The sequence below is a fragment of the Phaenicophaeus curvirostris genome, chromosome 3 (genome assembly GCF_032191515.1).
Source record: "Phaenicophaeus curvirostris isolate KB17595 chromosome 3, BPBGC_Pcur_1.0, whole genome shotgun sequence".
NCBI classification, from domain to species: domain Eukaryota; kingdom Metazoa; phylum Chordata; class Aves; order Cuculiformes; family Cuculidae; genus Phaenicophaeus; species Phaenicophaeus curvirostris.
Window position 1 is genome coordinate 63156359 of NC_091394.1, and position 121896 is coordinate 63278254.

At 40.7% G+C, this 121896-nt stretch overlaps 4 protein-coding genes and 1 long non-coding RNA gene across 7 annotated transcripts; 2 read left to right on the forward strand and 3 right to left on the reverse strand.

Annotated features, from left to right (window-relative positions):
• The first annotated feature begins 32356 nt into the window (after positions 1-32356).
• On the forward strand, positions 32357-62926 carry SGK3 (serum/glucocorticoid regulated kinase family member 3). Of its 2 annotated transcripts, XM_069854207.1 has the most exons (16): positions 32357-32729; positions 37544-37627; positions 38908-38980; positions 41735-41810; positions 49023-49110; positions 51074-51123; positions 52441-52498; positions 53304-53387; positions 53485-53616; positions 55668-55780; positions 55998-56034; positions 56148-56234; positions 58588-58683; positions 59495-59650; positions 60378-60467; positions 61523-62926. In XM_069854207.1, exons 1-16 carry the CDS (start codon positions 32652-32654, stop codon positions 61691-61693), a joined length of 1473 nt encoding a protein of 490 aa, XP_069710308.1. In that variant the 5' UTR covers positions 32357-32651; the 3' UTR covers positions 61694-62926. The 2 variants fall into 2 exon arrangements, with proteins under 2 accessions (XP_069710308.1, XP_069710309.1); XM_069854208.1 differs by lacking the exons at positions 32357-32729; positions 37544-37627; positions 38908-38980; positions 41735-41810 and adding an exon at positions 44331-44489.
• Positions 62927-66842: 3916 nt separating this feature from the next.
• On the forward strand, positions 66843-77011 carry MCMDC2 (minichromosome maintenance domain containing 2). The gene is made up of 14 exons (XM_069854212.1): positions 66843-67554; positions 67649-67779; positions 67862-67921; positions 68237-68432; positions 69694-69816; positions 69966-70073; positions 71259-71387; positions 71898-72129; positions 73801-74006; positions 74483-74649; positions 75026-75202; positions 75757-75899; positions 76230-76339; positions 76845-77011. The coding sequence occupies exons 1-14, from the start codon at positions 67455-67457 to the stop codon at positions 77009-77011; spliced, it is 2049 nt and encodes a 682-aa protein (XP_069710313.1). The 5' UTR covers positions 66843-67454.
• Positions 68583-81689, reverse strand: LOC138719178 (uncharacterized). Its single transcript, XR_011337184.1, has 7 exons — positions 81255-81689; positions 80451-80578; positions 79986-80103; positions 79031-79136; positions 76329-78416; positions 71049-74032; positions 68583-68933 (listed from the first exon to the last, which is right to left on the reverse strand). It is a non-coding gene; the product is annotated as an uncharacterized lncRNA (long non-coding RNA).
• Positions 81690-85738: 4049 nt separating this feature from the next.
• On the reverse strand, positions 85739-91634 carry TCF24 (transcription factor 24). The gene is made up of 4 exons (XM_069853114.1): positions 91525-91634; positions 90538-90633; positions 89250-89658; positions 85739-86413 (listed from the first exon to the last, which is right to left on the reverse strand). The coding sequence occupies exons 3-4, from the start codon at positions 89631-89633 to the stop codon at positions 86300-86302; spliced, it is 498 nt and encodes a 165-aa protein (XP_069709215.1). The 5' UTR covers positions 89634-89658; positions 90538-90633; positions 91525-91634; the 3' UTR covers positions 85739-86299.
• A 4913-nt stretch (positions 91635-96547) lies between these two features.
• On the reverse strand, positions 96548-119237 carry PPP1R42 (protein phosphatase 1 regulatory subunit 42). Of its 2 annotated transcripts, XM_069853115.1 has the most exons (8): positions 118968-119237; positions 116849-117015; positions 116256-116394; positions 112391-112507; positions 106438-106555; positions 104982-105110; positions 103553-103705; positions 96548-97638 (listed from the first exon to the last, which is right to left on the reverse strand). In XM_069853115.1, the coding sequence occupies exons 1-7, from the start codon at positions 119094-119096 to the stop codon at positions 103554-103556; spliced, it is 951 nt and encodes a 316-aa protein (XP_069709216.1). In that variant the 5' UTR covers positions 119097-119237; the 3' UTR covers positions 96548-97638; position 103553. The 2 variants fall into 2 exon arrangements, with proteins under 2 accessions (XP_069709216.1, XP_069709217.1); XM_069853116.1 differs by lacking the exon at positions 104982-105110.
• Positions 119238-121896: the final 2659 nt, after the last annotated feature.

The following is a 121896-nucleotide window of genomic DNA, read 5'->3' on the forward strand; positions in this document are numbered from 1 at the left end:
TTGTGTCTCAAAAAGCAGTTATATAGGCTTTGTTTTTAAAACATCACCAGAAGAGGAGACAGTACTCACTTTCCCTGCAGAGCTGGTGGTGGTGGGACTCGTCTAAAGAGCAGACTGTGTTCTAGTACTTGAAACCTGTGCTCCTGGTCCCTGTGCCCAAGGGGTTCAAGCCCACCGACACGTTTCTCCACCTCTATAGCTGTTGCGCAGGCTGAAGTAAGTGAATGGGAGAGCACGCTTCTCCCCCTGTGTTTAACCTGGGCCATCTCATAGAAGGCACAGCAGGTTCCTGAAGCTGACACGAGGGAGGACCACAACCTGGCTCTGTCGCAGCAGTCTGCATGTTCCCCTGGGAGGAGGGCTGTGGTCGAGTGCTGGGTTACTGGTGATGAGCCTGTTAACAGAGGTAAGAATTTCCATGACATTCTTCATGTTTCAAGAGAGGAGCAACACTTGGTTAGTTGCTCTAGGAGAAAACTGGGCACAGGAGAAGAAGGAGCTCTGAAATTTGGAGTGGGTGGCGACAGCTGTTTGTAGTCCTGGCTTAGAAGTTTAAGCTCTGAAGCTGAAGTGAGGACAGCGTCCGGTGTTCCCTACCAAAAAGCCCCATTTCGCGTGCAGGAGTCTCCATCCTGGGCTGCCTCTCTCTTGCTGTGTATCTGTGTGGTGAGAGGAGTCAGGCAGCAGCTTTGTATTATGCAGTTTTCAGGTGGTGGTGTAACCAATCCATACCACAGATCTGGGTGTCTGTGACCTGCGCTAGAACTCCATTCCTTCACCTAGTTCTGTTTGGAGAACTTTCCTCCCTAGCCTTTAGCAAAGGAAGAAGTAAGGTTCTGTCTTCATGTGACCTTTTCACTTGGGTCTCTCAGACACCCTGCAAGCAAGGAGAGGGAAATTCCTCATTCCCTCATATCTGAAATGCTTTGCTTTGCAACTACAACATTTCTTTGTTTTAGGGCAGGAAAGTACCTGGTTGGGCCAGAGTGTGGATAAGAAAGATTGGTGTCTAAATTTATTTCAAAACTCCTTCATCCCAAGAGATATCACGTCTTATTTCTTGGCAGACTTGTTTGAAACTCTGAGGGCAGCTGGCAAGCTGCTAGTGCTGAGTGCCTTGCCAAATACTATTGCAAAATACTGCCATTGCAAAAGTTGCTTAACTTTACAGACCGTTACGTTTCTCTTGGAGTAACTCAAAGGGGTACCAACTTCTGATTCTTTGCCCCCACTGAGATGCAAGACCCACGCATTTCCATCTGCTTATGAGGCACCAGTGTGCTGCTTTGCTACTGCCATCCTTTCCAGTTCTTGTAATCAGTTTTCTTTCAATAGCACTTCTTAATATTGTGTTCACTGCTGTGAAATAATGAGGAAAGAGAACTATTTAAAATGTTTTCACTGTATTGTTAATTGCAAAATATTTTGGAACAGACATCAGACAGGAAGGCGTTGCCTCTGATTCCGGACTCAAAGTTGCTAATTTAGCAGGTGCATCCGAATATATCTGCATTGCCCCATGGCGTTATACCTCATATCTGAGTGTTTACTGAACAGTCGTGGAACTGAAGTCACTCCCAAGTATTTATATTTATCAACATAGTCTGGGATGCAAAATCGGATATCTAAATACATGCAAACTGTGTGCCAGTTTTTGAGAACTCATAACTGCTGCTAAACTAAGGCAACAGTTGGAAACAGGTCTTATTTTTCAGAAGCTATCCTGGAGGCTATTTCAAGTCTTTGCATTGTTAATCTTTGCTTAGACTGATATTTTAATGGAAACTAATTTGGGGGGGGGGACTTGTGAGGATTATTTTCCTGTGATATTGCTTAGAACATTGCATTACAGAGACATTTCTGGATTCAGCTAGGAAGGTATCCTGAAGGGGCAAATGCTGCTTAGGGCTAAATGGCTTAAATCATGCAGTTATTCCAATTAGATGGAAGCTTGGTAGGTGTGGAGTGCAGCCTGCTACGCAAAACAGGCTTAACCCAGAGTTCAAACAGGGTTGCTTAGGGCTTTGTCTAGCTGACTTTTGAAAACCTCCAAAGACAGAGGCTCCACAACCCCACCAGGCAACCTGTGCTGGTGGTCAGTTGTCTTCACAGTGATTTCCCTTCTCGTGCAATGCAAGGCAGCAGAGTCTGTCTCTGTATTCTTCGTAACTTTCTCAAATCCATTGGTAGGCTGCTGTTAGGTCCCCCTTGAGCCTCCTCTTCTCAAAGTCCAGCGACTTGTAAATCACCTCCTAGAGCTTGTGCTACAGCTCTTAACTGTCTGCCCTCTGCTCCCCTCTGTGCCCTGTGTATATCCTGTTTAAGTGCAGGAATGTCAGACATACGTATTTAAAGGCAAACACTCTCAGTCTACAGGACTCTGACAGAAAAGCCCTGTATTTAGATTATGATAGTCTAGGTTTAGATTTTCTTCTTGGCATCTTACTGTGAATTGGGATCACTAAGATGCCCTAAAATATGTTTCATACTAAGTTTAGTAAATAAGTAAGGGCTGAGCATTCAGAAAATGATTGCTTTTACTTAAATGCTCTGGCATTTCTAGTTCATGGGATGTGTTTTGCTTTAATGTTGGGAGGCACATGGAATAGGGACAGGAGCTAAGTAAATAAGTAACTTTTGTACTCCCTATAGATGAAATTTAACCATACCTTGCAAAACCAAGATGTATTAATTCTATAAGTTTGGAATAATACCAAAAAAATGAAAAAACAGACAAAATTTAGAGCAGTGCAGAAATAGAAGCTACCTGGCAAAAGTACCCAGACTGTCAAACACCTGAAGACAACCAAAGAACTAGGAGACTTCTGCTTCCTACTGCAGTAGCAATGGTGCCTCTTGATTATGTTATGGGGGGAAACAAGAGGAAAGAAAATATACTTTCATTAAAAAAGTAAGTAGGAAGGGCATGTAGCGTTAAAGAGTACATAGCAATGTTTTGTGAGAAGTAAGCAGTCAAACAGAAGGGGGTTATCTAGGGTCATAGTAGATGCCAACAGCCTAGAATCCCATTTGCTTCCTGATAATTTTCCCCAAATACTGAGCCCTCCTATTTCATTTAAGTGTTTCTTTTAAGTAATGCATCAATGGTGTTAATCTACTCTCCTGGTACTGATGGTAAATTTCTTGTAGATAAGTAATTTAGCATGATAGATTGCTCTTACAAGAGGTTCTGGATTTTCAGAATAGCAGGGAAATACTGAATCCACGTTTTAATATTAAAATATTTAAATTCTATCCTCATCCCCCCCAGTTAGCCCTTGGTAAAGAAAAATCTGTTGTCTTTGAAATTGTTGGGCCTCTTTTCTGCCACCCTTCTGTGTTCAGAGCCCCGATTGAAAAGCAGATGGGGTTTCTCTGTCAGGGGACCACAAAACTGTCTTTGGATGCGTCTCCCTTAAAAACTGTGGGATGCCTTCAGCAGTGACAGAAAATCAGAGTAGTTACATTGTTCTGGTGAGAGAGTGTGGCCAGTGTGTTCTGAGTTTTCAGCTGCTTTGGTGCGAAGTGTTGGTATCAAGAACAAATTGTGCCGTTTCCAGTGATGTTTTACATCTTGTCTATGTGTCCACACACATTAAATGTAACTCTAAAGGCATATGCCGGATAGATTGGTTTAACTTCACTTTTCTTCAGAATTTTTGGAGGTTGGCTGCCTCTTTGGTGCTCTTTTCATGTTAACTAATACGTTATGTGGTGGATAAATAGGATTCTTTATAGAATTATCTAAAACCAGGCACTGATTTATTTGAAAACAAAGGGTTTCTTTAGAGCTAAGTTTAAGCTGGCATTGCCATGAATCCTAGAATTATTCTACATTTAAATGAGAGAACAGTGATGCACTTGTACTTGGGCTTTGAACAGCACAGAGCTGTTGACCAGAGACTCAGAAACCGCTGAGCAAACCTTTCTAGGTTCACTTGCTGAAGTTTCCAAGCCTACTTTTCCCTCCTTATGCAGATAATGAAGAGCAAAGCTGAAAAAAATGCACTTTAAAAGTGGCACTAGTCGATTTGTTTGGAGGTATGCAAAACTGTTCTGCAGTGTATGATCAAAAAAATCTATAAAAACCTGAGTGCTCTGTAGCAATCTAAGTGCGTACTTTTTCTGTGTTTTGATTTGGGCTGTGTGGGCTATACTGCATAGCAGCTAAACAATACCTCACTTGTTTATAAAAAAGCTTGGGAAGAAGGGGTGAGAAAGAAGAAAATATTTACAGTAGTTTTCTACCCAATTAAAATCAGAAGGCAGACTGAAAAGGAAAGAGTTCAGCTACCGTACAAGCCAATTAAAAGTAAGTTTTGCTGCTTGGATGTTAATCTACACATCCAGGGTGACACAAATATAAACTAGGAGCTTGACTTAACCTCACCAGATCAGATGACCTTCAAATTTATCATTCATTTGGGTTTCGTTATGGCATCTGGGTGTTTAAACACATTTCAAGTGAATTGAGAGAGGCTATTAGAAATTCATAAATCACCTTAAAATACTAAACTTGTGGAGTACTTCACCACAAAGTGTAAATAATGCCTGTGCTGCAAACATAGCTCTGAAACATGAGCTGATGAGGATCTTTGGTTATGATAGTCTTACGTTTGGTGGCCTCAGCCATTTTTACTGTTGTTTAATTATCTAGGAGTAAACCCAGAATTCCATAGCTTCTTGCATGTGTTAAAAAGTATGTAGAATTTCTGCGCAAACACTTTAATTGTATTTGTTGATACTAGCTGAGGTGGTTTGGTGTCGCCCCCCCATTTTATGTGTCTGTGTACAGAGACAGATCCTGTAACACAGGGTTTTACTCTGAAATGAAATCATGCCTGACAAATTTGGTGGCCTTCTACCACAAAATTACAGTGCTGGTAGAAAAGGGAAGAGCAGGTGACGTCATCTACCTGTATTTGTGCAAAGTATTTGATACTGTCCTGAATGACATCCTTGTCTTTAAATTGGAGAGACATGGATTTGATGGATGGATCACTTGGTGGATAAGGAACTGGCTGGGTGGTTGTACTCAGTTGGGGTCAACGGTTTGATGTCCAAGTGGAGACCAGTGATGAGTCCTCAGGGGTTGGTATGGGGACTGATGCTCTTTAACATCTTTGGCAGCAGCATGGATAGTGGGATTGAATGCAGTTTGCCTCAGTTTGATGACAACACCAATCTATGAGGTACCGTTGACATGCTGGAGGAAAGGCCCTGACAGGCCTGAGAGGTGGGCCCACAGTAACTTCATGAAGCTCAACAAGACCAAGGGCCAGGTCCTGCACCTGGGTTGGGGCAATCCAAACACAGATGCAGGCTGGGCAGAGAATAGATTAAGAGCAGCCCTGTGGAGAAGGACTTGGAGCTGTAGGTTGGTGAGAAACTCAGCATGACCCAGAAATATGTGCTTGTAACCCAGAAGGACAACTTTATCCTGGACCAGATCAAAAGAAGAGTGGCCAGCAGGTTGGGGAAGATGATTCTGCCCCTCTACTCTGCTCTGGCGAGACTCCACTTGGAGCTGGAGTCCTCATCACAGGAAAAACATGGACCTGTTGGAGCAGGTTCAGAAAAGGGCCATGAAGGTGATCAGAGGGCTGGAGCACCTCTCCTGTGAGGACAGGTTGAGAACGTTGGAGTTGTTCAGCCTAGAGAAGAGAAGGCTCCAGAGAGGGTTTATAGCAGCTTTACAGTCCCTAAAGGGGACTTAGAAGAAAGCTAGGGAGGGACTTTTTACAAGGGCATGTAGTGATAAGAGAAGGGGTAACAGCTTTAAACTGAGAGAGCATACATTTAGATGAGATACAAGGAAGGAATTCTTCACTCTGAGGGTGGTGGAGGCACTGGACCAGGTTGTCCTGAAGCTGTGGATGCCCCCTTCCTGGAAGTGTTCAAGGCCAGGTTGGATCGGGCTTTGAGCAATGTGGTCTAGTGGGAGTTGCCCCTGCCCATGGCACGGGGTGGGTAGAACCAGAAGATCCTTAAGGTTCTTTCCAACCCAAACCATTCTATCATTCTGCAATTCCATGAAGCTGTAAACTTGTCAATGTGTGTAAAAATCAGTTCGCTGTTTTACACAGGATTATCACTTGAAGTGACCTGAAAGAAATTTTATCATCAACCACCCAGTCAAAGACCAGAAAATTCTTCAGGGGATATGTTGGAAGCGTGATGTGAACAGAGTAAGAAACAAAACAGTCCTTGACAAAGAATCCAAAGGTACAGAAAATTTCAGAAGCCACAGAGTAGTGGCCTCATAAGGAATGGAGAATGGCCTTGCTCCTCAGAATCTAAACAAGCACACACACACAGACATGCGCAACTTGATCCTTCTTTAGGAAAAGAAAGTTGCATCCTGAAATGAAAATACGTTAGTAAGAGATAAGGAACTGCCAATGAGAAACTGGAATGTTCTTTGTCTTGGTTACTGCTTTATGACTTGGCAGCTGGAAAAGATTGATAGCTTGGGTGCTTGGCCTTTTGGTTTGGTTCTGCTATTTTCATTTATATGAGTTAGAAAGTCCCTACACATAGGTCCTTATTTAAAGAAACAAAAGAGGAAAAAAAACCCAAAACAGATTACTAGAAATATTATTTTAAAGCAAATGCAGGCCTACCAAAGATGTCCATATGTTGCATCATTTTAAATGGTCAATATGCTGCTCAAAACAGTGCCTGGTGCCTAAACAAGTAACGCTGTCACTCCAGTCATGCTTGTTGCTGCAAAGTATTGAGACCTATCTAACAGTTGAGGCAAGTGTTGTTCTGGTCTGCTACAGCTGACCTGTCCTCCTGTCCTGCTTTGCGGTCTGCCATATGGATGTCACTGTTGGCCCTAGCTTCCTCTGTTTTGGCTTAGGGTGAGTCTGTGTTAGTGTATTCGTTCAGTTCAGGAGGTAGCTTTTCAAGTACATCCTTCACCACATTTTGGTTCACACTGCTGGGTGATCTTGCGGAACATGAGCTGTATTCCTTCCAGATAAACTCACCCTGGAGGAGTGATAAACTCACTCCCTGGAGGAGTTCTGCAGGAGTGCTTGTAACATCCACAGACCACAAACAGGTGTCCTGTCCATAGGACCGGGCTAGAGCTGACTTGAAGCCAAACATACAAATCCTGCCATTTAAACATAGGGAGTGTGGATATTGCATCCTCAACATCAACTGTTTTCCCCTCTGTGGTTGTGCTTCTCTTGCACTGCATTACTTGCTAAGGTAGACATTGGAACAAAAGCTGCACCAGGGGCAGACACAAGCACCTGGAGCCTGCCTTTTCTTTTGGCATCAGGTGCAACTTTATAAGTAGTTGCTTATGAAGGTGTAACACACCTCTGGAATGGCTCTGCCTGCTAATGGCAGTCTCATTTTTCATTTTCTTTTTCTCTTTTTCCTGCCTGTCACTCGACTTCCCTCAGTGCTTCTCTCTGTGCTTTCAAACCATTTTTCTTCCTCTCATTTCTTGTTTGCCACCATCTCTTTCCTAGAACATTGCTCCCAGCTGTAAGGGCTCAGTGTCATGAGGTCATTTAACTGTCTTTGCACCAAAGTTGCAATCTGTCTTTTATGAAGAAGCATTTGCCTCTGCTGTTTTTAAAGGTCTTTCCTAGTGGAATCTCTCTCAGTGCTTCATTATCCTTCCATTTTTTTTTGTTCCATGTTCTTGTCTCCCTTCCTCCAGTATTTAACCTGAACCTTTCCTGTACTTATTAGGACTTGTTCTATCCATAGCTGACTGAAGAGACAATTCTCTTCTCTTTCTAGCAGCCTACCAATGTAACAGCTCTCCCCGAAGTGTTTTTTTCCTCTGTACTAACACCTATCTTGCCCATCCTACCTCCCTGTAAGTCACATTTTCTGGACTACATTGCATTCTCTTTACTGTTCCCTAGACAGTTTCTGGTGGTTTCACAGCATTCCTAGGTATTTAGACACAAACAAAGTGAAGTAGAAAGATTTTTTTTTTTTAGTTTGGCAGATTATGCTCAGGCTTTGCACTCCAATACTTTTCTTTTTATTTTATATCTCATAGCAATATTGCTCCTTCTTACAGCAGCATGGTATTTGTCTCTTGTGTCCTGCTGCATCCTGCTGCTTTGTTGTTTGCCAACCTGTATTTCTGTATTTGACGGTTCCTGCCTGTGGGCAGTATCTTGCACATAACCTGCTACATTTCACTCTGTCCTTCCAGATCACTACTCTAACCTGATGATGATATATTTAACCTTTGTTTCTCACATCCTAAACTAATACTTATTGTTCCTGCATCTGTGCTCTGATTGTTAAAATATCTTGAGGCAGTTTTTAAGCCTTACAAAAGGAAAGATGTGACATCTGTGCTACTTCTCCTACCTGTCTGGAAGACCTGTCAAAGAAATTTAGTTACTAGTTAAGATTATCTCCAGGTGCTACTCATTAATTCATTCTGGATTGTTTTTCCCAGGAGTTCAAAGTTAAACTATCCCACTGGATCTCTAATCTTCTCACCTGTTGGGTTTTGTTGCTTTGTTTTGTTTACGTGTTTGCTTTTTCAATTGTGCACACATGCACACACTTTCATTCACATTCTCTCTCTCTCCTGCTCCCCAAAACCTTGCCTGTCATTACTGTTTATGCTAACTGCTGCTTATGTTTGACCCTCTTGATAAAGACTGATGCCCTAAACACGGTAGCCTTCTGGATGTCATTCTGTATCAGTTTTTCTCTGTGTTGACTAGGGCAGCAAGGTTTTTCTTGCTTTTAAACTATAAACTTATTGATAATAACATGGGGGTTTTTTTTAATATGCATTATCATTCTGTCTTAACCACGCTGATTCTCGTATCTGTGTTCTTACGCAGATTTAGCAATTTGACTGTTTCCACATTCTATGTCTGTCTTGACAAATAAATCTTCTACTGTTTATTTTTACAGGGAATAAGCAAAGCTTATCCTGTTGTATTATTTCTTGGAGAAACTGCTACTGCTTTCTTGTCTTTCCACTTAGCAGTGTCTCTTGTGATGTCTGTTCTCTACCTGAATATATTCACATTTGTCTTCATTGCATTTATGAGCTCCCTCTTCTCCCATTCCATGAGGTTTAGTCAACCTGTCTTCTAAACTGGTTACTCCGCATTTGTCTAGAAAGAAATATAAAATTCATGCTGCCTTCTGTATTTTCTCTGTTTTTTAAATAAAGAAGAAGTATAAGTCTAAATAACAATAAAGCTTCATGTCAGTTCATGGGCCTTTGCTCCTGATATCATGTGGCTATCAAGATACCATATATTGTTAGATTCCCATTTCAGGCTTTTCTTTTTTATTTCCAAGTTGCTCTCTGTTTAATATGTAGATTTGAGATAGCAAACAAATAGCCTTGGTGCTGCTAGATACTAGGTTGGTGCAAAAATAATAATAATAAACTTTAAACCAATATATCTCAGCTTAGAATAAAATTTATTAATTGAAATAAGAACCATCAGGATTTACGCATTTTTGCCAACAAGAAAGAAGTCTGTCTATTATGATAGCATAGAATTGTGGAGTCTTGGGACTGGTGAATTCTTTGAAAGTGTTTTAGGCTGCTGCTTGATTGTGGAAAACCTGTTACAGAAGGTTGTCAAGATGCTTGAAAACGTGGCAGTTGGCGGGAGACAGATCTAGTAAATAAACTGGGCGAGGAAGAGTTTTGTAGCCCAGTTCATGCGGCTTCTTCAGAGTCATTTGTGAGACATGCGGTTGGGTGTTGTCATGGAGAAGAACTGGTCCTTTTTGATTGACTACATTAGGATGTAAACATTGCAGTTTTTGGTGGATTTTGCTGCAATACTTCTCTACTGTGATGCTTTCACCAGGATTTAAGAAGTTGTAGTGGATGATTCCACTTGGCAGCCACCAGACAGTGACCATAACCTTCTTCTGATGTAGCTTGGGTTTGGGGAGGTGCTTCGGTGCTTCACTTTGGTCCAGCCACTGTGTGGAACACCATCGGTTGCTGTGAAGAATCCATTTTTCGTCACATGTCACAATGCAATCAAGAAATTGATCGTTTTTGTTATGCAAAAGAAGTGCAGAGCAGACTTCATAATGGCAGGTTTTTATTTTTATTCAGCTCATGCAGCACCCATTTGATAAGCTTTTATGATTTTCTAGTGTGGTGCAAATGTCAAACAACTGTTGAATGGTCAACATTTTGTTCTTTGGCAACCTCTTGATTTGTTTTGCATGGGTCCTCTTCAATGCTGGCCCTCAGCTGGTTGTCATCTATTGCAGAAGGACATCCATTACCCTCCTCATCTTCAAGGCTATAATTTGTGTTACAAAATCCTTGGAACCAATGTGAAGCTGTGTGTTTGGTGATAGCCCCCTTGCCAAATGATTGGTTGACAGTGCTAGCAGTTCTTACTACTTTATGTCCCCTTTTGAACTCATATAATAAAACCACTCAAATTTGCTTTTTTCTTATCTTTAATGCAACAGTGTAATACAGAAAAGCACAACAGTGAAAACAAAACCATTAGCATTAATAAGTAGAGAGGATATCACACTTTAAAATGGCATATTACATGAACATAGATAAATAAAAATAAGCATCACAATTTACAACAACAAAAGTGGCAGTTATTTTCGCAACAAGCTGATATCTTTCAATGACTCCATCATTTTTTAAACTTATTAGCCCTGTTAGTGCAAATGGCTTGTTCTTGCAACACTTCAGACTCTGCTGTCTGGCTCTGCAACGCTGACTGTCATTGTGCCCAGTGCCAGTGGATGGGCAGGAAGCATCAATATAAAAAATAAAGAGAGGGTGTTCTTTCAGATTTACAGAATCATAGAGTGGTTTGTATTTGAAAGGACCCTAAAGATCATCTAGTCTAACTTCATCAATGTTTTTTGTCCATGACCTGAGCCCATCTGTGTTGGGTCCAGATTTTGTTCCACAAGTTGTTGATACCGAACAAAGGTCAGATGCTGGACCCAAACTCTTCCAAACATGGATTTATTTCCACTGCTTGTTACAGCAATGAAAGTAAAACAATTTAATAGAACCACATTATCCAAATGAACGGTTGTGTGACTTCAGTGACCTCAGCAATTAGCTGTAAATGCCTCCCCTTGCTGTTTTGAAAGGTGAATGCTGTGCTGCATTCCACTCCCAAGAGAGAACTGAGCCTTTGCACATTCACCCTTGGTGACACCAATGATGCTAAAGGCTTAGCATTAACTTTCTTCAAATCCAGGGTGAGTGAAAAGGGCAGAAAGAATGCTCCCACCCCGCTACAGGAAGCCAGTCCATGCGGCGTTTGTGTTAAATCTGTGATATGTGATGCCGTTCTTTCAAACGAAAAGGGATCTTGTCCTGAACAGGGTCTTAAAAGCTAGGAACAGAAAGATTTTGACACTTCAAAGGATTACTGTGTAGTTGATTGAGCACATTAAGAGGGATATATGCAATAATACGTATCTGTATGTCTAAATTTACTTAGTTATCTTGGCCATTGGCAGTCACTGGGAACTTGAAACTGCTTCAAGTCCACATTATGCTAGATGTCTTACACAAATTTAATAAAGATGACCTCTTCTCCAAAGACCTTTGCTCTGGCTTTTATTCCTAGGTGGCGAGATAAGACAAGTCAGAACTGCAGTGTGAAAATTATTCCGAACAGAGTGTGTGACAGTGGCATTCGAGTGTGGAGGGAGCAAGAGGAGAGGGGTTGTGATCAGAGCTGCACCTCTTGAAGGTTGAAACCCTGTGGGTTTCCTCTGGATAGGACAGTTAGAGAGAATGGGAAAGGGGAGAGGCAGGATATAACACAGTAGACAGACATTATCCTTGCAGTAAAGATAAATGAGAAAGATAATATAACAAAAATGGAAAGATTTTTTTTTTTGTTGCCTACTATATGATATTACTGTTTGTGGGATGTGTGCAGCTGCCTGCAGTCTTTTTTTTCTGTGCTGATGAAGGAGGTGCCCAAAATAAAATGCTATTTGGGGTTTAATATAATAAAGCTCTGCCAGTTTGTCTTGATCACAAAGTGCCTTGGTTGAATCTTTAAGGCTATGCGAAGGCACATTTCTATTACTGTTTTCATGTTTTACAATGTCTCAGGTCTTAATTTTATTGTTCATTGGAATCTGTATAGTCTTGCCCAAGAAAATAATGCTCCTGACAAAGAAAATACTACTTTGTTCATTGAGATTCAGACCCTTGTTTATTTATTTATTCTGCTTAGTTGTATGAGGAATTTTGTTTGTTTCTTTCTTTATTCCGACTTCCTTACAAATTTGTGATACATTCTGTGCCAACAAACTACAGAATAAACCACAGACCAGTGTCAGACCTATTTTCCTTTAAAGGCTCCTCAGTAAATTGACTGCTTAGTTTTTCAGCTCTGGGCAGATTATCTAGCGGTACTTGAAAACTTTTAAAATGTTAACACAAATTCCATTATTTATGTGTTCAGAAGATAGAAATATTCTCTGAACTGACATTTTGTTAGTATCCAATTTACTTTCCTTCTTAGTAAATCTGCCCCGCCCATATTCTTGTACAGATATATTTATTTTTTAAATTTACAAAAGAAAATCTCCATATATTTTTTTTTTTTTGGTTCTAAAATAAAGGAGTAGGGGTTCTGCTTGTTTTCCTCTCCCCTCCCTGAGGCAATGCAGGAAGCCATGGGCTGTGCTCTCAACTTTCCTGGACATGCAATAAAACAACACTTCATATAATCCCATGTAAATTAAATAACCAGTCCTACCATCTTCCTGTTTTCACACTCCCATAATTCTAGCATCTGCACAAGTATAGTTTGACTTTATACCTGCCCACCATGGTAGGCATATTAATGCTTTCAAGTTTGCATTTATGTGAAATATCGAAAATGTCTTTCTCTTGGTGTGAGATTAATATTTTATTTGTTCTCTTTTTGTCTCCCTGGATCACTGGTCCTATTGTTTGTTGATAGAAACTCTACTGTCACTCCATTACCCCGTAAAAGTGCTAAGCTGCTCTGGCTTATGTGACTTGAGACATCTTTCCCATAAACCAGATTTTAAAATGCGGTACTAGCTTGACTATGCAGGTTCCCACTGAATGAAATAAAATGTATATCAAAAATTTTATTGAACAGTTATGCGTGTAGGAATGCTGGAGCCAGAAGTCAGCAGTATAAACAGCCATCTCACCTACTCTGACTTTAAAAGGATTAAGTAAAAAAATGTTTTTGGCCTCAGTGCTTCTGCATTTCTTTTCTCAAAATTAGGCATTATTCTCGTAAGAGTGAGAAATAAACAGTGATTATATTTTCTGATTTTGAGGACACTTCTGAATCAATCAGTGGAGGCAGAGGAGTGAAGAATGAAAATACCTGTAATTACCCTGACTTTATTTTAACAGAGGTACACGGTGAGGACTGCTTGGCCAGACATCTGCCCGCCACTCCAGGCTCCCTAGGGGAGGTGACCTTGCCAGCAGTGTAGGCGATCCCTGCGGTTCTGAGGTCCTGATGACTGCCTGCAGGTAGGCAGAAATTGGTGGCAAACGGAGAAAAACACTGAGCAGTGTAGGCCTGGGAGAACCGCAGTTATATAAAGGTGAATGATGAAGCATTATTTCTGAAGTGGGTATTTTGAAGGGCTGTTACCGCAACACTTTTTATATAAATGAAAGGTACATTTGAATGGGAAGCAATTTAGTGTACAAACCTGCTAGTGACTCATCCCAAACCTGAGGGGAAACAGAGCTAGCGTGGTACAGAGACATTTTTGAGCACTTATATGGTATGTGCTTCAGACTGAAGTTGCATTTTCATCAATTAATCCAAGAGTGGAAGGTATTAGCACTCTCCTCCCACACCACTTCTATTACCTTCCATTAGTGTGGTGCATATCCCAGTTTGGCTATCCTCATCACCGTTGCAGCTGCATCTGAACAGAGATTGATTACTGATAGTTTCCTGAACAGATTCTGCACAGCTCCTCTATTTTACTACCAATGCAATAACAAGGTATTTATCAAGTGCTTTAGTTCATGAGATGCATGACATCTTGAGTTCTTATGGCTTTACAAAATTCTGTATCTCCTTTCCAGAACACATTTTTCTCTTTGCTTAAATCAAAGATTTATAAAAACATGTAATGATTCAGGTTGACACAAAGATTGCCATGTAATCAGAAAACTTTGGCATTTTGCTCTTTTGTGTTCTTAAGGAAGTTTAAAATTGCACTGTCATCTACAAAAATTACTTTAATTTGCACAGTGTTGTTGGAGAAAACTGTAGTTGGAATAAGACATTCTTGATTTCATCCCTTATAGAAGGAAAACAATAGCTTGGATTTTTGTGCAGGAACATTTTCATATGAAATATTTTACTAACTTGAGCAAGAAAATACTGTGCCTTTTAGATAACCAGGTTCTTATTGTCCCTTTAAAATGGCTGTGTGTGCATCAAAACAAAATGTCAACAGATACAATTTTGTGATAACTTCTCCTACTTAGTATTCCTGTTCTGTGCTGCCATCTACAATGTCTTTCTTTGTTCTCCATGATCCTTACCACTCAACACCATAACAGCTAACACTGAAAAATTGCTGACCTGAAACATTAAACACTGCCATTTTCCTTGCTAAAACTGCATAATGGAACAGTGGTCTTGAGTTCATATTGAGATTAGAGGGATTTTTTTAATTGTTGCTTATGCTTCATACTCAAATTTACAATATTCCATTAAGTGGCTTCTGCTAGACTGTTATATTATGAAAACAAAGATATGTTAAGAAAAATTTAGTGGAGTCCAAAAGCTAATCATCTGTCCTCTGGCCCTGCTTGTTCTTGGACATCCTGTGTATATTGGTTTTACCTGGTTTAAGAAGACAGGACATGTCTTTAAATAAATCTGTTGCTGAAGCTTACTTAATGGTTCAGACCCCCATACACAATTAAGACACTGACCCACAGCTCCCAAGACTGAAAATAAGAGTATTTGTGCTTGGATGCCAAAACCCAGACTCGGTAGTTGGTATATGGAAATACCTCTTCTCTGTGAGTTGGGAATAAGTTGGGCATCTTGCAAACATGAGGAAACAGTTAGGTAAACAACTGAACAAAGTAAGGACAGCAAATAATAAACTCTTATGACATTTTGCTTAAATCTCTTTCATTTTTGGATTATGAGATAGAGCTGCTTGGTTCGGTAGTGGGTTTTTTAAATCCCTTCTACTTTTATTCTACTCCAAGTTGGTGCATAGCAGTACCCCAGTGGAATGCACATGTCATTTGACATAAACAATTTGTTAGAAGTATTAATAAAACAGCAAATCCAAATCTGGTCTATTCTGTAGATTTTATGCTGCCTTTGAAATGCTGACGTTTTGGAAAAAGGCTGTGAAGGGGTGGACATGATGTGGGGAAACTCCCCAAACCAATGCTCTTCTTTAGTTTCATTTTAATAGAATACCTCTACAGATCTGCTACCAGTAAATAGCTTGAAAATGCAAATATGGCGTTTGTGTTCTTGTTCATCCCTACACTCTGGGGAAGAACTCTTTGACATTCTGGGTAGACCCCACCTACATAACATTGTGTGCCAGAGCATTTGTTTACCAAAGCATGTTTGTGCGCACCAGCCTGTATTTGCAATTCCAGTAGAACGTGCTGTAGCTGGGATTCAGTAGGCTGAAATAAGAAACATCCATACAGAACTACTACTTAGAGAGCTTTTTTCTTTTATACTTATCTTCAGTTTTTGGCTACAGTCGTACTTTGGAGATATTGTGAGTTCAGTTCCAGACCGCTGCAATGCAGCAAATATCACACTAAAGAAAGTCACATGAATTTTTTTGTTTCCCAGTGCTTATGGAAGTTGTGTTTACACTATACTACAGTCTATTAAGGGTGCAATAGCATTATGTCTAAAAAAACCAATGTCAACACCTTAAATAAAAAATAATGTATTGCTAAGAAATGGTGCAATAAAAAACACAGTATCTGCAAAGTGCAATAAAGCAAAGTGCGATAACGTGAAGTATGTCAGTACCTTCCTGCACAAGCTGCTCAGGTCTCCTGCAGACTCAGATACCTGATCGGTTTAATAGAACTGTATTTACCAGCTGAATTCCAAAGGGTATTTGTTAAGAGCAAAATGCAAGTCTTGCAGTACTATCAGCAACTTATACTTCATGATCTGTATTGGATAACTTCAGCTTCATAGTGTTTAACAACACAGTAACTTATTACTGCACCGTACACGTTTGCTGAGACCACTCCCAGAACATGTTAGCATATACCAATAAATGGTGGTTTTGACATGTCAAGTGCATATTTTGTTATAGATCTGTAAAGCAACCTGTTGTCTTTGTCCTTTTGTTATGTATGTATTCACCCTTGTGGGACTTAGTGATAGGAGTTCTTTTTCATCATATTCTTGGAGCCCATGTAAAAAACATGTAAATCTTCCATGCTTCCATGTAAGCAGATGGAGGTGGCTTGAGGCATTATCTACAGTGTGCATATGTAAGACAATAGAAAGCTAAGGTAAGTGGTGCTATTTGGAGGTTGGCAATCAGAATATGATTCTGCTTCTGGCTCCTGAACTAGTTTATGGATATCCGTTCGGGCTCTTGCTCCTGACTGCATACTTGCAGTGAGTGAGGACAGCTGCAAAGTAAAAAGAGATCTGGGCCTCGTGGGCAGTGAGTACAGGTGTATGTCCATGTGCCCATGGTCAGCAGTGTTTCTCCTAATGACACTATAATTGGATGACATCTCCAGTGGAACCCTAACAGCATTTGCACCCATAACCATTCAGCTCGGAGTGTAGATGTTAAGTCCAGTATAGGTCTGCTGAACGTTCGGAGCACAGGTACCACGTCTGGGAAGGACCAGATCCGTGTGCTGTAGCGCTGACCAATGTAACTGTTGAGGCACTTAAGATAGAGGTGCCACTGAACTCCTCCTTAGTGGGACTTTTCCATGTGAGTGAGAGTATTTGGTGTTTACTACAGTTATTCTTGCCCAGAGAAACGCTCAGCTGTTGGCTTCATCATCCCAGTGTGCAACTGCATTGCTGAACGCTGAAATGTATTTTTAAAAAAACCCAAGCATAATTGCTCTGAAGAGCAGTGGCAGGGAATATGCATTTCCAAGGTACACAACAACATACTTGGCATACACATTACCCTAGGCAGGGATAAACTCATGTTTTTACTCTTTCAGCTTTATTTTTTTTTAATTCCTGTGACACTGTTGCTTTTGGCATAATGCTTGATTGTGTACTAGTTAGTGTGCTTATTTTGTATATGTTTCCGATTGATTTAAACCAGTTTTCTTCTTAGCTTCTGTGAAGAATTTCTTTGATGTGGTGTTACTGTCATTCTTCTAGTCCATGTTACACATTCTCCGTGATGTTTATGAAATTACGGAATTTATTACAGTTTTGCTATTGTTTTAAATTATTTTGGTTTGTGGTGTTCGCCCTGCTAAGTGGGGTCCATGTGATGGTGTTGTAAATCCCTGCTTTTGATCTCCACCAGCCTCTGTGCTCCAGAACACTCTTCCTGTAATACACAGATCATCTTCAAGCTTGGAGTGCTGGAAAACTGTCAGCTCACTGTGAATGTCATTCAGGGCTGGGAAGCTTCCTCTGCCTGCCAAGTTTTTATGCTTTGTCAAGAGATAATAATGATTCTTTCAGTTGTACTTGTTTAGGTGGCTTGTGGTAGTTTAAGGTGGGTTGGGAGAAGGGATTGAAGTGTATGTTTGCAACGAATCAGTCTTTTAAGTATTCATTTCATTCCTTCAAATTGAAAGACTGCCTCTGTAATCTAAAGACATTTTGTAGTTGATCTAGCATACAAAAAGAAAGAGAAAAAAATTTTCTCTGCACAGCTCATGTAAAATTGAACCATTATTCAGACTTCTGTAATAAGCAAAGGCCCACAATTATGAAACTAAGTTAAATGAAAGCTGTTAATATGCATGCATGCATTAAGTATTTCAAAACCAGCTTTGGTTATGAACAGTTACCTGATGACACTGTTGCTTGCACATGCACTGTGAGGTTTAAATCTTGTCCAGCTGGCATTTCTTTCACCGTTTTAACTCTCAGGATTTCAGCTAGATCACTTTCCTACTGAGGTCTTTATTTGATTTTGCCTACGGTAGCCCACGTTTCCTGGTAATCTTATGTGTCAAGGGAGTCAATCAGGAGACTGTTTTCTCCAGTACATGACTCAGGTGTTACGCTTTGCAGAGCTGAACATCTGGTCCCAACAGACCCATTCCCAAGCCTCTCCAACATCCTGTTCCTAAGCAGGCAGTGGGGTATGAATACAGGTTAATTAGGTGTATCCAAACAAGAGGCTGGGGAGTAGTGTGAGAGTAGCTGATAGAGTGGGTGCATATCTGTCTTCAGACATTTTATGGGGTTTTTGTAGCTGCTGGAATCCCAGGTGTTAAGACAATATTTGCTCTGAGTCGCTGTGCCTGCATCATTGTGAGACCCACCCATTGCAGCCTGAGGCTTTCCAAAGGGTAATGTCCTCAGATTGCTCAGTGCTGTGTAGCTGGATACGATCAGCTTGGAGCTGGGTTCTTTGATTAAAACAGTCAGCTCGTGCAAAGTTAACCACAATGGCCATCACTTGCTTCCTGAGTGAAGTCCGTTTTTATGGCTTTATAGGCTAATTCAACAATAATTATTTTAAAGATCACTTCAAATCTATTGTAGTGTCATGTTAATGCCTTTTGGAGGATTTAAAGAGGCGTGCATCTGGTTTAACTGGGGTTGCTAGGATGTGAGATACTGTCACAGGAGAGTTTTTTATTCTAAACATTATCTCATCTTAGTGTGCAAACCTGATGACTCCATTAATGATCTGTTCTGGGGCAAGGAAGTCGTCTTGTCCTGGAGCGTACTAAGTAGGATAGAAAATTTGTTGTTAAAAGTGATATGCTAAGATATTTTTTAAAAGATGCAGGAACTGAAACTGAAAGCTGTGATGTTGGTGTTTGAAGCTGAAAGCTAGGTAATGATTTTGGGGTATCACTCAATTGACCCACACTGTGTTTTAGCAGTAAGTAAAAATACTGGGCTGCACTTGTCAAGTGGTTTGAGCTGTGCTTGTGTAAGTATTTGAATATACACTAAAGTTTCACTGAGTATATGTACAGAACAGTGTTCAGTAGCAAAGCTCCTGGCTATGTTCAAACAAGTTGTCTGCATTCCTCCTTGGCTTTATCATGCATTGTTTTTTTATACTGTATTTAGTTTTGTCTGTATAGTTCTTTTGATGTTGTAAAATTACACTTTTGATCTTTGTTCAGGGACGAGGTTTTCATGCTAATTTAAGGTCATTTACAGTAAAACCAGAACATAATAGTTCAGATTATTGCTACCTGCTTATACTGGGCTTGGAGAAACATGTTAAAGGTACTCTGCATTCCTGTGACCTCTTGCATTTGCGGTGGGTTGAGATGGGTCCTTCATTCCTCTTCCCTTCTTTTTTCTTTTCCGCCCCCACCACCCAGTCACTGGTATTCTTCATCAGAGAATTGAAATAGTTGGGATGACAGTACAGTACATGTATTTGTAACATTCTTCAGAAGCAAAGTACTGCAGAGCAGTGGAAGCAAGATTCCTTGTGTGCATTACTTGCCCAGAAAACATAAATGTGGAATGCGAGGGAGTTCCCGGGGACAGAAATGCCAGAGCAAATGCTGACCTTTAACTTAACTTAAAAGGCAGGTTGAGTTCCGTGTGTTTCTCTGTGAGCTATGTAGTTAACCACCAGCTATCCACACTGATTTTAGAATATTAGACATTGGAAGCTTATCACGCAAATCTGTAATTTAGGGTTTATTTAAATGTTAAGACCTTAGCAACTTTTTTGCATGGTATGATACACTAGACATATGAACATGCTGTGGGATTCATTCAGGCAGATTACAGTTCAAGGATACGTACCACCTTGCTGCTCTCTAGTTACCTGAGACTGAGCACAGCTTCAGAATAGTGAGAAGAACTGCATAAAATTAACTGGTTGACAGCCCAGTCTTCAGGGAGCTTTTCACTGTAAGGAAGAACAAACAGACAACTCTCTATTCAAAGGTTTAGGGCTTAGACTGTGTGGTTGAGTAGACAGTTAAATTATCTCTAGGCCAGGGTCATCTTCTCTGCTTTCCTGGGTTGAGGCCCCTCTACTTACTGTAAATCAGTCCAGTGACTCCATTCAACTGACCTGCTGCAAGTGAATGATTAACTGAAAACTATCAACCAGGCAGAAGATGAACATTGCTGAACAACTTTAAAGTAAAATAACTCTTGAATACAGATGACCTGATTAAGTTATTTGCCAAGAAGTTATTTTAACTGACTGAAGTTCAAAAGCTCTGGGTTTCACAACAAGAAGTGCTAACACAGTTTCTTTAAAACCTCTCTGTGAATGTAAGGCAAATACCTTGCCTGATCTGAACAAGCAAAAGGCAGCTGTTGTTACAATGCAGTGTCTCTGGATCCAGCGGTGCCTGCCCTGAAAAGATGAAACTCTAAAGTCAGGAAAGGGCAGGCTAGGTGGGAAGAACTAATTTCTACCTGCTTGGACTCTGCTGAAATGGAAGTTTGTGATCCAGCTGACTTGTAGCTTGTGTGTACACAGTTATAACACGCTATTCAAAACACTGGTGTATTTTAAATGATGCCAGGCTGCTTCTCTGTTTGTTTGTGGAGTGCTTGGATGACTGTCAGTGTCTGACGCATGAGTGTAGTATTATGCAGGAATACTTCTGCAACAGGAGTGTCCAGAAACGGAATCTTCTGAATCACTACTTGCCAGATACTTGCCAATACCTGCGACTGCTGAAATGAGCGTCGTCTTGTCTTGTCAGGCCCAAATACGAGTCTTGTGAAGACATGCTTGTAGAGCATGGGGCTTCTCCATAATCAACAGAACAATTTCCTGGTGAAAACCCGTGAGGGCTTGGGGGCGCCTAGGCATTGCATCTGTTAAGACAGCAGAATGGGCTATGGTTTTTTCATGCTTGCTCATTGTTTACACAGTAGTTGAAATGGAGAGAATAATTTTGGGTATTTATATGGAGGAAGCTAAAATGGCAGAGGCTTTTTTTCCCTCATCCTGAATAACACCATTTGCATTAGATATTCTATATTTCTTAAGCCTTGTCTGAATGATGAACATGCATGTGTTTAGAGACCATAGCAGATAGTCAGTAAATGCAAGGTTTGAACTTTATGGGTGCAGTGCTCTGTTCTGTTAAACCTAATTCATGCCAACTCCTGGCCATCCTGCACTTTTAGATCTAGTTAACAACATAAAGAGGAAGCGATACTGCCATCAAAAGAGCTTCTTTTTCTCTGGAATTTGTATTTTTGCGACTGTTCCATGTCCTCAGTCTGCTCAGGAAAAACTTACCAAGCTACACTTAGTTTTAAGAGGTTTCGCTGAATTTTAACAGGAGTACTGAAGCTTACCCTCTGATTTTGGAGGGTGCGGAAATACTTACCCAATTAGTGCTAGGTATTATGCAAACCCATCTCATTTTTTCTGCATTATTCTTTCAGCACTGCAAAGGGAGCAGAGCTTCCACCAAGCACCTGCTCAGTTTAGCCAATGGATTGCAGACACCTCTAAGTGCACCAAAGGATGAAGCTGAAGCCCCTCTTTTGTGCAGGGTGTGGGTTTTTCTCTAACATTGTGTGAATCTCATGAGATGCAACAAAGCCAAGTGCAAGGTCCTACACCTGGGTTGGGGCAATCTGCAATTCCAGTACAGGATGGGGGATGATGTGATTGAGAGCAGAGAAGGACTTGGGGGTGCTGGTTGATTGGAAGCTTGACATGAGCTGGCAGTGTGTGCTTGCATCCCAGAAGGCCAACTGTGTCCTGGGCTGCACCAAAAGAAGCATGGCCAGCAGGTTGGGGGAGGTGATTCTGCCCCTCTATTCCTCTCTTGCGAAACCTCATCTGGAGTTCTGTGTCCAGTTCTGTAATCCTCAACATAAGAAGGATATGGATCTGTTGGAACGGGTCCAGAGGAGGGCTACAAAGATGATCCGAGGGCTGGAGCACATTCCGTATGAGGACAGGCTGAGAGAGTTGGGGTTGTTCAACCTGGAGAAGAGAAGGCTCCGAGGAGATCTCATGACGACCTTCCAGTACCTGAAGGGGCTACAAGAAAGCTGGAGAGGGATAAAGGCTTGTGGTGATAGGACTAGGGGCAGTGGGTATAAACTGGAGAGGGGCAGATTTAGACTAGACATAAGGAGGAATTTTTTTATGATGGGAGTGGTGAGGCTCTGGCCCAGGTTGCCCAGGGAAGCTGTGGCTGCCCCATCCCTGGGGTGTTCAAGGCTGGGTTGGACGGGGCCTTGGGCAGCTGTCTTGGTGGGACGTAGCTGCTCATGGCAGGGGGGGTGGATGATTTTTTACGTCCCCTCCAACCCCAACCATTACAGAATCACAGCCTAGTTCGGGCCGGAAGGGCCCGTCAGGACCATCCCGTTCTGTGCCGGTTCCCGACTCCTGCAGCACCGCGGCTTTGCCCGCGCCGTTTCCGCGGAGGCTCCGCGCGGCGCCGCCCGCCGGGAGCGGGAGAGGCCGGGGCCGGGGCGGCCGCTCGGGGGCTCCTGCCGGCGGGTTCCCCCGCCCCGCTGTCCCGCTGGGGCCGGTGTCTTTGGGCGTCGCTGCGCGCCCGCGGGCGGAGCCGCCGCGGGGCCGAGCGGGGCCGCGGCCCGGCGGGAGGAGCGGGGCGGGGGCCTCCCGGCGGCCACGACTTCCTTCCCGAGCGACGGTGAAAACGCGGAGAGACGGTGGGGGCGGCGGGGGGCCGGGGCGGGGTGGGGGGCGGGGGGCAGCGGGTGCGAGACCGAGCGGCGTCGCGTCTCCTCCGCTCGGGGTGGGGAGAGCGTCCTCTGCTTGCGCTGGGCAGCGCGTCCGGAGCGCGGGGGGCGCCGTGTCGTGTGTCCCCAGGCAGGCATCGTGTCCTCAGCCCCGGGGCGGGCGTCGTGCCCCGTGACCGCGGGCGTCGCGTCCTGTGACCCGGGTGGGCATCGCGTCCTGAGCTCGGGTGGCAGCGTGTCCTATATCCAAGTAGGCATCGTGTGGTGTGTCCCAGGGCAGCCTCGCGTGCTGTGCCCCGGGGTGGGCGTTGTGTCCTGTGCCCAAGTGAGGCACCGTGTCCTCTGTCCCGGGCGGCATCGTGTCCTGTGCCTCGTGTGGGCGTCGTGTCCTTTATCCTGAGTGGGCGTTGCGTCCTGTACCCCGGGTGGCCATCATGTCGTGTACCCAGGTGGGCATCGTGTCACGATGTGTGCCCAGGGTGGCATCATAGCGTGTGCTCAAAGGTGGCTATTGTGTGCCCCGGGGCGAGTATCGTGTCCTGTGTCTGGGTGGCATTGTGTGTCCTGTGCCCTGGGGTGGGCATTGAGTTGTGAATCCTGGGTGGCATCATGTCCCATGCCTAGATGGGCGCTGTGTCCTGTGCCAGGGGTGGGAATGGCGTAGTGTGTCCCAGGTGGGCATCATGTCATATGCTCCAGGGTGGTCATCCTATTCTGCACCTGGGGTAGGCATCGTATCCTGTGCCCGAGGTGAGCATCATGTTGTGATGTGTGCCCAGGGTGAGTATCATATCATGCGCTCAAGGGCAGCTATTGTTTGCCCCAGAGGGAGTATCGTGTCCTGTGCCCTGCATGGGCATTGTGTCATGTGCTGCAGGTAAGCATCATGTCCTGTTCCCTGGGTGGGCATCGTGTCGTGATACGTGCCTCAGAGTGAGTATCGTGTCATGTGCCCAGGGCTCTATCGTGTGCCCCGGCATGGGCATCATCATCCCATGTGCCATGGGGTGGGCATGGTATCATGATGCATGTCCCAGGGTGGGTATCATATCGCGTTGTGCCGTGGGGCCAGTATCGTCCCATGTGCCCCAGGCTGGGCATCGTGTCATGATGTGTCCCCTAGGGCTGGCATCATCCTGTGTGCCCCAGATGGGTATCGTATCGTGTTGTGCCCTGGGGTGGGCATCGTGTTGTGATGTGTGCCCCGGGGCTGGCATCGTCCCGTGAGCCCTGGGGCTGGTGTTGTCCTGTATGCCCCGGGGCAGCTATCCTGTGCACGATGCCTGCTCTGCTCTCTCCAAGCAGTCTGCAGCCAGTTCATAGCCGTTTTGGAAGAAGGCAGAGAACCTAAGGGATTGTCCTGGAAAGCTACAGCTTTTCGGGCAACGCTGTCTTGCAGGGATTCCCCTGCCCTTGAGGAATTTAATTCTGACGAGAGTAATTAAAAGGTGGTTTTGAAGTATTAAGGCTAAAGCTGTTTAGACAGCTCATCTTTTTTTCTTTTTTTAATTTATATGTGAATTTTCCTTCTCTAGGAACTCTTAAATGTGTAACTTCTGCTTTTAGATGTGCAGTAGCTTTGCAGTATGGAATGTTCATTTCTTATTCCCCTTTAACCTTCAGATATGTTTTCATGCTGGTGCTGCGTTCTGTTTTGAGACAGTAATGTCACTTGAATGCCCTTATGGTTCTTCCAGTTATTTGGCACTGAAGATTCTGTGAATATCGCTTGCTGTAGTGTTCTTGTAGCTAAGGTTTTTTTAATAACTTCTTTCAGATGTATATGAAGTGTGTGTTTGAACTCATGCAGAATGAATCTGTATTATTAAAAGCTGCTGTTACTCCATTTTGGGTTCTTTTAACATTAGTGGTGTTTCATTGTGAGTGTCTAAATATAGTTTTGACTTTTATTTGTTGTATACATTTTTAGTCTTCACCTTTTATCTTCATCAGCTCTTCAATGACTGTGCTATGAACTAATGATAAAAAAAGGAAGGTGTGTATGGAGGAATGTTTTTCCTGAGGGCTTTAAGATACTTCAGATTTCAGGAAAAAGATGTTATTAGCTTTTTGGAAAGCATTTTGGAAAGTTCACTGTTAATATTGTCAAGGTAGTTTTCATGTATGGTATTTCTAATAACTGAAAGCTTAGAAAACCAACCTATTTCTTAAAAGATATTTTGAGGTACTTGTTTGGAAATAAGCACATTTAACTTGCACATGTTGGTGAGAAGTACTGCTTGTTTAACCACCTGGACAATTTTAAAGCTGAAGAAGTAGTCACTAGTGGTTACATGATGATGATGGATTGTGTTAAAATTGCTTTCCAGCCTCAATTCCCACCTTTGATTGTAAATTAGAGCCTCACCACATCTGATACGATTGCACCAGATTCTGTTATGCATGCATAAACAACTGCTCTCTGATTCCTTGCAGAATTGAAACACCTTATTCTCTGCAGCACTAAACTGTGTTAGAGGTCAATGTATTCTCTTACCTGCAGGAATTTGTAGACCATTCTTGGAGAATGAACATAAAGCTGTAGTTGCACTGATGTAACAGGAGGAATCGAGTGTTGGTGAACTGGGCATGTGACTGGGATGTTGCTGAAGGCTCTTTCTATTATTTGCCTTTTATATTTGGATATTTTAAGTTGTTGCCTTTTCATTATCCAACACCTTTATTGCCTTAGGCAGCTATGAATTCTATAGAGCACAGACTTCAAAACGTGTTTTCTGGTTTGTGAACTGTAGCTCGGATTTACATAATTTAAAGCCCAGATATATTCTGCTGTATGGGTTTCACCCTTTCGCCAATTACAGTAAATAAAATTCAGTAACTTTCTCCACAGTTCAATCCATTAACAATAACATCAGTCCTAAATATATCAGAATTCTGCAGTGTTTATGTAGTGAAACAGAAGGAGAACAGTTGGTGACTTTTGTTGAAGGTCACGTAAAAAAATGGGCAGTATTTCTGGAACAGAAATTGGGGTTCTCTTGCTTAATCTTCTTCAAGAGGGGCAAAATGAGGCTGAGATTAAATGCTTTGTGTTCACTGAAGCCAGACTGCCCTCTTATGTAGAACCGCCTATGTTGCAAGTGGCTGGTATCATCTGTCTGCTGGACCTCTGGCAAGTAGCTCAGGTGCTGCTACTGCAGCTTTTGATCTGTGCCTTCCTTGGGCAGTCTGTTTAACTTTAATTGGAACTAGTGTGTAGGAAGACTGAGGAAGCATGCCAGAAATGTGCAGGTAGCAAGTATAGTGCAAATTAGAGGTTTTTTCTACTGTTTGTGTTGGTCATACCAGCTGACGCGCACAGTGACCTTTCCAGATACTACAGACACAGGCTAAAGATGAAATTACTGTGGACCTGTGTTCGAGATTAAAAGACAGCTGCTTTTTATTGACCCTATTTGTTCTTTAGGTGCATTTTGTTAGTCAGGGTTTCCTTACCACACCAAAGAACCTGTATTCTGTCATATAATAAACATGAATGCAAATGGATCCAGTCCAAGCCACGAATCTTGTTATATGCCAGCTAGAGTGATTTAATGGAGCTTATTTTGGGAGGTGAGACAGAAGAGATGTTCTTGGGTGCAGTAGAATTGTGGGAAGTAAATGTTTACCTCACTTGTCCAATCTCGATAGAAGCAAAAAAAAAAAAAAGAGGGGTTGCTTAGTTGTTCCTCTTGACTGAATTTTTCACGTTACCTGCTATCCTTTTCTACAAGTAGAGAGAATCATTAGAATTGGACTTTGCCCACATCACTGCAGAGTGGTGGTTTGCTTTCTGTAGTGGTGCTACTAGAGATTTAAAAAAATGCAAAGTAGTGGGTGGACGTGTAAGCAGGGAGCAGGCTTTTTCCTTTATACCAGTTGCGGAGTTCTAAATTTTCCTCTCAAACTGTAGTTAGATAGGAGTGTGGGTTTAAGCCAAGGGCTGGTCATAGTGTTTTGGTTAGCGCACTCCTTTTTCTTCAGCTGGAATATTGCTAGAGGTTGTCATGGTTTAGCCCCACCCAGCCAAATTTCTGCAGCTAAACCCATGCAGTTGAACTTACAGAATCCCTTCCCCCACCCCACCCTGTAGGGAGAGGAGAGGCAGAAGTGAGAGTGACTTGGAAATTTGGTTCAACACTAAAACTACAGCTTTAATGAGATGATAATGATAATAATGAAAATAATTAGAAAGTAATAAAATACATACAAATATATGAGATTGCACCCTTACCCCACCCCTTGATGACTATACATCACCACACATACTGCAAAGCAGACACAAGGGAATGGACCCACAGCTAGGAGGGAGCTGGACTCAGGAACTGGATTCACGAACATAAGATCTGGGATCAGGAACAAACAAACAGTTGAGGTCCTTGCTGGACATTGGCCATCACAGAAGAGAGCGAGACCCTTGTGATCTCTCAGATTTATACTGAATAGGACCTATAAGGGATCGAATACACTGTTAGTCAGGTTAGGGTCACCTGCCCTGTTCGCCCCTCCTTGCAGGTGCAGCCCCCTTCCTCCAGCTTGAGGATGGCCTTGGTTAAGTATAAGCACTGGCCTTTTTGCACACCAGTGCCCTGTGTTATCGCTTTTAGAGGAACACTGTCTCAAAAACATGCAGTTAACTTTCAGAAAAATGAAATTACTTACAGCAACTGAATTAGTCACAAAACTGACTCTAATTTAACTCAAACCACAACAGAGGTCTGCACTGGTGTTTAGTGCTTTCATATTTAAAAGGATGGCCAGTACAAAACTGTTTTCTTCAGAACCTAGCTATTAAACAGCTTCTGGCCATCTACCTGACTTTGCAGATTAGTGGTCTGTGTTCTGGTTTTGACTCTTTCTGTAGCATGTAACTTCTCCTGCAGTTCCTGGTTCTCCTCAGCCTGTATTTCTGTTGCATTGGATTGTGAATATCTTGTCTCCCACTTCCCCTGTCAGCTGCTTGTCTTGTCATGAGAGTGGGTCTTTCTGTTTCATCATACAGTGGTTGAGAAAAAGTTGACTTTCTGGGCTTTCTCAAAGATTGTGCAATGTCCAGTGATATGTTGAGTCATTATCAGGATCTATGTGGAGAAGACTGAGGAAGTGATGAAGAGTGTGCCAAAGATTATACTTTCTCTACAGTAGAAGGAAATAGAGTAATGTTTGTAGTGAATAATAGGACTGTCTCCTGTATCTCGCTCTCTGTTTCTGTATATGCAGGTTCCTTATGTAATTGGAATCACACTCGGGTGGGATTTTCAGCAGCTGTTTTTACTGATGCCTAGAGTAAGTCTTCCTAGGCAGATGATAAGTGCATGGGGAAATGTGTATTCTATTCCAGTAGGTGAGTATGAATCCTGGTGATTCTTTAAAGCGTTCTTGGGGATAGGCTTTCTTTTGGGGGTTTTTGACTGTTCTTGTCTTTGCTTCCATTGTATTACTTGGATGTGATGGCTGGTTTGTGCTGGCCTTAGAGGCCTCTAAGGCAATTTGGATACAGCTGGAGAGGTAGCATGGGAGTGCACAGCTTCCTCACCTAGTTTTGAACAGTTGTAACGGAGATTAAGTCGTAAACACCCAGAAAAAGTGGCTTTGGTTATGCAGTGCTATCACCTTCAGGCCATTATTATTTAAAAAAGAGAAGAAAACGTTTCAGTTTTCAGATTAAACTTCAAAAACCTTTTCTAATACCTTTCTTATGTAGAAAGGAGGGAAAAGAAGGTTGCCATGTGTCGCTAAACTACGTTTGCCTGTTGCATGTAGCTATTTTGAGGTTGCACAAAATACTTTTCTTGTAAGGCATTCAGAAAATTTCCTTGTCTGTGGGTTTATGTGCTCATGGTGTCAGGGTGTTGTTATTGCCATGCTCTTACTTCACCAGAGGCAAGGGTCAGCCTGAAATTTGACATTGTTGTGGCTTCCTGCAGGAAATGGTGAGACTACTGCTTGCTTTTTGACAGCCAGCACAGAGAGAATGGACAGTGGAGCTGTTGACAGACTTGAAGCTTTGCCAGGAGGATGCCTAGCTTCTGTTCTCATTTGTGTGTTCCTTCCCCTGTTCCAGGCCTAGATACTGTTGCAGCTTAAAAGTTTTAGCTGTTTATGGATAGCACTGGTCCCAGTGGTATCCTGTCTTGTGTCATCTACATGCTCTTTAGCTACTGCCCAAGTATGATTTAAGGGATGTTTATTTTGCTACCCGGTTTCTAAAGTTCCTTCTGCTTTCTACCAGTTATCAAAGTTGAGGCAAGGGAATGCTTGTTCTTACTTATGGGACAAGCTATAACCGGAGGCAGAGACTTCTTAACTGACAGTGCCTGTTAAATTCACTCTTATCTGGCAACCCTCAAGACGCTACGGTTTGCACTTCTGAAACTGTGGATGACAATAACATACCTACTGATTGCTCTCTGTTATTACTTCATGTAGTTACCACAGCATCAGTGGTTTTATCTGCTACTAAAACTACAGCTGTGCTCCTAAACTACAGCATGGCAAAGAGGTAAGCTAAATATGACCTGGCAATGTATGCTACAAGCCCAGAAGGCCAACCGTATCCTGGGCCACATTAAAAGAAGCATGGCCAGCAGATCAAGGGAGGCGGTTCTGCCCCTCTGCTCCACTCTGATGAGACCTCACGTGAAGTACTGTGTCCAGCTCTGGAGCCCTCAGCACAGGAAAGACATGGATCTGTTGGAGCAGGTCCAAAGGAGGGCCATAAAAATGCTCAGAGGGCTGGAGCACCTCTCCTGTGAGGACAGGTTGAGAAAGTTGGGGTTGTTCAGCCTAGAGAAGAGAAGGCTCCAGGGAGACCTCACAGCAGCCTTCTAGTACCTAAAGGGGGCCTTCTAGAAAGGGGCTTTTAACAAGGCCATGTAGTGATAGGAGAAGGGCTGATAGTTTTAAACTGAGAGGGTGGATTTGGATGAGGTGCAAGGAAAGAATTCTCCACTATGAGGATGTTGAAGCAATGGACTGGGTTGTCCAGAGATATTGTGGATGCACCATCCCTGGGAGTGGTCACAGCCAGCCTGGATGGGAGTTTGAGCAATGTGGTCTAATGGAAGGTGTCCCTGCCCATGGCAGGGGGGTTGGAACTAGATGATCTTGAAGGTCCCTTCCAACCCTAACCGTTCCATGATTAAGACAAATCTATCCCTGTTTCTGTAGTCAGACCTACAGTTCAGATATAGGAAGCTCCCAAGAGCTGATACGCTTGTGGTAAATAGACATTGAAAGAGAGCTGTGATCCTGTGGAGCTTAGTGGCAAACTGATAATGCATTTCTTCCAAGTTTGTCAGTTCAGCTTAGTGTTCTTGACCCAGACACAACTCAGAGGAGATGCCTCAGGGAAAGAAAATCATCAGAGCCAGTGTGATCTTCCGGGCAGCTTAGAGAAAGAAATACGAACATTGCAGTTTCAGCTTCTCAGATGGTTTATTCTTTTTCTCCCCTGTAAAATGAATAAACTTTTCCTGAATTAATCTGAGTGATACTTCCTCCTTTTGTTTTCCGTAGATCTTAAAACTTCAGATCTGGAATAAAGCTCAGTTTTCCAAGTGATATTCTTTGGACTACAGCTTTTAATCCATGGTGCTCTGGTACTGGCATTTAAACTGTGACATCAAGAATAAAAAATTAAAAGGATGAGTACAGCTTATGTTGTGAGTGCAAGCATGTTAGGAACCTTTGTAATGAATGTCGCTTTACAAGAGGAGAAGGATGATGAGTGATATGAGGCAAGGAACACCTAATCCACTTTAAAGCTTTACTTGTTTTTCTGTGATGAGCAGGAAGACTGATAAACACAATGACTTGTTTTCCGTTCCTGGTGCTAGACCTGAAGTGGCTAAGTATTGACATAAGTGCTTTGTAAAGTCTAAGCTTAGTGAAACACTTACTGAAAGTGGTGCCTATTGACTATTTTAGTGGACCTCTTCTAATGGCGAAGAGCACTGTTAACCTTTTATATCTTAATTTTAGTGTGTGGCAGTGGGTGAAGAACAACCTTAATCCCACACTAGTATAAAATTGTGGAAAATGGGAACTGTGCCTTCTTGTAATAAATCTTTTAACAGTGGCTTGCCAAAGGAAAAGAGAAACCAATTTGTAACTCGGTCTGTGTAACTGCCTTCAATGAGCTGTGTTACAGTCAAATAAAGGTGTGTGTGGGGAAGCTTAACCCTGCTCAACCCTGTAATTTCCTAATCAGTGATGTAGAGAACAACCAAATTAAGGTAAATATATGTGTAACTAAAAATAGTTCTCTGAATATGTTGCAGTATGGATGATCTGTCACTTAGCTGTGATTACAGTGGTTTCAAACACTTCTTTTTTTTTTAATTAAAGTCACCAGATAGATCTTTGAAAGTTACTTAATTTTAAATGGCTACAGGAGAAATAATAACATGAAGTTTGAACCAGGGAAGTGATCTGGCTTTTGAGAACAAGAAAAATAGTCAACTGCCTGAGATTAGTTGGGTGTCAAGAACAAATCTTTTCACTGTATTCCAGGGGCTTTGGCCTTTGTGCCAACATAAATATGGGTGTCTCTCTAATAGCAGAATTGCACTGGATTAGTTTGTGCTTTCTGGAAATTTATGATATGAAATATACAGTTCAATTTTCTATTTCCCTGTTTTAAGAAAATAGGGAGTTAGATGTTGAACTGGGCGTTCCTTTTTCCTCTGGGTGTTTAGAAGAGAACCAAGGTCTCTGCTTTCTAAAACATTTTTCTTATGTTTGTTCAGTTGGTCAGATACATACTGTTCTAAAAGCTGAGCTGCGTTCACTAAAACGCTTCTGGTGGCCATGCAGGCCTGGGCAGAGGGTTGTAGATATGTAGCATTATTTTGGTTGAATTCCTGTTGTTTACAGTGGGGTCCAGCAAACATTTGGCTTGTGCTCAGGGCAGATGTGGAAGATACTGTCCAGCAGCAAGTGAAGAAGCAGCTAATCAATACTAAGCATTCTGCCTTTTGATGGTGTTAGCCTCTCTTTTCTTGTGTCCTTCCCAAGTTCTGCCTGGAACCTAGCTGTTCTACTGAAAGGAATGGACAAACTTTCTGTTCTGCTAAACACGAAGTATGCCAAGTTTGGGGTAAGAAGGGGAGAGGGAAGATACATATTCAGACAGATGCATGATGCTACCTGTGTCCCTCTCTAAAATTTACATGAGAAAGTACTTTTTCTCATGTCGTCTTTTAGCTCTGATGAGATAATTAAATACGCTCAGCCTGTTCTGACAAATGTGAGATGCCCTCTGGCACAGACTCATGCAGTTGAAAACCTTTGTTTTTAAATGAGCTCTTGTGAATATACATGTTAGTGGCTTTTCTCAGGTGTTTGATACCAGGTTGTCATCTTTGATTATTTCTCCGTGCTCTGTCATTGTTCCTTCAAAGTATTGGCTGCCGTGGACTCAGAACTCTTTTCAGCATATCTGCACAACTCAGGGAATTTTTTTTTATTTTTTGGTACACGTTTCCTTCGAGAACGTGAGTGATTTCAGTGAAAAAACAAAGGACAGCAAGCATGAAACAGTTTGCAAAACCATAATGTTTATGGCTGTATATGTGCATAGTAAAATGCATTTCCTGCCAGGAAAAGTTCTTGTCACACAGGTTTAGCACTGTGAGTTCAGTGTTCTTGTATTTAATTTTCCTTTTATGTTCCCTTTAAGATTACATGATGGAATTCACACTTTCTCAAGAAAAGTGGTGTGTCTTGGATCAATATCGTTGAAAATATCTTCTGGTTGCAACACCCAAAGCAGGGGCCTGTGAGAAGTTTGTCAAAGGAATACATACAATGGATCTCAAAGAAAGCTGTCCAAGCGTTAGCATTCCCAGCTCTGATGAACACAGAGAGAAGAAAAAAAGATTTACTGTAAGTATGTAGAAGAGTAAGCGCTGTAGGCAAATGCATGGGGTTTTGGTACTTAGAAGTGCTACTTTGTTTGGGTTTTTTACTAGTAAGCTTAGTATTACTTTCAACAGGTTTATGAAAGTCTGTTCACTTGCTCTTGTGAATACTGGCCGTAGTCCAGTGTGAGAAGTTGTGAATGTTTTACAGTGTTTAACTGTGTCGTTTTGTGCAAAAAGCATTTGATTCTACAAGTTTCTGGTATTTTTGCCATCAAGTATCAGCCTTTTATAATATAAAATACGTAAGTGTCCAAATGGAGGAATAACATTTTGATGCCAAATCAAATTAAGATTTGACATCCTATGTGAGTTTACATGAAAACATTTATTTTGTGAAGGAGGAAAGTATAGGTTTTGTTTCTGGTTGTTTTTTAGTTTTGATTTGTTTGTTGGTTTGTGGGTTTTTCTTAAATGCCCAGTTTTTTTTCATAGATATCCTATTATAATTTTATAATTTTTTGTGTAAAAGAAAAAAAATCCAAGTTTTGAAAGACCTTTTTCTCTCTTCCTTCCTGTTTTCGGATTCTAATGACTATGAGTTTTTTTCCTGGCCTATTCTCACTTCCACTCCTTGTCATTCCCCTCCTCCTTTCTTTTTAGGCCTCCCAATTTGACTTGCTTTCAGAAAAGCGTTCCCGTTCTGTGAGGAAACCTTTCGCATTGCATTCTGAAAAATCAAGTAGTGTGACGTGGATTTTTGTTTTGCTTATATGTACGCTAGAATATAAAGGCAGCATCGTAATAATTCCTTTTAAAAGCTCAGACTGTTTCATTGCTCTTGTGCAACTTCCTCTAAGCTTTTTTGTTTTTTTCTGAGTGAATTAGTCACTCTTCAAATGTGCAGTGCAAACAGCTTTAGACTGAATTGCTGTCTGAAGAATACAGTTAAACAAAGATTTGCTTTGAGTTATGTATCAGTCTTTCCTCTTCACCTCCCTTCCTCAGAGAAGAATGATGCTGTTTGATTCCCCAAGTGTATCAAGATATAATTTGGGGAAGGAATATGCTGGTAAAGGAAACAAGCAAAACAGATCTTTACTAATACTCTGAACTGCTGCATGCATGGGAAACTCAAATGAGCAGGAAAAACTTCATTGAAGTCTGAACTTGAGCAAACGAGGTTTGTTTTATTGCCTCAGTGTCTGGCCGACCTGCTGTTAAAATGTGCCAGCGTGGTACATTTGTGGTATGTGCTAGTGTTGTGATTTCCGGGTCATTTTACCTCAATGTGTGTGACTACCTTTTAAATTTAAAGGCAGTTTCTTTGGGTGTGCCATATAGAAATCTGTATGAGCGAGAGTAGAAGGAACACTTCAGAAACCGAGGGTTGGAAGAGAGTAAAAGGGAATCCAAGCCAGCTTGCACTAAATGGAGGCACAATTTGTATTGGTGACTTCCGCTTTCTGTATCAAGGAATAATTAGCAGCTTGACAAGAACTGCTTCTCACAAACAAGCTTTTGAGTATTATCGCATATATTTTAGGATTTGATAGCAGATGTGAGGGTCATACTAAACTTCATGGTAGGAACTGTGAATTCCAGCATGTGCTTGTCAGTGCTTTTGCTTTGTCTCCTCTTTTGTAGCTGCATTGTAATGCCTGGAGACTGTCAGTGCTGCTTTCGGAGGGGATGGAGGGAGAGGTGTGGGGCAAAACACATAGTTCTTAACAATTTTGTGGTAGGTATAGCTGTCTGTTTCTGATGGCAATGTTAGTGCCATTTCCATGAAAATCAGTAAGAACCCCAGGGTGAAAGGAAAGGTTAAAATGATAAAGGCTGGGAAGGATTTCAGGTGACTTTTGTATCATCTATACCTTGCTGTCATTCACGGTATATATCTCTATTGCTTCTGAGACTGTTCTAGAATCTTAATGGTCTGAGTAGAAACTGTGAATTCCAGCTCAAAGCTTATAGCAGTTCATCTAATGCTGGCATGGAAACAAGACAAGTATATGTAACTTTGCTTTTACTAGCTATTCTTTTTCCTTTCATGCTTGCCCTGATGGAGCATTTCTAAAGACAGTCATGTCTCTGTGCAGTCCTTATTCTGACAAATAAGTGAAGCTTTTCAGTTTTATAGATTTTTGTCTTTGGAAATGAGCTCATCATTTCTCCTGAGCATTTTTGTTACCTTTTGTTGAATATCTTATTTGTTCTTTTCTAAATACTGCATACACAGGGTGTATTTACTACCAATACTTTTTTCTTGAGACTAATAATTTAATGTTTGAATTTTTCGGGCATCCTGGCAGGGAAGCTTTTTTGCTTCCACTTAATTCATGGAAACATCCTCTATGTATATCCACTCTAGTTCACTGTCCTGCCTTTTCCCAAAGATTCAGAATTCACTTTCTTTATCAAAAGAGCGAAGTGCTTGCTTTATGCCATATCTAGGCTATATTAATTGCTATCCTGTCCTTGCTGCATAGCAGGGCCACTTTTGCTTGTTTTGCTGGCTAGCATTGTTTTGGATTTCTTGCTTTTATCCCTATGCTGTTTGATGTCTGAAGCTTAATTTTCTCTTCTGACCTGTTCTTGTCTCCCCTTGCATCCCCATCTTATTAAGAAATCTCTTTCAAGGGTGGTGTTTGATTAAATCTGGAAAGTTTGTCTCAGACCTGTGATGAATAATACTCATTGCCAGCCCTGTGGAAGCTGTGGAGTTTTTTTTATTTTGTTGACACTGAATAAATAGTTTCCTTACTTTCTCAATAATTGCTCCTTTGAAATTGGAAAACAGCCTCCCTTTTTTACTTACCTTTGTTTAATACAAGTTGAATATTTAATCCAGCTACTAAAACAGAGTTGAGGGCTTTTAATTTCAGTGACTTCTTTGATGAAGAAATCTATCACATACAGAAATAGTTGGACCCTACAGTGTCTGTACCTGGGAAGATAGTTTAGGGGTAGTTCAGGAATCTATTTTTCTTCCTTTTTCCTTTGTCAAAGCTTTGCATTACTTATCCACATATACAAGGTTTGGATGCATCTTACCTATTTCTTAGGAATAAATAGATTTGAAAAGGTTATTATCTAAGTAAGGCTAAATCTTCCTCCTCCCCTCCACGCCCTTCTAGAAAGAGGCATCGCACATCTTTGTGATAGTAGTAGTATAGCCCAAAGGCACGTGATGTTTTGGGGCTTTACCAGAATCTTTGTAGCTATCCTGTGTGTTCTTACTGTTCAATGTTCCTGTAACTGTTGAACTTGCCATTTCTCCTTTGCTGGGTTTGCAGAAGCTTCGTTGATGATATGAACCAAATGACCTCGTATGTTTGGGGGTTTTCTTATGCTCTCATGTAAAAAATATTGACTGTGTCGTTGTTCTACAGCTAGCTACTCTGAGAATGAAAGTGTTTTAGTTCTGAGGTTGCCAAGGAGGTAAATACCATCTGTATCCTAAGTTATGCTCACCTGTGCACTTTGAAGTCTCTGCATTTTGCCCAGCTGATTCAAGGAGTTCTCCATGGCCTGCTTCTGAACCTTGTTGGCATTGATCTGCCGTGCAGTCACAGGGGTGAAGATGTTGAGTGTTTGAGCATTATCTGCAGGACTTGATTGTTGTATAAAATGCTTAGTTCAGTAGGACAGTCCTTAAGTCTTTGCAGCTGAAGCTTTTGCCATTTACAGCCTAGGAATGCTCTAGATGGCGTGTAGGTAGGTTTTATGCCATTGCTTGTATAGCAGTATAAGGGAAAGCTAGTTTTCTGAGTAGAGCCTTATCAGCATCTTATTGGGTGCTTCTGTCCAGCCTCGTGTGTTCCCCGGGGAAGACTGAGAGCAGTTTATTTGAGCAATTAACATAGCATGAATGCAAATCTCAGGGTAAGGCTGCCACTTCCGCTAAGGTAGTTAAATAGAGAGAGGTGAACTGTTGCTGCAGGACAGAAGGGAGAGTGGGGAATTGGTCCAGTTTACTACCTCAGGAGTTACCAGCCTTCTGCACTCATTTCCTTGCTGTGCCTATCCTCTCCCCTGAAGTAATAGACAGGCTCCTTTTGGAAGCACAAGAATGTGGAGGAGGGAAGTCAAACAGTTGCATAAGAGACAGGAGAAGCCTGCTGGACACTCAGCTGTCAACCAGATTTATGGAGCCAGGGACTGACAATCTGTCTAGTTACTAGAGTCCTCTGCTGCAGTGGGATGGGATTTGAATGTCCAGAACTGTGTGGCTACACCTCCCTTGGTCTCAGTGCTGTGTGTTATGTAACCTGTACTGTATTTCAGCCATAGCAGCATTTTTCCAGCCCTGAACAATTGTGTCTACGCCCCCAGCCATCTGCCAGGGTTCTGACTATAATATGTATTCAAGATGTTACAAGGAACAGTTGTCTTGATAACTGCCTTCCATATGTACTTCAGGTTTTGGTGAAGACAATATTCAGTATTTAAATGCTTTACTTTCTCAATATGAGTCTGTATTATGGATTACCAAGTTGTTAACAAATTTCATAGTAGTTTTTTATAGATTATTAGCTGATGGTCAGGTGATTTTGTTGGATATGAACTAATTTATGAAACTGTATTAAATCAGCTTTGGTGTTTGTTTTTTTATTTAAACATCAGGTAAGCAAAAATGTATTTCTGTAAAATACCAGACTCTTCTAATTGTTCTTTCAATCATTTTGCTGACTACTTAGCTGCAAGAAATACAGAGCTCAGCCAGCACATTTACACAGTACATTTATAACCTGCCCGTATTTCCACCACATGTTTAAACCTGGGAGGTTTTATTAAACTTTGCTGTTGGCAATAACTTTATCTTTGTTACTACAGGTTTACAAGGTGTTGGTCTCTGTTGGCAGAAGTGAATGGTTTGTCCTCAGACGGTATGCAGAGTTTGATAAACTCTACAATACGGTAAGCAAAAGGCAAGTTATGAAATCACGCCAGAATAGCACAAAGTAACGCTTAACTTGCAGTGTTATAGTTTGAGTTAATTCCCTCATTGAGGAATTTGAGTCAACATTTGATAACCATAGGGGCCTGTTTAAAGAAAATGACAGGGTGGGTTTTTTAAACTTTGGTTTGTTTGGATTTCAAACTCAAAATCAACATGTCACTTCTTTTTATTTTTTCTTGGGATGATAGTGTACTGAGAGAAACTTCCAGTTTACTGGTTGTTATAACATCTGAAATGTGCATTTGTTCATGGTAGTAAAAATCAACGCAAAAAATTAAAACATCTAAATTGATAAATTTCTCTTCAAGTGTTTTGAAGTACTGAAAGCAATGAACAAATCTTTGTTTCTTAATATAAACTTTCCAATAAGTCAGTCATGGCAATTGCTACCTTCAGTTTGACAGCCAAATGTTGTGCTAGGGGACACTTCCATGACTAAGTACAGATTTCTTGAGTTTGTTGCTAGAAGTGGATTTTCCCCCTCTTACATAGTGGGCAAGCGGGGCAAGTACTTGCTCAGATGTGTAGTCTGTTAGATGTCCTGTCCTGCATCCCTACTTTTCTCCAGCTCTAAATGCTTAGAGCCCACAGTTTTTGTTCTAACAAAGGAAGAAATAATTCCTCTGTGATCCATATAAGAAAAGATCGCCAGCACTTTTATCTGTGCCTCCAGGTCCCTTCCAGCATCATAAAACAGGCTGTTTATCTGTTTATAATTTTGAATTAGGGGTAGACTAGCTGTGGTTTCTAAAACTTTCAGAATGTTGTTTGGGCAAACCTTGAGGCCTGTATCCCCAACCCATCGTATACCTCGTTCATACACCTCTATGTGAGCAAGCAAGAAAAAACCCCAAACCTAAGAGAGGTAGAGAAGTGGTGGAGGCAGGAAGCAAGGAGAAGAATAAAACCAGTATTGAAACTGCAGCCTACTTTTTTAATCTGGGGAAGTGGCACATCATTTTGGCAGTATTTGCACAAGACAGCTGCAATAGTCCCTAGCTTTCTGAAGTGAGATGGCCTTTGAATTTTAAAGGGTATGACTGGAGCAAACAAGCTGAGTACAGATTGTTTTGGTTTGTTTTTTTTTCCTCTCAAGTGTACAAGTAGAGAAAGTGCCAGAGAGAAGCCAAATTACTAATAATCAGATGTTCAAACTGTTTGTCAGAAAACAAAAAAAGCATTTTTTTCTAAGTACTTTGACATCTAAGCACAGTCCAATTATGTGTTTTGTGTTCAGCTAAAGAAGCAATTTCCCACCATGAACCTGAAGATTCCAGCTAAAAGAATATTTGGAGATAATTTTGATCCCGGTAAGTCATCTTGTTACTCATTTTGTCAGCTTCTTTATATGAAAATTGATCAATTCCAGCCTACAGAAGCTATCTTAGATGAGTTTTACACTAGTCCTCAAAACAGTGACTAAACCGAAGTTTAGTCACGCTTCAGTCAAGGACAGAAACCAGCACAGGTATGTATTCTGCCTTGTGGTCTTGGACAAAGTATTGCTTAGTGGCCCATTGCCTCTCTTGCGCTGAAGGCCATAGCTCCTCCTGTATTCAGGATTGAGAGAGATTTTGAATTGCCATGTCTGATCTCTTCTGTAGAAGTGTTTGAGCTTTTGATTTAAACGTATTCCTAGTAAACTTCCTTTGTGGGGCCTTCCTCACCCCTTCCCCCCGAGAAATGAAATAACTAAAGGGTTCATCTTTGCAGGATTTTGAACTCTCTGTATCTAAATGTGCTTCCTCGTATGGTTTAGATGAAAATGAAGCTCTTCCTGTTGTTGTTCCACTTACAGAAGCCTGCCTGATACAAATATGATGTGATCCAGTTAGCTGTGATAGTTCTTAATTAAGCCTGTTCTGCCCACATCAAAATACTAATGGAAAATCACTTGTAAAGTGCATTGGATTAACCGAGGTGGCACCACTGATGAATAAATAAAAAAAACAAATAGGAGGCCTGGCCTTTGCTCTGGGTGTTTATACCTTTCACTCAGCCCATTTTTACTTGAGGATTTTCGTGATGGTCACTGGCAAACCTCCCACCCTCCCTTATCTTGCTGATGTGATCATAGTGTGTTTGTAGTTTCATCCTCTCCTGCACCTGTTCCAAGCATTTCATTTTCCCTTTTGCTGATCCAAAGGTGTTGAATTTCTTGGAGTGTGTTGTTCTGGCTCCTTTAGAATTCTTTCACACATAATAGTTTTCAGTAGTTACAGTTAGGCATCTGGATCCTGACATGAAACTCACTTTTTAATTGAAATAATTAAATGCAAGTATTCAAGCTCTGATGTGCTCTTCTGATGAAGATGTAAATGATTGTCCGAAGTTCTAAATGTATTGTGTGTACAGGAACTTCTTGGTTTGGGTTGGGATTTTTTCCTTTTCTCTAGCCTTTTCAGAGCTGGCTTGAAGACCTTATAATGTCATGCAGTCTGGTCTGTTGTGTAGCCAAATTTGCAGGTGGGTTTCTTGGAGTCAGATTTGGGAAACTTGAGTTTAAATGGGGGAAAAAAACAAAACCCCAAAGCTTCATTGAAATTATATATGTAAAACACAAGTCTTCAGAATTGTTTTAAATTTCCGTGAACTATGCTTGAAATCCTTAAGAGCATGAGAAACTAAATAGTTCTCAAGGTGTTTCTTGCTGGGGGGCAGGGTGGAGATGGAGCCATGATGCTCATTGGAATAACTCTGTATCTTAACACTGATTTATTGTAGCTTTGATGTAATGTTTCTCCTGGCTTCTGAAATAAATCACATATTTTACAAATGGTGAAAAGCTGTTTTACTTATGTTAGGTCATGCTTTAAAGTATGCAGCATTGTACTATTGCTTGGGAGTTCATAAGTGCAGTAGAGCGAAACTTAGATATCCCTTTTTCCAAAGTCTACCAAAAGTACCATGATGATACATACTGTCATCTGAACACTCGATATTTAGTCACTTAGGTTATTTCAAAATTCATCTTGTTTGAATTTAAAAAATGGGGCAGAGGGAGATCATAGAGACTAGTCTGAACACAGAGCTAGAAAATTACAGAAGACCTATGAGATGACGTGATGTGGTTGTTTTATCTTCATCAGCACGGCTGTATACTTAGCATGGCTGGTTGTGTTGTACTTCCACCATCCTGAAACTGCTGATGCTGGTGACTCCCATATCCTCTTTATGCAAATTTACCTTCCTGTTTGATATCAGTTTGATGTCCAGGATTACTAAATAACCTAATAGGAGCTTAGGGCTTATATCCACGAAACAATATGAACATTTTTTTTTAATATCCGAAATGCAGCTTTTAATAATTGTCAGTGATTTATATGTGACAGTCATTGGAATACCTTAAAAATTAATACATAAGTTCAGTATTCTTTTTCCACATGAATCATTGTTGACAGAAGTAATGAAAGACAAGATTATTCTGTTTTACACTTTTTCATGTTAGAGCCATTTTCCTATTTCAAGTCCCTTGCGTATCTTTCTATGTGACTGAAGAAAAGCTTTGGATGAGAGTGGAGATTCTGCAGTTTTGGGGGTTATTTTTACATTATAGATGATATCCAAAAGAGAGGGAAAAAGCATTTTACTTAGTTGTCTTCATTAGTTACATCCAAGGACCTGATGCTTGGATGAATTGTGTAACTTCCCCGCTGCCATACATACATTATGGAAATATGCTGCTTGGTGGACTCATGTAAAAACTTGACTTGTGCAACTGATGTCAAGTTTTGCCTATGGCGTTTTTCTGAGTGGGATCAAGTCCTGAAGGGCTCCCTCGTGCAATGAAGGCTTCATGGCTTAGCCCACTGGGGTTACATATTGTTCTTGGCACTCTTAATTCACCTGGCTTTCTACATTTCCAGGTAGTTTCACAAAGAAACTGACATTTTTTTTTCTCACCTCTCTTGAATGTTTTTTCCATATATTTTTATATATTGAATTAATCCTGTTCTTGAACCGTTCATGAACCAGTCTCTTTTTAACCCTAAATTTGAAAATAAGTCTGTTTCACAAGCTGACTGATAATTTTATTAAATCTATCTTTTTCTATTCCTTTCCAGATTTCATTAAGCAGAGAAGGGCAGGACTAAATGAATTCATTCAAAATTTAGTTAGACAGCCAGAGCTATGCAACCAGTAAGTAGTTTCGTTTCTATTTTATAAGAGCTATTTAAAAGATATGAAAAGTCAAATATAAAACCGCAAATTATGTACTTTTAACCAGGAAATGTATTCTATCTGTTCAGTGCTCTTAAATATAATAAATTTTAATTTGGTTGTTCGTTCCTGTAGCAAAAATATGCAGACTGATGAACAGTATAAAGATGTGTATTTTCTGAAACTGGTCTACAAATAAACTTGCAGGCAATTAACTGATTTTAGTTCAAGGGCCATGGGTTCCAGCCTGAGCTCTGTTGCTGTAGGGCAGGTGTTGGTTTTGCAGGTAGCTTTACTGTTTGAAAACTCTGCTGTCACTTGCTACTATGTTGTCCTTCTGGGAGTAAGTCACTGGCTGCATCCTTTTGTTAAAGCAGTGCACTCCAGAGCTTGTTTTAAGCATGCTAACCAAGTAGCTTAATCACCATGCTTAGGTAGTTTGGGATAACCAAGCTGACCTGCCTGAAGCTAATGAATAAGCTTGCACATAAACTGTTCCGTGAGAAGAACTGCAAGTGTGTTAACCTCTCTCTGTGAGACAGTGATGGATAAGAGATGGTGATATGCTAGAGTCTGCTTCAGTTAAATCTGGAGGACAGTGCTTCAGCGTGTGAACTGATTTGGGGGTTAAACTGCATTATTCTTTCAGTTTAAATCTATACCGAATCAGTTTCAACTAAACATGTGCAGCTTTCTATGTTCCTTGGGATAGTAAAATGATAAAGCTCTATGTTTGGCTGTACTGTTAAGTAAATGTCTTTAATACGTATCAGTATTATCAGCCTGTCAGTACAACCTGTGAAACTGCCTGTTTCCCACAGGGAAAAGAAAAATCTCTGAACAGAATATTGGTGCTGTTTGCTCTGTGCAGTCAGATCATTATTATTTTTTTCCGACTAATGAACTATTTAATATCCCATTAACCTGAAATATGTACTTCCTTTCTTTTTTGGAAAGAATTACCATTTTATATATAGTTCCTTGTGATAAGTGGAAAAAATTTTGAAATAATCTTTACAGTGAAATAATTTTCCACTAGAACAAATAGTGTGAGGTTTGTGGTCTTAGTTCTGTTCTCCTCTGGGAAAAGTAGAAAGTGTTTTACAATAACTTATTATTGAAATCTAATCTGGTTTGTTACATTAGGGAAGGACACTGTTGTTTTTTTACCACAATCCCCTCCCTTGTTTGGTTGTCAGTATGTCCAATTGCCAAATATTTTATCTCAAAACAGACTGTGTTTGTTTTCCAAAGGTAAAATGGTGCTTTTTAAAATGCATATCACATGATTATGTGCTTAAAAAAAAACCAAGCCAAACCTCAAATCCACTTGCCTTCTTAAATTTTTATGACCTTTTAAAACTGTTTTTGCCTCAGATGCATCTGTAGAGAAATCTTATGTTTCTTGACATGGCACTGAGCCTGTCTGATCCATTAAAATGACTTAAACCACTATCAAGAAATAGGTCTTACAAAGTCAGCTTTTGGTGCTGTTGAAAGTGTTAAATAAAAATCTTATTAGGCATAGTTCTAAAATAAAATAGAAACAGAATTTTGTCTTTTGCTGTTCTTCTTCTCCCCACCTTTAAAGTAAGTGATTTTCTGTGGAAGAAGCAGCCTTTAGTTGACAGTTCATTTAATTTTATTGTAAATCCTCTATTGTTTGTCTTTTAATAACTGCAAGGTACGTTGTTTTTCTGGAGTGAACTTTGTTACATTTTGCAGTGCTCTTGCAACAAATCCTGTTAATAATTATATAATCTGTCACTTCTCTATGTGCCAGTGAATGTAATTAGTGAAGAAATACCAAAATTCTGTAACCTTGGTTGGTAGTGGGTTGATTTTGTTTTAAAATCTTCTAAAAAGTACTTAAGGAATATGTAGTGACTGAGTCTTCATAGGTAGCCCACATCATTGCTTTCTGAGACTGTTTTGCCTTAATGTGGTAATTAAATTTGATATTAGGTAAAATAACTTAGGTAAAGTTACTAATGCGCAGAGAAATCTTAGGGGCCTATGTATTTTCACAGCACTTTAAGTAAGTCCACCTTCAACTAAACCTTTTAAGCATTCAGACCACTATTGGGATGTCATATTTTTAAGTTCTGCGCAGGAAAAGTGTTTCACTAAAAGCTTAAGGATGGTTCATGATGATGTTTCTGGAAAGGAAGGAACCTGAACATCTGAATTGGAAAGCATAAATGTCAGGGTCAGTGTGTTCAAGATGGTAATGTTCACATTATTCTCTGAAATGTGCAGTACTGTGTTCTTTTGTTTGTTTGTTTTGTTTTGTTTTGTTTTGTTTTCCCCTTTCTCCTCCAGTGGCCTTTTTTCTTGGGTCTGACATGTTTGTTGGGTATTGCATCAACCCCAAACCTTTCTGCTCAGTAATAAATCCAACAAAACCCTGAAGTGCTTGAGTGATTAGAAAAAACCTGTAATGGTTGATAAGGATTTTCCTGCAGTCGCTGTCAGGTGGAATACGGGGGACACAGAAGAAATGTCAGAGGGGATTGATATCTGGTGTTGCATTCCCCTTGCTGACTGAATAGGAGCTGGAAGTTTGTTACTTGTAAGCGCTGTGGGGCCCCCTAAATCACGGAGCAACTGTTCAAATCAGGCTGTTCTCCCCCTCAAATGTAGGACTTCATTGAAAAAGTAATGCGTTTAATTGTCTGTCAGAACATGTCCAAAGAAAATCTGTTTGAATCTTAATGTATAATAGAGGGTGCATTGAAGATGTAATGTAGTTATTTTTAAATAGTGCAAAGTAGCTCCTTAATGAAAATGAGGACATTTGCATAACACTTGAAGAACACAAGGATAACAATACCCTGCAACCTCTGTGGGGATACGAGTTATCAGCTCTTTAAGTGAGAAGAAGGGTTCTGCATTTCTTCCCTCGAAGTGACTAGATTTTTCTGGTTTCAAAGCCTGATGAATATGAAGCCCCTGGATTGTAAGATCCATGTAATGCAAGCCTTGCATTATATCAGTTGTGCTCTTTTAAAATCCTACTGTGCGTTATGGTTTTTTAAGATTTTCCTTTCTGTTAGAAAGCTGGTAGTGTTTTACTCTTCTGTTTGTTTTATTTTTTTAGAGGTGTGTGGAGAAGAAGAGAGGACCATTATTTAAATCAAATGTGTTCTAAACTTTAAGGTTCTGTCACTGGCAATTTTACCATTTTGCTTCAAAATTTCTATAACTTTTTGGACTTTTTCCTATTTGTGGGTATAACCAGAAGGTTTTTTTTGTGTGGCTTCATATGTTCCTACAGGAAGGCTAATGCAGAATGAGTATCACAGAAGGAACTGGAGGTAATCCATAAAAAACATTTATCCAGTCAGTTATAAAAATACAGACAAAACCAATTTTCGCTGATAGTATATGTATAGTATATATCAAGCATCTCTTTTTAAACTGTTTTCCTGATCCTTAATTTTTGTATGTGACTCTATTTTAGGAACAGCTTCAGTGTATTTTAAAATACATGGAGTTAGTATATGTAATCTAATGTAGCATAGAAGTCCTACCAATCTATGTAGCATTTTAAATAATGTGCTGCAGTTTTGGCTAAGAAATTGGTATATTAAACTTTTTGTTTTCGATCACTACTTCTTTGCAGTGCTTTTCAAAACTAGAAATGTGAACAGTGTCACATTGATGAGTTAGGCTTCTGGGTGCCACGTATTGCAGAGATTGTGGAATACAGTAGCCTTTTACCAGGAACGGATTTCTCTTTCTTTTTTGATTTTTTTTCTGCTGTGGATTCAGTCATGGACAAAGTAACTATAGTAACTATTTGAGATGTATTACAACATGCTCTATTTAATCAGCCAGTTGCCCAGATTAATTAATGCTGAAAGGTAACTAAGGTCTAATTCTGTTGTTTTGTGTAGTGGAAAGCATTATCTATAACTTTTTATTCTTGATTTTACTATATCCAAAGATTTTTAAACTTAAATTGTTGCATCATAAGCCAATATTACTACAATACTCAAACCACAGTGATTTTTGTTTTCCTGAGATGCAGGATACAAGACAGACCCTGAAATAGATCAGGATTAGGAGTTCGTATAAGATGGGAGGAATTAAACTGAAATCGCAGAATTGTGGAAAGGTGAGGGTTGGAAGGGACCTTAAAGATCATCCAGTTCCAACTCCCCTGCTGTGGGCAGGGAATCGTCCCACTAGACCAGGCTGCTCAAGGTCCCATCCAACCTGGCCTTGGACACCTCCAGGGATGGGACATCCACAGCTTCCCTGGGCAACCTGCGCCAGAGCCTCACTGCCCTCATCGTGAAGAAGTTCTTCCTTATGTCTAGTCTAAATCTTCCCCCTTCCAGTTTAAAACCATTCCTCCTAGTCCTGTCTCTACATGCCCTTATAAACACTCCCTCCCCAGCTTTCTAGTAGCCCCTAGAGGTACTGGAAGGTTGCTATAAGGTCTCCCTTCTCCAGGCTGAACTCCAACTTTCTCAGCCTGTCCTCACATGGAAGTTGCTCCAGCCCTCTGGCCACCTTTGTAGCCCTCCTCTGGAGCTGTTCCAGCAGATCCATATCCTTCTTAGGATAAGGAGTCAAGAACTGGACACAATACTCCGAATGAGGTCTCACAAGAGAGGAATAGAGGGGCAGAATCACCTCCCTCGACCTGCTGTCCATGCTTCTTTTGATGCAGCCCAGGATACAGTTGGCCTTCTGGGCTGTAAGTGCACACTGCCACGGCATGTTGAGCTTCTCATCGACCAGCACCCCCAAGTCCTTTTCTGCAGTGCTGCTCTCGATCACATCATCCCCCATCCTAGCACAGAGGTGAGGCTGACAGGTCGGTAGTTTCCAGGGTTGTCTTTTCTACCCTTTTTAAAAGTGGGCACAATATTGCCCTTTTTCCAGTCACCAAGGACCTCTCCCTATTGCTGTGACTTTTCAGATATCATGGAGATTGACTTGGCAACCACATCTGCCAACTCCCTCAGGACTCTGGGATGCATCTCATCAGGTCTCATGGACTTATATATGTTCAGGTTCCTCAGGTGGTCACGAACATGACCTCCCGTACAGTGGGAAAGGCATTACCTCCCTGGTCCTCTTCTTGTTGTCCATTGACCCAGGAGGGGTGAGGAGAGTGGTTGTCGATGAAGTCTGAGGCAAAAAAAGTTGTTGAGTACCGCAGCCTTCTCTTCACTTGTTGGTACAAGGTCACCATTTTCATTCATCAGTTGGGGTATGCTTTTTTAACCTTCCTTTTCTGAATGACATGCCTGTAGAAGCTAAAATGATGGTGAAGAATTGTGTCTTGTTGCTGTACTTTAGACTTGAAAGGCTGAAGGTAACTAAAACAGATTTCAAATAGGGTTTAGGAATACTGAATGTAAGCAGCGGAGACTGAGAACCTCAGATAGCCTAGGGCATGAATTAGGTTCCATAATGCTAGTATAAAATACAGCAGCTGGAGTAGTGTCAGAAGCAGTTCATCTCTTGCTTGTGATATTCTGTTTACAGAAGTGTGGAGGGTGAAGTGGATTGAAAATAGAAAAGCAAGTATATCTCCCGTCCTTGGAGGTGTTCAAGGCCAGGTTGGATGGGGCCTTGGGCAGCCTGATCCAGTGGGATGTCCCTGCCCATGGCAGAGGGGTTGGAATTAGATGATCTTTAAGGTCCCTTCCAACCCTAACTATTCTATGATTCTATGACGATTCTATGATTCTGTGATCTACTTCTTATATAAAACTGCCCTGTTTTATATGTATTAGGGATAAGGTTAAAGAGCAGCTCCACAATAAGTTAGTGCTTTCCTTGTACTGAACAACTCATGCAGTGTTTCCAGTCAGTGACTGCCCTGAGACCTTCTCAAAGGACTTTATCACTGAAATTTAGGTAAGATAAGCAGACTGCCTTTTAGTGAACTGAAGGAATTTGAAAGATTCACTTCATCTCTTTCAAGGGATGTACAGACTGTATGTGATACCCATTTGTTTAGCAATTAATTTTGTGTCGCTTACATTACATTATTCTTTACTGATTTACTGTGCTGTGGTTTAGAGGGACATTACATTCCTTTGAACTTATACTGGGTAAGCCTTGCTTCCTGGGAGCGGGTACTTAGAATCCTCTTACTTTCCCTCCTTTCTCCCAGTCTTCTTTTGTCGCGGTCGGGGCAATCCACAACACGTGGAAGTTGTGGGCCAAAAGACCATCTTTATTGATTTTACAAGACTTTTTATATCCCTTCCCGAGCTGCATGTCCATGCACGATTGGTTTAGCTGAAGACTGACAGTTCATAATTGGACAACTCCTTCTCAGTTGTAACTTCATAATTGGGCACCACCTGCGGCCTGGCAACTTCCTAATCTTGTTTACTCGGCTCTTCTTGGCACCTTCCAGCTTCTCCAAGGATACATGGGTATCTATTCAAGGCCAATGTTTAAGTTCACACACTCTAAGTCCTTGGACCAGCTGAGGTTTCCCACATTCTTTCCGCAGTCCTTACCAAGACAGAACCTTGAAACCAATGCTGAAGTTAAAATGCTTCTTCTTAGGTACTGTGGTAGCCTCTCTTGCTGGTTCCTGAAGGATAGTGTTTGTGTCCCACAGGTGACTGGAATGATTTCTTAACATTGTCTTGTCAGTGCCCACCTAGAATGCATTCTGAATACAAAATCACCGTCTTCCTCTTTAAAGTAAAAGAGGACAGGAAAGTTACTACCACGTACCTCCTGGGACGTGGATCTCTCTTTGGGATACAGACTATGTGTTTAATTCTCTATTGTTTTGGACTACTTCATTAATTTTGGAAAACTAGAAATAGTTATAAACTCTTCAGGTTTTTGAAAGAAAGTTGGTTTCCTGGTGGTTGTTAGCAAGTTAGAACTCATGCTTTGGATAGCGTTTGTTCTCCTAATAATTACCTTTTGATGCAGTTCTACAGAGCATTTCCTTATGTCTTTACATGTTTATGCTTTAATACGTCAGGATTTTACAAGTGGAAAATTTTATGTACTGTATGTAACACATTCAGCAGTTGAATTATGTTGCAGTAAAAGCATTTCTTGTACACGGAATTGAAACATAAAACTTTGTGATGAGTAACTCTTCTGCACGCTGCTGTTCAATCCTATGCTTCTTATAATTATGGCTGAAAATTGTGCAGATTATCAGTGTGTTAATGAAGTTAACTCTTCTTGTAGCCCAGATGTCAGAGCATTTCTTCAGATGGATAACCCAAAACACCAGTCGGACCCATCTGAAGATGAAGATGAAAGGAGCAGTCGGAAGGTAATAGAAGAAGTAGAACAATCTTCTAAATTTTGGCTACCTGAGGTCAATCTGAAGTATATTCATTACTGAAGATGACTGGTTGATTTCACAATAAATCCCCTCCATGCTCTTTTAAATAAATGTGTTCCACTGTGGGCTGCAAGGTATTTTCTGTCAGATGTGAACTGCAGAGAAGGGTAAAAGTGGTTGCTAGCTTTGTCTTGCTTCTTCCCCACTTGCTATGGGAGTTGAAGAAAGAGCTTTAGTCACAGCTGTCACAGTTTTAGCAACCGCTTCAAAGATTCTTACTAAGAACATCTGGCAACAAGCAGGGGAGATTGAAAGTTTAATTGTCTTCTTGTTTGCTTATGTGTTTTTTTTTAAAGAGGGAGAGAAATATAATTCTCTCAGAGGGGGGAAATTCCAGTCTTTCTAAAAGTCACTCAGGAACAAGGATGGATTTGATTTCATTTCGCATATAACACTGTGTGAGGTCTGAAGCCTCTTTTGTCACAAAAGTCATGGCTATATGAATTCCCTGAAAATGACTTTACAGTCTCCAGAAACAGTGTTGTTTGGGGGAGTGGGAGGGGTGGAGAGTGTTTCTAGGAATGCAGAAGTGCCATGTTTAAGTTTATTTTCTCTATTGCTTGCTTCTTGGCATACAGGTGTGAGCTTAGTAGTTCTTTTCTTATTCAGCCTCTGTTAAAGATGTAAGAGTTATCATTTTGGTTTGTATGTGATCTACATTTACTGTTTTCTGAAAGTTTGACTTCCAAAGATAGCAGTCTTTTCTGGTTTGGGTTTTTTTGTTTGTTTTTTTTTTTAGAGGGCTTGTCAGCGCTGTGAGCGTGCAGTGAAAGCCTAATTTAAAATACCAGTTTCCCCCTCCCTTTGAAATATACATTAAGTAATATGGAATGATCTAAACCTTCTGTAGAAAATAAGTGATCTGTCATGCCACAGCAAGTTCCAGAATAGTAAGAGAGCTAATTCATAATGGCCTGGACCACTGTTTTTGATAAAATATTCACTTTCCCATAGTTACTCCAAATGATGAAGCTGAATAAGAAGCAAAACCAAATCCTCAGGAAAAAAAAAACTCAAAACTTGCATAGTAACATTACAGAACTATGCAGTACCATAGTGTGATTGGCTTTTGTTAGTGAATAGTAGCATCCAGAGCTGCTGTACGAGTATTCTCTGCCTCCATAGGAGTACTGGTTTTGTGATGCCTGCTAGGCTGTTCCCTGGTAACCTGTATTTGAAGGCAGTTTGTCCTTCTTTGATAAAGTCTGAAACCACAATGAGGTACTGCTTTTTACATCAAAAACATAGTGGAGAAAATTACCTAAATGGCAGTGCCGCCTTCTTCTCCCTGTCCTTTACAAGTTCTGTATGGGTGTCTGCTGGTAAGAGTCATGCCCTCCCTGGAACTGAGTTAGTTAACCTTTAATGTCAGGATAGAAAAGGTTGGTAATGCTTTTTGTGGGCAGGGAGAATGTTCACTTCTGGTTGATTGGTTATATTTTTTTTTAAAGCACTGTCTTTCATTAGAATTATTTTATTGGTAAGGGCTCTGAAAACTTAGAATAAAAGGTAGAAAATATATTCCTAGGGCAAATACAGAAAGACTTAAGTTCTGAGTAAGGAACAAGTTGCTTGCTGAAATGCTCTTAAAGTTTTTGTTCCTAATCTTGTCCTCTGTGTCTGGACGCAATTATTTTATTACCTTCATCCTTGAATATGAAGTGTGTAGAAGTAATTTGGCAAGGTGATGATCACCAGATATTTCAATTTAGGAAGTTTCCAATCTGGATGTTAGATTTCTTTAAACATCTACTGTAATAAGTGTAAAGGTATGGATTGAGCAGATTGAGCAAATTAATAGAGTATTTTGAAATTAATATTGGTTGAACTACAAGAGTAAAAAATTTAAAAAAATAAATTTAAAAATAAACCTCTTTGTCTCTCCCAACAGTTAAACTCTACCTCACAGAATATCAACTTGGGACCATCTGGAAATCCTCAGTAGGTTTCAATTAAATTTAATAAAAACATAGTTCAATTTAATGTAAATTTTTTATTTTCATGAAATTGTCTCGAAATTAATTCTAATACCTGAAAAATTAGACTAAGTGTAATTGTTAATAGTGTGAAAAGTTCTTTGGCCTTTATTTATTAATTTCACTGCTGGGGAGGAAGCAAAACATTTAATCCTGTGCTAAATAAACAACCACTTTTGACACTTTTTTTTTCCTTTTCACCTTCAGATTTTATTAATCCGCTCTCCTATTACTTAAGGATGCTATAGCAAAGATGGCCTTGGGACCCAGAACTGTTAAGAATGTAAACAGTTTCTGAAAACAAGTTTGTTTTAATACAGGGCAAAGGATTAGCTTGCCTTGTCGATACTACAGACCTAGTTACTGCAGTTGTAACTTACTTCTCTGTTTGGTGTCTTGTGTAGAGTTTCTTTTCTCGGTTCTGAGTGAATCTGTGCTTTTCTCATCTAGATAATTGCTATTTTGGTTTTGCTTTCCTCGCAGATTTGTTCTGGGCTAACAGGAGGAAATGCTTAGTAGATTGCAGGAAGAAATGAAATTTAAGAGTACTTCCCTTCAGGGGCAGTAAATGGATAGGTGTGTGGTGATGTAACTATTGTTTCAGGATTTGAAAACAGGGATAATTGTTTTGCTGGCAAAAATATCTCTGCATTGTATTTAGGAAAAAGTGAGGGAATCCTGGGAAATAACTGAAAGGTGTGGTCATGTGGAAAGTAGAAAAACTGAGAGTGATCTCACACGTACACGCACAAATGAGGAGGGTGTTAGGGCCTCCCTCCTCTCACTATAATTCAAAATGACGGAAGAATGGATGGATGGAAGGATGGGATAAGCAAGAAGAGATAACAAACTTGATCCTTCCTTGCCTCGTGTAAGTTTGAGAATCCATTTGGCCCTCTGGAAATGAGAAATAAACTCCAGGAAAAGTCATGGGAAAATGGAGACTTAAAAATTACAAGAAATTAGACTATAGAGAATAAAAGAACAGCGTTGCTCGCCATTTACATCTTAAACTTAACTAAAGAAAAAACCCTCAAAGGATGCAACTTGGAGCACTCTTACTGGAGGAAAATGGAATTGCAAAATGAGGAGTCATCATCGCCGAGGGAAGGTCTGCAGAAGTCTAGGTGTTGGGTTCTTCATTCTAGAATGAAGAATAAAGAGGGGGTGCTAGCGGGGTGCTTCTCACCTTACATCTCAAGTGCTACACTAGACTGCTGTACAGCTATAAAGCCTGTCATTTCTGCCCAGGTGACCTGTCTCCTTCCTAAATATCTTTCAGCGCTAAACCAACAGACTTCGATTTCCTGAAAGTTATTGGGAAAGGCAGCTTTGGCAAGGTGAGCTTTCATATTACTGTGTCTTATCCTGGTGCAAAGATGCCAGCTGGTGTCTTGTGTATTACTACTGTTCACTAGACTTGGCCAGAGGTTTTGGAAGTGGTATCAGTCTAAGGTGGCAAATAAACTGTGACATTGGATCCCTGTTAATGCTTCTTTATAGCCCTGCCATTTTTAACCCAGTGTAGCAGTTGGTTTCCTCAGATCCCTTGTTGGGAGTAACAAAAGGGAGCATTTCCCTTTCTCATTAACAGCAACAGGGATCCTCTGTTTCCCCCAGAGGGGAAGGGAGGTACCCCTGTGCTTATGCAGTGGCTAGAGTGTGCATCCTACATTTCCCTTTGTTGGAATGGACTGTTTTGTGAAACCCCATATGCTATGGAGCAGCGTGAGCAACAGCCCATTGGAAGTGACTTAAATATAATATTGCTCTTCTACAGAGATGCAACAAAGAATCCTTCTTGAAATCTTTGATTTTGGGTTGTTTTTCAAGTTGTTTTTCATCATTAAATTATCTTTAAAACTTAGAAAACCAACTATAATTGATCTTGAGATTCAGCAAGTCCTGGAAAACAAATGTAATAATTCAATCTTTCCTGATACCACTGTCATGATAGATTTTACTGGCCTGTGAGCTCATTCTATTGGTGATTATGTTGCTGATTCACTGTATTAAGAGCAAAGAAACTTCATTGTGAGGAAAAGTAGCTCAAATACTTTCTAGTTATGTTGAATTTATGAAAATGTTACTAATAGAACATGAACTGCAACAATCACATTTCCTCATTTGTTTTGAATTTCACAGGTTCTTCTTGCAAAACGAAAACTGGATGGGAAATACTATGCTGTCAAAGTGCTGCAGAAAAAAATTGTTCTTAATAGGAAAGAGGTGAAGAGAAATACTCTTTTTCTACCCACTTCCCTTTCTTTTCCCCTTAATTACAAAATCATTCTGGTTTACTTATTGATCTTTTACTTCCTTACAGCAAAAACATATTATGGCTGAACGTAATGTGCTTTTGAAAAATGTGAAACATCCATTTTTGGTTGGATTACATTACTCGTTCCAAACAACAGAAAAGCTTTATTTTGTCCTGGATTTTGTTAATGGAGGAGAGGTATGTGGTGGTTGTGTTTGGATTTGAGGCTCTCTGTTTTCCTAATTCTAGGTAGAAGGGGCGAAATAATCCTTGACAATGGACTGCAATTAGTATTGTCCCAATTTTGAAAATCCTGTTACTTTGTGCTGTTAGTGTAGACTTCTATAGCTCTTCAGACCCTGATCCTCTTCTTATCAACAGCTTTAATCCCAAACTTGCTCACGGTTGTCAGATACTAATACTGTATTTTACAGCTATGTGAAGTTAACTTTATTATGAATTATTCTTATGTTGGCGTTTTTCACCATGTAAGTCTCCCTTTTCCTCTTGTATCTGTATTAGCTGAGATGCCAGTATTTCAAAAGTATAAGGAAGGAAACTGGCAACTGAATTTACTTCATTGATATTATTGGGAGCCTTGGGATCTGTGGCCTTGCATGGTCTAATTACTTATTGCCAAATAGCCCTCAGGATTCTTTTCCTTGAAATGATGCTGTTGAATCCTAAAGGCCGTTAAGTAACTTGGGGGAAAACTTGTGAAGAAAATGGAGAAAGCCTGTATACATTTAAATAAGATGTTCTGAAACAGTTTGTCTTCTGTAGGGAGCTGTTGCTTTTCAAAGTGCCCTGTACTTCTGGGAGTGCTCAAGAAACTCGTGTATAAACTGTTTGAATAGTCAGCACAGTTGAAAAGGATATAAAATGCTGCTTCTCTTCCTTCCAAAGATTTTGTGAAAAACCAGTAGTATTTGGACCTATCTAGGAAATTGTGATTGAAGAAAAGTTGTGATTGAAGAAATCAGTGTAGTGGAAAAAATATTGTATAAAAGGGACTATCCAACATACATGCTTCAAAGAAGAGCTGTGTGCCTTGTTGCTTGTTGAGTTTTCAAATTGGTACCTTATTGGTGTAAAATGTACATATTTGGAAGGTCGTACAGGTGAACAGGAAAGAAGGATGAGACAGGATACCATTGTGGACAATAAAATGCTGGTAGCTGAAAGAACACAGGAGAAGAGGTAGAATTTAAATAGTTTGTTTTGGCATATCTCAGGGTTTCCTATTATGTCACTGCAGCTGGATGTACGCAGACGAGTATTAAGTATATTAGATAAACTAGGATGGGATATGAACTGGAGTATACTTGTACATTAGTTCAAATTCATATGGCCTTCTGTCAGTATTTATAATGCACCTACAGCTGGTGTTCTGACCCCTTCAAGTGTCACAGCTGGGACAAGGTGGGCCTTTCTCTTGTCTGATGTACTATCATCTTATTTAAAAGATATTAGCAGACTCCTGGTTTGCTGTGCTCTGAATTCATGGCCACAACTTAGTTTGACATTTTTACAGGCAAACTAAAATACAGTTCAGAACAACTTTTGAGTTTGAATGAAGTGCTTGCAAAGTTCTCATGGCTTTTTTTTTGTTTTCCCCTGAAGTCTGTAGGTGGAAAACAGAAAATTCCTGCTTAATTAAAGCTTTTAGAAATTGAATGGGTAGTGCAGTTTCATCTGTATGGCTACGATTTAGTCTTTGGCTAGACTTCTGTGTCTGCTCACACTGTTCAAAACCAGACAGCTCTGAGTGGTTGAGAGAATTTTTGGATCAGCTTGGAATATACATCTCCCAAAATGAACTCAGGTGAAAGTAGGTGGTTTCAGAATAAAGTTATATAAATACATACATACAAAATGTTGAGTACAAGCATATACAGAATGGAAGATTACTTGGCATCAGGTTATATTCTGTTAGGAGGCTTTCTTGAGTGATTTAATCTTGCCAACCTCTGTTCATAGCTTAGTAGTTTATTCTAGTTCCTTTTTGACTAGTCTTGGTTTTAGTGGAATGTCCTTACATGTTTGAGGTACCTGTCTATTTCTGAGCTACAAAAGGAGGAGAGTAAAGGAATAACAAAGTCATGCCAAAAAACATTTTATTTCATGTTTTTTTGTTTTGTTTTTAATGGACTGCTAAATGAAATTATGTTTTGCTATTAAAAATACATGTTACTAACCTGATTTTTGTGTGTGTGTTATGTTCTTTCTTACTATTTTCATATTTACAGCTGTTCTTTCACTTACAAAGAGAACGTTCATTTCCTGAGCACAGAGCCAGATTTTATGCTGCTGAAATAGCCAGTGCACTGGGCTACTTACACTCCATAAATATAGTGTACAGGTAAGTTTATTAAATGTATTCTTGTCCTGCAGAAGTTAAAAATGGGACAAGTTGCTGATTAAAACCACTGCATGAAATCACCTAATGCAAAATTTGACTGTAACAGTTTCACCAAAACTTTAGAGCTTTCAGCTGAAGAATAGCAGTCCTTGCCTATGAAGCTCTTGTGCTAGTGACTGCTGTTTTGAATTAATACAATTTTCTTTTTTAAATGCAGGGATTTAAAGCCAGAGAACATTCTCCTAGATTCACTAGTAAGTGTACAGCATCATTATTTGGTTTCTATATTCTCTTACAAAATTGGCATTTGGGTGTATCCTCATGTTGAGCATGTTCTCTTTTTAAAATCCCACTCTTTTTTAAACAGGGTCACATTGTGCTAACAGACTTTGGACTTTGTAAAGAAGGGATTGCAAGTTCTGATACCACTGCAACTTTCTGTGGGACGCCGGAAGTATGTTGACAACTTTCTCGGTTTTTGGCTAGTAATTAATGACTGTTGACTATTATTAATATTTCTGTAACTGGAACATCAAGTACTCCATTTTGTATAGTTGGAGCCTTGAATTCTTTTTAACAAGCTCTTTCATGAAACCAAACCAAAGACAAGCTTCTTGCAGATCTCTTCTTTGTCATTTTTACTAATACCCAATGTCTCCTACTTACTACCCACATCACCATAACTAATTTCTTCCTTCCTTCCTTTGCCCCATCCCTTTTCAAACATCATTTCCTCCCACATCCCCTAACTGCTAGCTCAACACAGAGCAGTTGGCTTGTGTAACAGCTGCAACAGATTTGCCAAAAAGAACCTACTTATCATATCCTGTTGCTGATTTTTTTAGTAAGTTTATAAGGACGTAGTATCTATGAGTCTTGAGCAAGTTTTGCGTGTGCATGAAACGTTGAACTTGCAGACCAAGTTTATTGGACTGTGTTTTCTCTTTTTACTGAGAAACTACGCTGGAAACACAGAATCTGGAAGTCTTGAACATGTATGAGGGTTTCACTGAAATGCCACAATTAGCGGCTTTGATAATTTGATAAACATACTTTAAAATACAGAAAAGGCGTTTGATGGCAGTGGAGGATGAGTGAGGAGTAGGATTTAGTTGAAACATTTGGAGTCAAAAACAAAACCAAAAACCAGCAGGCGGCAACACGTGACAGCTTACGCTAGTTCTGATAAGAGCCGGAATCCATAAAGCTGAGTGGTAAATGTAAACTGAAACAATTTGTTGAGTATTTGAACTTTCATAGAATCATAGAATGGTTTGGATTGGAAGGGACCTTAGAGATCATCCAGTTCCAGCCCCCCTGCCCACCAGACAAGGCTGCCCAAGGCCTCATCCAACCTGGCCTTGGACACCTCCAGGGATTGGGCAGCCACAACTTCCCTGGGCAACCTGTTTCAGTGCCTCACCGCTCTAATCATGAAGAATTTCTTCCTAATGTCTAATCTAAATCTTCCTCCTTCCAACGTAAAGCCATTTCCCCTCATACTATCACTGCATGCCCTTGTAAAAAGTCCCTCCCCAGCTCTCTTGTGGACCCCTAGAGGTACTGGAAGGCTGCTGTAAGATCTCCCCGGAGCCTTCTCTTCTCCAGGCTGAGCAACCCCAACTCTCTCAGACTGTCCTTATAGCAGAGGTGCTACATATTCTCCTTTCCAAAAGGACAATGTGTAGAACACTGGTAACTGTGAAAATCTGTGGGGTTATTTTTCTTATGTTCAGAGGCTTGGTCTACACACTTACCTTGGGCTTGCATGAATTGCAGCATAAGAAGGTGCTCATGTTGTTGCTTCATATGAGTTCTTAAAATATCACAACTATACATAGCAGTTGTGTATTAGCCTTTCTTATCCAAGATTTAGAGTAAAACCTTTCATAATCCTGCTAAAACTGTAATGATGTTCTCAGAGTTGAGTGACTTGGTGAATTCCAGCACCTAAAAAGCTCAAAGGAGGTTGTGAAAGGTTAAAAAAGCTCCTTGAGCATCTCCTTGCTTTGAGAAGTTAGAAACATTGTGTGCTGTAGATGAGGATTGACATGACGATGATCCAGCCATATTAATATGATATTACACACTCACAAAGAATGGTCTCATATTAGGAAATGGCTGTCCTTGTGCTGTAGTGTTAGTAAGCTCTGTGATGATGAGTAGATTTCTTTCAAGGCAGGTGGAGATTACTTACTGTTGTCATTCAATGTTTGATGGTATCGTGTGTTTATTCCAAATCAGTCAAGTGAATGCCTATTTGACAAGAATGTCTAATTTAGCACCTCACAACTCATGCCCTCACAAAGATTTACAATGAAACTTAATATAGGTCATACATTTTCTTAATAACGATAGATCTGAAGCAGAATTAAGATCTTCTTTAATTTTTATGTACCAGATGGGGAGGATGCAGGCTGAGGATGGCAGAATAGATATGGCTAGAGTAGCCAGCTCGCTGAGAGATGTTGCCTCTGCAACGGTGCGGCAACCTATCTGAAATGTAAAACAAGTTTCATAACAGAGGTAGCAAAGTAGTTTGGCACAACAGTATTGTGGAGGAAGGATTGTTTCAGTTGGGAATACAACTCTCCTTCTTGGTAAATGACCAGATGGTGGTGAAGTATTTACCAGGTTTGTTCAAGGACAAGATAAATACTTAGCAATTACTTAGTAATACTTAAAATTGCTATGAAGCAACTTTTCCTGAAGGTTTGTACTGTGATGCAACTAAAAATCAGGTTTTATTCTTGCCAGTCTGATGCTCTAAAATACTTTTTTATTGACATTTTTTGTTTTTATTTTAGTATCTTGCACCAGAAGTCATTAAAAAGCAGCCCTATGACAACACAGTAGACTGGTGGTGCCTTGGTGCAGTTCTTTATGAAATGCTTTATGGGCTGGTATGTATTCATATGTGAAAGTAACTGTGAAGTGTTGTTAAAGGTGCTAGCTTTTGCAAAATATTGAAATACTCCACTTAAATGGATGCACAATTTGTTTTATATTTAACATCGCACCTGGTTTTCTCTTTTGGATTTTGCATTGCCTATAGATGTCAAAGATTTACTTTCCAATGAACTGTTGGACATCAACTCTAATGAAGACAAGTGTCAACACTTTGAGGGAATGAGAGAGTAAACGGAATTAACAGGGATAATACCCAATAAAAAAAGCCCACTTATATATGAAATTTTGCCAAGTACTAGAATAAATAAAATTCAAATACTTTTTTTTATTTATGTGTCCCAGACTTCCTCCTAGCTTTTCTACTTATTGATGCAGCATTAAAACAGAATATCTTACTGTGCTGCTTCTAGTCATATGTAGTCACTCTGGTAACAATCTTTGTTGTCTGTTATCAGTTCGCTTGAGTTTCTACCTTCCCCCATAGGACCTTCAATAGGGAGATAGATTGGATTTTCAAATCTCATGTTCTTTTCAGGCAAGTTCAGTGGGAGATTTGAAGCTAGGTGGCATCTGTGGCTATTTACAAGTGTAAGAACATGTTAGAAGAAGAGGAGGTGGGTGGGGAAGGAATGTAAAGATCTGACAATATTGATGACTGAATCAGAAGTTAGCAGTGCATAGGAAGAGGTAGATTTCTTCTTCACTGCTAGCAGTTTGTCATCCATGTAGAATCATTTACTGTTCAATATGCATGAAACAATGTCACATGTGGTATCAAATTAATGTATAAATTTTATTTTTTAGCCTCCTTTTTACTGCCGTGATGTTGCTGAGATGTATGAGAATATTCTTCATAAACCCCTGGTTTTGCGCCCAGGAATCAGTCTTACAGCCTGGTCTATTCTGGAAGAACTTTTGGAGAAAGATCGGCAAAGCAGACTTGGAGCAAGGGAAGATTTTGTAAGTAGTGTCCTAATTTATCAATCCTTACTTCATTTAAAGGGACATCAGCAAATTTACATGCACAGCACAGGTTTAATAGTTGGAGATAGATTTCTCTGTTACATCTGTCTTTGTTTTCCTCGTTTGCAAGAAGGTGATTCAAGAAAGCATGGATTTCTTCAGAACTGTCATGAGGAATGATCTAGAAGGACTTCTTCCATTCATAAATTTTGAGATCTTCGAAGTCTTCCTTTTGCAGTCTTAACATTACATAGTCTGTTGAACTTGTGACAGAGCATTTGGACTACAACGTAGTACGTTCTCAGTATGGAGCAAGATGAAAGGATGGTAGCATTTAGCACAGATATTTGCTGCTTCATATCCAGTAAGCATATTGCTGAGTTGTTGAAGCAGTCACTTCTCAATGATCTGCTTTACAAAACTTAAGGCAGGAGCAGGGTTGCTAACAAAAAACATTCTTGCTCTGTGGTAGACTTCAGGGTGGTTGATTTTAAGGCTTAAAAGCAGAAAATATGATCCTAAAAGGAAGCAAGTTTGTAAGGGCAGGCTACCAAATTTTAATTGCTGTTTTTACCAACTACAGTTTTTATTGCAAAGTAAATTGTGAATAAATAAACAGATTAATAACTTTACTTCCTTACATGCACGCAGTCTGAAGTAGTATTTACTATGGTGCACAGGGTGTTTTTTGTGAAATATCTAAAATCCTTATTCTTTTCTGCAGCTTGAAATTCAGAAGCACCCGTTCTTTGAATCTCTCAGCTGGACTGATCTTCTTCAGAAGAAGATTCCGCCACCATTTAATCCTAATGTGGTAGGTGCCCAGTGCTGCTCTAGTTCATACTTGCTGAATTTGTGCCTTTGAGGGCTCATCCCTTTGCAAAGTGTGTTTGTTTCAGAGCAGTGAAGAACAGGAACCCACCAGTGCCGACTGGACTTTTGAGTAGTCACACTTCAGCAGTGATACTGTCTTGTTCTTTGCTTAAAACTGAGTTTGACATATCACTGTTTCATCTGCTCATTCCTGTCAAAGTTCTGTCACTTTTTGTGGGATATGTAGACCAAAGAAGAAAATTACAGGTAACCTCTTTATTTGAAGAGTTTCCAAAAGACTGATTTCCTGCTTTTGGGGTTTTTTTTTCCAGTTATTGGCTCTTAGTCGCTGCTTTTCTTTATCCTCCTATCAGTTTAAACTGTATCAACCTGCGACTGGTTGTCCAATAACTCAGGGAGGAGCGAGGAAGTCATTCCTAAAGTCACATCAGAGCATCATCTTTTACTGAATCTGTATCTGTTTGGTGAAGAAGCCTTTGCGGTCTTGTCTCCCCTCTGTTACTAAACATTGCTGTGGTTTAGTTCTTAGGTGTGTTACTGGGAAGCTGATCTGTCATCGCCAACAAGGCCATTGCTAGAATTTAACACTCAGAGTTGTATTGATGGAAAAGGCAGAAAGATAATTTGGTGGAGTTTGATGGGTTTATTTTCTGGGTTTTGGCTTTTAAGGTGGTTTTTATTTGATTGAGTTAGATTTGGTTTGGCGGAGGAGATTGTGGTTTGTGGGCTTTTCTTGTTGTTTGGGGGTTTTCCCCTTTTTGCATCTCCCTAACAGTCATTTAAGAAAGAGACATTTCTTTGTGTTTCATAAAGATGCACAGGGTTGTCCTGAACTCCAGCTGAAAAGAAACAGGCAGGCTTTTAATAGCTTTTTTCAGGGATGCTGTGGTGTGCTTCCTTACTTTTCTTTTGCTTAAATAGGAAAGAACAGCATAAAGTACATAGCCTCAAGAGTTAAATTTGAAATCTAAAAGACAAGCACAAGTTTAAAACACAGTATTAATATGACAACTGATAGATATTTCTGTTTTCTAGGTTGGACCGGATGATATTGGGAATTTTGATGCAGTGTTTACAGAAGAAATGGTCCCATACTCAGTCTGCGTCTCTTCCGATTACAATATTGTTAATGCCAGTGTCCTAGAGGCGGACGATGCATTTGTTGGATTTTCTTATGCACCACCTTCTGACGATATGTTTTCCTAGGAAGTTAGAAGCCACCAGTGTTTTGAAAGTCCTGGGGTAAACAGAAATGTTAGGGTTATGGACACTTTCCAAAATAGTGTAACTAGTGCCTCGTTTTGTATGTAGGTTTGAAACCTATGAACAAACTTTCTCTGCTGTATAGGAGGAATTTGGGCATTTTGGATGGCTTTCCTTGGTGTTTGAACTGTTTATTCCTGCTGCAGAAAGTATTTTTTAAAACCTTTAAAAAGCATTCTCTACATACTATTTTTTAAGCAAAAACACTGACTGTTCTCCTCAGTCCCTTCAAGTTTACATTCATACCTATCTAAGATTTGGCTAGCACAAACAGCAGCAAATTTAGTAAGTTTATAAATGCTTTTGTACCTATTTACAGTGACTTTGTGCTTGAATTGTAACTATGCAAATTGTATTTTGTATATCCTGGTTTAAAAAGGTAATTGTTTTCCCTATTATATCACTTTGAAATATATGTTAATTTACCCGTCAGCACTTAAATGAGAGGTTAATCTAAGTTAAGACCAAGATTCTTAAAGAAATTCTACACAATGAGAAGTTGGTCATATAAAACTGGATCGTTGCTCTTGCTGAAGTACCCATTCACTCAACTGGATTATCAGAGGGATGGGGGATTACTCAAAGCAAGGATGGAACAAATTAACCGTATCGATTTGATAACATTACTGACCACATGTTCTAGTTTTCGTTCCTCCCTGAGATAAAGACATCTTTATTTCAACTATATTAAAAATATATTTTTGGTTAAAACTTTGCTTTTCCAAAGATATAATATGCAATAATCACTGTTACTTTGAGAGGCTATCTTGCTTCGACCTTTTAGGGGTGGGTGGTGAGGGGATCATGCCAGATGTTAGGGATTTTTCTCACGGATTTATAGTTTGAAACACTAATATGTTCCAAACCGATTGTATTTCAACATTCATAGCTACTTGTCTTTGCATTCCAGTTTGCACCATTTTGAAATCTTCACTTGATATTAGGGGGGAAAATATGTAAATAATGCTGATAATTTTTAAAATGTGAAAAGCTGTTGTATTTCTCATAACATACACATGTATGGATGAACTGATAATTCTGAACAATTTCTGTTTAAGGAAATTTTTTTTAACAATGCAAAAGTTGACTGCAGTTACATTGTATAAAGGCCTGCCACGGTATTAGTTTTATTATGTATATTACTTGTAAATAACAACTTATTTTTGCCTGTTACTTCAAAAATGTTCTGTGTTTTTTGTTCATAAATACGTTTAGTTAAATGCCTTGATCTGAGAGAGGTTGCTGTCTCAGATCAAGGCATTTCTAAGACACTGATAAGTAGCTAGAGTTGAATCTTAGATAAATTTCAATATTTAAATCCTCTCATTTTTGACAAAATAAGAACTATGTAAGAGAAATGCTATCTATATTGCATCAAGATCAGTTAAAAATTGAGAATATTTGGGAGCAGAGTACATCAAATCAAAATTCTGTTGACATTAATGTTGCATCAACAGTGAATCATTAGACAAGTAGAAACTAAAGCAGGATTAGGATTCCTTGCTTATCTTAAGGAGTATCTCCTATAGCAGAGTCTCCTGCACAGTGATCGAGCGATGCTGAGCAGCTACTAGTTAGTGAGGTGCTGGAAGGAGTGGCTTGGTAAAAGAAGGTAGGAATTGACATTGGCACGGAAGGGAGAAAGAAACTGTCTCGTTTTGGGGAGTGATTAATTTTCAATAGTGCAGCTCTGTGAAGTCTGGAGAGGTTTGGAAATGGCTGTGTCCTGTGTTCAGGACAACTAACAACCCCAGGAATCCTGTTCTTGCAGCTCTAATCATTTGGAAGCAACACCCTTACCCTTTTTTTTTTTTTTTAAAAACATGTATTTCTGATGGACTGGAAAACAGAAATTGATCGTAAGAAAGAGTATCCTTTCTCCTACTGAATTTTTGCTCTGCGTACTCTGAAATGATTGTGGGCTACAGCAACTGCCTTCTCCTTACAGCAAGGGACACATCCTGTAGCTGTTTTTGCTTCTTCCAGGAAGAAAGTACAGTACTGTGAGAGTTGCAAAGGGGAGAGGATATTTCAGAAGGTATTGCGATGGGAGGTAGCACCTCTTTTAGTTTAATACTTACTATGGTGTCAGTGCATGACTCTTTCTTAGTGGCGTGCCTAGGACTGTGGCCCCAGTAAAGCGAAGGCGGTGCCCCCACAGCAGCTCTGTGCCCAGTGGGGCAGAGACACCCAGAAGAGCTGGTGGCTGATGTGCTTGTGCAGCTGTGGGTCATAGGTGGGCTTGGGTTTTGCCTTCACTTAAGGTGCAGAGAGAGTTATTTCAAAATGTCTGCTATTAGCTTGGAGAGATGTACTCTGCCGGGTAAAAAACTGGAACTGTGGTGAGTGGAGTTAAATCCAGTTGGTCAGCAGTCACTAGTGGTGTTTCTCAGGGCTCAGCATTGGGGACAGTTCTTTTTAATACCTTTAGCAATACTCTGGACGAGGGGATCAAGTACTCCCTCAGTAAGTCTGCAGATGACAGTAAGTTATGTGGGAGTGTTGATCTGCTTGAGGGAAGGAAGGCACCTAAGAGCATTCTGGCTTGTATCAGAAACAGTGTGACCAATAGGACCAGGGAAGTGCTCCTCTCCCTGTGCTCAGAACTGGTGAGGCCGCACCTCAAATACTGTGTTCAGTTCGGGTCCCCTCGCCACAAGAGAGATGTTGAGGTGCATGAGTGTGTCCAGAGAAGAGCAACAAAGCTGGTGAGGGGGCTGGAGAACAAGTGAGGAGTGGCTGAGGGAGCTGGGGTTGTTTTACCTGGGGAAGAGGAGGCTGAGGGGAGACCTTGTCACTATCTACAACTGCTTGAAAGGAGATTGTAGAGAGGAGGGAGCTGGCCTCATCTCCCAAGTGACAGGTGATAGGACAAGAGGTAATGGCTTCAGGCTGCATCAGGGGAGGTTCAGACTGGACATCAGGAACAATTTCTTCACCCAAAGAACTGCCCAGCACTGGCAGAGGCTGCCCGGGGGTGGGGGCTGGGTCCCCCTCCCTGGAGGTGTTTACAAGACATGTGGATGCGGTGCCTGAGGACAGTGTTCATTGGCGGCCTGGCACTGTTTGGTGCAGTCGGACTTGATGATCTTAAAGGTCTGTCCCTGTCAGGCAGCTCTGTGTGAGACGCTGACCCTCGACCCTGCGCTGAGCCGGGCACTGGGCCGGGAAAGACCTTGGAGGTCATCAGGCCCAGCCGTACCAACCGCCATTAAAGCATATCCCTCAGCACTTCATCTGCTTGTCTTTTAAACACACATTTTAAAATGGTGGGTCGGCCACCCCCCTGCGCAGCCTCTGCCAGTGCCTGAGAACCCTTGTGGTGAAGAAGTTTTTCCTGCTATCCAGTCTGAACCTCCACTGGCGGAGCTTGAGGCCATTCCCCCTTGTCCAGTCACCTGGGAGAAGAGGCCAGCACCCTCCTATCCACAACCTCCTGTCAGGTAGTTCTTGAGAGGGTCGTTGTGCCCCAAGTGCAGGACCCGGCATTTGGCCTTGTTGAACTCCAGCCATTGGTCCAGCCTGTTCAGATCCCTTTGCAGAGCCTCCCTGCCCTCCAGCAGATCAACACTTCCACCCAGCTTAGTGTCATCTGCAAACTTGCCAAAGGCACACTCGATGCCTTCATCCAGGTCACCAATAAAGATATTGAACAGGGCTGGACCCAGCATTGAGCCCTGGGGCGATCACTGAAGTTAGGGGGAAGCGTGGGGTGGGTTCTTGGGAGAGCGCAGCAGCGGCGTTTGTGAGGAAAAGGGGCGCTGGGGGGAGGAGCTCGCCACCAGGGTGGTGGCTGTGGTGCGGTGCCACGAGTTGGAGTGGGGTTTGCTGGTGGTGGGGGCGTGGATGTGGTCACACCAGCAGTGGGACTGCTCAGATTCTGTTTTCTGAAGCTCAAGCAACAACAGTGTTTGGGGCCATCACTTGGTCTTTCGCGTTTAGTGTCCTTTCCTCCTAGTGCAGGGAACACAGTGTCCAGGGAGATACGGTGACCTGTGTCTGTCTGTGTTTCAACTGGATTTTAATCCCTTCTTGTTGAAGATTGTAAGGGAAGGAGCAGAAAATGTGTAGGAGTAATCCTAAAGAAACTAAAAATAAAATTCCTAGTAGGCCCCACGCCATACAAAGTATATAAAGGACATAAAGTTGTTGAAGGGTCTAGAGGGGAAGCTGTACGAGGAGTGGCTGAAACCACTTGGTCTGTGCAGCCTGGAGAAGAGGAGGCTGAGGGGGGACCTCTTCGCAGTTTACTGCCTCCTCCCAAGGGAGGCAGGAGGAGCTGATCTCTTCTCTCTGGTGACCAGTGATAGGACCGGAGGGAATGGCAGGAAGATGTGCCAGGGAGGTGCGGGTTGGATATTGGGAAAAGGTTCTTCACTCAGGGTGGTGGAGCACTGGAACAGGCTGCCCAGGGGAGCAGTCACGGCGCCAAGCCTGACAATGTTCAAGGAGTATTTGGACAACTACACATGGTGTCAGTGTTGGGGTTGTCCTATGCAGGGACAAAAGTTGGACTCGATGATCCTTGTGAGTCCCTCCCAATTCAGGACATGGTGATTCTATGACATTCTCTTTCAACTTTTGCTTAAAATGTGATGCTTTGGGCCTCTAAGCACTGCTACCAGCCCACAGCTCTCTCATGAGAGGCCTCACACTGCTGCCACACAAGTGTTGCACTGGAATCCAGTTGTTCTGTCTCGAATGTCAATCTATTTGTCCTCCTGAAACCAGTTCTGTGAACTCCTACAGGGGATCTTTCATAAGCTGTGAGCTTTGCTTCCTCATCAATCTAATAATCCTGTGTCTTGTCCTTTACCAGGTAGCTAAATCTATTTTTGAAGATTTAAGTGGAGTTTCATATCGGCCATCTACAGAGAGGACAAAGGACACTTTGTAGGAGAAAATTTGTAAGACAATAAAATAGAAATGTCTAGAAAAAATATTGTAGTTTGATTTTTGAAATTCTCCATCTAAATTCAGTGTAGTGGTGCTTCATGGTATGTAATTCTCCATCTAAATTCAGCATGGTGGTGCTTCATGGTGTGAAATTTTACTTTTTTAAAAAAAAAAAAAGAAATGCAGGGATGTGGATACCACTCAATAAAACCAGCACTGAAGAGCATGGTCAACCTCCAAACCAAAACTGTAGTTGTGACAGTTCTGTCTGTGTGAATCATAATCGATCTTCTCTGTTCACAGATGGACATGAGTGTTCGCTAGATCAACACCTTAAGTGGATGCTACAGGAGGTAACAGGGAAGTAGAAAAGTCAGATTTAATTAAAAGGGAAAAATGTTGCCCAGTTTCACACTTTTAAGAGCTATGACAGACCTCTCACATACGGGAGATATTTGTCTTCCTAATGACAGACTGATTATAGCTTTAAAATACACAGGGGAGGTTAAATTAACTACAAGCTTTACTTTCATGGGGGCAGTGCAACAATTAACTGAAAAAACACTAGAACATTCAGGAATTTGCTTTGGGAATGTAGTATGCTTCAGCCATTGGAAAGAACTTTCTATAGAACTATAGCAGTTTAAAAATCCTTTAAGAATTGCGTAGTTTGAAAAAGAGAGGATTTTAATTTCGTATGGCTTTGTTAACAAATACCTTTATTATCGTATCATGGCTGGTTCTAACATGATTTCTTCACAGTTTACTCAAACATTTTGATAAAAAGGACAAAGATCTTTCTTGGAAGATGCATCGTGAAATACAGAAGATGAGGGAACTTGCCCTTGTTTACCTGGACAGAAGCGGTGGCCTTCAGAAATTTGTGCACGACTGCAAAAAATACAATGGTATCACTCACTCAACAGATATTCCATCAAATTTGTATGTAATGTTACACAAATCTCTGTTAATTTTTATTTATGGTATTTTTTGCTCCTGCAGACTCAAAACAAAGTTATGCTGTTTATCGTTTCATTATTTCAATAAATCCTTCTGATATTACTGAATTAGATGCAACTCTTGGAAACTACATTCTTCATAAACCCATACAAGCTGCAGAGATTTTTCAGTCGGTAAGTATTTGTAGACAAAAGTACGTCTTCTATATTCTAACTAGACTTTTCCTATTAAAATGAAGTTATTTTTCAATCACAGGTATGTTTCATAGCTATTAAGACATTATCATTAATTGAAGAGTTGCAGACTGAGGACCAGGTGAGTCTGCATTGTTTTCCTCCGTTTACATTCTAAACCCTTTAGGTATGGCAAAGTATTAACAAATACTATTTTTGTATTAACTCTTTTAAGTTTTCATTTTCCCTTTGACTTTAGTATTATTTGTAACTAAAACCAGCTCATAGTCTCACCCAACCCTATTGCAAGAATTCTGAGATAATTGATATGAAACTGAATTGCTTTTACACTTCATGTGTTTAGGTTTTTTCCTAATTGCTATCACATTGTGTTTAAGTAAAGCAGTTTTAAATAAAAAATATTTTTACGTTGTTAATGAATTGTGTCTTTTGTTAGATTAGCGTTCTGCTGAAACCAACACATTTGCCACCTTTACCGAGTTATGTTCTCAGCCTTTCTGCATTTCCCTTTAATTACACATCTCAAAGATTTTACATGTCTGAAGGAATAGTGATTGCAGTGGGAACAGTAACAAAATACACACAAGGAGCAAGATTTCTTTGTACTGAGGAAACCTGTCCCTTTTCTGAAGGTAGTAAAAAACCCACCAAAAAACAGTACTATTTCAAAAGCTTTTTAATAATTTTGATAAGAGATAAAAAACCTAGCATGAAAAAGGCATTTTCCTATGCAGTCTTATTATGGAGACAGTGTGATTTTTATTAATTGAAAGCAGCAGACCTTGCCAATAGTTGTTCAGCGTTATTAAATGTTTTGGGAGCATAGCTATGCCAGCAATCCACTGTCCTAATGATGATGATGTTTCTTATGAGAAAAGATATGTTGCCAATTACTCCGATAAATTATCTGAAAGATAAAAAGCTGAACTGGTAGAATGCTTTTTTTTTTTCCTTAGAAACGGTGTTTTTCTGTATATAAAAATACCACAGAACAATGTGCTTAAGTGACTGGCAAAAGCTTCTAGCATAGAGCGATAGCTAACTTCTCTGGAACTACTTCTTTGATTAATATTACTGAATTGCTTGTACAGTTGCAGGATTAGGACTTTTAGGGCTCTTTTGTTTCCTCCTTCCTGTAACAAGATACCATAAAATTATAAAAGACCATAAAATTATTCCAAAGTTACAAGACTACAGGATAAATCCAAATGAGGGTATAGAATGATAGAATGGTTTGGGTTGGAAGGGACCTTAAAGATCATCCAGTTCCAACCCCCCTGCCATGGGCAGGGACACCTCCCACCAGATCGGGCTGCCCAAGGCCCCATCCAACCTGGCCTTGAACACCTTCAGGGACGGGGCAGACACAGCTTCCCTGGGCAACCTGTGCCAGGGCCTGGGCACCCTCATGATGAAGAATTTCTTCCTTATATCTAGTCTAAACCTTCCCTCTACCAATTTAAAGCCATTCCCCCTTGTCCTATCACTGCATGCCCTTGTAAACAGTGCCTCCCCAGCTTGCTTGTTGGCCCCCTTGAGGTACTAGAAGGTCTCTATAAGGTCTCCGTAGAGCCTTCTCTTCTCCATATCCCATGTCATTGCCGCACAAGGCAGAAGCTGGACTTGCTCACTCCTGCCGCTCAGAAAGCCAGACCAAGCTGGTCTGCTTGGGAATATGCAAAAGGAATTTCTGCCATCTTGTGGTAAAGCTATAATAAATGATACAGATGATTTTAGTGGAAGCAGAGTATAGGAACATATGCGCATCTGAAGAAATACGTGATTCATTTGGAATTTCACTGTCCAGGATTTTAATTGCATCTCTTCTTATAGGGAAATTTAAAATGAAAGCCATGTCTAAGTTTGGTAAATTTTTTTATTTTTTCTTTTTAGGGTTTAGGTACATAAGAGTGCATCTGCCTGGAGCTACAGAATCTGCTACAGTGAGGAATGATTTTGCATGTAGTTTGTGCTCTTCGCCACTGCAGGAAGACATGAAGTTTAGAGTACTTGGAGGTAAGATCTATGTGGCTTTGTACTTATATGTTACTTTTCTCCTTCTGCTACACATTAAGTAAACAAAATGGTGAAGTGGAGAAAACCCAGACATAAAAGCTGTACTGTTTGCAACCAAACTAACTTTTTCTTCGCATTTGTTTTAAAAGATAAACAAATAGTTGAAATGATTGATGCAAAAGTTCTTCATGCTTTGAAAGGACATTCCAATGATAAATCCCATTTTAGGATTCAGACATTCACAGTTTTTCTGAGAGGTAAGCTGAATTCTGGAGTTTTGTCAAAAGCATTTTAGAATTGAACTGTAATAATCCCTTGCTTTTTTTCCTGCAGGTCTGTTTCTATGGATAAAATGGTGAAAGTAATAATTTATATTGCAGTTCTGTAACAAAATTAGGGGGGAAGACATAAAATCAGCTAGGTGACTGAGTAGTGCACACAGGTGATTGAAGTGTGCGTGTGGCAGAACTGCTGTTTTCTGCAGTATCATGTTCTAACTGTATCTTGGTTTTTTTTTCCTCCTTTCTACTTCCTTTGGTCACACTGTTTTGTGCTCACTTCATGCATTTTTAACATCCTTCCTCAATCAAGCTGTTTCCCACATTCCATCAGGATTTTTGGCTCCTACTACCACTGCCTTTCACTGCAATCATTAAATGATTTCTAATGTAAATATCCAACCAAAATCACAACTCGCAAACATACTTCCATTAATTCTCTTAAAGAAAAACCCCATACCATTCCAAAAGTCTATGGAATTATATGCTTCATTTCTTGAAAATTAAATAGAAAATACTACTAATTATAGTTACAAAAAAAATATAAAACTTAAGATTATAAAACAGATTCCCAGAGTTATGCATGCATTAAATTTCCACTGGCTTCAGTGATCAATGAAGTCAGACAAGACCCTCACAGCTGAATCTCATAGTTGGTTGGACCTGACTCTTGTTTCCAAAAATGTGGTAATTCTTTCTAAAAGATGCACAGAAACAGAAAGGTTCCCAAAGCTATTTCTGTGTCTTTTTGAAATCTGTTTAGTTTAGTTTTTATTGGGTTTTTTTCTCTGACATTTTACAGGACAGTAACAGATAGTGGTGTTACCACAAGTTTCAGAGTAGGAACACATATTTGCCAACAACTGTCCATTTTCTTTCCAATGCAGACCTAAATACATCATTCTCCGTCTTTATCAGGAATCTGCCTTTTCTCACCCACCATGCATTCCTTACTTTTTGCACTAAATTAATTAGAAATGGACACTTCATTTTATTCCAGTCTGTTACAGTGAACCTGGCATCCAATTGCTGTTCTTTGTAATTAAATCATAAAATCTAACTGTTTGGAATGTGAAGAAAAGCTTTCTGAGCATGTCTCTAAAACTTTTTATGCCCTAACATATCTGCAGGTTCCTCTCACCACCCCTTTTTTTAACTTTCTAGACGAACTGGCCAATAAAATGAAAATAGGAAACCACTACCAGATTATAGGAATTCCAGCCTGTGTGCAGAACGGCTCACAAGCTACAGCATGTATAGAAGCCAATAGCGTACAGCTCTGTAACCCAGATGGTAAGGAATTCCACTAAAAATTGACTACAAAAAGTTGAAAAAACCTCTAGAACAAAATATTGAGAATGGCATAGTTTTCTGTTACCTAGAGGCCCAAATTATGAAATCACTCTGGGACTTTGCTCTTACAGTCTGAAATATGTGCTTACTGTTATGTGAGAATATCTTCTTTCTCCCATTTCCATGCATTGGGAAACTACAGAATTATTTTCTGCAGTTCTTCAACTCCTTTTTCCAACTTCTTCTATCCATTGGAAGGTACTTTGAAATCATATATTAAATGAACCTAATCTTTCAGTTTGTTATTCTTTTCTTATTCCATCAGATGATGTCTGCTACCTTTTTAACAGCAAAATAGTGTCAGATGTTTACATTCTGGATTTGTGCTCAATACATAAACATATCCATTCTTTTTAAGCTTTGTATCAAGACTGGAATGACAATTAGTTCTGATGTATCTGCACAGCTCTGTTATGAAGTGTTTGTTAACCTGCACTTTGTTTTAATTAGGTCCTTCTTTTGTTGGTTACAATTTTAAGTATCTGCTGTCGCTGACTTCAAGTTCATGCTGGAGGTTTACTGCTGTCCTTGCCAATATCTTCGCTTCGGAAGTTGTCCCACCAGGCACTTACACCACTCTTAAGCTCACAATATTGCTGAGTCTAGTACAGACATGTGAAAAAGAAAATGCAGATTATCTGGATCTGTTGATTGTGACAAGCGACACACTAGTAATTGATAGGTAAAGAGATTCTTTATTTTTCACATAAATTAGAATTAAATGCATGAGTATTTTTTAAGATAATAGGATAAGTCTTATATGAAAGGCTAAAGAGATTGCATTTTAAAACAATATATAGGGCTCAGACTTAGTAAAACTACCCAGTTTTTATCTCTGGGACACTTTTATTCCAAGTGATAAATTTAGAGCACAACTTCACTAATCATAAAACCACTTTATGCTCTTGTAATGATCTCAATAAGATTTTAACACAAGCGCTATTTAGCAGAGCTCAAAAAAAAGTTCTTCTAACATAAAAACTGAAGACTGTCCCAGAAGCTGGTACTGATAAAAGGAAAGGGCTCTGCTTTTCATACCTTGTGTCACTTTAACCCTTTTTATCACTGCTTCCCAGTTATCAGCATTTTCAGTTAGTAAGCAGTGTGTTAATAGATATTTACATCTTTATCACTATTTTTCATAGAAACTCTACTGATAAGGTACATCTTCACACATGGGTCATAAATCTGACTGGTTTTGCCTTTAGCAAAATATCCTGTTTTCATGCATTTTATAGTCACATAACTATAAACTGTTAACACACTTCCACATACTGCAGAGAAGCACAATACGGACAGCTTTGAATTCACATTAAATTAAACAAAATTACTTTCTTCTTCTCTAACTCAAAGCAGGGCTTCATTTTTTTTTAAAAAAAGATCTTTCGAAGTGGCAAAAAAATTGTCTTAATCTGAGAGTTTAGCAACAAATTCATTAGTATTTCTTGTTGTGGAAACAAAACCCTCTTTCTTGACCATTTCAAAGTGCAGCTGTAGAAAGCAGTTCAAATTTCAAAAAAATTATGGGCTGCAGGATTTGTTTTTCCACAGGTTGAGATTTCATAAGAGAAATCCTAGAAACAGGGAGTGTTTTGAGAATCAAAAATCTAGTTAATATAAAAAAAGTTGCACACTGTAAATCTTGGTCAGTGCTGTCACTTGCACTGTCTTGTATGCACACATAGTATCTTATTGTCAGTAGCCTGTCAGAACAGGCACTTCCTACATCATATTTATATTGGTATGATAGTCTATTTATTAATACTTATTAATTTTAATTAATAACATTCACCTAGTAGGATACATCATGCTCCGACATCTTAAAATCATTAGGAGGCTTTGATTGGGCAACCAGACAATTTGCAACCTCTTTGTGCCAAGGAACACAGAGCAGGGGGTGAGAAAGAAATTGGGAAGGGAGGGCGATGGAGGGTAACCCAGGCAGGCAGAGCTTGCATGTTCCCAGCCTTTCCATTTCTCCCAGACGGCCAGGATTGCCAATTCTCTACCCTTTTAAATCAGTGGGAAAGTTTCTCTAGAACAGGAGTTAATGATATGGGGTTAAATTATGACACTTGTTTGACTTCATAGGACCTACTTCTACTACAAACCATGATTTGCCTCATATGTTAAGTCTGTAAGAAATGAGTCCTGTTGGCAAGAAAGCTTGAACTTCTTTGTATTCAAAGTTACTTTAAACATTTAATTTTGGCACTGTTTTATCTTAAAGGATTTTTGTTGTTGTTTCGAAATTTGTCTTAATTTATAAAAACACCATTATTAAGTAGTTTAAGTTTTGAAAAACTGAACAATAATTTAATGATTTGTGACTGACAGTTGTTTAATCCTCTAGGCTTCTCAACTACAGCATTTGCCTTCTGCCTCGCGGCATACGACACCCACCTTCTTGTGAAATTTTTCCTTCTGTGTCCAAAGATAAACACAGAACTGGAAGTGCTAGTGTCCAGGCTTGCAGTGCTGTGCTGGCGAAGGGCGGTGTCTGTTACATAGGAGACTTATCTTCATATAAAAAGGATAAACTTGAACTTCTGCAGTCCGGTAATCTCACACCTACTACCCAGTGACTGGACAGAACAAAACAAACATGCAAAATCAGGGATAGGCTTGTTCCTCAAATGCTGAGAAAATCTATTAGCTGTTTTTAACAAGTCTGTGTAAGAAACAAGGATAAAAACAGCCAAGGTCACATAAGCTTACATTTACTACACAGTCTACACTACACATCCATTAATTAACAAAGCAATTACTAGACAGCAACATAAGTGCATGATCATGCTTCTTTAGAAGGACAGATCATAAATACTAGGATTTAGGCACTCACATATGCAGTCCTCACAATTGTTGGCATGGAAAACCCATACTCACCAAAAAAACTAAGGAGTACGTATTTCACTGAACTGCCATGACAATTCAGTGAAATACCTAATCGTGACTGGTTTCAGATGGTGTGTGGGACTAGAATCTGTAGTTAAACTACATGAATGATATACTTGACATATTTTGTCCTATCCTAGTGCTAGAGAGCAGAATGACAACAGTATTCATTCCTGGGAGGAAGTACGGAGAAGAGGCTGACCAACAAGTTACCATTCCAATTCAGACCAATTTTTGGTCTTTTGTAGACGTGGATTCTTCCTCGAAGAAACACATGCAAAAGGAGAACTTTTTAATTGGACAGATGGTAAAGCACATGCCTCATTATGATGGTATCTGCATTGTATCAGTCATTTGTGTCTATGTTTATTTCAGCTTATAAAACGATGAAAACAATCAAATTCGTTAGTATTTCCCAAAAAGCTTAGGTAACTTGAAATCAAGTAACTTCTAAAATGGGCTAGATTTACCAAAAGTAGCTATCTTGTATTTTATTTGGAATAGCTTTTGGAAACTACAATTGAAACAGAATTTTACAGCATATATTGTAGCTAAATCACTAGATAATCCTGCAAGACCTCATGTACACGGATACTTAACATTTCAGACTGAAAAACCTGAAGTCTCCAAGCCAAAAGGCCAAAATAAAGTAATTGCTTTATTTCTTTGCGTCTTCTCTTTAGGACCTGGGTTTGATTCCACCTAACCTTCTAGATGTTTTTGGGCTTTTGATATACAATGAGTTTCCTTCGTGTCAACTATCCTCTCCTCTCATGCATCATATCTTGAATAAAGCCATTAAGCCTGAAGCCACGCTGTACAAAGTCTCACAGCAGTTCAGAACGCAGGATTACGAGGAGGTAACAGATACTACTCAATAATTTAGAAACTCTTTACACTTGGGAATATCAGACTATTTCTGGAATCAGAAAGTTCTATCTGCACATTCAGCTTGTGTATTTTTGAACCTGCTAATACTCCCTGACTCCCCTTTCCCCCACCATATTCCCAGTAGCACTAAGGGCTTCATTGATAAAGGGAGCTTTGGTTCTTCAAAAGGGCCAGCATAATAAATTCCACGTGATCTTGTTTCTGAAAAACATATAAGGTTAACATTCACATGAGATCACATCACCAATACCCCCTTCTAACAAGAAGTTTATATAATCAGTAATAAAAGTTTATATTCCATTCTAAATAAACTGTCCATAGCACTTGTTTAACTAACAGATGATTGCTTAGTATCAGAATAGTTTCTTATGCATAGCTAAATGATGACAACTGTCTTTGTAAGACCTATCGGTAGAATATATTGTCCCAACTCTATTACTGTGGCACTGGTTTCTTAAAAGGTGAGAAAAGTGTATGCTTTTCACTTTCCAGTTACAATATTTAAAATGTATACCCTCTCTAGTTCATTTTGTTTGCCAAGAATCTTCATGTTGAACTGAGTTCAGAAGCAGAAAACCTCATTCAAGGCTACTATATTGCAAGTCGCAGAGTGAGAAGAGATTCTATTCATGGATCAACACTATCAGCATCTGCACTAAATATTCTGTACGTCCTACTTTTTGTAGTAGAGGAAAACACGTCTGTTTCAAATAGTAATTGTGCTAACCTGCTCAAGAGCTTGTTAAAGACAAACCTAGACAAGACTCAAGCTTTGAGAAGCTCAAGGATAAAGAATCTTACTTACCATATATAAATACCACTTATCTTAAAGTTGCAAAAAGAACATTTTGGCAAGCAAAACCCCAGTGATTTAAGAAATTATCACTATTAAGGTTCTCTAGAGAAACAAAAAAATGCATTGCTTAAGTGCAATATGTATTGCCTTGGTTTATGTCCACAATATTTATTTCTGACATGCTTACATTAATCTCTTAGGATTTCACTGTCTAAGGCTCATACTAAACTCAGTTTAAGAAAGAAAGTGCTTGAGGAAGATGCATTGATTGCCATCTTGTTACTTGAAGCATCTCTTACCTTAAAATACGGTAAATAATGCAACTCAGTCTTTAGTTTTGGGCCCCTCGTTTTCGTGTTGTCAGTTTGAAAAATGTTTATATTAATTGATTGCAATAATAGTTTCAAATCAAAGTCCAGAATTTCAGCTATTGAAGACTGGTATCAGCAAAGTCTTTCAGCTGGAAGGTCTCAGTGCTGCACAGTCAGGCCACAGGCCAGTACCACTCCTCCAGCCTTTATGCTGGCTTACTTGGGGCACTGCTTCTCTAACATTGGTTCAGGTTAAACTAAACACAGATTTCACTCCCTTGGGAAAGAGAAGACAAAAGTTGAGGGAGGGGGTTGTTTATTTAGCATCACAGTCACATTTATTCACACACAAAGTTGGCAGCAACACAAGAATTATGATGTAACACTTGAAGATTATGACATACAAAACCACATTACTAAATAATCGGTGTCACAGGGTTTCTTTCCTTCAAAGTTCTGGCAAAAGTTTATCAATTCTCTCAGCTTAATTTCTTCTTTGCTTAGGCAAGTCGGCACTGTGCGTAGCACCAAATCCTGTATTTCCATTTGACCTCAGCGACGATAACTCCCTGCAACAGAGAGACATCTACCTAATGCAGTGTCACCACCAGCTGCTGAAGTTTATTGGTGCATATGGCCCAGGAATTCACATTAACACTAATGAAGAGTGAGAGGTGCGCTGTGTAAGTAAAGGCCAAAGCTCCTACTTCAGGTTTTCTAGAGACTGCAGTTAGAAATATACGATTAAAGTTTTTAATGTTTTTGTAAGATAGTTCAATGCTGTTTTCCTAAGGAACAAAGCATAACCGACAAGATTCAATTACAAGTTTTGTGACAGTGTTGTTGGAAGGCAAGAGCGATGTCTTCATCCTGGGAGGCCATAGCTTCAGCTAACAGTGACAACCTGAACTTCTCTTCCTGGCTACCACTGCTCATCCACAGTTAAATGACAAGAGCAAAGCAGGGGTTTTAGTAAGACTACAGCTATCAATTAAACCAGGAGTTTAGAATCTAATGTTTCATACAACTACATGAACTCTGCAGTGTTTCTGGTTGCTTCTTCTCAAATGTATCCCCCAATGAGGATTAAATAGCTTTAAGTACATTAAAACTTTTTGCTGTAAGCCAGCTTTCTTGAATAATTACTAGTTATAAAAGGTATAAAAGTTATCACCATACTGCCTGATATTCTATGCCTTAGTTTTACATTACAGCAACATAAATGACGGCAGGATGCCAGTCTGCTCCTGTAATCTGAAAAAAACAACCCCAGTATTTCCACTTTACTTTAGATGGACTGCAGGAGATAGCAGAACCCTACAGGAAGGTGAAAAAAGTCATCAGGCAACTTGGTAGGCAGGCAGCTCAGTGAGTTCGCAACTGTACCTCACTGCAAAAACAAGCGTAAGGAACAATGTGGTAGGACATGAGGCGTCTGAGCTACAGCATGCTGCTCCAACTATGGGCTTCCCTGTATTTTATCTTCTTAGTAATGGTACGGCAGCAGACTCAACACTGAGCAAGTTTTACATCTAAGAAGTCCATGTTAAAAAAAACAGCAAAAAAAATTGTACAGACTTCCTAGCAAATCTGGACAAGGCTTGGTTTGACTCCTGCCCAGGATGTCATCCAGCAGGATTGTGGGGCCATAGCTCTCACAGCTTCAACAAAAAAAAAAAAAAACAAACTACAGTCACTGAAAACAAATCCAAGATTTTATTCACAGAGACACTGCCTGGGAGATAAACAGAAAAGCTACCACCACTAACACTACAAACACTCCCATGTAGACAAGATAACACAAGTTCTCCTACATGTTTTAACCCTCAATTTATTCAATTTTGTTCCATTTATTTAGTACACTTGAATATTCACACTAAGTTCTTAAAGTGCCCACCAGGCCACTTCCCCTTCTACAGTGACGCTCTCACCTGAACTTCATTCAGGGATTATTCACACATTTTCAGCTGATCCTCTGCTTTACTGTTGAATTGAGCAGTATTTGAGGAGCAGGAAGGGCTATGAAAGCATTTCCAAGGGTATCAGAACTCCACACTTCAGGCTGCTGTTTTCAAGCTAAATAAAAAAAAAAAATCCAAAGTTAGTCAGTCAGTTTTCTGTATGTTGAATCCATCTCATGCAAAAGTTAACAACTTTACTGGCATTTCAGAGTCAAAAATGCACATCAAAAACCAGTCAGATGGGTAAACGGCAAAAGTTTCATCATTAATGCCAGTAAAATCAGGTCTAGTAAGAAGTGTTGCTGCCCACGGCAGGAGGGTTGGAACTGGATGATCTTGAAGGTCCCTTCCAATGCAAACCATTCTATGATTCTATGAAAATTACTTCTAGAATAGACTTCAATAGAATTCCTATATATAAATTCCTATTTTTGACAAGCCGTGTTAAGGGATGCATATCCTTATATGTGCAAGAGCACAACTTTTTATCGTTACTTCTCCCCAGCTTGTCCGAGGATGCTTTAAGCAAAAATTAGAAGATGAGTAGCAGTACCACACATAAACAGCAGCACAGGCAGTGGTCCAAAAGTATCCTTGACTAAATAACAGGCCCCACCTTCAGCTGCTGTCAGCCAGCAGCAAACGTGGCCAGCGCAGGCCTTCACCAGCTAGCCACGCAGCTCACTGGAGCCCCTGTACTGCAGTACCACAGTAAAAAATGCAACTTACCTTCTTAAACACCCATACTTCCAGAAGCAGACCGACTCCACTGTTGGCTGCATGTGCATACAGAAGGCTCAGAGACAGCGGAGAAGATAATCAGATGTCATAGCGCCTTTCAAAGAATAAATAAAATCAGAAATGATGGCAGCAAATCAAACTGGGAAAATCCTACTGATTAGCGGGCACATCAGATCCAACACTGCACATCACAAAACTCAGCTGGGTAAACGGCAAAGAGGTATCATCACTGTGCCTGCAAACAGCTTCCTGCCTGTGGCAGGACTGCTGTAACCTTTACCAGGTAACAAATCCCCTTGTGTTTGGTAAGTTTCTCTTAAGAGATACACTTCTATAAATCAAAGTAGAACCCTGTTTTTAACGGTTAACCAGGGAATGGATTCAGTATAACCAGGAACAAGAAAAAAAAAAGAAGTCCCTTTGGGCACAAAACTGCAGGCCCCTCCCTGCTGTTACATTCAAGCCCCAGGTGCAAAGTGCCTTTCTAGACGTAAAGTTCACTGCCATAGTTGCCTTTCCCTTTGGAATACATCCCAACAGACCTGATACAGTTTAGTGACAGCAGGGATAGCGATTTGAACACACTGTTTTTCACTTTAGTCTCTCACTTCCAACCAGCATTTGTTAAGTCTTCAAATCAGAAGTCTTTTCTCTCCCCAGATAAAAACCAGATGCTCTGATACTATTACAAACCCCACCCCCTCCGATTCCTTCAGGATTCTTGGCTTGCACATCCTTTGTTCTGGGGATTGAGCCGTAACAGATTTTATAGCTGTCATAATACCTTTTGTTTGAATTTCAGCCTCTTAGCCCTACACAGAAACAGCTCTGTTCCCCCCTGTTCCATCCAGAATTTACAACCCATAGAAGAGCTTCAGAAATCTAAATCGAGATTTCAGGAGGCTTTCCCCAACGTTCTTACATACAGTTAAGAAATAATTACTTCTGTAGCTCCAGAAGTCACATGACATCTTTCTGCTTGCAAGAAAACAGCATGGCAGAGTCCAGACTGAAGATTCCCGAAGCCCGTAACAAACTCATCTCTTAACTCCACCTGCTGCCTGAAACAATGACAAGAGATAAGAGATGACCAATTCAGATCTCTACTGCTGAGCTGGCAGCAGGATTTCCTTGGGGAAAGAAAGACAGTGAAATAAATACCAGCCCACAGGGCAACCTCACTGCTGGCTTTATTGTTACCTAGGGAGGAAAACACAGACAGCACCAGCAGAGATCAAGGCTAAACAGAGGCACAAACATTTCACCTAAGGGAAGCTCCAAGGTGAGGAATGACAGATTGCTGGGCTATTATGCTGCTCCTAACAAACAGCCACCTCTGGGGAGAGGAGCCCCCCAGCAGGGTATGGCCTTTAACCCCAGCTCATGTGCCACACTCTGGTGAACCTACCGACATGTTTTCCTGTCGGCTGCATAAGTCGGCACCCGCGCTGTGGACCTGGCCAGAGAGCATTACTGAGGAGACTGCCGAGATCCTGGGGTCTTGTCCCTGCCAGATCCCCCACGTCAGACCTGTGCCTACAATCCAGAAAGGGCATCATCAGGGTCACCATACAACACCTGCCAAATTCCCCAAAGGAAAAAAAAAGGTAATTTATCTTTAGAATTAAGACATGGATTTGCCGATGACAAGGATTTATCAGCAAAAACGAATCTCCTTGGATGTCCCATCTGTCACTCCCTCGAAGAAACAAAAGATAATTCAAAGAAACCACCAAGGTTTGGCAGGGGAGCGGCACTCGCTAATTAGGTCCATCTTAGCCTCAGAGGATGCACACGGGTCACTGGAAATCCCACATGGCAACCGTCAGCTTGACCTGATCCACTCCAGCAGCCAGAATAAGCACCAGCACGCTGCCACCACACTTGGCAGCCGAGAGGGAGATAGGAATGCAACAGCATGGCAATCACTTGTCTTCCAAGCGATGGCTTACTGTTCAGAAAAGTGCCTGCAGGCCATCCCTTTAATTCCAGCGATTATACTCTGGAGGATCACAGGATGGTTTGTGCTGGAAGGGATCTTAAAAATCATGCAGCTCCAACCCCCCTACCATGGGCAGAGACACCTCCCACCAGACCAGGCTGCCCAAGGCCCCATCCAGCCTGGCCTTGAACACCTCCAGGGATGGGGCAGCCACAGCTTCCCAGAGCCTCACGGTGAAGAAATATCAGTTCCCGGAATTTATTTACATACATTTCCTCTCCCTGGCGCATGCGCTCTGCCCTCTGGATGTCTCTTCAGGGGTCTCTGGATGAAGGCTGTAGGTCTTCCTCACAGCTGAACTTTTCAGCTTTCCTTGCACACGCTTTTAGGCTCCTTGGGCACCTCTTCAAGGCTACGTCTGGTCCTAGCTGGTTCTTCTTTATCACTGCGCTAGTCCTTGTTATCCGGGTTGACTGCATACAGCCACGTTCTTTCCCTTTCTTTCTAACTGCAGCCTTGCTAACATCCCTTAGTTAAGCATAAACACCCAGGCACAGGCTTCCTATTCAAGCTAATCCTACATTTTAGTTCAAAAATCACAAAATCTATACGTAATATTCCACTATATAACAGGCTGGGAACTTGTAACAAATCATTTCCTCCTTCACTAAGGCCTAATCCCAACCTTCCCCCCCCACCACCCCGATTTAAAGCCTTTCCCCCTCGTCCTACCGCTCCACGCTCCCTGCAAACGCTCCCTTCCCGGCCTGAGCCCTCGGAACGGGATTTCTCCTCCCGAACAGCGATTCCCGACCCCTCTGAGAAGAGCAACTCACGGGCGGGGGGGGGGGGGGGGCCGGATAAGGGCGGGAAGGGCGCGCGCCGGCGCCGGGGCGGGGCCTGGCGGGAAGAGCGGCGCGCGCCCCCGCTCGGTGGCGGGAAGCCCCGCCCCCACCGCGGCCGCGGTGGGGGCGGGGCTTCCCGCCACCGAGGGGGCTGCGGGGTCGCCAGTGCCGAGTACAGAGGGAGAATGACCCCCCTGGGTTGTATCAGAAATGAGGTGACCAGCAGGTCCAGGGGGGTTATTCTCCCTCTGTACTCGGCACTGGTGAGACCGCTCCTCGAATACTGTGTTCAGTTCTGGGCCCCTCACTACAAGAAGGATGTTGAGGCTCTGGAGCGAGTCCAGAGAAGAGCAATGAAGCTGGTGAAGGGGCTGGAGAACAGGCCTTATGAGGAACCGCTGAGAGATCTGGGGTTGTTTAACCTGGAGAAGAGGAGGCTGAGGGGAGACCTCATTGCTCTCTATAACTACCTGAAAGGAGGTTGTGGAGAGGAGGGTGCTGGCCTCTTCTCCCAAGTGACAGGGGACAGGACAAGAGGGAATGGCCTCAAGCTCCACCAGGGGAGATTTAGGCTGGACATTAGGAAAAAGTTCTTCACAGAAAGGGTCATTGGGCACTGGCAGAGGCTGCCCAGGGAGGTGGTTGATTCACCTTCCCTGGAGGTGTTTAAGGGACGGGTGGATGAGGTGCTAAGGGTCATGGTTTAGTGTTTGATAGGAATGGTTGGACTCAATGATCCGGTGGGTCTCTTACAACCTGGTTATTCTATGATTCTATTCTATGACTGGGGAGGTCGCTGCCCACCTGAGCGCCCACAGGCCCTTTCATACCGAGCCCACCCTCCAAATCCCACCTGGACAATGCAGGGGTTACTCCTGACTATAAACGTGTTCATTAGGTTACACAGTTCTGCTCTGAAACAAAATTGTTTGTTGCCTTTCCTCATCCTTAATGAGGATAAGGACATCCCTCAGTTAATCCTAAAACAATCACAGGCTTTGCCTATCTGATATCCCTTTCCTTGTTTCACGGATTTTCAGCCCTGAGTCAATCAACCACCAAATTAATCATTTTCGTAAGACCGAGTGTCCCCACCCCTGGGCAGAGGCGGGGATGTTTATACTGAGTGTCTGCATCTCTGAGGAGAGATGGGGATGCTGGCAGAAGCCACCAAGTGTCTTCAGCTCAGGGATTCATGATGTTTGTGGCAAATTTCAAGTCCAGGCTGGACAGGGCCTCGGGCAGCCTGGTCCAGTGGGAGGTGTCCCTGCCCATGGCAAGGGGGTTGGACCTAGATGATCTTTAAGGTCCCTTCCAACCCAAACCATTCTATGATTCTATAGCTATTTTTCAGGTGTTGTGTGCTCATTACAATAGGTATTAGACAAAGGAAATGGACATCCCATATGTAGTGTTTACTAGGAACAGGAATGGGATGATCTTTAAGGTCCTTTCCAACCCAAACTATCCTATGATTCCATGATTCTGCAATTCTATGATTCTAAATAAATGCGGTAAACAAGAATCAAAATGCATTCTCATGCACCCAGGCGTGTGTCAAAAGACAACCAGGGCTGGAAGCATGAGCACTTTCCGTTTTGTATGTCTTATCTACAACAGCATTCTTGATAAACCCCAGCATTTTCACCCTTAAAATGCTTCGTTCTCATGCAATCATCAGTCTTTTTAGGAGTCGAAGCCATGGCAAATTCATGTCTGTGGTGTTGTCATTCATTACTTTACACAAGCACAGCGAATACTTTGTCCTAAAAGTCTCTAAGGGGAAAAGGGTTGGTAGGCTATGTGTTAAGAGAAAGCAATATATGGCTGGAGGGCACAGTATTGTAGTCTCAGCTGTGTGTATGAGGAAGGAAAGATCTGCGTGCAGCAGGTTTTGCGTAGGCAGGTTATTTGCACATGGCTGTGTGAAGTTTCTCAGTCCCCCTCCTCTGAAGGAAAAGCTGTGATGCCAATAACTGAGGTTTGCTAGGATCTTTAAGTTACTCCATGAAAAGTATTTCCTTTTGGTAGCCATGTGTGAGCATTTTGGAATTGTATTCCTAAAGACATGGGTATTTCCCCTGCCGACTGTTGCATTTCAGTATACAAGTACAAGAACTGTTCTTAAGAAATGTAATGTTTGATCTAAACATCAGATTTGAAGCAAACAGGTTCAGGGTATCTGTTTTGATCCTGGTGTAAATTTCTGAAAGATGAGAGCTCTTGCCCTGGTCAAGAGGAGTGAATTCCTTTTGCTTGCCATGCTTCTACATGAATAAGCAGTCAGAATCTTTCAATTGCATTTAATGGAAGAAGCTTTAAAAGACTAGGGGAAGGGTGTGAGTCGTTTTTCCCTCTTATTTTTTTACTTTCTTGATTTCTGTCCCTTCCAGGTGTGTCACTTAAGAGCCTGTGAGCACCAGTAACCAGCACTTCTGTGCTAGGTGAGAGCATGCAATTGATGCAAAACATCATATTTTCTGTTTTTCCCACACCATTTTGTATGCACAATTAATGTTTTCTGGTTTTATTATAAGACCATTGCTGCACAGCAGCAGCTGGAAGCTTGATGTTGACTTCTGGCTGAGATTTCACCTGCCCCTTTTCCCCTTAACCTGATGCCATTCACCTACATTTCAGTTATGTACAAAACTAGACTGTATCCTCTGTGCTTCTGCATTGCTGCTTCACATTTTATCAGTCTAAAATGTAAGCTGTGAATTGATCTTGAACAGCAAACGACTCCTGGAAACCCTCACTGTTCTGTTGCTCTTTCATTTTGCTTAAGTATCATCACCTTTACAACTCCTTTGCATCTGCTTATTAGCAGCTCTGCATTATAATATCTGCCCCGATAATAGGAGGTTGTGCTAACACACTTTTACTACTATGAAAAGTGAGTACAGCTCTTTAAATAAAATCAGACTCTTATTTACATACGAGCAGGTACTTGCCTCTGCTAAACTGCCCTTTTATGCATTTTTTTCACAAAATATAGTACTTTGTGTGCTTAAATGGTGCTCTGGCTATGGAATTCTCATAATGAACCACTTGAAATTGTAAGTCAGAAGTAAATGCCTAAAAAAGTTTAAATACATATACTTGATGCATAAACTGCTTTTACCATTTAGAATAATAATCTTATTAAGAGCTCAGAATGCGGCGGGGTAGAGGGGAGTTCCAGATTTTACTGTGCTTTAAAACTCTCACATATCCTAGGTGGTTTGTCCAGCTCCTTCTAAATGACTCCGCTGATTTTTCATATACTTCCTTACACCAGAGGCCTGGTTTTCTGGGATACTCATTTCTGGGACATTCAGTTTGCTCAGCACCGGTGAAAGACCTCACCTCAAGAATGAAAGCAACAAAATCTATTTTATAAAGGTTGTTCCTGCTAGTATTTGTGTTTTCCTCTTCTGCCAAATTTCATTTTAAATGTACGCTGTGAAGAAGTCTTCAGAAAGACGTTGCTATAAATGCAGGATGTTACTATTAAGAACTGTCAGTCTTGTACAATGAGGAAGTGATACAGACTCTGTAACTCAATAAATACACAATGTCCACTGTATAATATTTAATAAAATGTTTACCTCAGCAATAACACTATGAGAAGTACAGTGCTCTACACAACAGATACATTAGATGGCTTTTGTGCATTCAGTTTCAGCTTTTCTTGCCTAAATATAGAAGATGTTTCAGTGAAAAATGTGCTGTGAACAAGCCAACTCTTAAGGCTCATTTGCTCGAATGCATGAATCCGCAAAAAGACAAGGAAATGAACCTTATTACCCTAAGCAGACAAATAGCGATACTGGGGTAACATGTGAACACATTTTAAACCCTGTAACATGCAACACAACCGTATGGGTCAATACAAGCAGTACGTGACGTACAGAGCAGCTCCTGCATGTACATGGCACAGATTTCAGCACATTGTGACTTGAGGTCAACATGCATCCACGTTCTCAAGGGTAACTACATACATTTAAGATGAACCGAAGGATGAAGCCCTGACCTGATGACTGCTGTCAGTGGGATTTCTGCCACCGGACTCGTGCCGTGGAAGAAGATGCAGGCGGTATTTCGATTGCTATTTTTAGACTTGCCCTTTGCTTTTCACTCATCACTCCTTCTCCCCACTTTCCCACAGCCGTACCTATTCACCGCTTGTCCGTAGGGGATGAGGTTTCCTCTCCTGCTAGCAGCTCTGCCTCTGTGCCTGCCCCTCATATGTGCTGGCTGCAATCGCTTTCTCCTAATCCCCCAATTCAGATCCCAGCAATGTCCTCTCTGATAGAAACCAATCGTGTGTCACGTTAAGTAAATGAGGTATTAATTACATTTAAGAGTCAATTCCTTCTCTTCTACAAACAGTATTAAGGAATTATAGTTTGTCTGTAGGTAGTATTTTAACTTAAATATATATATAAGGTGTAATAAATAACTTTTTTTTTAAAACAAGAAGGGAGATTAGATTTGTGAAGTTGTTGATGTTTCCCCTTGGTTTACGCCATCTCCTTGTGCCGAGTGAGTCAGAAACTGTCCTGTGGCTCCAATGTATAACCTGGATCGCATTGGCCATTTCTGCAAGAGAAGAGACAAGCACAGCGCTGAGATACCTGTGGTCTCTGCAGCACGAATGCCGTTCTCGGCAAAGCTTTAAATGTTGATGGGATCACAGTACAAGAAAACAAGAAACTTGTTATCACCAGAAAGTTTCCATTTTATCACTTTTTTGGAAAATGTAGAAGTTGGGTAAGGGAACCTCAGCCTGGGCATTTTCTTTGGTAGTAAATTGAGTCACAGCTCCTTACACTCCGCCCTGGGACCCACCAGGCAGGAGCAGGCTGTGCCGACGGGTCACCAGACCACATTTTGTACAGTCAATGCTCTGTTGATAAAATAAAACAAAGCATTCCTCTTTCTAGTGTCAAGGATGCTATGGGGAGACTGCAGCCCTGCATGCGTATCCGTTCATTCCAGCCAGCTCCCACATCAGCGACCGCAGCACAGGGGCTGATGCAGGCTGTGCATTAAAGGAAATATTAATTGCTCCTGGGCAGTACTCAGCACTGACAATTTCTTGTTCTTTGTTAGCTCAAACAGTTTCAGATGGGAAAACAGTTTCAGATGGGACAATTCATCTTTCCATTCACTGATTATAGGAACAATCTGTCACACTGGTGTGAAATATCCATTTTTATAGCTGGAGTTTTGTAACTCAAGCGAGGTACTGCAAATGGCCCTGCCAAAAGGGTGACTGTAGCTGGGTGCCCTTCTCCGGGAAGGAAGAATTCAGCTCCAGTTTGATGTGCCGAGTTCATTATTAGAGAGGTGGATATTTAAAAGATGACTTGTCACACACAGTTGGATGCAAAAATACCTGAAACACAGCCAGCATGTTGTTCCAAAAGAATACAATTTTTCAAAGACACTTTTTTGGGAACAGGCTGGCATCTTTCCTGTGGGGAACAAGAGCTCTAAAAAAACAGAGGGGCTTAATACTGCAGTTAAATCTCAGCTTTTCTAGTTAAAGACATAAAGCACCAGCATATTCTCACTTGGAAAGACCATACAATCTTGTTCAGTATTTTTATTTCAAGTTATGAATTCGTCACCAATAAGACATCTGAGTTTAAAGTCATTAACTGTATTTTTTGTTTGGTGTACACACAACTGTACTTGGATATTTTACTTTCCTCACTATTTGTATTTACTGTGCTTGATATATGAGTGTGATTAAAGTCCCTGTCTGTTCTGGTTGTCTCATACCCTGCACTTCGGGGGTTTCTGAAGCATGTGCTGTGACTTATCTGTGACTCTTTTGTTCTACTGCCAACTAAAAAATTAATTTACTTCTAGGAATATTAGAAAGATTGGTTAGACTCATAGAATCTTTACAAAACTAAATGCAGGTAGCTGGCACATAAATCAGGTTATAAAAAATAATTGCTAGATGAATCCAGTATTGCTGTATTCCAGTAGCTTTGGAAATGTGCATCTGGATCATTTAATCACTGTAATAAGTATTTTAAAGTACTTTTGTGCCAGTAATAGTTGGCAGGTGATAAAAAGTACTGTGAGAGACCCGTGTACTTTTGCTCTGGCCAAGGGAACTAATAGAAGCTACTTCAAACTTATTATGAAATACATAAAATTTTTTTTTCCTTAAATTATAGTAATCTTCTAATTGATAGAAAGGTTTTGCTTTCCTAATGAGCCGGCTAATGATTTAAATGGCCTCAGAAGCCTATGTTCACATCACGCTTTTTACAGCGACCAACACTGTGAAGAAGAAACTGTCTGTGAATTAGTCACTTCATAGGAATTAGAGATTAGTTCACAAATTAATCTTAATTAAATCATCCTGAATTCATCCAACTTAAAAAAATTTTTAAAAAACGAAAAAAGAAAACACTCCAGTGCTCTAACTCACTCCCTGAGACTGGAGCCAAAGAAAATACCCTGTGGTGTTTAAGCATCCCGTCAGTCACTGAGCAACGCCTTGGGGAACAGTTTCCAGCCCCTGGTCCTCTCCAAGAGGAGCTTTTTGTGTCGCCTCTGCACCACCATGATTTTTTTTTGGACAAAGGGAAGAGCAACAAGAGCATATACCAACTAGACAAAGTAAACACATCAGAAGAGCAATTTCAGGGAAGGAATTAACACATGGCCAGTAATTAACGTCACCTCCCATACCCTGGCTGCCTCGGCAGGAGAACCGAAGGAAGCCCAGCCATGGCTTGGGGTCACTGCGACCACCTCAGTCACACCCCACCCCTGCAGCAGGTTCTGATAGGTTTGGTGGGGGATCACCAAGGTTTCCATGCAGGGACCGAGGAGGTGCTGGCACCCCTCTGGTGCTGCCCTACACCTTCACTTCCAAGGGACCAAGTCCCACTAGGTCTGGCCCTGTGCTATGTTTGATATTTCTGCACAAAGACCCTGAAGCTGGAGGGACAAAGCTCCAGGACATTTACATTAAGCCCCAGACACCTAGATGCAAGAGTTAGTCCAGGCAGTCTTTTTCATGTATTAACTCTGGCAAGGCAAATGAGTTTGAAATGTTTAGTTTCATATAAATATCTTTAACACCCATTTGCTACTTCACTGAGAGAACCATAGAATGGTTTGAGTTGGGAGGGACCTTAAAGATCATCCAGTTCCAACCCCGCTGCCATGGTTAGGGACACCTCCCTCCAGCCCAGGCTGCCCAAGGTCCCATCCAGCCTGGCCTTGAACACCTCTGGGGATGGGGCAGCCACAGCTTCCCTGGGCAACCTGTGCCAGAGCCTCCCCACTCACATCGTGAAGAAATTCCTCCTTATGTCTAGTCTAAATCTGCCCCTCTCCAGTTTATACCCATTGCCCCTCATCCTATCACTACAAGAACCTGGTGGCTGCTCCTCAGTTCTCCTACCTTGACAGGGTGGAGGTATCCATCCCCTCGGAGGGTACCCAAGCCCTCTCCTGGTGACTCTTCCTCATCCTGAAGGCTGCGGGTGAGGTGTGCGATATAGGTGGTGGCCAGGAGGAGTACATCCAGCTTGGAGAGTTTGGTGTCCGGCGGCACGGAGGGGAGAGTCTTCTGCAGCTCGAGGAAGGCGTGGCGCAGGGTTTGAACCCGACTGCGCTCTCGAGCAGCGTTAGCAGCAGCGGGTCTGCCAGGAGGTGCCCCAGCCCGCTGCCCAGCCACCAGGGGTGGACAGGAATTGCTGCCGGCAGCAGAAGGCAGCAGGGAATCAGGCTCTGCGCCCAGGCCGGAGATCTCCTCGCCGCTCTCACCTAAGTGTCCACAGTCCATTGGTGACTTCCTGGCAGGGAGGGTCCTGTAACCAACAAAAACATCTCTAAAGCCAGCTGCTGTGCTGAAGCAAACACCTTCTAAAACAAAAACTTACAGAAATGCAAGTGCTGCCCATGCTAGAAAAAGCCAGGATGCTGCTGTGCAGCTGTGTGAGCTGCTTTTCCAATCGCTGCTTATAAATTTGGTATCACACACTAGCACAGAAACATTAGTTCAGCTCTTTACAAATATTTAATTTGGGGGGGATGATATTACACAGAGCAATTCCATAGCCTAAAGATCACTCAGCTCTTCTGAAAAAAACCAAGAGGCAATGCTGAGCAGCACTGCCACAGTTCCTATTTACAACCAACTGAAAGTTAAGCTGAATGGGACTTTTAACACGTATTATTTGTACAATCTGGGTTGCGGGACCATGTGTGTATTTCTATTTACCTGCCATCGTTTCACTGACCATCTTTTAAGTGATCAGTGCTCCATAGATTACAGAAAAAAACGCCATTTTCAGACGCAGCTGTGAATGGAGCCACAGAACACATGCTCAGGTTTTGAAGGGTGAGGCTTGGTCCCTGATTTTAAAGGATCAGGAACCAAGTTCTGTCCTCTCTCTCCTAACACTGCTCAGGAATGTCCATGCTTATGCTTTTGCTTCTACGATTTGAAAAGTAAAAAGCATCTTGTAAACTGGATTTTAGCCATTAGAGGGGCAAAAGAACCCTTCGGAAACAACAGCAAAAAACTTTTGAGCAAAGCTGAAAATAACCACAAGGTCTTTTCCCAGCTTGAAGAAAAGATGGTCAGTCAGCTCTGCCTGTAATAGAACTCAGAGCCTTCTAATTCATTCCAGTAAAACACAAATCAGTCAATATTCCACAAAGCACAGCACTTCTTGGAATAATACCTGATCCTGCTGTCCTTGGTCAAGCAGCCCTCCTAGATGTCCTAGGCAGATCCCAGCTTTCACGTGTTGGGAGCTGCTGTTTCGGTGATGTCCCAGCTAGAAAAGGAGAGCAAAAAATTTTTAATTGCATCTGAATACAGTGTAAATTGAGAAATTTAAATAAAACTGAGGCACGTGAATGACTGAGGACCTACATTTACAAAAATTAGGCCTTATTTTGCAAAGTGTTTCAGCCACACTGAAGTCCCTGGATAGCTGTGGCTGATAATGGCAAAAAAAAAAACCAAACCAGACAATGAACCAAGTCAAAGATTTCTAGCAGAGAAGAGGAAAAGTTCCTGAATAATCTTTTTTACAATGCTATGAAGTGGTGGCTTTCAGAAGGCATTAATATCTGGGCTGTTTCATTGTGATTAATTTGCTGTTGATCTGGCTTATAGAGTTTTATCAATTAATGTCCTCTTAAATGGTAGCACAGTTTAGACTGAAATTATTTGTGAAATACTCCATGTGTTTTATAACTGTAAACCAAAGGCAAAAAAAAATCATCTCGTTATTATTAATCTCACATTAAGTCTACATGAGCTCATCTTGAGAGCGGGCTGGAAAATTGTCCTTCTTTTAACTTAAAATTAAAAAAGCACCATGTGCTTTTTTCCTTGCTATTTTCTCATTGTCCTAAGTCAGAGGTGTATCTGGATGCATTTACATAGCAAATAAAATCATTATTATTGCTACTGCAGAGTCAAGATCTAATTTCAGGCTTATTTCTCATTTTCCATCCTATCAAAATCCTGCTATAATTAAGAAGTCACCCCCAGTTGCTTGAAAAGTCCGAACTACACAAGGACACAGGCTGAGTTAGTATAAATACCTGTTCATCTACTGAAATAAAGAACTGAGCCTGGTGTACAAACAATTTTGATTTTGCTGTATTGATATATAGCCAAATTTAGAATTAGAAACAGTTTGTAGAAATGCACATACCTGAAAGCCTCATTTCCTTGAGCACCCTTGAAGTAGCAGCTTCTGGTTTAGGAGCTTCACACCTACATCAGATGAAATCCCAGGCCTACGGGGCGAGGAAGAAAGGCAACATTCCAGTTATGGAAATGAGGGAAATGATGCTTTTTAAGACAATTGCAATAATTTTTGCCAACACCCACTCGCTGCCTGGTGCGCAAAACGTCGGGTGGGAAAGCAGGAGTTGGACTCGATGACCCTCGTGGGTCCCTTCCAACTCAGACATTCTGTGATAAAGTAAGTCAAAGTATTTATATTCTAGTATTTCTAAAGCGTTCCGACTGCAGTGTTTCTGATGCTGGCAGCGCGTTCATGCCTTTACAGGACATTACAAAGGCATAATTGGTTTGAAACTTAATTAGTTTACAAAAGAAAACGGTACAACCGTTATTGTAGTCCTGTATTCCACATGAGTGAAACGGCGATGAAGGCAACCTGCCCGCATGGGCGAGGAAAAGACAGAAAGTGCAGACTGAGAAGGAATGGGTGGAAATCTCTGATAAGTTTATTGGCAGCGTTTTCAGTCGTTCCTCAGGGAGGGGAAAACATAGGGAATCTAAACTGTTTGGCATTGTTTCTAGAAGAGCTCTGTCTTTGCTCGACTCCGGCACCCACTAAGAAGTTCCCGAGGAGCGGCGGGCAGGGAGCAGCCACCGCCCCGCAGGGATGCAGGGATGCAGGGGCGCAGGGATGCAGGGGCGCAGGGATGCAGGGGCGCAGGGATACAGGGATGCAGGGGCGCAGGGATGCAGGGGCGCAGGGGCGCAGGGATGCAGGGGCGCAGGGATGCAGGGGCGCAGGGATACAGGGATGCAGGGGCGCAGGGATGCAGGGGCGCAGGGGCGCAGGGATGCAGGGGCGCAGGGATACAGGGATGCAGGGGCGCAGGGGCGCAGGGATGCAGGGGCGCAGGGATGCAGGGGCGCAGGGATGCAGGGATGCAGGGACGCAGGGATGCAGGGATGCAGGGGCGCAGGGATGCGCGGCAGCCTCGTCCCGCATCCCCGCCGCCGCGGGGCAGGATCCCGTGGTTCCCGGGATGAACTTACTTGCCGTTCCCGAGATGAACTCGCAGTTCCCGCCCGGAGCGGAGCGAATCCCCTCCCTCCTCCTCGGCCCCGCGGCGCCGCTTATAAGGGGGAGCGAGCGCTGGGAGCGGCGGGGCTGGGCTGGACCTGGAGCCCGGGCTCCCCCCGCATCCCGGGCGCCTTCCTGACAGCCCGGGCCCCTCCCGCATCCCGGACCCCTCCCGCCCCCCCGGGCTCCCCCTGCATTCCCCCCATCCATCCCGGGCTCCTTCAGCATCCCACCCCCCCGGCATCCCGCCCCCGCCCCCATCCCAGACCCCTCCCGCATCCCAGACCCCTCCCGCATCCCGGACTTCCCCCGCATCCCGCCCCCTCCTTGCATCCCGGACCCCTTCCCGGACCCCCATCCCGTGGGGCGGGCGGGTCATTAATCACGGAGCTGTCGGGGGTCACATCGTCCCCCTGGGGGGCTCCCGCCGGCCCCCCTGATCCCCGCTGTTTTCCTTAGGATAAAGTAACGGCGTCGCTGGAGGAGAGGAATTCGATCGCTTCGCTAAAAGCCAGTCCCGCCGCCGCTCCGCTCCATCGCCGCTTCCCGGCTCCGGGGGCTCTCGGACAGGGATTTGGGGTCCCAGGGCACGGAGTTGGGGTCCCCGGGCAGGGGTTTGGGGTCCCCAGACGATGCTCCATCCCAGAGCTTGGTGGATCCGCGTTTGGGGTGGGAAGGCGAATGGGATGGGAACGGGTGGGCTGAGAAGCGAACGAGGAGCAATTAAAAGTTAGTAACGTTAATGAGAAGGGACAGACAAAATAAATAGCGGGGGTATCGGATTAGCCTAGAAAAAAAAAAACCACCAAAAAACCCCACCAAACCACAACATTTTGAACGAGCCCCGACTGTGCGATAACGGAGACACCATAAAGGTTTAAGGGAAAGGATTTAAAAGAAGCTTTTCCATCCCTTGAGTGGTTAGATTTTTGTTCCTGTCAATAACTAGAACAACTCCAATTTATTTTAAAACTTGCAAGCAATACTGGGTACTTTTCATTTTGATGCAGAGGTTGTTTCGCATGATCTGCGGTACCGTATGAGCTGCATATCCAGCAAAATCTCCTGGCAGCCCCTGGAAATTCTAGTTTCCCTTTTCAGGTATTCACAGACCAGCAGAGAAGAGTGTGTTGCCAAGATTGTTGAAGGTGCTAAAGGAAATGAAATTAGAAAAACTCCACTAATAATGGAGCCTTATTGATGATAATTGTGCATTATTTTTATATCTAGATAAGCATACGTGTGCATATGTGTATTTAAGTAAAATATACATTATATATTTACATATACAAATTTAAGTAAAATATACATGATTGAGAGCAGCCCTGCAGAGGAGGACTTGGGGGTGCTGGTCGATGAGAAGCTCAACATGAGCCAGCAGTGTGTGCTTGCAGCCCAGAAGGCCAACAGTGTCCTGGGCTGCATCAAAAGAAGCGTGGCCAGCAGGTTGAGGGAGGTGGTTCTGCCCCTCTATTCCTCTCTTGTGAGGCCTCATCTGGAGTTCTGTGTCCAGTTCTGGAATCCTCAACATAACAAGGATATGGAGCTGTTGGAATGGACCCAGAGGAGGGCTACAGAGATGATCCGAGGGCTGGAGCACCTCCCATTCGAGGACAGGCTGAGAGAGCTGGGGTTGTTCAGCCTGGAGAAGAGGAGGCTGAGGGGAGACCTTATTGTTCTCCACAACTACCTGAAAGGAGGTTGTAGGGAGGTGGGTGTTGGTCTCTTCTGCCTAGCAACAAGTGATCAGACAAGAGGAAAAAGCCTCAAGTTGCACCAGGAGAGGTTTAGTCTGGATATTAGGCAAAATTTCGTAGCTGAAAGGGTGGTGAAGCATTGGAACAGGCTGCCCAGGGAAGTGGTGGAGTCTCCTTCCCTGGAGATGTTAAAAAACATGTGTAGATGGAGTGTTTCGGGACATGGTTTAGGAGACACAGTGCTGTTGTGTTGATGGTTGGACTGAATGATCTTAAAGGTCTTTTGCAACCTTAACAATTGTATGATTCTATGATTTTAATTACTGAAACTGAAATTGTGCCTCAGCACTTACTTCTGCCTGGTGCTGGCTGCCTCGGTTGGGGTTTCCCTTCTTACACCAGGAGTTACTCTGACAAAAGCTGTTCTGTCAGTATTCACAAGGCTGTGACTATGGGCTGGACCTGCACCATGGTCCATTCTTCAGCCTCCTGATGCTCAGAAGAAGGAAGGCTGCAGCTCCCTGGAAGATGGTGGAGGCACCTCGAAGCAGCCCTGCTGAGCCAGCCTGCCACACGCATCACCACTGAGTTTTCCAGCTCTGCCTCCAGCACAAGTGAGCATTGCCAGAACCTTTCTGGAGCCGAAACCTCTTAGAAATTGACCCAGGTAGCCTTAGGGAATTAAACAAGCAGTTCTTGAGCATGTCGTTTAACTTGCACTGAGAGCACTCCCACTGACGCCATGGTGGGAGAGAACTGATACTGGAGTCTGCAGGGACTGGGAAGATTTGCCTTCCAGCCCCAGTTCCTCTGGGGCTCCTCTTCAATGCTGTAATTGCCAAACACGCACTGAGCGGGTTCAGCACATGAGTCTGGGGATCAGCACTCCCATATCCCACAGAGGGGTCTTAGGTCTGCCTGACCAAGAGATGTCAATTCCAAAGGATCTTCTAACTAGTCTCTGGGCCCCTCGGCAACATTACTTTGGGTCAGTGACAGACAGAGGACTCAACAGTAGGTACCCTGACTGCCTGAGACTTCCCAGCCACCCTAAATTAGCAGATCATAAGTGCTGTGCTCTTTTTCTATGCTCTGAAGTAATGAATGACACAGAATTAAGCACTCTCTTGACTTTCCAATGTACACACGCTGTGTTCGGCCTCAGTGCAGGAAATAAAATGGAAGGAGTTGGAAGAGAAGTGATGGAACCCCATTACCACCTTCTGACAACTCCAAATCCAGCTCACTGCTGCGTGTGGTTAGCGAGATTGCATAGAGGGATTTGTGAGTGGGGCTTGGAAAGACCACTCCGGCTACTAACATTGTTGCCAAAGAAGAGATGCTTTACCTATATTAAAAAAAAAAAACCCGAAGCCCAAACCCCACAAACCAAGCAGGTATAAAAGTAGAGTGAGTTGTGCTTTGCCCCATCAAGACTTTTCCCCCACCAGAAGACTCCTCCACAAGATCCAGTGATTATTTTCTTGCATCAACCCACTATTTAAGTCTGAAGCTGTAACAAGTTGCTGCAGCTGTTTCTTCTTCTTCTTTCCCAGATAAATGTCTGAGAATTGCTTCTCTGCCTTACTTTGCACAGTATATTTCAAATCTGAGAAACACCAGAGACACAGAAGAGCCAGATTTCCAGTGTGATTTAGTTAAGAAAAAGTTGTACCACAGACAGAGTGATGTTTTTTCCAGGTACACTTTGCTCCCTTCACATCAAACGAAGTTCTGGTTTTACAGCTACAACTCAGCCTGAACATTCGTGGTTATCTGTTTCCAACTTGTTCATTTTCCCCCGTTCCCATGTCTGTATAAGGGCTTCACAAGTTTGTTTGTCTGCTGGTGAGCTGAAGTGTGGTGATGGAGCAGCAGAAATGTTGCTCGTCCCAGTAGGAGCTACAGTGCAAAGCCACCCACGGGCTGCATCTGATCAGGTCCCACTGATTCCAGCCATAACTTGAGAGCAAATCCAAGGCGAGACACAGCCACAAGAGAGTCGAAATAGGTTGAAATTCAGAACTTCTGGTTCATGGAGAAAACTCCACAGTTCACAGTGGGAGCGAATTCCAAACCCAAAGAGATATTTTGAAAATTTCCAATTAAATAATTTCTTTTTCCCCGTTTCACATGCCGTGTTGTCAGTGTATTGTAAGACCGCAGCATTCTCTGCAGTTATATTGAATGCGTTACAAGCTTTACTTGTTGTTCTGTATTTTCTTATTCTGATGGCAAATCACTCACCAGCTTCATCCTCAAGGTTTTAGTACCACTCATTTACTACCTTAGTTTTGGAAACCTGCTTCTTTTATAATGAAGATTAAAGTCTTGTTACTCTAGGGAAGAATGCATACAGGAGTTAAATTTATTTGAATTATCTTTATCGAAGGGCAATAAAACACACAAAACATTGAATACAAAAAGACAGGTCCTGATTCCCTTATTCAGGAAAAATTCCTTTCTTATCTTAGAGGGGTTCTCAAGCATAAGATGGTGAATTGACGTTCATGCAGAAAAACTCCATCAGGAAAGGTTTTATTCCAGGGGCAATTTACAGTCTAGGCTTTCCTTTTAGATTTTTCCTATATCAGAAGTCTTGAGTGTTCATTTAATTACTGCAACTAGTGCAGAGCAGCCAAACTCAAGTCCCAAAGCAGAATTTGAAGTAAAATTAATGTGTGATGCTCGCAATCCAAAAATTGATCAGCACAGACATCATTAATCTTCTTGTGCCTTCTTTCCTAACTATTCCATGCTATTCAGCGGGACGTGGAAAAGTCCAAATCATGGAAATTATTTTTTAGGACAAGAGATCTCAATATCATGTGCTAATAGCTCCTTTCTTCCTGAAGTAAGAGACTATATGCGTGCCTCTGAATAATTGTGAAGAGTATCATATATGGAAAGAAGCAGCTGCTTCAGTATTAAGGTCACAAACTAGGTAAGAAGCTGGTTAAAACAATACCTTTCTTGCTGAAGTTTAAGAAGTAGGCACCCAGTTTAGCCTACCATGGCCTGAGGTTTTTACCTGCTTTTGCATTTCTTCTAAATAAATAGGCAGTCCCTGTATTTTTTTGAATGCTCTTAAAAGGCAGCATTAAAGTCAATGTACTTTCTGTCTGGTTTTGAGATTACAAAGATGCAGACAACACAGCCAGAGAGATGCCGATGCCTTTCTTTGTAAGCTTTGAGAGGAAAAAAAAAAAAAGAAAAATAATCCAATAATGGCCAAATCTTCAAATCTTGTAACTTCTGGCTTTTAGAAATCAGCTTCTGCTGTTACTTCAGATTCCTCCTCAACCTGCAACAGAGAGATGAGAGAAGACAGATGAGATCTGCACATCAGAACCACACCAAGGCTGCTGACACTCCTGTCTTCTTTAACCCTTCCCACGACCACACACCATTTCTACAAAGTTTATAACCTGTGTTATCAAAAGCTGCAGATGATAAAAAAGATCTTTACCTACTGTGAGGATATCAATGGATGCAGTGAAAGCCCTTTCCCACCCCAGTGCCAAACCTGAGGGCAGACGAACATGAAATGTCACAATCTGACAACCTGGGGTATTCCATATACCCTTTCTATAAAACTGGGTTTTTTTTTCCACACACAAAACTGGCAATAATTAACAATTTTTGTCACTTAGATTTATATCAAATAATAATAATTTTCAAGTTCTGCATGAAACATAATGTTAGCGATAATCAAAGTGATTACTCAAATAAATTAAATCAGATAAGGCTCGGTCTTTTATTTCAAAACATTTTACTACAAAATGTGTAACTGATTATACCCAACCTTACTGGACATGTAATCAATGATTACTATGATGGTCTAATATATTAACTCTCCAAGAAAGAAAGATCTTACTGCTCCAAAACTCCTTTTGAGTTAAAGTATCAGTCTATTACATGAATCATTTCACAGCTGGCTCTGATTTATCTTGGTTTTGATGCAGCAAGTCATTTTGCTCAGAATTAAGAGAACAGAAAGAAGCCGTCAGTCATTCCTGTAGTCTCTGGTTACAGTGCTGTTTGATTGAAGAGGTAAGGTTCAAATACATATTTTTCTAGCAGTGAACTCCTAGAATCCTTCAAGGTCACGTGAAAAAGTAAAAACTCACTGTAGGTTATTTTTCCTAGCAAAGTAAAACTGATTATTACAGTCACAATATGCAGCATTTATGATTTAGTGGCTGTAAATAAGCAGGTTCACATTTTAATTGATTCCCCTCAGAGCCTTTGTTAGTCAGGACAGCTACTTTGCATGGTACACTGAGACACATCAAGTTTCTAAAAAAAAACAAGGAAGAGACTTTCAGATCCCCTTATTTTTATCACTTACAGTCACATCCTTTCCCATATCAACAGATTATTTGTCTGAATCCTCATCCTGAAAAATCAGTGGGCACATCTTGAACTCTGACTCAATGTTTTTGTCTATTTTCTTCTCCTTCTGCCCCAATTTCAGAACTTTTGGATGGTGTGGCTTTCGTAACTGTATCCTAGGCAGTTCTATGCACTGCTTTATAATTGCATACATAAAGAAATAAAACGGCATTAAATTAACTTGCACCTTGCACTGTTTTTAATGTGACATTTAAGAAAAACAAGAAATCTTCATTGGTTACTGATCTGAAGTTCAAATGTGAACTTTAGGTCAGTAACTCAAACACTGGGTGTACACAGTGATTACAAAACCTATCTATCTATCTATCTATCTATCTATCTATCTATCTATCTATCTATCTATCTATCATCTATCTATCTATCTATATTCCAGTCTTCCAATAACAGTCAGAACAGTACCAAGGGGAGGTGTTCAGGCACTGATGCCTTATTTTTTTCCCCTTTTGGTACTCCTAACACATCAAAAAGCTAGAACAGTACTGTGATTTGCTCTGAAAGCATCAGAATCTTCACTGGCAAGGTCTGGTCTCACACCTCCTAGGTACCAGTAACAGGTTTTGGTGGGAAGAAATACTACCAACAGCAGATGACGATTGTGTTTGGAACCACTAAGGCAAATCCGATGTACCCATGTCTTTGCAACTGGATGGGATCTGGCCCAGGATTGTGGAAGTGACTTTGAGGAGGCATATCTGTTACTAAATACCTAGTGGTAATGCTTGCCTCCAAATGCCAGATGAGGCAAAACGATGGTGTTTTCACCTCCAGTTTGTTAAAGTGGCTGCTTTCATTTTTTCAGCTATGGGAGCCTATAGAAGGTGTAGTAGGATATAGATTTGCAAAGAGCAAAATGGTGTTTATATCATTGCAGTTAATGAGTTTATTGGAACTGACTTCAACTGAACAGCTTCCAGAGTTATACTGAGGCGTTACAGAATTTATTTATATATACCTATTCAGCAGTCATTACTTTAACATCAAATTACTTTTTAAATCTCCCATGCAGGTATCTGTTTTAAAAACTGTTTACACAGCATTGTTTCTTTACTTTGTTAATTTGATTCATGCTTTGTGTACACAAAAGTGATTTTTATAATTTTGTAAATTAGTTGCATAATAAAAAAATGTGCAATGCTAATGCAGCAGAGTGAAAATATTTGAAGTTTTGAGTTTTTAAATCAACAGTAGTCTGGAAAATTACTAACAACAAAGATCTAAGGATAAGAAAAAAGTAAACACTACATATGGGATGTCCATTTCCTTTGTCTAATACCTATTGTAACGAGCACACAACACCTGAAAAATAGATATAGAATCGTAGAATGGTTTGGGTTGGAAGGGACCTTAAAGATCATCCAGTTCCAACACCCCTGCCATGGGCAGGGACACCTCCCACCAGACCAGGCTGCCCAAGGCCCCGTCCAACCTGGTCTTGAACACTTCCAGGGATGGGGCAGCTGCAGCTTCCCTGGGCAACCTGTGCCAGAGCCTCACCACCCTCATTGTGAAGAAATTCTTCATTATGTCTAGTCTAAATCTGTCCCTCTCCAGTTTATCCCCATTCCCCCTCATTCTATCACTGCAAGCCTTTGTGAACAGTCCCTCCCCAGCTTTCTTGTAGCCCCTTCAGGTACTGGAAGGTCGCTATGTCTCCTCAGAGCCTTCTCTCCTACCAGTTTAACAAGCCCAAATCTCTCAGTCTGTCCTCATATGGGAGGTGCTCCAGCCCTCTGATCATCTTTGTAGCCCTCCTCTGGACCCGTTCCAACAGCTCCATATATTTCTTATGTTGAGGATTCATTCAACATAATGAATGAATAAACAAAATGTTGATGAGAACACCTGCCAAAGTGCTAAGAAGAGCGAGAACTAACATTGCCCACTGCATGTTCCTTCCATTTGAACTAGACCTTGAATATATAGGATACTATACAGGATGTGCATGGTGGCCAGGAGAGTTGCTTATGATTTAGTCGGCACAATCCAGTGTACTTGTTCTACACTGATTAAATCATTTAAAGTTTATTAGCATAATCCCAATTATGTAACATGCAATGGAGACACAGAAGGTGACTTTCCCACCAAACTGTGTTTCAAACCTACTACAATGTTTAAGTCCCTGAGTAAGGACCCATGGGCAGAAACTGCTGGTTACAGCTTAAGTTTACAACATCAAAATTTCAACAACTTTTCTACTCAGGGAAAAATTAATAATAGTGTATCCCACTGGAAGGTATTAGGTATCTTTAGAATAGTTAAATGATTTGTTTTCTTTTAATTACTTCCTGCCAATATCCATAATACTCTTTATATGTTCAAAACTAACTTAAAATCCAATATAAAATTGCTATTGTTTTTATATCATCAAAAAAAAGAAAGACTAATGACATATTCCAGTAACCTAGTAATAACTGGCCATTTTCATTGTCCAAGCTCTATGTAATCCTCAGTGGGTCTTAGATGTAGGGTAAAAAGGTATTTAATGCCTGTTTTTCAGTTGCCGAGGTCAAACATCACCTAGCATGTATAAGGAAAGAGGAAACATCTGTTGGAATAATTTATTCAATTAGCACAGAGGGTAGGATTAAAATTCACTATATTTTTTTTTTGCCTGATACTGAATTTCAATTAAACAACACAGGCATTTGTTCAGTTTGACAAAATTTCCTCACTTTCCTACATGTGGGCCCATTTATGTATATTCCTAATTGCTGGATCTGGCAAGGGAATACTGTGATTTGTCATTATTTCATATCTGCATAGATTCTGAGCAGGAATATTTCTGTATTTTGAGGGTTTTTTTCCAAAGAAAAACATTTTGAAAACCCAAACCTTTAACTAATTCCCAAGACACTTTGGTTTCCATGGAATTCCACTAGTAACAACATTACAGTATGTCTCAGTATCAGTACTCAGTACACATGAAATTGCAATGTACAGTAACATTTAACAACCAAGATAAAAGTCCTTCTTAAAGGTTTTCAGAAATTATTAAATGCATGTCATCTGACTGTAGTTTACTCTATGTGAACCAGAGTGAAATCTTTTAGACTAATAGTAGGAAAAAAACCCCAAAATAATTCAAACTGTTTAATTTGCAAATGTAAGTTAATACAAATATAGACACTTTATTCCAATCAAGTGTGGAAGATGCAATCTGGGCCGGGATTGTACTCCAGCTTCTTAATACTGTGAAAATTTTTGTCAAGCAAAGAAGCTCAACAATTAGACAAGTTTTTAACACAGTAGAGTAGAATCAAGAGTGCTTTATTTCAAAGAAGATCACAGAAGTTTTTACACTGAAAAGAAACTTCCTGGGAAGTGCTGTACGTGCATGTTCCATCCTTTATTACAACTAAGTGGAATGGTAAATGAAATGTGTAGTTTTATTCACCTTGGCCCAAAAGATAGAATGCTAATAAAGATTAAATGGAAGCTGACAGAACACCAAGCATGTGGATAAACGCCTTTTACAATGGAATTAAAAGAAAAATCCCCATGTTTCTCTGGCATGAGTATCAGGCTGTATTCCTCTAAAATTCACAAGCTGGGACTATGCACTGGAAAAACAAGTAAGACAAAAACTCAGGTATGTTCCTCAGACACACAGTTCTTAAACTTCTCCACTGCTATGTGCAGTGGAAGGCAGGAAAGAAATTCAAGACTGGGCACATATGTGACAAGTTCCATTTCTTTTCAAGCCAGAATATGGCTATGAAGAACAAAAATGATAATTTGGAAGACAGCAGCACTGTGATTTGTAATTCTTCTTCTGTTCCCAAGGGAAAGGCAGCTATTTTTAATCAGAACAAGTAACTGGTAGAAACAAAACTTATGGAATAGGAAGCGGTGAGTTGGCAAGAATAGAGTAGTGTTAGATGTTGCTTAGTTAAATTTTCAAACATACTAATAAATTGTGATTTGAATGTAAAACAAAACACTATATATAGTAATTTAGTTACAAATGAATACCTGTGTCAGTTGAACTTATTTATTTATCTGCAGCACTGCAGAAATGATGATTTTTTTGTTGTTGGCCAGTACAGCTGATAAATAATAAAACAGTTAGGTTAAAAGTAGCATTAAAAATTGGGAAGGAGTGATATTAGGTCCTAAATACTGAACTCAACTATTACTACAGGTAAAACTGAAAAAAATACAGGTCCGAAACTGCAAAACCCTATGAATGGATTTTATTTCCACAAACAGCTGCATTCGAGTTCACAAGGCTGCTTATGTGAGTAAGGAATATACACACTAAGCTCTAAACAGTTTAAAATCATCTGATGTCTAAATGTCTTCAAGGCACACACATCAGGTTTTCTTTCTTGATTATCCCGGTGGTCTTGAGCTGGTGCTACAGGAAAATGCTAATCAAGAATATAATACTCTGGAACATGTCTGTAAGAAGTAAGTTGTAACGATGAAAAGTGATTGTTTCTTCTGCATATTACTGCGTGCATGGGATCAACCTTCACCAGTGGTGTTGACAGTAACTGTACTTCCAAGAATTAACTTTGATATTATTTTACTTTTGAGGAAGATTATAATCAAATGCATATGACAGAACCTAATAACACTGGAGTAAAGTTATTGCTATTAGCTAGTCTACTGATTTATAACCAGAAACAGAAATCTATTATCATGTCTTTGAAGGAAATAAAGACAACGAACAAAATATGGTTAAAAAAACCCTGAAGCTGATTTCAGATTAAATTCTACCCCCATGTACTCATTTTCCAATGGATTCAGTGAGAGCTGTACAAGCAATAAGCAACAAAAAAGATGTTTGAAGAACATACCTCACTTTTCATCTGACTTGTTTTTTCCCAGGATTCTTGGCAGAGGTTTTCTTTTAACTTTGTGCATCTCAGACACAACTAAAAAATCTGGGTTTTCTTTCACAGATGGACTGTGGTGAACGGGAAGAATGGGATGAAGTTTTTCAAAGTCAGCTGCAGAAAACAAAGAAAGAAGTATTAATCCAATATCCAGAGTCAAACCATGTCAATATTCAGTATGATTGATCACAGGTTCCAATATATCTTGTTACAGGAAACAGTGTAATAAGCTTTAAGGAAAAATACCTCAGATTTGATAACTGAGAATGGAAAACATTGTATTAAATTACAGAAAGTGCTGCAAACAGTGATAAATATTAAAGCAGGTGTTCCTATTCAGGTAGAGATATTTGAAAAGAGTAAATTCAATTACATAGCACCTCCTTAGACCAGTAGTTATTCAGAAGACAGAACATTACTTTCAGAACCATTTCCGTTCACATATGGCTTCAAAACACTGAGCAGACTGCAACTTCCTTGGGGCTGAGGCTGACAGGTGGAATGCTTTTTGCTTCTTGTCTTCAAAAATAACTGATCTTCACGAGATTTCACAAATTAACAGTTTGAGATAGTACAGCTACAAAGCACATGATTTCTCCACTGCGTTACATATCACAGTTTATCTTCGGGAAACAACAGTGTAACTGCCACCCATTTTATTTTATAAATATGGTTATTCACACAACTTTGAGTAATTTGGAGTCTAATGTCTGATTCCAAATCTGCAAGATGGCAAGACGTGCTGTTAAGACATTTATCTCTTAGATAACATAGACTCTGTTTATCTTCAGCCAACTCCACAGCAACAACAACCTCCAACCCATCATTTTTTAAAAACCTCAGTCTATTTCAAGTTTTGCTTGAGTTTCAAAACTAATTCGTTTTCCCTCTTTAAGAATTTGTTGCCTTTTATTTTAGGTTTAAGGCTTTTTTTTTCCTCTAAGACTTTTCTTTTTTCTTTCCAAGTTTAAAACTTTTACTTTTGCCAGACCTGTATCTTGTGAAGGCCTTTAAAAACCCTGGCAATTTAGAGAGATAAAATAAGTATCAACAAACAGACTCTAAAAGTCCAATATATTTCATGCAAATTTATTCTACAATGCCCAACATTTTTTTTAATATATGGGAAGTAATCATTAATATTTACGAACACTGAAAATGTACCAGCTACTCCTTTCCATAATACTGGGAGAATGGGATGGGAGGAAAAAAACACCACATGAACTAGTGCTAAAATTAAATTTCATACTGGAGAACTCCAGTTTCTACCCTTACATTTTGGTCTCACCACCAGAACAAGTCTCATTCCTAGCATATTTACTGTTAACTGCTATTATATTGTTTCTACAAAATTTTAAATAGTCACAAAGTAATTGATTAGTTTGCTTACAAAAATGTTGATAGAACGCATGTTCATCTGTCATTCTTTCTTTGCTTTTTTTCCTGGCAACTTTGGAGGCTTTCCAGTTCACTAGGAACTGTCTTTCCATTTCTTTAATTTCTTTCCCATCAAGGGATTCTGTCAAAGAGAAAAGAACATTTCCTGTGATACCCAAAGATAACTAAAAGGCAGTAGAAAGCTGTATGTAATTCGTACTGGTCTAATTTGCTCTCTTAAAATCTTTTCTCTTTTTAGTCTTTTGTCAAAACAATACCCAAACCCCAGGATATTCATATTTTAATTAGCTGCAGAAGTGAGTTAATACATCTCAATTACAAAAGAAACTATCTACTATTTTTTGAAGCTTTCAAGGGAAACATATATTTATATGTATATTCATAGCCAGTTAACATGCAACACCTCGTAGATAGTTCTGAAGAAAACATATGTTCTCATAGAATGTATACATAGATGTAGGAATTCAGGATAAGAGAGAACTTGCATGGCTTACTGGTCAAAGAATCCTACCAGTCACGTAGACAGACAGACATTATTCGGCTCTGTAAGATTAACTTTACTCACTTTGATGCCATACAGGTTATCCTCTACGACTGCTTGGTTGAGTCTGCATTTTTGAGTGAGACCAAATCAAATATCTCATTTGGACACAAATTTAGGTTGCATTAGAATTGTCCTAGGACCCTGCTATTTTTATTGTGTAGGTGGGATTTTTTCTTTCACTTAATGGTCAATATTTTTAACTCTCAGAAAAAAGAAAAACAAATTTTCTAATTACAACTTTTAAGATAGCTGTTGTCATCTTTACCCAAAAAAGTAAAAAATGAGCAGATGCTTTTTACTTCTTTCTCCAATATGAATATGTGCATATGGAAGACTAAGTCGCTTCTTGTTGTGCTAAAAAAATCTCAAAATAATAGCGTAAACTACATCACTGTAAAGTCAAGATTAATAAATACATTCATAACATAAGTGTAAACTGCTTTTATGTTTAAGGACAAGTGTTATACAACAAATACAACACGGAAAGGTATGAACTGTACAACTGCAACTGTACAACTAAACCACGGAAACAACTACTATGGGTTGATAGGGGTGTAGACTAAACTTATCTTTGAAAATCAGTTTTAAAACATCTGGATTAAGGACACAGCAAAGCCTTATTGTCTTATAACAATCTTGTCACACATCAGTTACTAAATCTAATAGCAAAAGCTCAGGAACAGACATCGTGCAGTTGGTTACATAAACAGTTTTAGCAGCTTTTAAAATTTAGGTACAGCTTTTACCTGTACAAAAATTAAAAATTCATCATGTAACAAAAATATGGCAGTAATTGTGTTTGCACACATAGTGAAATTCAAGCACAACCAAAATATCTGCTATTTTCTAAAACAGTGAGGGTTATGGGTGGAGTTTGGGGCTGGCTGTTGGTATTATTTTTTACCTAGACTTCGTGACTGTACAACAATCCTGTCCCTGTACTTCGGTTTTCGGCAGACGGGGTTTCCTGTAATGTCCATTCTGCGCAGCTTTGTCCATTTATTTAATACAACCTCCAAATCCTGCAATTGATACAAGAACAGAACATTGTGATTATTTTTCCCCCTCTGGAGTAAAATTCAACAGTAACATGATTTGTTCAGCCACGCTCAAATCCTGCACACAGAAATAACTTCAATGAGACTATTCACGTATTAGCATGCACATTAAGAATGTGCATTTTCAAACAGAGAGGTGCGTGGCATTCCCTGAATAGCATAATTAAACAGAAGAAATAGGGGTGTAGTTGGAAAACTCTGCGTTTTTAAGAATACAATAATGCCAGCTATGGAAAATTAGCACTACAGTCCCATTGATAAGCACCTGAAGTTGAGGAATTACCAGCCAAAAAACCTGTCTAATGTGTCATGTCTGTTAACGTATCCCCTCATAGTATTCGTGTCTGTTTAGATTTTGAAAAATTTGTTGAAGAATAAATATTTTACAGAGAAAGAACTGACTTAAAAAAAAAAAAAAGCCTAAAATCATGCAAATCCCAGTGGACTGCATCTCTCTCTCTATATATGTGAAACTGTATTTTACAGGAAAAACGGGAATCCTTCCCTGCAGAACTGTGGGTGGTCAGTTATAGTATTGGCCCAAACAGTGAAATTTTTGAAATATACCTTTCTCCATCTGGGTTTCTGTCTGGTTACCCGAGGGCAGCATGACCTAGATAGAACAACTTCTGTCTTTTAAATACAATAAATTCAAGTTAAAAGGATGCAAAGCATAGCAGATTGGTCCTTTTTACTTTTTGAAACACCCTCTTTTCAAAATTTCATTTAACTGTCATTCCTGACAGGCTTCTTTTTATGAGTGAAAAGCTTAATCAGGGATTCAAAACAATTATGTAAGTACAACAGGAGAGAGGAACTTATGTTCTACAGCTGTAACAATTTGGAAGAAATCTACTAATCGTGATGTGACAGGTTCTAAACTGCAAACTGTGTAGAATTTCATAGCTTGATGCCAATAAAGAAGTACCTAGCAGTATTGGTCTCTTAGCTCCTTCAAACTTAGAAAATCACCTGGGTAATGCAAGCAGGGAGAATTCTGGGTTTGCAGGCTCTAGTCCCTTGGTAGAAAATCCTCCTGGGAATATTCTATGGGTTATATGATACACATTCAGAAAAATCACATGGAAGAGACATGGGCAGCACAGCCTCACACCTCCAAACCATACCATTTTTTATCTATCGATGATGATGCTGATATCACCTATCATCTATTGTTATCCAGTGATAATAACACCTCTTTTTAGAAGAACAGAGAGCAAAAGGCTGGTTCTGTGAGGAGCAAGACTGATAAAACAATGCAAGATGCTCTAAGGACCAGTCTACATGAAGAAATGCTGATAAATCTCATAATGCTACATAGCAAAGCTCTATCAGCATGTATCAGAATAGCAATATAACCCCCACAGTTTAGGTGCTAAAAGTCATAAACACAATTTAGGGGAAAATATTTTAGGCTAGGCTTATTAAAAAAGAAAAGCATCTAGCAAGTGCATTTATTTATTCTTACCTGAGCATTCAGGCATTGAAATCAGTAGTGTGTTCTAGATTTCACTAGAAAGACATTTTCTCAAGTAAGTTTTGCAAGATGAAATTGTCTATTACCGAAATAGAATGTATGCAGTTTAACTTTGATGAATGTATACAAAGAGTCCTGTAGAATTTTTTTTAGCTGTTACTTACTTGATAAATGACCCAGAACATGCTTACTCCAGTGTATGTTTATCTAAAGAGCACACTAATCCCGTGCTGAAATATGATTACCCTTTCGATACGCTCTAGTTGTTCATTGCCTTCCTGTCTCTTAATAAAGTGCTTTCACTTCCCAGCCTTTCAATAAGCTGTACTAAAGGGACCAGACAATCTTCTGGGCAGTCTCTGTTTGATAAATGATCATGTCATGCTATCACTTTGAGGTCTGCTACAAAATACTGACGAGCAAATTATATTCCACTGGGGGGGCAGGAAAGGGGGGAGGGCAAGTACCTTAGCAGGCAGCTGTAGCGCTGGCAGTAACGTTCTTGCCAATTAATGATGGCCATTTAAGAATTGGTATTTGACCAGTACGCTCCAGTTTTTATCGGAAATGTCTACTCCAAGTGCCCTAACTACATCTACAGACAGCAATTTGTCACAATTCTGACTACCTGTCATAATCTATTTGAGAAAATCTATAATTTTTTTCTTGTTCCTGACTGAATTCTGAAGCGAATGAATTCATCTTTTGTGATATCCTCTTGTCACAATCAATACTGGGCAGAGGTTGAATAAATTAAAGACTTAGGAAATACAGATTTTTATAGGCATTTCTAGCTGCACTTTGTATATATATTCAAATAACTTGCACAGGTCATAATCTTCCCCAAACTAATATAATTAATAGATAAATAATATTCTGGATTTTTGTAAGCAGGAGGAGTTGTGGGTTTTTTTAGTAGGAATAATGTTTAAAAAAAATTCCCTTAGTATTCCAACCCAAATACACTGCAGCCCCGAAGTTCGTGTGAACCTGACTAAAGTAAACCAGAAGCTTGATAGGATAAATAAATGAAGTACCAAGAAATAGAAAACAAAGAATAGCCAGTTCTATTGAAGTCAATTATATTCTTGATAACTGACCTAAGACATGTTTTTCACACATAGTAACTAGTTACAGTAGGTTGTTTTGTATGAATTGAGAAAAATTACTTAATTTTGTCCTGTCTGCTGTGCAGACTGCGTTCTATAAACTTCAGTCATGTGAAACAAGGTCATATGCCTTGATGTCTGTTAATTATGCTAACAATGCCCTGAATTAGCCAGAACTCTAAGTGCATGAATTTATTAGCCCTGATTTTCAACTAAGCTGAAATCAACGTGGCATTGTTGAAAAGCAAGAAGTATGGTTTTCATAAGAGTGTGGAAAAAACTGAGATAAATGTTGAGATATAAAATAGCTATTAAAAAAATGAGAAAAGCCTATATGAGAAGACTGAATATTGCATATTTCTTTTGCCTTTCACATTTTGCTCTTTTGCAAAGATCTCATACTATTCCCGCTGCCATCTACCCCTGCTACATAGATCACTGCTGTTGGCCAACCCTGTTCAGACGTGGACGGCTCCTCTAGAGCTTCTCTTCCCACCAGGTGAGGCAGAGCTCCAGAGCTCTCTGCAGCACCATCCCATTAATGCCAGACACTGCTGGGGATGCTTTTGATAGCAGTGATGGGGAAGCAGGAATTGAGAAAACAGGGGACACAGAGCTTTTGGCATGATAAAGAGATATAAATCAAGAGTTTTGAAAATGTAGGGGCAAGAGGGAGGAGAATGGAGGCAGCTTGCCTGGGAAGGAAAGAGCTTTTGCTGTGTGTAACAAGTTCAGCCAGCAGATGCAATTGAGTATATGTAGTACAACGGTATGGCCCCTGAAATAGCCTAAGCTATCACAGTTATAGAATAATATAAGCCATGGAATCATGAAACTCAGGGTTGCGAAAAAAATGAAACAGACTCAAAACTACCCTCTGCTATTTTTTTTAAACAATTAGTGCATGTATAATCTTGTTCTCCTGCTAGATGCTTGCTGTAACTTAAATGCCTCTCAAGCAGAGCTATAACTGACTTTAATACCTTGCACGGCCTACTGCTTTTTCAACAGTTTGTTGTTGTTTTTTTTATTTAAATAAGAATTTATCTTAGTGGTAAGTATAGGCTATTATAATGCAATCTCTAAAACACACTAATTGTAGCTGGAAAGTTAGATCTCCTGCCACATTACACTATATATTAGGCATATTCAACTTGGTCATTAATTTTACAGGTCTGCAGAGACATGAATAGAAACACCCTAACTGCTCCATATTTTCTAAACCTGAAGATTGTTTAGAAAATACACAGTACAGCCACTTCCAAAACTTACCAGAGCTTGATACAAGCGTAACTGACAGCAGCAGCAGATAATTCAAATGCTAACCACAAGATTTTTCAAAATCTGTGACTGTATAACATGGAAATCTAAATATTTCATTGGTTTGGGTAAATATTAACTCTTGTCTTCCTGATGATGAAATAATGACATTTAACAATGATAAAATAATACAGACACAGTTACTGAATAATGCACTCTTTTTGTCTTCTCTTTATTCTGTTTCAGAAGATACCAATTTCACCTCTGAGACACTGAAAATGCTGTCTCTGAACTCGCATTCTCTTTCTTAAAAATAATTTGTTCTTTGCTTAAGACAAACTTCTTTTAAGATCATCATATCTGAAGTCTTTTGTATTTATAAGAAATAAAAAGACAATTAAAAAAATCACCATAATATCATTAATTTATAAAAGGAACTTTTTTCAGAAGGGAAGCTTTGGAGAGACTACCTATTTAAGAAAGCTTACTGCTATTTTGATGTGACCAACACATTCAATATGGTTTTAATTACGAAGCAAAATCCTACATCAATCATATTTTTATATGAATTCAATCACAACTGCCAGCCAGAAACACAGCTTGAAATACAATACATTAATAATCCTCTAGTAAAAAAGAAATGCATCACTCAACATATTTTTTTTATACTAAAATGTAAAAAAAAATGAGTCCAAATAATGTATATTGACCTAGATAATGGAGAGATTATGCACATAAAATGCTAGAATTTCCTTATTAGTGAACAGAACTGCCAAATTTAATGTGAAAGATTTCTAAGACGCAATGTAATGAATGTTAATGTAAAAGTGTTCTCAGAAGCAGTAAGAACTATTATGTTAATAACTACTAATCAGTGAAAGTTAACTTATCTTAGGAAATAGGATGCATATGCAAAGTAGTAATGATAGAGTTTATTTTAATCAAGGCTTTGTCTTGGTGATGTGGCTTATGATTTAGGCCGATTCATTTTAGTATTTATTAATAAAAGTAGAAATTTCAAAAAAAATCAAAACACCAATAACTACAGTTTATATTAAATGTAAGCAGTGTTTATTAATTCATTTATAAAGTTCATTCCATGTCTCCACCACGCAACGATGGTGTTAGAATACTGTTTAAGACAAATTTGAAATTCAGTTACTAACTGCTTTTTATGCCAAAAGAAGATATCACAACTTATAAAAATAATGAGAAGTGATAAGGCTCCTGTTCCTTTTTGAGAAGATCACCTGGAAATTGTGAGTCTAGAACTTTCTCTTTGAATTACCTTCACTACTGCGAAAAGAAGAGCAAAAATGCTTCTGTTAATTTCATTTGTTTTAGCTGCTACTGTGGAAGTTAGAGCTCTCGTTCATGCAGATGTGTCTTTCCTTAGCAGAAATTTATGAAAGAAATTTCACCTATGACAAATACTTCTTATGTTACTCCAGTCAAAAAGTCTTTTTGGTATTAGAATGGCTGCAAAAATAAACTAGATGGTCTGATATCCAAAAAGTGACCTTTATTTATGTTAAAATAGTGAATTAAAACATGTAAAATATCACAAATCAATTAACAAACAATGCCCACATCATCTTTGCAAATCAAGCCACTGATAGTCACTCCGATGGCCAAAGCATACACATTAACTCTACATTTTGTACATATTATATTATAGTTATAACTTCTGTGCATTTACTACTTGGTTGACAGATGTATGCACAATTGCCACTTTATGTAGGATTAAAGGACATTTGGACATCCCAGATAAACAGTTCTCCATTTTCAAAAGCAACAAGATTTTTGGATGAGAAAATATAGCATGCTTAGAAAGTCAGAGATTCAGTAACTGTAGAAGTAAAGTTTATTTTTACTCATCTGTTCAGTGATAATGATTAATTTGACTAATTTCTTATTATCCATACTAAAGAGAACAAATATCTATTTTCATACCTCCGTGTCTTGTAGTTGATTGTCAACTGCTCTAAGATAAGTAAGATTTTCCAAAACTGCCAGTTCTTCTAATTTATCAATGTTGTTATTGCTGATATTCAACACAGACAAAGATTTCTGGAGGAACAAAAGCAGAAAAGGGAATTTTTTTTCATGCCATGCAGAAAGTCAAGTTGTAAATTCTTACAGAAAATTCTCTTAAAGAAAGAACAAGGATATGGAACAGAAACATACAAAACAGCTACCACATACATCCCACATTGTTTCATGTTTGTTTTCCATCTTGTCCCAAAATGCTATTTATTTCAGTTTTGAAGTCAAACCAAAGCAAGATTATTTCTGTTATTTCAGGAATTCTTAGTAAATACAGTATTTTTGTTTTTCTCCATAGGTGTTCAAATGCTTTACAGAGTTTGGAAGTGCTTTACAGAGTTTGAAAGTGCTACTAACTCTACATTTGAAATATGAACCAGACACAGAAATTGATTACCTTTCCCCAGGTTACACCTGAGCTGCATAGAGCTGAAATCCCTATCCGATGGCTGAATAGTCTCATTTAACTGCTGTTTTTCTTTCTGAATTTATCACAGAATCACAGAATAACCAGGTTGGAAGAGACCCACCGGATCATCGAGTCCAACCGTTCCTATCAAACACTAAACCATGCCCCTCAGCACCTCGTCCACCCGTGCCTTAAACACCTCCAGGGAAGGGGATTCAACCACCTCCCTGGGCAGCCTGTTCCAGTGCCCAATGACCCTTTCTGTGAAGAATTTTTTCCTAACATCCAGCCTAAACCTCCCCTGGTGGAGCTTGAGGCCATTCCCTCTTGTCCTGTCCCCTGTCACTCGGAAGAAGAGGCCAGCACCCTCCTCTCCACAACCTCCTTTCAGGTAGTTGTAGAGAGCAATAAGGTCTCCCCTCAGCCTCCTCTTCTCCAGGCTAAACAACCCCAGCTCTCTCAGCCGTTCCTCATAAGGCCTGTTCTCCAGCCCCCTCACCAGCTTTGTTGCTCTTCTCTGGACTCGCTCCAGAGCCTCAACATCCTTCTTGTGGTGAGGGGCCCAGAACTGAACACAGGATTCGAGGAGCGGTCTCACCAGTGCCGAGTACAGAGGGAGGATAACCTCCCTGGACCTGCTGGTCACGGCGTTTCTGATACAAGCCAAGATGCCATTGGCCTTCTTGGCCACCTGGGCACACTGCTGGCTCATATTCAGTCGGCTGTCAACCAACACACCCAGGTCCCTCTCCTCCAGGCAGCTTTCTAGACCGACTTCTCCTAGTCTGTAGCACTGCATAGGGTTGTTGTGCCCCAAGTGCAGGACCCGGCATTTGGCCTTGTTAAACCTCATGCCATTGGACTCTGCCCAGCGGTCCAGCCTGTCCAGATCCCTTTGCAGAGCTTCTCTACCCTCCAGGAGATCGACACTTCCACCCAGCTTAGTGTCATCTGCAAACTTGCTAAGGGTGCACTCGATGCCTTCATCCAAGTCATTGATAAAGACATTGAACAGGGCTGGACCCAGCACTGAGCCCTGAGGAACCCCACTTGTCACTGGCCTCCAGCTGGATTTCACACCATTTACCACCACTCTCTGGGCCCTATATACCTCTATTATATACCTATATTATATTATTATATACCTATATACCTCTATTCCCCTTCTTTGGAACAACAGTGAGTCACATAATCACTTTGCCTTTTGTAACAGACAATAGTTAGGGAGATATCTTTACATTCTAGACAAACAGTAAATGTATTTCAGGCGTTTATCTCAGGAAATACTTACTGCAGTTTCAAATGAAAGGAACAAGAAGCTTATATCAGCAGAAGATAAAAAAGACACCTAATCCAGCAAATTTAGAATTGTACCAGATATGGAAGTTATCATTAGTTGGAAAATGTCTGTTTCGGCAGTGTATAAAGGAAATCTAACCCCCTTCTAAAACCTGACCAGGATCTACACTGCAAGTAGAAATTACCAGTATCATCCTGATACACACAGTACATGAACATCATCTCCTCAGTCAAAAGGTTCATGTCATTGTTGGTATCTTGGCTTGTATCAAAAACAGCATGACCAGCAAGTCCAGGGAGGTTATTCTGCCCCTGTACTCGGCACTGGTGAGACCGCTCCTTGAATACCGTGTTCAGTTCTGGGCCCCTCACCACAAGAAGGATGTTGAGGCTCTGGAGTGAGTCCAGAGAAGAGCAACAAAGCTGGTGAAGGGGCTGGAGAACAGGCCTTATGAGGAGCGGCTGAGAGAGCTGGGGTTATTTAGCCCGAAGAAGAGAAGGCTGAGGGGAGACCTCATTGCTCTCTACAACTACCTGAAAGGAGGTTGTGGAGAGGAGGGTGCTGGCCTCTTCTCCCAAGTGACAGGGGACAGGACAAGAGGGAATGGCCTCAAGCTCCGCCAGGGGAGGTTTAGGCTGGATGTTAGGAAAAAATTCTTCACAGAAAGGGTCATTGGGCACTGGAACAGGCTGCCCAGGGAGGTGGTTGAGTCACCTTCCCTGGAGGTGTTTAAGGCAAGGGCGGACGAGGTGCTGAGGGGCATGGGTTAGTGTTTGATAGGAATGGTTGGACTCGATGATCTGGTGGGTCTCTTCCAACCTGGTTATTCTATGATTCTATGATTTGCTTGTGGTATGCAGAGAGCTATATGGTCCCATATTTTTGGCTCTTTCATCTCTGACAGCATTAAGAGCCACAAACAGGTAGAAGAAGATGAATTAAAAAGTGACATACTAAATAGGGACCAAACAGCACTCAAAGGATAAAAATAGAACGTTTTCACATGTAGCTTCCACAAAGATGTTACACGGTCAAGAACGTGAAGTGTTTCTCAAAAAACAAAACAAACCTTACATCAAACGACCTTAAATAAAAGCCATAACGAACAAAAAGCTAGAGACTCTAGGACAGGATGCTGAAAAGCACTGAAGAATACGAGTTATTGTCCTGGGAAGATCATAGCCATATAAGCTCCCTCTACTTTCATCACTCCTCCAACACAGAGGGAACAAAGTAACAGTGCTCTCACAGGAATGGGTCATTCTTGGTAAAAGAAAATGGCAATTCATGCCTTGGATTACTTAACCTCAGTCCAGAAAGAATCAGAGCTAGGTCAAATGCTTATGATACATATGATATTCACGAACAAAAGAGCCCACTTTTCAGTGCGTTCTTCATCTTCACAAAAAAGAGAGACAGCAAGATGAATTTTTTTAGTATGCAACTACAGCCATGAGTAAATAAAGTCTATTTTTTTAACCACTTCAACGATACATTTGATATTTACAGAGTAATTAACATGTTGAAAGAAAACTTCAAAAGCTGACTTTCCCAAATTCTTGACATACTAGAAAATTTGCAGAACTAAACCGGAAAGCTTTTAATTGCATTGCTCTTAATATCCCAAAAAAAAAGCTGTTTGCAGTTTTTTGCCACTGCATTCCCAACAGAATTACAAAAGGCAGTAAATAATGCAACAATCAAATCCAAGAAATACCAACGAACTAATTCACTATAAACTAAGTAGACAATTAACTGTGATAAATTCCAGCTCCTTCTTTAGTTTATTCACATTCTGTTGGTGTAGGGCATCTACACATTTCCTTGCTTCCTCTCTTTCTTTATTCTCATTTCCATCCTTCATGAAAAAAGAAATAAAGAAGTAGAATCTGCTGGACTCCCTGCTTACATGAGAATTAGGATGGGAGTCCGTTCGCATAACTGGATAGAATGCTAACGATTGGCAGAGGAAGAAAACACACAGTGATCAAGCCCTAATCACTTTTCTTAAAAATAGTGTTCTATTAATTAAAGGCTCATTGAAATTCTCAAAATATACTCACTGCCAGGGACCTCAGAGTTCTTGGATCAAACAGAAGCTTCTCACCACAAGGGAGATGTTGACTTTCAATATGCAGCTCCCTTATTTCTTCTGATTTATCCAAACCCTCTACTACAGTGATGCAGTTCCCCCCTAAATAGCTGAAGAATAGAATACAAATTAACTTTAATACCCTTTGAAAGTAAAAGCAAACACAAAGCCTCAATGCAGTAAAAAAATTTTTTTTAATGTATTATTCAATACATAACCCAAAAAGTAAATAACCCAGCATGTGAGTAGAACATACAGGTAATAGATCCAAGTTTTTTTTAGTGGTTTTATATATTGTTATTATTATTGTTGTTATTAATTATTAACATTGTTATTAAATGACTGAACAAAAAAATAATTTAAATGCAAATAAATATGTTAAAATAATATTACTTATCATTGCTTCTATCATGGAATGCTTAATTAAAAAATCATAACCAAGTTCTTTTATTTGAAAAGCAAAATTTAAGAGCTGAGAGGACTGTAATGGCTACAAATTCTTTTAATTTCTTAGTGTAATAATTATTCTCTTACTAGCAAAATAAAACATTATTTTCTACTTACAGTTTTTCAAGGTTTTTCAGGGAGGACAGATTTTCTATACGTGAAATACAATTGTTCTGAAGGTAGAGGTGCGTTATATTTGAAGCAAAGTCCAAGTTCTGGATGTGACTAATTTGGTTATCATATAAATATAGAACTCTAAGATTTTTACACAAAGAGAGGTCACCCTGAAACAAACAATAACAAATTAATGCTACATAGAGTTCATTCACTGCCTGCCTTTGGATCAAAGAATAGTTTGGGTTGGAAGGGACCTTAAAGATCATTCCCCTCGCTGCCTTCATCAGGTAAATTTCAGAAAAGCAGAATTGTCGGTGTAGTTGTCTCCATCAAACCTCAGTGATGTAATGCAAACCAGTTCTTGGCAAAGGAATACTTATTCATACAAAACATTGGCGTATTTTAATACACCTTCAAGTCTAACATAACACTCAAATGTAAAATTTCTTTGAAAGCATTCTTCTTAAATAAATAGAAGGTCACATGTTCCTAGGATGATTTCTGTAAAACTACTCCATGGCATCTGATGAGCCAGTCCTAAACAAATGGACTGATCAAATCAGCAACTCAGTGCGGCTGTGCACATTCCTAGGAGTGCGCTGAATAAACCTATTTGCTTGCATGGATCTGCTCACATAGGACAAGCTATTTAATCTTCTTGACTGAAATCACAGCTCTAAATCAGAAAAACACCATACACAACAATTCAGTTTTGTCCAGGGTTCAGCAATTTCAAAATGTGCTCACTGTCTTAAGGGGATTTGAATTAACTCAGGATTTAGTGAAACATTTATGAATTTCCTATGATTAAACTCAAAGGAAGGAGGACTGGCTTAAGTTTGCAAGTTTAGTCTTTGAAAATGAAAAGGTCATGACTTATTTTTTAAATGAATAAGCTCCAGGGAGCAATTTAAAAAAAAACGTAGATTTTAACCTGACTAATTAAAAAGAGCCACTACACCAGTCCAAATTTGTTAACCTCACTTGGCTTATGTCCTGTTCCTGAACTCCCCTTTCCTTTTCCAGACTTCCTCTGAAATCTAAGGAATAAATCATAAATAGATTGAAAAGATTGTGCTGCAAGTTAACAACTCTGTGAAATTCCCAAGAATAGAAAAAACATGGCATTAGCAAGAACAAAATAGGTGTTACACTTTATAGTATGTAAGATCACTACAACATCTGCACAACTGCCAGTCCTTCCATCATCTTCTACACCACAGTTCGCACTTTTATAAAGATACCCATAAAAAAATACAAGTCTTTACCTAAAAATACCAAAACTGTTGCTGAGAATATGAACTTTGTTTTTTAACTTCTGATGTAAAGTCTCCAAGAACACTTTAGCCAGATTTCAACAGAGCCATCAGCACTGCCTACACCTCCTAATCCGATGCCAAGAGTGAGATATGTTCTATAGGAAAAGTGTCACTCTAAATGATTAATTCAAAATACTCCCTTCCTTAAGTGGCTAAAGATCTAAGTAAGTGGAGCTTCCTGAAAGCTCCTTTACAACGTGGCAACTCTATGAAAAAATAAAAATAGCCAATTAGTTTGAGTTTTTTTAGCTGCATATTTCTACAATAGTTCTCTGAAAAATTGAAAAAATACTTCACTAACACTTCAGCTCATCTCTCTTATGTAATTGCTCACATGGGTTTTCTATTTTAAGTAAATAATGGCAAAAAAAGTCAGTGTATTGACACTATCCCTCTTGCCTACTGCAGAGATGATGCGTATTTCCACAGTTTCAGGTAACAAATATACTTCAATGAGAATTTGCCACATAAAGCAATAAGGGTCAGGTCAATAATAAGAGACTCTGCAGATGGCTAGAGTTTTCACATTTCAATTACCACACATAAAATCCATTCAGACACTTTTACATACAAGCAGTGTTGTACACCATAAGAGCAGGGAATGCTGAAACATGTTTCCAAAAAGATGTATTATTAAGGCTTAACTGCAAGTCAAAATAAATGTTAAAACATAATATAGTTATGAAATAGAAACTTGACTTTGCTTGTTTGTCACCCCAGCTATAAACAACTCATTATAACAGTAACTACAAATCATTTGAGTAGCCAAGTTAAAAGGAATAAAGAAAAACAAATCTTACAATTGCATCTATATTTTTATCTGATAAATTCAGGTGAGTTATTTTTCGCAGATATTGTTCAAAGCCCTCTTCATTGCGATTCTTGTGACTGATGATTTTAGCAATCAGATCCACTGTTAGTCGAACCATAATTCTGTAAAAGGCCAAACTGCTCCTCTGCCTTTTTTAATAGCGTGTTCAACATGCTCTTGTCAGTAGTTTTATGAAATGCCTCAAAACCAAAAAAGGACAATGTTACGCTACTTGTACTCTAGATCTTCAACAAAGCTTACCTGTAGAAAAATCTGATGTTTCCTCAACAATTCTTTTTGCTCACAGTGACATATTTGTGTGTAGTCTTTGCTATTTGTAAAACACTACTTCTTGCTGTCATTCAAACTATTAATTTATTAAATAACATTTAAAATACACCATTACATTATATTTGTTGTTTCAGTATGCTTAAGAATGTTGCACCCTAGTCTTTGTCTTTTCCATATAGAAATATGAGCGCAACAGTCCACAGCAGAAGTAATTCTCACACATAAATAACTAATTAATAGCAGCTCATAACTGCAGTTATTAGTTAGAAAACACATCATTGTCGATAGCAGGTTTTAGAGGCTATGAGGTGGTATAAAGCCACGGTACACTTTATATGTCTGCACAGCCCTTGTGTCATGCACATGACTGCAAGTGCATTTGTTATGCTCAGTGGAAAACAAATTTTTTTTTGCACTGAGTGTACTGTAGAGGCTCTCAAAACAATACCAACTTTCTTTTTTAAACTCTGGCCATTGTTCCAAGTAAGCTTATAGATCAGGCAATAGGAGGGGTGGAAGAAGGCGAGATATGTATTTTACACTGGATGCGTAAACAGTCTGGGCATAAAAATGCCCTAACAAATATAACTTAAGAAGACAGCATAAAAAGGCTGATTTTTTTAGCCAGTATGTAATACAATGTACATTACCCCCAATATCCTCACATCAGTGAATCAGAACAACTGAGGAAAAAACAAAACGCATCCCAATACTAGACGTCATGCAGCCACATAAGCTGAGGCATGGAGAATCCTCCTTTGCCATTATTCCATCTTTGAGAAACTGGAAATTTAAGATTGAAACTGTGAAGGCAGAAGGAACTTCCCTCCTTACTAAGCAAGGCTGAAGCTCAGTAATTTCCCCTTATCCACGTGTGGTATGTTTCTATGCTTTTTATTTTAAAAGGGGGGAGAACAAGGAAAGCTGAAAGGACATAGTTTTGGGGGAAGAGGAGTGGTTGTGGGGTGTTTTGGTTGTTTTGGGTTTTGTTTGTTGTTTTGCTTTTCATAGAATCATAGAATGGTTTGGGTTGGAAGGGACCTTGAAGATCACCTAGTTCCAACCCCCCTGCCCTGGGCAGGGACATGTCCCACTAGATCAGGCTGCCAAAGGCCCCATCCAACCTGGCCTTGAACACCTCCAGGGATGGGGCAGCCACAGCTTCCCTGGGCAACCTGTGCCAGTGCCTCCCCAGCTGCATTCTTAAGAATTTCTCCCTAATGTTTAATCTAAATCTTTCCCCTGCCGATTCAAAGCCACCCCCTGAAAGAAGAGATCATTTGTTGTAAGTCATTAACCTATTTAAAGTTTGAATATCATGTACAGTTTCTGTGATTTTGGAACTAAAATAGAAGATTAGCCTGAACAATCCTGCGCCTGGATACTTACGCTTACACAAGGAATTTTAATGGGGCTGTAATAAGAAAGGATGGGAAGAACGTGCCTGTATCTGGTTAAGCCAGATAACAAGAACAGATGTAGAGAAAGGACAACCGACCATGAGATAAAGAGGATAAACAAATCATTCTGAGGAAGGGAACTGCAACTTAGCAACTTGCACCATCTGCAAGGACAATAACTACGGTAAGAGTGAGAAGAACCAGCTGAGATCAGATGCGGCTTTGAAGAGGGGCCCAGAGAGTCTTAAGGGCGTGCGCAAGAAGTAAAGTTGAAGAGTTCAGCGTGAAGAGGATGACTTGCCTCCACCCCCAAAGACCCTCGTACACCGCTCCCACTAGGAGGAGCGCATGCACGAGGAGGAGGAAACTCGGAGCCCATTCTCAGCCCCCCTCCCACACCTTCAGCCCCTCTCCCGCACTTCCAGCCCTTCCTCAGCCCCTCTCCCGCACCTCCAGCCCTTCCTCAGCCCCTCTCCCGCACCTCCAGCCCTTCCTCAGCCCCCTTCCCGCACTTCCAGCCCTTTCTCAGCCGCTCTCCCGCACCTCCAGCCCTTCCTCAGCCCCTCTCCCGCACCTCCAGCCCTTCCTCAGCCCCTCTCCCGCACCTCCAGCCCTTCCTCAGCCCCTCTCCCGCACCTCCAGCCCTTCCTCAGCCCCTCTCCCGCACCTCCAGCCCTTCCTCAGCCCCTCTCCCGCACCTCCAGCCCTTCCTCAGCCCCTCTCCCGCACCTCCAGCCCTTCCTCAGCCCCTCTCCCGCACCTCCAGCCCTTCCTCAGCCCCCTTCCCGCACTTCCAGCCCTTTCTCAGCCGCTCTCCCGCACCTCCAGCCCTTCCTCAGCCCCCTCTCCCGCACCTCCAACCCTTCCTCAGCCCCTCTCCCGCACCTCTAGCCCTTTCTCAGCCCCTCTCCCGCACCTCTAGCCCTTCCTCAGCCCCTCTCCCGCACCTCCAGCCCTTCCTCAGCCCCTCTCCCGCACCTCCAGCCCTTCCTCAGCCCCCTTCCCGCACCTCCAGCCCTTCCTCAGCCCCTTCTCCCGCACCTCCAGCCCTTCCTCAGCCCCTTCTCCCGCACCTCCAGCCCTTCCTCAGCCCCCTTCCCGCACCTCCAGCCCTTTCTCAGCCCCCTTCCCGCAGTGCCCGCTCCGAGCCGCCGGCGCCGCCCGTTGCCGTGGCAACCGCATCCCAGCGGGCGGCGCGCGCCGCTCCGGCCAATCAGTGTGGGGCTG

Excerpts from the sequence above, each read along its gene's own strand:
- SGK3 (XM_069854207.1), top strand. The coding sequence starts at position 32,652 with ATGGATCTCAAAGAAAGCTGTCCAAGCGTTAGCATTCCCAGCTCTGAT. Across the intron at positions 56,035-56,147 it reads ACATTCTCCTAGATTCACTA|GGTCACATTGTGCTAACAGA; the intron begins GTAAGTGTACAG and ends TTTTTTAAACAG. Across the intron at positions 59,651-60,377 it reads TTGGAGCAAGGGAAGATTTT|CTTGAAATTCAGAAGCACCC; the intron begins GTAAGTAGTGTC and ends TCTTTTCTGCAG.
- MCMDC2 (XM_069854212.1), top strand. The coding sequence starts at position 67,455 with ATGCATCGTGAAATACAGAAGATGAGGGAACTTGCCCTTGTTTACCTG. Across the intron at positions 68,433-69,693 it reads AACCTGTCCCTTTTCTGAAG|GGTTTAGGTACATAAGAGTG; the intron begins GTAGTAAAAAAC and ends TTTTCTTTTTAG. Across the intron at positions 71,388-71,897 it reads ACAGCTCTGTAACCCAGATG|GTCCTTCTTTTGTTGGTTAC; the intron begins GTAAGGAATTCC and ends TGTTTTAATTAG.
- TCF24 (XM_069853114.1), bottom strand. The coding sequence starts at position 89,633 with ATGGACTGTGGACACTTAGGTGAGAGCGGCGAGGAGATCTCCGGCCTG. Across the intron at positions 86,414-89,249 it reads GATACCTCCACCCTGTCAAG|AAATGGCCAATGCGATCCAG; the intron begins GTAGGAGAACTG and ends CTTCTCTTGCAG.
- PPP1R42 (XM_069853115.1), bottom strand. The coding sequence starts at position 119,096 with ATGGTTCGACTAACAGTGGATCTGATTGCTAAAATCATCAGTCACAAG. Across the intron at positions 112,508-116,255 it reads GAACTCTGAGGTCCCTGGCA|AAATCTTTGTCTGTGTTGAA; the intron begins GTGAGTATATTT and ends TTGTTCCTCCAG. Across the intron at positions 103,706-104,981 it reads TGCGTTCTATCAACATTTTT|CTGACTTTGAAAAACTTCAT; the intron begins GTAAGCAAACTA and ends TGTTTTCTGCAG.